This window comes from Lytechinus variegatus, chromosome 15 (assembly GCF_018143015.1).
Source record: "Lytechinus variegatus isolate NC3 chromosome 15, Lvar_3.0, whole genome shotgun sequence".
NCBI lineage: Eukaryota > Metazoa > Echinodermata > Echinoidea > Temnopleuroida > Toxopneustidae > Lytechinus > Lytechinus variegatus.
Window position 1 is genome coordinate 30,540,830 of NC_054754.1, and position 142,875 is coordinate 30,683,704.

General features: G+C 34.8%; 6 protein-coding genes across 10 annotated transcripts in view; 2 read left to right on the plus strand and 4 right to left on the minus strand.

Annotated features, from left to right (window-relative positions):
* Positions 1-14,465, minus strand: part of LOC121428670 — a 27,647-nt gene extending 13,182 nt beyond the window's left edge. Inside the window, exon 1 of one of the 2 annotated variants that reach the window (XM_041625460.1) lies at positions 14,296-14,465. The gene's annotated coding sequence lies outside the window, so the exon portion shown is untranslated. Of the gene's footprint in view, positions 1-1,605; positions 1,706-14,295 lie in introns of those variants that run through there. The other variant, XM_041625461.1, reaches the window with a different exon arrangement.
* A 5,765-nt stretch (positions 14,466-20,230) lies between these two features.
* LOC121428705 lies at positions 20,231-31,506 on the minus strand. 3 transcript variants are annotated; one of them, XR_005971821.1, is made up of 13 exons: positions 31,409-31,506; positions 28,486-29,772; positions 27,756-27,931; positions 27,130-27,364; positions 26,407-26,507; positions 26,096-26,225; positions 25,105-25,319; positions 24,441-24,688; positions 23,298-23,542; positions 22,626-22,828; positions 21,910-22,060; positions 21,525-21,761; positions 20,231-21,415 (listed from the first exon to the last, which is right to left on the minus strand). XR_005971821.1 is itself a non-coding variant. In XM_041625515.1 (12 exons), exons 2-12 carry the CDS (start codon positions 29,632-29,634, stop codon positions 21,579-21,581), a joined length of 3,036 nt encoding a protein of 1,011 aa, XP_041481449.1. In that variant the 5' UTR covers positions 29,635-29,772; positions 31,409-31,506; the 3' UTR covers positions 20,231-21,578. The 3 variants fall into 3 exon arrangements, 2 of the variants coding, with proteins under 2 accessions (XP_041481449.1, XP_041481450.1); XM_041625515.1 differs by having other exon boundaries at positions 20,231-21,761; XM_041625516.1 differs by having other exon boundaries at positions 20,231-21,761; positions 31,405-31,506.
* Positions 31,507-33,440: 1,934 nt separating this feature from the next.
* Positions 33,441-40,019, minus strand: LOC121428367 (ribosome-recycling factor, mitochondrial-like). The gene is made up of 6 exons (XM_041624947.1): positions 39,993-40,019; positions 39,037-39,218; positions 38,098-38,244; positions 36,889-37,007; positions 36,028-36,119; positions 33,441-35,191 (listed from the first exon to the last, which is right to left on the minus strand). Exons 2-6 carry the CDS (start codon positions 39,206-39,208, stop codon positions 34,951-34,953), a joined length of 771 nt encoding a protein of 256 aa, XP_041480881.1. The 5' UTR covers positions 39,209-39,218; positions 39,993-40,019; the 3' UTR covers positions 33,441-34,950.
* Positions 40,020-40,357: 338 nt separating this feature from the next.
* LOC121428368 (N(G),N(G)-dimethylarginine dimethylaminohydrolase 1-like) lies at positions 40,358-71,588 on the plus strand. 2 transcript variants are annotated; one of them, XM_041624949.1, is made up of 5 exons: positions 40,358-40,843; positions 66,232-66,337; positions 67,367-67,563; positions 69,612-69,740; positions 70,629-71,588. In XM_041624949.1, exons 1-5 carry the CDS (start codon positions 40,529-40,531, stop codon positions 70,749-70,751), a joined length of 870 nt encoding a protein of 289 aa, XP_041480883.1. In that variant the 5' UTR covers positions 40,358-40,528; the 3' UTR covers positions 70,752-71,588. The 2 variants fall into 2 exon arrangements, with proteins under 2 accessions (XP_041480883.1, XP_041480882.1); XM_041624948.1 differs by lacking the exon at positions 40,358-40,843 and adding an exon at positions 49,189-50,014.
* Positions 71,589-79,107: 7,519 nt separating this feature from the next.
* Positions 79,108-89,594, minus strand: LOC121428929 (F-box/WD repeat-containing protein 5-like). The gene is made up of 7 exons (XM_041625819.1): positions 89,452-89,594; positions 86,787-87,014; positions 85,722-85,860; positions 84,549-84,726; positions 82,213-83,878; positions 81,157-81,366; positions 79,108-79,703 (listed from the first exon to the last, which is right to left on the minus strand). Exons 1-7 carry the CDS (start codon positions 89,466-89,468, stop codon positions 79,508-79,510), a joined length of 2,634 nt encoding a protein of 877 aa, XP_041481753.1. The 5' UTR covers positions 89,469-89,594; the 3' UTR covers positions 79,108-79,507.
* Positions 89,595-111,255: 21,661 nt separating this feature from the next.
* Positions 111,256-142,296, plus strand: LOC121429313 (adhesion G-protein coupled receptor D1-like). The gene is made up of 26 exons (XM_041626324.1): positions 111,256-111,291; positions 112,087-112,098; positions 114,505-114,670; positions 115,703-115,774; positions 116,789-116,919; positions 117,693-117,751; positions 118,977-119,124; positions 120,600-120,740; positions 121,700-121,849; positions 122,658-122,772; positions 124,125-124,213; positions 125,666-125,706; positions 129,408-129,605; positions 130,210-130,284; positions 131,441-131,564; positions 131,956-132,175; positions 132,420-132,600; positions 132,936-132,994; positions 133,883-134,012; positions 135,526-135,629; positions 136,554-136,653; positions 137,543-137,696; positions 138,478-138,544; positions 139,261-139,428; positions 139,937-140,108; positions 141,565-142,296. The coding sequence occupies exons 3-26, from the start codon at positions 114,543-114,545 to the stop codon at positions 141,742-141,744; spliced, it is 3,006 nt and encodes a 1,001-aa protein (XP_041482258.1). The 5' UTR covers positions 111,256-111,291; positions 112,087-112,098; positions 114,505-114,542; the 3' UTR covers positions 141,745-142,296.
* The last annotated feature ends 579 nt before the right edge of the window (positions 142,297-142,875 follow it).

Genomic DNA, 142,875 nt, shown 5'->3' on the forward strand with positions numbered 1-142,875 from the left:
AATGTAATCAGTATCAATGAACATGATAGGCCTTATAATATCGAGAATATCAATAATCACTCAGTATGAAAACAATTACAAGAATATGATAATGCACCCCCCCCAAAAAAAAAATAGTAATAAATACAGGTAAGATGTTGTTTGAAGGTTTGCATGGTGGCATGTACAATTGCTGATGTGGTTTACGGTACACCATGTGGAGTGTTATAGAAACAGTGGATAGAAGAAGAGAAGAAGTGGATAGGTGAGAAAGTGGAGATTTGAGAGTAGAGTATTCTTTCTTGAAAATAGTCCTGAAAAGGACTGTAAACCAGAAGGAATGTTGAGTGAGAACAGTTTGAGTAGTAGAGCTGAAGACGGACAGTCAACCTGTCCGAAACGTCGAGTCTCTCTACTACTCATCATCTGTACTCGCCGACTCAAGCCAGCATCTCCTCCTCATCAGCTCTACTACTCAAGCTGTTCTCACTCAACATTCCTTCTGGTTTACAGTCCTTTTCAGGACTATTTTCAAGAAAGAATACTCTACTCTCAAATCTCCACTTTCTCACCTATCCACTTCTTCTCTTCTTCTATCCACTGTTTCTATAACACTCCACATGGTGTACCGTAAACCACATCAGCAAATACAGGTAAGATGCATCTATAAATGATAAAGTTAAAATTACAAATTTGAATATATCAGAACAATGTACTTAAAAGAATCCACGGAGAAAGACATATGTAATTATAAGGAAATAGAATAGACATTGGCTTCACATTTAATTTAGCACATTTACACAGATGCAACATAGCAAAAACTGAATTGTTATTCACTGATGAAGTGAAATCAATGCAACATTAATTCGTTTTAAGGACAATAGAAGACCTTGCAAGCTGACTATCTAATCTGACGCATCAATAGTTCTGGAGATCAAGCTATAAAGGTTTATAAAAATAAATTCAACACGATTATACACTGAAAGGTTAAACGTTTCCCAATCAATAATTCAGTCAACCTAGTCAATATATTTTCCTCAAGGTGAATGATTTTTTTTTCATAACTCTTGACTATAGATATAAACACATACGTGTGTGTGTTTCAAGGGGTTTCAGGATATAGGGCCCAAAACATCAGCGATATGATTTTTTTCTGACACATAGATTCTCTCATGATTTTAACATTCGATTAATATAATTTATATCGTATAATGTATATATTATGATAATATGCGAGTGCTTAGTCATGTTAGTTGGTCAGACGTTTCGACTCAGTTGACAGATACAACAAATGTGATAGAATACAATTTTTTAAACGAAAATACATCAAATCAGATAATGAAATGCACCGTATTCACGTTTTGATGTTAAATTTTGCATATATCACCATGTCACCGACGAAGATAACAAATTGAATTAAGATAGGTCAATACCAGAAATCCAGTGACGTGTTTCGAATCAATACGCAACTTCATGCTAATGCTTAAGAATTAATAAGAAAGAAAATTCATTCAAATTTTATCCAGTAAATCGAAAGATAAGATGAAATAAATGAATATATACATCTAAGTTAGTAAATAAAGGTATATCGTTGAAATAACGACCTAGTTTTAAAAGAATATTCACCTGAACGGTCTTGAGTAGTCCTTCTCTGGATTTATGAATGATATGTAGAGCGAGACTTATCTTTCTTTTATTTCCTCTGGTAATCCCACGCCCGTCCGTCATCAGTCGCTAAGCAAGTTTACTTAGGGTGCGTTTATTCGACACTTTTTTACCCTAGAATCATGATTAGAATCATGATTCAAATCACGATTCTGCAGAATCACGATTGCGTTTAGTCGAAATTGAATATAATCATGATTAGAATCACAAACATGAAACACGAAAAAAAGGGCGTTTGGAAAGACGTTTCTGTAGAATCACGAACGAAAATGGTCGTATAAACGATATCGTGATTTGAATCATGATTCTATGACGTCATTGTGTCGTGCTTCTTCCGGGTTCGACTCAAAGGCGCGCGCTGTGTTTCGTGCAGGTTAATTTTCGTGTAGCAGTATTGCCAGCATTTAGGAATTATCATCTGTATTGTACCCCCGGGGTTGTACTGTAGCGTCATTTCTATATTTCATTGTTTTCATCAATCATTTCTTCAAGTTCCAAAGGCACAAATTGGACTGACGATGAACTCAGGGCTCTGCTTGTGCTTTGGGCTCAGCCTGAAGCACAAGCATCCCTTACCGGGTTTCACAGAAATAAGACGATCCCTTTCAGCGGCGCTTGCGAGGGAGGGATTTCAACGGAGATGTGGCACCGCCTGTCGAGACAAAATTAACAGAATTCGTGCCCAGTACAGGACCATCATAGACAAGAAAAATCGATCGGAAGGTGGGAGGGAGGATGATGACCCCTTCTGGTTCCCGATCAAAAACAATACGAGGTACAATACACGGAATTCTGGAAGTAAAAGATTTATTTTTCGGAAGCCGAGTAAGCGTTGCACTTGCACAAACGATCGCGCGTTAGCTCCGGCGGCAGCAAAAATCTAGCAGCCGACGTGAAGTTAGAAACACGTGCGAAAATGTTGACCTATACTTCCTGGGTCAAACTGCGCACTGTGATGCGCACTGGATCGGCCCGAATTCAGGGAGAAACAGCTTTAGAAAGATGGTCGTATAAACGCTGATTCTGTCGGATCGTGATTCATGCTGCTGTTTTGAATCATGATTCAAATCATGATTCAAATCATGATTCTGGGTCGAGGTCGCATAAACGCAGCCTTAGTGTCAATAAATTCTACATCTCGTATCCAAACAAGTAATCACCCAACTAAGTCAATAAGAGATAAATATCAGTCCGACATGATCATTTTGATCAATAACCACAAAAAGACGATTGGACAGACACAGAGAGAAAATAAAAACTTGTATACTTTGACAATCTGCTGCAAAGAATTTGGCGGTAAGGTGTGTATGCCACGTGCAACTGGAAATAATAATATCAATTAATGTTTCTATATCGACTTTTCCGCGAGATACACATATTATCTGCTGTTTGAACAATATGGGTGGTTTGAAAACCCAATCTAAATATTGATGAAAAAACACTTAGAAACTAAAAAGAGTATTGAAAATGGCAATTCATTATTATTATTATATTCATTATCGAGCCATTCAACTAACTTCTTTATTCTTTATCTTATTCTATAACGATTAGTGCCATTCTTAAGAAAATCTACTCATATCTAAGGAGATACCTTTCCAGAAGAGCACTTAATGCATTTATTTAAACAAAATATCTCCATCCTGCATTGAATAAGTATTTGTAATTGGTACATTCTAACAATGATTTGGTTAACTTTGACCATTTTGTTTTCTCAGTCTAATACAATTCATTCAACAACACACTGATTATTTGATCCAAACATTTTGAAGAGTATAGGGAATCTTTTGGTATGTACCAAAACAATTTGGATTGAATGACCAATATACTACCCCATGGTACTGTTAATCATTAACGCTATTCCCACATCCATCAAATACACATTCACATCGGCTGAACCAACTCCAGATTGACCGATGATATGTCATTGGTTATAACATACACTGTAAAAACTCGGGTGTTGATTTAACACCAGCCCGGAATCTATATATGTCCACACCAGAGAAGTGTTAAACAACACCAGTTTCGTTTTGGTCTAACACCAGATAGGTGTTTATACAACACCAATCAGTATCAAAACAGCATCGGTTTGATTCCAAACTGGTGTTGTTTCAATACTTCTCTGGTGTGGAAATATAGATTCCAGGCTGGTGTTAAATCAACACCGAAGTTTTTGCCGTGTAATAGCTTTGCTCGGTCTAGAGTCGAGTTGGTTGATGTGACTGGGGCAATGATGGATGGTATATTTCAAGGGATGGGCAGAGTTTATGGAGATACGGATCTTGGTAACCCTCTGAAGTATTGACAAAATATTTGAATTATATGACAATCTCGGCCAATTTCAAGGAGGTGCAGCTATGCTTAGAACGATATTAAAATTGTTTATTTAGTTAATAAGGTCAGTCGTAGAGGCGAATAGTCGAATATGATCATGTATGATGAAAGGGGATAAGGTATTGGAAGTACGGCAGGTTTTATTATAGGCCCAAGCATAGAATATCAGTTCTGGGGAGAAGGGAGGGGGCTGGGTGGGGGCTATTTTGTGGGGATTTTTTTAGGACGAAAGAGTTCGTACATGATCATACAAAAGACATTAAAATAAGCAGGATTTCACTGAAGCATTTTCAACATTTTGACATTTAATGAAAAAAATAACATACGAGACAAGCTGAATAGATGACTACATTCGTGACTAGAATTGGTAAACGTGTCTCGCATTGATAGAGTTGAAAGGTGGCAATGTATTGTTTGGAATTAGTACATATTACATTGAAAAAAACACAAGCTTTGGTGGATGTATTGTCGGATTGGGAATGTAAAATGTTTGAATATCTTGCCTAAAGATGTTTTTATGGAGACTAGAATCTGCGAGTGGGAGGGGATGGAGCCGAGGGGGGGGGGGACTGGAACACCAGGGGCACGTTGCATAAAACTTTTTACCTGAGAAAACTCAGGTTGTTTTTACCGGAGTTTTTGCCCTGTGTTAAAGTCAATGGCAGAAATAAGACTAACCTAGTTTTCAGTTTTTACCAGAGTTTTCTTAAGTAAAAAGTTTTATGCAACAGGCCTCTGTGGCGTAATGAGCCAACATTTTGAAGGGCAACATTATTTTGGCGTATATGGTGCAAAATTTATAAAAACTTGCGAGCGAGCAAAAAATCGACATTAATTTTCGTATTACAAAATCCAATTTTGTGATAGATTTTAACATTATAATGGTATCATATTTCCCCTTCTCTCTTTCCTGCTCTCATTTTTCTTGGTCATGTAATGTTTTGGGGGGACAAGCGCCACCAAGCTCCTCCATCTGCTGTACGCCACTGTGGAACACGGTTTAGCATCATTGACACGGGTAGTGTCGAACCAATGACCTACTCACTCGGGACGGGACCAACAGTCTTTCCACGAGGCTTTTAACATACACCTGTAATATTATGTAGCTCGCCTGTACGAATACACCTTCCCATTGCCTTTCCTCGATTGTAAGAAGAACCGTTGAATTATCATCAGCCTCGATCGATAGATTCACCATCTGTTCATATATTCATAATTATTATGAATATATTCACCATACCATGCCCATAGCGACTGCATCATCTAACATCAGAGTGCAAGTCATTTTACATAGAAATGTATACCTATATTCTACGCTCATCATACTCATGAGCCGTCAAGGATGGGAAAACATTGATTGTAATAATGATAAAAAAACCGTCATAAAAAGCCATGAGCACCGTAATGGGTAGCCTACTAGCTCAGCCAGGGTAATATAGGAAAGCCTTGAGCACCTCACAAGGTGGATATGTAGGCTATACAAAATAACCCTGCATTATGATTATTATCATCCTGCCTGCACTGTTATCTTTACACCTGCTAGTAAACAACAAACCTGTGCCAAATTCATATTTTCAAATTATAATTATAATTTTAAAAAATAGGATAAACCTTTTTCGCCTGCATGTCATGGAAATAAAACCTAAAGAAGAAAAACAAATTATGAACCCCATCCCATGATTTTGAGAAATCACAGATTCGCGCCTGGTGGAATATTGCTATTTGAATCTGTCAAATGCTTTAAGTAGTAATGACGAGTTTCTTGGCTCGTGCCGTAAGGGTCCTTTAGCTTGTGTTCTTCAAATCATAATAAAGCCCTTTTTAATAAAGAGAATTTGACATTAAATATGAAAGTTCTAAGAAGTAAAATTAGTTGTTATTTTTAAGTTCGGCATAATGTTAGGAATAATAAATTATAACTATGTTTTGCGGCAAGGTCGGAATGAAGTCCAAATCGGCTTCAGGTCGCAGTCGATAACGTTCATGACTTCATCATGGTCATTACGATTTGGAATCGAAATGCTTGTAATCCTACAGGAAGGCTCGAACTAGACTGAATTTCGATTTCAGTAGTCCTAGGCTCCTAGCTCTATTCGGAACTCTGATCGCTAAGATTTTATTTGTTGAAATGTTCATATCAAATATTATTACAATTTCTTTGAAATTCGGATACCAATAAATCGCATACTAGTAGTGTGCGCTTGGCTTAACATAAATTTACCTTGCGTTCATTCCATGTACTAGAACTAATTTTTAATGCAGCTTGCCTTAAGACGATCGAAAAAGAGAATTTAGACTGGTATATTGAATATCGGCTCGTCTTGGCTAGTTTGTAAGCTAATAACATTATCATCCAAGAGTCTTGGCAGCTCTAACGATACAACACGACATCCCCCTTTCCTGTCATTGTGAAAACATAATTCAATTTACATCATGGAGCGTCAACACTTTTCTTCAATCAATCTTACAAGCCCTTATTCAGTACCGATGTTTGTGCTTAAAATTCAAGATACAGAAGTAAGGTGAAGTGAAACATGAAATTCATAGAAAGATGGACGTAACAAGCAAGCATCACCCGAAAAAAATTGCATAAATCAAACGGCTTAGAACTTAATTTACTTAGACTGTTACATGACCCTCTGATTACCATCTATTAAAGGGATGGTCCAGGCTGGAGATATTTATGTCTTTATAAATGGAGCAAAATTTACAGAGCAAACTGCTAAAAATTTGATCAAAATCTGATAACAAATGACGAAGTTATTGAATTTTAAAAACTTGCATTAATCCGGAGAAACAATTCTACAAATGTCTTCATGAATATTCATTAGGTGGGCTGATGATGTCATATCCCCACTTGTTCTTTTGTATTTTGTTATATGAAATTAGGTTTATTGAAATTTTTCTACCAAGAACTAAAATAATTGGTTTGACAACTGATATAAGTGCATCAGTTATTTATTGCCGCAACTTATTTCATCATAATGGAGACACACTATTTACACATGTATGACAAAAATTAAACAATCAATGATTTCATGACATAACATAAGAAAAGCGAAAGTATGGATATGACATCATCGGCCCATCTAATGAATATTCATGACGATGTGCACATAACTGTTTTCACAAAATATTTATAAATGTAAAATTCAATAACTTGGTCTTTTGTTATCCGATTTTCAAATTTTCAGCATTTTGCTCTGTGAATTTACTTTAATTATTTAGATATAAATATTTTTCAGCCATGGCCACCCCTTTAAATAAAGTTGCTCCTCCAATGCAGATGATATAGCGTAAAAGGTCAACTAGACGCCTATCAAAATGTCACAGGATTGAATGATTATGCCAAAATAACAATAAAATCACAGTGTTGACGGATGCAAAATAACATAATAATTGTTGTAATGAAGTACAAAATGTGCTCATTCAAACAAGACATGGTCAATTCTTCTTAGTAATGTCAATAAAACATTGTGATAAAGCATTTTGTTGAAACATTTCCAATGTAAATGTCTTTTCTTCCAGTAAACTAAATGGGTTTTACATATTTTTGTTGTCGTGCAAATAAGAATTATTTTGTCACTGCTATTCACAGACAAATCGCCTTCCAAGTTTCTTATATCACAGGTTTAAAGGCTTGCTTTGCATTATTATTATTTTCATGCAGTCGAATATAAGCCTAAATTTGAATCGGGGGGGGGGGGGGATAGAGCTTCTCTGATATATATTTCAATTCTGTTTTTATCATTATCATTACCAGCCCAACCCACTACAATAATCATTGTGAATCTCAATTGTGAATCTCAATTGTTTTCCGCACCCATTTACCTTAAATATTTGCAAAAAAATTATTACCATATTTGACTTGACTATAGTTGCAATTCAGGGTTAATAAAAAACCCTCCACAATAATCCTGTCATGTTAATATTACAAATTGGGCAAAGTTTTGATTGATTACATTTTTAAACTAAAGGACGTGTATTATAATTTTCGAATTGAATTTGGTCTTAATTTTTATACGTTGATTGCTATTCTATAAAGCTGGCAATATCCTCCTCAGCTGAATTTAATGTTGTGTTTTAACGAACAAAGCAATGGAATGAAATTTAATTCAATAATAGTTGTCATTGGAAATATTCATTAGTTAAATAGCTTCAAATGAGACGCTTATCAGATATACAGTAAACAAACAAAACAGTAAAAGAGAAGTTTAGATAACCCATTAATCAACCACTATTTCAACTCAGTGATGAAGAAAATGGAAATGCTATGAAATAGAAGTATATATAAAAAAAGAAGTTTGGGTCATGCATGTAGAGCGAGATTCCCCCGTGCACTTGATGGAGTAAAAACAAAATGACGTCACCTGCTTTATGTCGTCTTGCCCCGATGAGTATATTCTTGCACAAAAAATGAATGAAAACTCAAACCAAACATTTAGACATGAACTTCTATCCGCTGATTCAATCAAGTCTTAAGGTTAAAACATGGACCCTACTTAATCAAGAGAGACGGCTTATTATTTGTTTTTATTTATTTACGAACCTTATCAATATTCTAGCAGTCGTTTACAAAAGACCATTTTGATAACTGCAATGCAGGAGGGAGCGGCGAGGCCCACAGCGAGGTTGATGTGAATAGATGATGGCTTTTTAATTACTTTTCATAATCTATATCCATTAACAAAAGGACTGAAATTAAATCAGATAATTGAAAGGAAATTAACCGAAGGTTAACAACGAATGCATGTAGCCTTACGCATTGTAGCTGAGGCGGGGCTTATCTATAATTTTTCTTCAAAATAATTTTATTTGTATTGCAAGTTTTCGCGAAATTTCGATCTAAATGTGACCTAGGTCCTTCAGTTTCATTTGTTCGCTGTTTCCATTTCTTATTTTATTAAATCCACGCACCCAATAATCAGCTCAGTTATCAACGGACGGGATTCTTTGATTAATTTCTTAGACTGAGTGAAAAAAATAATATTTTAAACTGTAATTTTGAGCAACTGTCCCTATAACAAAATCGAAATCTAAACCTAGATGACTCATATAGTGATAGTGGAAATACTTTATGTTCATCCATATTATATTTTTAATGAGTTATCATTTTGCGCTAAATCTGCAAAGACTGAATCTACCCGAAGTAATGGGAAATAGAAAACAAGAAGCTTAGGAAACACGTCCCATCATAAGTGAAACCTTTCAAGGCTTGGGGGATAGCGTATATATGATAAAACATTTCTAAAAAAAAAAAACTTTTAAAAACCTGATCACACCACAAACATGCTGGGGTCATTAATTTATATTGAGTGCACAATCTTTAAGCCACTATAATCACTATCTTTCGACCCCACCCACCCTAAAAAAATATGTTAATGTTCATCTAGAAGTATTACTATTGGTGTGCCGATTTTGCACATCATTCGAGCATACTATCACAAAAATACTATGATTGTTGTTACAAGAGTTAAAGTTCAACAATATTTTAAACACCTTTTTAAACTCGTCACCAAAAAAATAAAAATAAAGAAGATAAAATTTGCTAGGTTTTATAAGTTTTGTTAAATTTTGCAAATTCCTTTTCAGTTATAAAGTGTACATTTTTTTAAAAATAAATCATTATGTACTCTGAAAGCTACACTTAATATCAAATTTAAAACTTTGCTCTTTACATGCGTCATAATATTTATGCGATTTATGCAGAAGTAATATACCATTCACAACTGCATTCTTTAAATCAAACCTAAAGAATACCGAATATGTCAATAATTTCCTTTTCCATTAGTTAAAAAGATTCATTTTAGCCTTGTATTTAGAAAATCATGACATATGAAAACATATAAAAACGATGAATATTTTTTATAAGATTAAAAGTGTAATTGGCTCCCGCTTGCCTACAGTTTATGACATGTCAGTTTTTATTCATCGCTTCTTCTACAGATACTCGTTTTGCATCCTAAAGATGTTGGCATGTATACTGATAGGAATAGAGAATTTATATAGGTTCGGTTCGTTGGTATTTATCTTACACTCAATCTGCCCAGACAAACTAGGAATCGACAATATTTTAATGACTTTTACTAATTAGCCTGAACCAATGGATGCTCCGAAGTAAAAAGACACGAAATGAAATCAATAATTCAATACATCTCTCAGTTGCCATGGAACAGGGACTTTATATTGATACATGCAGCGACAGCTGCGAAATAATAAGCACATTTGAATCTTTTAGGTGTACCCGCAAACTATGATCTTATCGCAATTTTTAATTCTATGTCTTTGGGTCTATGAAAGAAACGAATGGATGTGCTTTCATATTTTGAATAAAAATGATTTATTTCTCTTGACATTCGAATCAAAGGTTTAAGCATGAATTTCCTTCAATATTATGGAATAGTTTATTTATTTTTTGTAAAGATTCAGATGAAATTTTGAGAGGATCAACTTGTCGGCTTATCCCTAAGCATAATACTTCTAGGAACTGAACATGGACATGATAAAAAAGAATGCTCTCATTATCTCATATTTATTTCTAAAATGTAAAGTAAAATAATTGTGGGTATTTTCTATTCGGGAGATAACGCGTAATTTGCTTTCACATTGCCAATATTACCTAGAATTTTCTGATCAGGGTAAATTTCCCCAACAGAAAATACCTGGAACTGACAAACTTCAAAGCGGTCTGAAACCACCTTATGCTGCCCCTAAAGGGATACTAATTGAATCCATAATAATTTCTGTACGTCTATACAATTCCTCCATTCATTGAATTCCGGGAACAACAATTTTCAACACAAATTATACATTAACGATATAAAGGCTCCCCTCACAGACAATAATACTGCACAATAGAATGCTTCAAGGCGGGTAACAAAAGCGATTCAAATTCATTCACATTGATCAATAACAGATTATAGATTATTCGTGATTTTCATCATGACTTGTTAAAAAGGTGATAAATTTAAAGGTCTAATGATGTTTTCTTATCACATTTATTTATACCAAAGCTAGTATTCTACAACAGAAATAGGGCGAGAATATAGCTCACTCCCTCATATTTAGACGGATCGATTCGGGAGTGGTAGTAATATATTTTGGTAAATGGCAAGATGACCTAATAATGTGACATAGTTTTTCTCTCAGATAAATAAGACATGTAAGATAGAAAGGTAGGGCTATACGATTCAGATCTCTGAATCAATTTATTAACTTCCATAAAATACCGCAGTCATGAAATCGTGTATAGACAGGTTGTTGGCATTAACCGAAGGTTTGTTTTATTTCCGAAATCATATAGACACAATGTAACATACAAAAAAACTTACAAACAGCAATGATAATAACATGATATGGTTGGATAGACCATTTCAAAATGTCAAGATAAGGATTATGGTTTATTTAGTTATGGAGGTTAGGTTTCATGTTCGGCTTAAAGTGTAGATTTTACATCGGAGCAACTGTCGCCGGGGCAAATGTCGAGATCCGATGATTATTCTGTGTTTCTTGGAAGTTACTGAATTGATTCAAATCGTATAGCCCTATTTTTTCATTTCATTCATCTGAGGGGGGAAACTATGCCAAATTATTGTATGTCTTTCCATTTGTCAAAATGGTTCCATGACATTTGCGTTTATTGTTTCGATTGAAAATCTGCACGTTAAGTTAACCCATGAAAACTACTACTTTTAAAACTAAATAAATTTTTAGCATTATCTTTATATTATTCTGAACCAAAAACTTTATTACAACTGTAACTCTAAACATATATGCCCTCTGAGATATGAAGACCGAAATAAATGTCGCAGGAGCAATTGTCGTGTCATACACAGTTTGTTATATTGGAAAGAACACATCATCATCAAACAGTGTCACACATACTGTGTTCACACGGTAAAATACAATGTGAAAATCACATACTGTGAAATTTGAGTATGTAACCGTGTGAACCATATTTCCTCAAAAAGTCAACTACGTGAACACGCTGTGTACACTCACAATATCAAGGTGTCAACAAAATGAAATTATATTTGCACTCTTAAATTTCAGAATTTTTACTGTGTAAATGACATTTTCACATAGTCCATTATGATACACGATTTTTTTTAATCTGAAATTTGGCAAATCAGAGTGAATCACGGACTTTCAGAGAGCCGGTTCGTAAAATCACTTACCATAGTGAAAACACTGGACAAACCACTTCATTACACTATGTTCTATCTAGAAGGAATATTGTCAACAATCTATCCAATCAGGGATTAGAAAGCAATAGACCTAATCGCCGAATGGATAACATCTTTTTCATGATGGTAAAACCAAGAAGTGATTTTCTCCTCGATATAGGTATTAATTAGGAATATTCCAAATTGTATTTGAATACGCTTCAATTTTGCACATGAGAAAGCACATCTCGAAGCGTCTTGATATCAGTTTTATTTTTCTGAAAAAAGAGTAAAGTAAAAACCACATCTTGTTTTTACACTCTTCTGATTATTTGCGGCTAACGAAGTAGCATATTAGCAATATATGCATTATGATCGGATTGTGATGAATTATGCATATTTTATGGCCTGCTAAATGCACCTTCTTATAGCTGTTGAATATTTTAGTTTTCGTATCATCCCTACATTAAATCAGACCTATCCTGACGGATCTGCAGACTGGGACAAGTCCTTCATTAATATGGTTTTTTTAATTCTTAAAATATTTTTTTGTTAAAAAGGAGAGAGGTGACTGACGATAGAATCTCAATACTTAAAAAAAAATAGATAGATAGGGCTCTGGTCTTTATCAGATTTGACTAAGTATTCGTCCTCTAGTTAAATTTGACAAGTTGAAGAAACTGTTGCCAAAATATAAGAGATGAAAAAAAACATGAAAGTCTGAAATTGACTCGATTCTGGTAAAAAAATTGTCTTATTCTAATCAAATCATCTAAAACCAACCACAGTTAGGCTAGTTTCATCCTAAAATGAAATAATCTCATCAAGTTGTAACTAAAACGCGAATACTGTGAACTTTTACAAAGACCTACACCATACTTTGAACATTTTGAATCTAATTTTGCATTGTATTTGATGCTATGTTCCCTGAAAGATTCTTGTACGCCTTTTGGAATTAAATCTTATTTTGAGACAGATTTTAACATGATATTTAAAAACAAATAAAACGTCACTTCCTTTCTTTTTTCGTCTTCTCCCGGTCTTTTTTCTTATTTATGGATACGGGGCGGAGGGGGGGGGGGGGGGTGGGACGATGCCCCAGCGCCCCAAACTATATGCCAGCATTACAGAAGTATGGAGATTGATTAATAATGAATAATAATACGATGTTTATACAGCCCCTTTAATTTTCAAATCTCTATCCCAAGGCGTTTTCAGTGTTTTTGTTGTTCAGCACGCCATATCATGAACTTCAATACTGGATGCGAGCCACTATTCAATCAACACAGATGTCACGAAACCCTGGCAGGGCCTCTATTGTGATTAGTGAACTAAAGCCTTGATGGAAAGTACAAACAACTCATTAATGTTGTATACTGCACACTATGATCCTATCTCCGGTACACGCAATATTCATTAAAAAATGGCGATGGAAGCGTAGAGTCCTTTATTCTGCTAAAAAAAAAATAAGTAAGAAGATGCGAACATTTTGTTGTCAGGCTCAGACACCTGCTACGCTCTCTCCCATTTGTATATACATGACGATTAATTACATCCACAATCTTATCTTCATAGACACCTTTCTACTTCAAATTCGATCGACGCTATACCATATAATATTTTACTAATGTTTTACCCATTCAATATAATTTTGTGAGAACAAAGAAATTGCTTTATTACTTTGTTATCCCAGCTTGAAAAACGTGTTTCAATAAAGAAACTGTGGAACTACAATAGAACAGGCAAGCAAGCAAACATAAATTATTTCTAAGATTTACCATAATTTTAGTCCAAATCAGAAGGATGCAACAATCAAATTTTAAAACATCTTGAGCAATAAACAATCATACAAAAATATTCAAATAATACGAAATATATCATTTAAATTTGATCTTTGTATCATTAATTACTACTGTTCTTAACTTCCATTTAAATAAATTCTTCCCCTTTCTTACATCAATATGCACATCACTTAGGCCTACATCACCATGATCAGATACAACCTCAGATCCTCCAAGGTAAATATAAGATGTATAAACACTGCTCGGAATGTGAAATCCGATATGCGTAACAAGAATGCTTTCATCTACAATCAAGCAATATCTAGATTTAATTCTGAAATGAACATTAAAATGACAGAAAAAAAGAATATTACCGCCTTTGACCGAATCCTCTCTTAGCCTTCTGAAAGCGACCATGTACAGCCACACGAGTGGTATCAGCTTTATAACCAGCCGTATATATAGTCAAGTAATTGAAGTGCATGCAGCGAGAATACGAATTTCACATCCACCGACGATAGCAGCTACATAGCGTGGTAACAACCTGTTATGGTGCGTCCACACACGACAAACTAAACATACATGCACGCACGCACGCACGCGCTTCATCAGACACACCCACCCTCTCACCCATACATACACACACACACACACACACTCTCCATTCACACATCAGTGAGGATGGTTGATACAGATTTTGGATAGATAACTGAGTGTAAACGCATCACTCTATGGCTGGCGTTGTTTGTCCTGGACTAAACTAAATTAAATGCATATATACGGAATTGGATGTCATCTAGATGCTGGCATTTTGGAAGGTCGTGTGCCTCGTTTGTTTGAATAGGTCTCTATTTTCCTTTGATTAAGCTAGAGTTTGATGTAATCTGTGGTTATTCTATTTCCCCTGCAGGCCTCTGTGATATTTCGTGCATCTTAATAAAATATGCCTTTTTCTCCCATAGTAATTTATAATTTATTCCCGATTTACATAGTTGCTATCGCCAAAGTCTCAGTATCACCATTCGTTTTCTTTGGGGGAATTGAGCATTCCGATTTGCTGTATCAATTGCTTTTAAAAATCTTATTATCGTTATTGAAGTTGTTACATTTACTTTCATCATCACCATCATCATCATCATTATTATTTGTATGATTATTATTATTGTTGTTGTTGTTATTGGTGTTGTCATCATCATCATCATCATCATCATCTTCATCATCATCATCTTCATCATCATCATCATCATCTTCATCATATCATCATCATCATCTTCATCATATCATCATCTTCATCATCATCATCATTATCTTCATCATCTTCATCTTCATCATCATCATCATCTTCATCATCATCATTAATTGCTGTCACTATCCGTGCTACGTCACACAGTGTGTTCACATGGCGGTCTATTTGGACAGATATGATCCACACTGTGAACATGCTCAAATTCAATCATATGAAGATAGCTACACACTGTGTACACCTCGATAGTATGAGCAGCCAGAACAGGGAAACTATTACCTGGTATGTGTTCATTTACACTGTGGACTTAGTAAAATCTTGATTCACACTTTTGAAATGCCCAGATTTAAGCATTGTGACGATGATTTCACAATCTTTACATTTCCATAGAGTGAACGCTCACAGTGTGCTCACTTAGTGGGATATGTGCACATGTGAAAATTGGTTTCACATTGTTAAGAATGCTCAAATTTACTTGATTTCACATTATATTTTCAGAGTGTGAATACAGCATGCAACACACTGTGGGCTACTGTGTTCTTATCTATAAAGGATTGTGTACAAGCGGGTTGTTGGTAGGCCCTATTACCCGTATAGGTCCGATGATTTGTATTTCTTGGAAGTTAATAAATTGATTCAGAGATCTAAATCGTATAACCCTACCTTTCCCTTTTATTCATCTGAGAAAAAAAATTCACATTATTCGGTCATCTTGCCATTTTTCAAAATACACTACCACCACTCCTAAATCGATCGTCTGAATATGAGGGAGTGGGCTATATTCGACTTTATATTATTCTCCCCCTCTTTCTGTTATAAAATACTAGCTTTGCTGTAAATAAATCTGATGGAAAACATTACTAGACCTTTAAATTTCTCACTGTAATAAGTCATGATGAATATTATGAATACTCTATCTATAATCTATGAATGATCGATCTGAATGACTTTCTTGATATTATCTTACGTTTTGTTACCCGCCATAAAGCCTTCTTTTATGGATTACTATTGTCTGTGATGGCTGCCTGTAGACTCGAAACCCATAATGGTTTTGGGTATCAAAATACATGTATTATTATTATTATCATTATTGTTATTATTATCATTTTCATTATCAGTAGTAGTGGTAGTACTACTACTACAACAACAACAACTACTACTACTACTACTACTACTACTACTACTACTACTACTACTACTACTACTGCTGCTACTACTACTACTACTACTACTACTACTACTACTACTACTACTACTACTGCTACTACTACTACTACTACTACTACTACTACTGCTACTACTACTACTACTACTACTACTACTACTACTACTACTACTACTAGTAGGAGAACTATAATAAGTATAATAGATACAGATATCTTTAAGATATCTGTATAAATATTTCACCCACAAAAGCTTTTCCGTATCTAATCATAGATCCTATTGGTAGGATCCATGATCTAATATATTACGAAAGGCATACAGCATATTTCAAAGCGGGAAGGTTATGATAAAACAGTATACCAATATGATAAAACATATTCCACATAAAAGATGAGGTCAAGGACTGTCATATTACCCGAAACCCTGTAATTATATCGATCGCTAAACACCATTCCAGCATGTCGTGTAGATGCTGTGTTTATTATGCATGACAGCTAGTAGCTATTCATAATCAAGGATTATAATGATTTACAGGCAAAGAAAATAACCATACATGTGAATGATTGACAAAAAGTTTGAAAGAAACAATCTTCGTAATATTTCAATAGTATGAATCTATATGTGAATAAGCTCTTTATTTACAGGTGTATATTATCTGCTCATGTTTGATTTACTATAGTATCTGCAAGGCAACGATTACACTGGCGACATGACATTTGCTCCTGTGAAAGTTGCTCCGGTCTTGATATATTAGAGGGCATAGGGTGAGAGTTTTAGGTTAGAGTTTTTGGTTCAGAATAATGTAAAGATAAGGATTAGGGTTTATTTAGTTTTGGAAGTAAGGTTTTATGTTTGACTCATAATGTACAGATTTTCCATCGGAGCAAATGTCTTGGAACCAATTACACTATATTTATTAATGTGAAGGTTATATAACATTGCGTCATTTCAGATGTTTAACTTCAGATGTTTTATTTCATTTCAGATGTTTTATCAATTATTCTCTTCATGACCGAATGGGGGTTCCGTGCTCAAGAATATGAAGAGCATACATTGTATCATGAATCAAGCACATCATGATATTGTACATTGTATGAATGACGTTGATTAGTTTGTTGGTAAATATTGTATATATCGATTTTATCTCAGGGCCTCATGGGAAGCAATTTTTATAATTACTGATGATGGCCACCCTGGATAATTAAAACTGAAAATAAGAAATATTGTTCTTCATCTGCTTATTAAACGTGACTATCATTTCCTATTTTTTTAATCGTTGGCGATAGTCAAATATTTTTTTATAGAAAATACTCTATAGTGGAACATAATTTATGTGTTTTCATCATTTTTCCATGCGAAAAGTTCCGGCCCAGCTTTTTTTTTTTAGTTACACAGGCACCACTGAGGGTACTATTGGTAGCGGCGCACCCTCTAATACGTTGGCGATTTCGCAGGCAAGTGGATTTCTAAGACCGGAATTAAACAGAAACGTGTCAACGACATTGCAAGTGACCTAATATGTTTGCTGTGCATTGTTTAAAACCGCTTTCGTGGATAAACTTTGACTTGTCCTTGGTCAAACAACTTGTTTTAAACGCGCCCAAATATTTCAAGGACAATGCAAATAGCAAAGGCCGTGTTTTATCAATACTTTAACTAATCATTGGTCAGGAAGCGACTCTTATACATGTAGAGAAAAGTAAAGTAGGAATTAAATCAAGATCTATATCAAAATGTCATGAGAAACAGTTTTAGAAGTTCCTTGCCAATGTATTTAGTGACTTCCGAAGCTATTTTTTTAAATGTTATTATTCTTTATACCTTTTTGTTAATAGTAATTTGCACATCAATCCAATGCGATTTACAGTGTGTCTACTTTTCTTTCCACACTTTCTTAGCTTCTTTCATTTTTTTTTCTCATTCTTCAGCAGAGTGATATACTCAATGATTCTAAGGATCATATTAAAACTTGCCCCTCACTTTTTGATAGCTTTAAGAGCAATTTCTTTGCATTCATCATATTCTGTTATGCATTCATATTGGATTTCATGTGTATAATGGTAATTAGATTTATTGCTTTGATAATGCATCTAAAAATATTATTCAGCTTTGATAAAAGAAGGTGAATGTATAAAATTGTGTACCTTCATTTCTTTCTCTCAATTTTTCTCATTCATTCTCTCTTTGTCTCCCCCTCCCCATCGTATGTTTCATATGCCATTGTACCATTTGAAAATTCACCCTTTCAATCTGTGATGTTGGAAGGAAGATCTACAGACAAAATAGAATAATAAATGAATTCAATAGTTTCCTTCAAAATATATGTCAGATGTTAATTTCAATTGGTGTAACTCCTTACACATTCGAATATGACACACATGATGTCAATAACCAAGCTAAAATAATGTCTGTTACATGTACATATCCTTCATATTGATCAATTTTAACAAGACATCGCTTCAATTTGATCCTAACCTTTTGACCTTGTATTCATTTGTATTCCCTATGTATTTTTATATTGGTTGAATAATGAACTTGAACCTTCTTGAAAAATATATCATAAAAATGAGACTTACAATATAAACACTGAAAGCATTAATATAAAAGCAAAGTAAAACAGATATAGGTTTTTGTGCTGTGACACTAGCCTTCACCATCACACATTTATTTTGTATAGTACTCTCAAATAAATTAACATGTATATGTTTATATACAGATACATAAATACAATGAAGATAGGATAAGAACATAGCATACATTATATACAAATATAATTATATCTCTCAATATTTCATCCAAAATATTCGGTGGGAAAATAGAGTAACATTTCAAAAGATCATCAAAAAATAAATGGTAATACAAACATTTTTCAGACAACCCTGTTTTACAGGCGTTACAGTGGAAGAACAAGATATATAAAAAGCTTTGGTAAAAGATTCTACAGTCATCATGGACTTCATTTTAACATTGCAATCTTACAAATGTGTAGTGACTATATGACTTATTGATTCTTTGAGAAAATTTGAATTTGGCAATTAATCAGATTTACAACTCTCTCTCTCAGAAACACCAGTTTCTCTTATCTCTATGTGAAGATTTTATTCTGAATTTTTCGTGTCATTCCATTCAAAAAATGATGTTTGTACAAAAAAAGGAAAAAGAATCCATAGGAAATTGGAGACCCAACTTTTTAAATTTTGAAATATATTTAAAAATAAATCAAATATCTTTCACATATCTTTATTACATCATTAGTATTTTTTTATATTCTTGTGTATCTAATACAATATACTCAAGACACTGAAGATAAATCTTTTACACATAAATAACCAATAAAATAAGAGTGAAAGCAATATAATAACAAAAATAATTGATGGTGATGATGATAATAATACTACTAATAATAATAACACTGTAAAAATTAAGTGCCAATTTAGCACTTACAGTGTACAGTGCTTGTATAGTGACTGCACGAGTGATGATTTTAAAGTTTAAATTTGAACTAGAAAATCAGCACTCGTAGTGCAGTCACTATGCAAGCACTGTAAGTGCCAAATTAGCACTTAATTTTTTACAGTGAATAATAATAATAATGATGGTGATAATAATAATGATAATAATAATAGAATGATAAAAATGATAACAAAATTAAAATAATAATAGCTCAAAGTAGCTCACAAAACAATACTTGTTGAATACAGAATTCTGCTAGCCTCCTACCCCCCCGATAGAAAACACTATGAGGGCTAATTCATGATCAAAGTAATCACATTAATTTAAAATCCATATCATTAATCACAGCACAATCCACCAAATTACTTGAAATACATGTTTTTTTCACCATATTCACTCAATCATTTCACTTCTGAACCCAAAGGTGAACACTCTCAACTCCTATGGAAAAGCAATGTGTGCGACCTTTGATAAGGAACATGTACCTCACAGAAATCAAACACTCATACTTGAATATAGACCAAGGGTGTTTCATAAACTATTCATAAAATCATGAATGACATTATTGACCATACCATATGAAGAGCCAAAGTGCAAGTATTTTTTTTCTCTCTTTCTCATGAATGAACAAAGATTATATTTCAAAAGATTAAATCCAGATTTGTTAACTCCCATACCTTGGGTAATGCTATTAAAATGGCTGAATACTCCATTTTGGCTTTCTGTATTCCAGTCAATCATGAAGTTATTTGTAGCTGGTAAAACTCCCTGGATTAGATCTGGATTATTTTGCAAGGCAAAAATGTACAAGAAATATTAAAGAAAATCTTATATTCTCACAAGCATTGCCGAAGAGATTGTATTAAGATCCATTTTTACATCAAAATCACAAGTCCAAGAAATCGCATAGCAGTAGGTTGAATTCACAAGTCAAGTAATTACAAAGGTCCAACATAATTTAAAGGCCCCTTTATTTTTCCTTTATTTTTCATACATTTTTGTGACTTTGACCCATACTTCCTAATCACAAGTATAATATTAATTTAAATATATCTTTAGAAATCTCTATAAATTAAACTGAAGCATGAGACTGTGCTGGCTTATTGCATATTCAAAGCAAATAAAGGAACTTGTATCATAATAATTCAAATTATAATGAGGGATATTACTAGGGTTAAATCAATACTGTTCTGAACCAATCATTTAAGAAAAGCTAGCATTTCTGCACATAATTAAACTATCCTATACATCTTATTTCGAGGATGAATGTATGAGAGAATGATGAAAGAATTCATCCCAAGATTCTATTTCCTACTCAATCTAGCTGAATACAATAGATAGGGATATAGGGGTCTACATGTATTCCATGTGTCTAATACCAAGACTGAATGCATGGGAGGTTGATATAAGAATCTAATCCATGAGTCTGGTACCAAGGCTGAATGCATAGGGGGTTGATAGCTGAATCTAATCTATGAGTCCGATAACACGGCTGAATGCATGGGAGGTTGATATATGAATCTAATCCATGAGTCCGCTACCAAGGCTGAATGCATGGGAGGTTGTTATATGAATCTAATTCCCAAGTCCAATACCAAGGCTGAATGATGGGAGGTTGATACATGCAGTTGAATCTAATCCATGAGTCCGATACCAAGGCTGAATGCACTGGAAGCTTGATAGCTGAAACTAATCCATGAGTCCGATACCAAGGCTAAATGCATAGGAGGTTGATATATGAATCTAATCCATGAGTCCGGTACCAAGGCTGAATGCATGGGAGGTTAATAGCTGAATCTAATCCATGAGTCCCACACCAAGACTGAATGTTCTCCATCCTGGTTTGATGGCAGGTTCTGGATTCTTCCAATGACCTCCCCTCACCTCATAAGGTCTGGGAGGAGGTATGGGATTCAGTTTAAGTTTATCAGCACGCATTGTTCCTCGGTCATTGAGAAGTGACTTCACATGGTTGGAAATCTGAGAACAGAACAAATAACAATTATGATTTATTGAAATGCCTTTCTACAAGTGACTGCAAGTTTGTTATTTGATATCCCTTGTTGCATTATAAATCATTGTCATTATAAATCAAATAAAATAAATTATGACAGAATCTTAATCTCACCTTTCTCTTTTGTTTGGTCAAAGCTCTGTTGAAGTCCTGTTCATTCATACAGTACTTCAGCGGTGGGACAACTGTGTCTGATACTAATTCAGGATCAAAGTTAACTCGTTTACTGGTGGCGCCTAGATCCTCTTGACTATTCTGTGCAGAACTATAAAATAAAAAATCACAAATAGTATTTACATGAAACTTTTTACATGACTAATTATTGTATTGACAATATGGCCGAATTCACAAAGGTGGTTCAAATTAAAAACCTCCAGTTGAACCCATGGTTTATGCAGATTTCCTTTATAATTTATGCTTAATTTACCGCGTATACTGAAAAGTGTCCAAAACTGATGCGCGCCTTTGTCACATTGCGCCTAATTGACGCCTGTTGTCAAAATTAAGTACGCTATTCATGACTTCACTGTTTGAAGTGTGGACTTATTAATTCATATGTCATATGCGAGCAGCTACCCCTTAGGTCACTTAATAAATTCCATGAAATGACAGATCTTCTCCTAAAATTGAAACAGGTTTTACATTCAATATACCGGTACCATCAGACACATCATTTCATAAAAGATACCATTTAAAACTGGAAATTCATTACTATGGGGCTTAGACGGCGAATGCCATTCTAGAACCTTCATTAATATTTGTCTTATTTTTCTGTTTATCCAAACTAGAACAATATCAGGCTTTAATGTAAGGATGAATCAATTATTTACCTGTTCATTGTTGGTAGAACGATTGGTGAAGCAGTGATGACAGCATTATCAGCTGCTATCTTGGCCTCCTTGGCATGTTTTGTTCTCATCACATCACCAACTGACTTGCCAGGATAGATACGAGGCATCAGAGTTAGGATCTCAGTGTTTGATGAGTCAAGATGAAGGGCCATCAGAAAGTCTTGTCTTGCTCCTGACTGATTCTGTTTAAGAAAAAAATATAAATATACATTGTCGGTGAATACTGAAAAAGCTGCCACAAAAACACACTGGTAAGAATTCCTTCCTTTTGCTTTGATAGAAGCAACACAGAATTATCTCTACAGTGTATAAAGTGAAATGCAGTTACCCTTTTTCTTTAATAGAAGATTTTTTTTAATTAATGGACAATACAGTATCTTGGGTAACCTTCAATTCTTCATACTGTAATATAACATAAGTTCATTTCATATGTGCAAACTAGGAACATTGTAAAACTATAAACTAAAAAACCATGAAACAAAATTACCATAAAAAATAATCTTTTTCTGTTTCATTCTTTTTTTTTATACATTCACTAAAATACTTCTAATATTTTTTTTGCTCCTGAAATCAACATGCATACGATTTGGAGGTAAAATCTTCTTTATCATATCAAAGCGAGTCTGAAAAATATGAAAATAGAGCCCTTACCTCCATCATTAGTCTGACTTTACAGCGTGAGATGTAGTACGCTCCATGCTTTGGGTTGTGTTGTATAGCAATAGTAAATCTGGATTCCGCATCCTGGTAACTATGCTCTTCATAATCCTGTAAACCAAACTGATTGTGAATAGCCGCTACTCTGGACCGTATGCCAGCGTCTGAGGGATCAAGCTCTGAAGCTTGATGGTAGTCAGCTAAAGCAAAGTGAAGCTCTTGAAGACGGAAGAAGCAGTCTGCAGGAATAAAGTATAATTAAAGTATAAGTAAAGGATAATTAAAGTCATGTATGTATAAGTTATATATCAGTAAAGTTGAAGTAAAGTAAAAGTAAAGTAAAAGAAAAGTAGAAGTAAAGCACAATTAGTACAGATGCAAGGAAGAGAAAAAGTATCAGAAAAGTAGATATTAAGTAGAAAACAAGTAGAGGTAAACCAGAAGTTAAGTAAAGTAATAATCAGTAAATAGTTGTAAACTATAAGTAAAGTCAAAGTACAGTAGAAGAAACACAGAAGACAAATTAAAGTAGATGCAATGTATGCATGAAGCATAAGCAAAATAAAAGTAAAGAAGAATTAAAGAAACATTAAAGCAAAAGTAGAAACAAGTAGAGAACAATAAATTAAAAGAAAATATAGGAAGTATCAAGAAAGTACAAAAGACCGAATTATAAAAAGATGTAACATTTAATAATCCAGGAAACAAAATTGTTCTGAGGGATCAAGTTTAGAAGCCTAGCGGTAGTAGGCAAAAGCAAACTGATATACCTGTCTGATTGTTACTTGTCTGATCGTTTAGAAATTTATGTCCAAGGTAGAAGAACTAGATCATCTGAAGACCCACTTAAATTAACATAACCAACTATAAGAAAACAGACCGGAGATAGAACATTCACCATTGCATCCTCAATGGAATGGAACAAACTCCCTCTCACAATAAGACAATCTCCTACAATGGAGTCCTTTAAGAATCCATTCTGAGTTTTTGTTTGTATAAATAAGTTATCTGAAATTGTAAGCGCTTTGGGCCATGTGGGAAAAGCGCATTATAAACATCGAGTATTATTATTATATTAGACCAAGTGGGTGTAGACCAAGTGAGTATAGACCAAGTGGCAATTAAACATACACCTACCTCCTCTGTTGATGTAGAGACCCTTCTCTCTCTTCTCCCCTTTCAATGCTTTATTCAAAAGTAAAATGGCTTCTTCAAAATGGTTTCCACTAAAGCACTCCACAGCAAAGTCATTATATGTTAGCAGAAGCTGTCGCTGAGCATCTGTGTAGATGTTGCTGTACTCGTTGTGTTCTGTTTTATCCATAGCCAATAGGAAGTCATCGATTGCAGCATTGTAGTCATGCAGACGCCGATGAAGAGCTCCTCTGTAAGAAATGAAAAGTAAAAAAGGCGTACGTGAGGATATCTGTTAAGGTCAATGTAGAGATATTGGGGGATTGTGTTACATAAAGTTATATTAATACAAAGCGACGTCAACTACTTGGAAAATGTATTTTACTAATGCTTTAAAACATCATTTTCTAGCATGTCAAGTGATCGAACGACAAAAAAAATTGCCAGCTCTCAAGTTAAACTCATTCAGAAACAAACAAGAATGATTTGTAGAATATTCCAGCTACAATGGAAGATAATGAATGTAAAACCAGAGAAACTGTCTACAACAGAGGACTAATGTAACTTGCAGCCCCGTGGGAGAAAGCTTACACAAAAAGGTCAACTTTTGTGATTGTCTTATTGTCTTATTGTCTTGTATTGTAAATATTGTCTTAAGAGCATCTACCTCTGAAGATGGTAGTCAGACACTGAAGGATTCATCTCTATGGCTATGGTGATCTTTGTGAGACTGTCTTTAAACTTTCCTTGTAGTTGAAGTCTAATGGCATGGTTTCTGTTCTCCTCTGCTTTCCTCTCAAGCTCTTTCATCAAAGTCTTTGCTTCTTCTTGATCAGGATTCAGAGCGAGGGCGTCCTTCAAGTCATAGTAACATAATGTCGTCTGCAACAAAGTAATGGTAAAGCAACTTATGATTTGTACATGTAAATATGAGCAATCTTTTCAAACAGAAACAAGAAAATCATTCAATATTATGATTCATCCAGTAAACTTGAAAATATTCATCACTTATAAATCATATACTGGAAACATGAACAATTATTGCCAAGCATTAAAGGTCAAGTCCACCCCAGGAAATTGCTGACCTGAATAAATAGAGAAAAATCAAACTGGCATATAGCTGAAAATGTCATAAAAATCTGATGTAAAATAAGAAAGTTATGACATTTTAAAGTTTCGCTTACATGTATGTTTCACAAAACAGTGATATGCACAACTAGGTGAGTCAGTCGATGATGTCCATCACTCACTATTTCTTTTGCTTTTTATTGTTTGAATTATACAATATTTCATTTTGTATAGATTTGACATTAAGGACCCTCCTCTTTGAACCGCAAAAAGTTAAAACAATGATAATTACACACATTCAGGGAGGGATTAAAGGGATAGAGCCTCGTCCATCTCAATTGGGCGCTGCACAGCGGCTGCAAGGCCCATATCAATTGGTCAAAGCAAATTTTCAGAGTATTTCTTTTCATGTGTATTTCGAACAATATAATATGGATTTTCATCATCTTCATTTAATTTTCCCCAGTCATGATAATTTATATTTTGCCAGAGGTTTCTTTCTGAGTGTATCCTGTGAGTATGTGGTCGAGTATGAATAAAGAAAACAAATTATGTAATAATTTGTTAAATTAAATAAGAGCAGTACTTACATTTCTAAAGAGTTGATGAAGCCTTGCTCTCATAATGTACAGATCAGGATTGTTTCTTTCAGTTTCTAATCTTTTATTCACCAAGGCCAGACACTCTCCATGTCGCTGTAAGGCTGCTAAACAGGCGATGCTAAAAATGAAATTAAAACAAATGGTAAAAATGTGCTTTAAAGGGACCATACTATTTAATACTTTTCATACATGTAGGTGTAAAAAGATTCAATTTTCTTTAAAAAGTGTAAGTGAACCATTAATACTTTTCTCTTTATAGTGATTCTTTAGACTAGCAATGCTATGTCATGACTGCTTACCTTCTGGTGTGGTAGGCTATAATCTCTGGCCTCATTTCAGCTGCTCTTGAGAAGGATTCTAGAGCTTCAGGAAACAAACACTGATCAAACAAACTCTGGCCCTGAAAGAATAAAGAGTATACATCATATTACTAGCAAATCTGTTTTCTTTCCTTTCAATGAGGACTCAATGAATAATTAACTGAACATTTATGCAACACTTTTGGCAGAAAGAAAACAACTTTCAGAGGAAGAAAAAGACAAATAAGAAGGAATATCCACATAAAGTATGCTGCATACTGTAGAGCGCTTAGAGACTTCTGACAAAGTAAGTATTAAGCGCTATATAAGCAAGTATAATTATAAAGTCTTTCTATATACATCAGTCCATTGATACATTTAAACGTTACCTTATGGCTCGTCTATTCAATGCCTCTTACTCATAATTGTTCCTGAATCTATTACTATTATATTTGTACCTGTTCTTTTTCGTTCTTTCTTTCTTCTTGGATTTGGCGCATTACAAATCACATATACTATTATTATCAGGTCAATTACTATAGACTGAGGACTAAATATTGTGTATGGTGATGATTGACACTAGTTTGGTATGGACTTGTTTAACCATTTCATGAAACAAATAATTCAGGTTTGAAGGTAACAACAAGTAGACTTTAGTTGGCTCACAATGAACCAATTTCTTTTGTGATTCAATTTTTAAAAACAAAAATCTCTTTAACTCACCTGAAAGTAATAAACAAACGCCAGTCTTGCGTAATACTCATGGTTATCTGGCTGAAGAACACACGCTTTCTTTAGATTAAGAATGGCCGACTGAAAATCACAAAGTTGAAGATAGGCTTCTCCTCTCATCAAATAAAACTTGACCTCTTTAGGAAGAAGATTAAGAGCTTTATCTAAACTGATCACTGCCTGGCCAAAGTCACCGTCTTCCAACAATCGACATCCAACTTCAAAACTGGAGGATAAATAAGACAATAATGTATCAATGGTACCTTTAATAATGTAAATATTACAACAAATATTAGTCAAATAAATCAATATTTCAAACTTATAATGGAATCTATTACAACCATGATTAAAGTTTACAATGCAAATAATACATTTATGTACTATTTGTGAAAGACTTAAGTCTGAAAATATACACTATAAAATGTTAAATTGGTCATTAAAAATTGAAAATACAGATTGGCAGATTTATTTTGTTCATTGGGCAAATTTAATAAATCAGACTTTAATTAATTTGTTGACCATTGAGCACTGAATTCTGTAATTCCCACAGGCTACAGGGATCAACTGGTTCCAGTAGGTAATGCTCTAAGTAAATGTAGGAAAAAATGTATACTTACTGTTGGAATGCCTTCTTTGTAATGACATCTTCCATTGATTCAGGCTCAAATTTTGACGCACCGAACAGCTCGATTGCCAAAGCTTCTTTCTTTGTGAAACCTTCTTGTTTTTTCTTTGCTTCCTCAATCTTCTCTTCACTGACAGCAGTGGGAAATATATCTCTGCTTTCCTCATCCTTTAGTAAACATTGGATAAAAGAAAAAAGATGGTATAGTTAAACATACATGTAGTTTGTAGACAAGAAAAGTTTTATAATCATCATTTGTCCTTAATTCAAAAGAAGCATTTCATCTCGGGTCCCTGGCCCTTTTTGCTATTCATATGTGTTACTGCATCTTCTCATCTATATTTCGCAATGATGCTTATCTAGCACAATATTTTTCTGGTAAATTGATGAATAATTGTATGAATTGCTTTTATCACTTGGAATTATCATTTTACAAAGTCAGTTGGCTCAGTAACTTTTGATAGAAAGCAAGTAAAACAATACTTGATAGGAGTATTAGCTTATAATGCTAATTAGGCCTAAAAATGAATTGCTGACAGGAATATGAGAACAATATTGTTGCAGATTCAAAGATCAATATTTGGTACAGTGTGGTTAGGCAACAGAGAGATTGCACAAACTGAAAACACATCTTTAAAATATATGCATGTACTAGGCAAGGGAAAAAGAATACAAAAAAGGTACAAATAAAATACACAAATATGGATAATATAATATCTTACCTCCTGCTCTGTAGCTTTTCCTTTTTCTTCCTCCTGTTTCTCATCCCCTGTCATCTCTTGGTCTTGGTTATCTCGATCAGGTTCCTCTTTATCCAAAACATGAGTTGAATCCTTGTCATCAGCTTCACCACCTTTGCTAACATCCTCTGCAAATGTAACACTCTTTGCACCTTCTCCTCTGCTAGCGGTGCGACCTTCCCGTTTACTGGGGCTAAATTGTCTCTTATCACTTCCTGCAGTGGTTGGTGTAGGTCCATAAATGTCATAGTCTGGAGTTGGAAAGTCATGCTCATTATACACAAACTCGGATTCAGCCGTAACAGGCCTATTGCTCAATCTGGATTGGCTAGGGGCAAGATTGTTGACGGGTAGGTCTACAGACACAGCAATACTCTCTGGGGTTTTAACAGTCCTCTCTTTATCACTGACTGATCCTGACATAGATGATTCATGACCCTTTTGCCCTGCTTCCATATCTTCAGTGAGAATGTCAGTAGTGACTTGGAAGTCACCATCCTTCTTTGAATCACAAGAAGATCCTTCAGTTTGATTATCATTATCTTCTTTCATTGTTTCATGACTTTTTTCCTCTATTCCATGTTCAGTAACACTGTGAGGCGCTGATTCCTCTACGTTTGAACTCTCTGATTTTGTCTGATCTCCCTCATCACCTCCAGGTGCAGAATCTTTGTCAATTGTATTATCATCTCCTTTTTCCTCTACCTTACCAACTTGTATTTCCTTCTCATCTTGAACCTTGTTTTCTGATAAGTTTTGAATAATTGTGTTTGAGCCATTTACATCTGTCACTACCTCTTCAGGTCTTTTGTTGTTTTCTTCAGGTTGATTCACTTCCGAATGATTATCCTGTGTATTGTCATCAGAATTATCATTTTTCTCACTAGAATTCTCATCTGCTGCTGGTGATTCTATACCATTGCTTACTTCATTTTCTGAGGCTTTTTCAGAAGACTCTTTTCCATCTGTTTCAGTCTGTTCTGTATCTTCCGTTTTTAAGATTTCCTTTTCACTTTCACTTTCTCTCTTCCCATCCCTTGGAGTGGCAGGCTCTATCACAACTTGAACGGTGTTGTTATCCTCTGGAGTTTCTACAGCATTGGAATGGTCTTCTTCTTTTACCTCTGACATTTTAATCCACTTTGTACAGCTCACTAGAATAAGAGATGCAATCAAGTTGTGTTGCAATTAAAGTACTGTAAGCATCAATCTGGCACACACCAGAGGAAGACATCTGTTTTCAAGCCTGGATTTGCCTCTCTAGGATTCCTACAGAGATAAAATATGACGATGGGAAGGGTCTGTGAGCTATCTAAGCTACTAATATATCACCATCTTCAAAATAGTTTATGTTTAAAACCAAGAAAAGAAAATGAGAGTAACAGAACAATTTGATTACATTTTAAGAACATTTTATGATGTGGTCTATAAACTGTAGGCCTATATAAAAGCAATGGAACTGTTGTCTTTTCAATTTATTTCATATTTTTATCTAATAATTAGCGTATATGTTTAATAATAATTATTCGGAAATGATTAATCAGTCTAAACAGTCCACACATACTTCATTTGTTTTGTACTAGAAAAGGAAACACACACAATCACAACGAGACATACACCCGTAGAATAAAGTGACCTCCTTAGTAAGTTAGTTAATTGTCTTTCACAATTTTGCAATTACCTTTTAGTATATAGACAAAGATTACAAGGTATACAATTTAGGTTTGTGGTCACAGAGTCATTTTTAAATACAAAAATCTTGATATTCTTTGCCTATTTATGTTTTTCTTTATGGCAAGAGATCATCAGTAAAACTATGCAGGTTTGAAAGCTATGTGCATTATGAAGTGCAATTTTGTTAGCTTTAAAACCTGCATACATGCATATATTTCAAAGGCAAAATCTGTGTGTCACTCAATGGCTCAAGGGTTCATTAAATGACGCCGCACACAGAAAAAATCCAGCCATAATCAGAAGTCGTGTGTTGTTGACGCAAGAAGTGGCATTGCATTTGCAGCATGTGTGACTGCCACCCACTGGTTAGAAATCCACTGCCAAACGCATGCTGCGACACCACTTCTGGCGCCCACAACCCACAACTTCTATGGCTTGATTTTTCTGTGCGCGGCGGCATGTAATGAACCCTTATAAAGTGCTGTTGACGTTACTTAACGTTATCGTTTAGTCACGCCCCCTTAGCACTTGTTCACTGCTACCATCCTGTCTGTGGTGAATGTACAGGTAGGACTATGCTATGCCAATGCTGTATTGAGCACACACTTTGAAAAATCATTAAAATATCACTTTTTGACTTGTGACCAAAATTACTAATTTCTATACAGTTGCAAATTTATTTTTCATTAGGCCTAGTAACTTGGGAATAATTTTTTTATTCACCAGAGCGCTCAAAAACTTGAATTTTTGGCATATTTTTGTGTACGCCCTCTATTGGTGGAAAGTAATATGGCAAGAAAATTTTCATTTTTCAATCTCTATTTTTAATTAAGAAAAAAATAATTTAAAAAGTAACTTTACAGAAGAGCAAAGTTATGAATAGCTGTAAACTGACAGCTTAAGAAAATTAAGCATTTGTCCCATAAAAAAGAGAAAATAAGCCAAACATTGCCAACCTTATTTTGCCACACATGGAGATGTAACTGAGAACAAGGTTATATCATAACTTTGTTCATTGAATGAGTGCAACTTTGTTCATTGAATGAGTGCCCCTTAGTGAGACCCATTTATATTCTACCGACACGATATTCTATGCTTGGGACTGAAATTAACATTGCAATTTTATCTTATTTTGTATCCTGGCTACGATACCTTAAAATGGGATACGGTACATAATCCTACAATTTCAATTGAATAAAATGATTTATGAAATCATAGAATACATACTCACGTCCACTGAAAAAGTGAAATTTGATGAATCATGAGACCCAAGAATTGTCTTCGTTGTTGATAATCGCAGTCAAGGCAACACATTTCAAGCGAAAGTAAGACGCCACCTACGTCGATATGCAAACATCGATCGCCTCTCGAGTGAGCGAGTCGGAGGCACGAGGCCACTGACATGGCCAGCGCCAGGAACGTTTTTGAAAGGGGGGCCTGTTGGGAGGAGAGGAGTTGAACTTGCAAACATTTAATCCTATCCATCATGACCATAATAGGCAGATCCAGGGGGCCAAAAAAGGGGTAGGAAGAAACAAAAGAATAAAATCCCGGGAATAAAATAAAGTTAGGGGAAGACTTGAAAAAAAAATCTTTCATGACATCACTAATATTCGCTCGCTATTTGTGCTCGCACTATATATTCAAATAGGGGTATTATGATATTATCAAATAATTATGTTGTTTAATTATAGCTAAGAAGTGGCTGTTAGGCTACCCCTTCAAAGAATGAAACAAACTAAAACAACTTTGAGCGGCGGCGATAATTGGGGAAAATATGGGTGAATTTTTTTTAGCCTTCCCCCCCCCCCCACGGTTGGCGAACGTTGGATCCAACCCTGATGATTGATCATTTTCAATTTCCAGAATGAGTTAACAGGGAAAAAATGCGGAGAGGAGTCGACAAGAAGTAACCTCCGGGTCTGCGGCCGAAGTAGCATATACTATTTTTCTAACAGTATCTCGTTTTCACTTTCAGTCTCCCTTGACCATGCAGGAGGACAAATGCAATGTGTTTTCAGTGGCCTATTAACTATCTCTCTCGGCCGATTTTTCTTTTTATATAAAAATGAAATAATTAAACTCTTCCTCATATACATTTTTAATACAGCATCCCCCCCCCCTTGATCTCTTTATGTGTCGTCTGCTCATTAGTTTCATTCTGTCCACGGTGAATTAGTGACTCTCTCGATGACCTTCTATAAAAAAGTATTATGGCCATTCCCCCCACCCCTTCTCTATACCCTTTTTGATTTGTACCACCTCTCCAACTTGCCTTCTCTTTTTTTTACAAAAGTAATTAATGTTTTAGCATCTTTCACTCTCTGCGCTTTGATATTCCTCCAGTTAGGTGATTGTTGTTTAATCTCTCCACTTTTTAACCAATAATACACTCTTTCCACAGGAAAAATTGTTGTTCTTCTCCCATCTCCCAGCATGTATAATTTTAACAGCTATATTATGTGACATAATTATAGGCCCACTCAGGCCACCCTCTCACAATTCATCTACACATCTATGACTAGTTCTCTCTAATCTTTCAACTTTTACCAGCTTTGTAGTGTCATGACTTCCTTTTTTCTTCCTTTAAACTTTATTCATTTATTTAAATTTATTTATTTATTCATTTATTATTATTGTTTTGAAATTGTTATCTATTTATTTATTTTTTTTGAGGGGGGGTACTATTGGATAATTACATCTTTCTGCACCTTGCTACAGTAATATTTTTGTGACATCTAATTTGACATACCTCTCTCTATTAAGCTTCACTTACTTACAATTATGCTGACAGTTATCACATGTAGAGTCCAATTTCCCAGTGGGGTGGAAGGGGAGGGGGGCACTGTCATAAAAAGAAAGATACCATGCTTGTATATGTACTTTTATAATTGACCCTAAACAAGTTTTCATCTTTTGATCTCAGAGTACCATATACAAATACATGTATATTGCCATGTTTTCCCCTACTCTAAAGAATTGCTCAACTATTACATTTTCGAGATGCTGGGTTGAAAAATATGATGTTTTTCTTGATTTGGGTAATTTTGATACCCTTTACACTGTATGCAAGTAATATACCCGACAATGAAAACAACCTTTATACAAGCTTTTATGTTCATGTGCACTGTGTGTACTGTCAAAATCAGGTGACTCTATAAATCTTACATGCTGTTTTTAAAATCATTTTCCCCCTAACATCTAAATGCATGACAAATTATTTCAGTACTCAATTAAACAAACATACTTCAGACACTTTTTAATATGATGAAAAAAATACATTTATATTCAAATCAATCACCTTAACTTTAAGTCATTTGATTATATGACATACATGATATATCTTTCACATATTTTATTATTTCTGTTATGGTTCTATCACGATAGTTTAAACTGTTCATTAATTGTTCTTGCACATGCAGTCAACCTTTCATAGGTCCTGTTGACAGGCAATCTAAAATATCATCAACTGAAAATAAGAAATCAATTCATATTGATATTAAAGAGAAGAGTTTTATCAGGTTTAGACCTATGGAATGTTACAACTCATGAACATTTGACATTCATTGCTTAGTTCTTTTTATATCAATCACTTATTTGTCAAAGTTATTTCAACTACTAGTAATTAAACCAATCTTGTTATCAATTTAATTGGTTAGACTTGGATGACAGTAATAGGGAAATTATCAGCAAATAATAAATTAGTTCTTTTACAGTGTCCCTATGCATATTTTTGCACAATCTGGTTATGAAAAACTGCTTCCGCTTTACAGGCAATTATTCAAGTCGGAAAGACTTGATATCTATGTAAACTTAAAGGCCCATATTCTGGACTTGGGTTTAACTTAGATAAGACTGTGGTCTAACTCTGTGCCAATATTATGGGAAGCAATTCAAACCAAACATTTGTTGCATGTCTTTCCTAATTCTTAAATGGTGAAGACAATTAACTTATTTGTTCTTCCCAGACAGTTAAGACTGATTTGAGAGTCAAATGAGCTGATACTATGACCCTCTACTCTTTGAGATTTATGTCACCATTGGCTATCCATAGTTAAACCACAACTTTAGACCAGAGTTTAGATTAAACCTGAATTCAGAATACAAGCTAAAGAGGCATTAGTCTTAAGCATTGGTAATGGCCATACTATAGGAAAATGGTTTAGATAGCACACTTGTTTTTCTTTATAGATGAATAAATACAAAATCTGGTGGTTTTATGAACTGTGGAATTGTGAATGTCAAATAATTTAATTTCACAATATATATTCATACAGGCCTTGAATTTTATTGTTTTAAGGGCAAGGTCACTTTTCTATAGGGAACATTTCTATATAATAATAATACCAATACACTTATATAGTGCATATCACTGCCACATGCGTCCCTATGCGCTTTAGAAAAAGCAAAGAAAAGAGATGAATTTTCTGGCAATCGCATTAGCTCATTTAAAAGTATTTATTACAGCAATGGAAAAAAAACTGACACATAAATATCCAAGGACATGGCCTTGCATTGAATTAATAGGCCTAACTTTCTATATATTTAGGGAAAGGCAACTTTGTATACTGTAACTTTGATTTATAGAAACAAACAATATTCCACATATGGAAATGATTCCCGACATCCCTAATTGACATGATTTGAATACACAAATAGAGAATACATATCCCTCATCTTTAAACAGCACTTGAAAGAGACCTATCCTCTGTTCCTGATAACCTTGCTTCAAGAAAGTCTTTGAGGTGATGCCAATAAATAAACCCATCTCTTTCACTTTCCTAGAAGTTCCTTTGTCTTAGATGATAATAACTTCTCTGCAGAGTCATTGTAAGAGTCAGCGACTTGATGTATTTGTTGTTCCAATCGGAATATGGTATCCTTTGACGTTCCTTCTTTGTGTTTGCGTACAGAGGTAATATACTTTGATCTCACACTCCGAATGTTCACCTTTGCTTTGTCACACAAACCTTTCGCCGATTTAACAAGGTTCTCTCTATGTTCCTTGGTTACTCTGAAAATCAAAATAAATATGAGACATGATTAACCCATTACCTATGGAACTGAGCTTGGTCCTTGTACAAGGCCTATAGGTATAGTATTACAGAATTTAGTAGTCAACAGGTATTAGATAGAACTTTGCATGAATCCTATCAGAGGGGCAAACGGCTAATACAATTATATACTTCAGGATCAGGATTGTTAGGGGGTGCTTTGCCCATAAAGGTTAATTTTTAAGAAATTAATTTTGATATATTCAGATCCCACACTACACATACTTAAAAAGTTAGACTTTTTATTTCAAAGAATAATAAATTAGGATAGATCAATAGACACACAAGAAAACTGAAGTAGAGGGATCTATTAGAAAACATGGCTTCTGCGATGTAGACCCCTAACTGTTCTAAATACTTACACTGGGTAATTACACATTAATATCAAATAATAGATATAGATTGAATCACTTTTGAAAATTGAGATTTGCGAAGGAAAAAAAACAGAATAGAAAAATGTAAGCGCCCCAGTACTCCAATAGAATTATTGCATAATGGGCCATTGAGTCTGATTGGTATTTTTATTTGTTGTTTCATAGGCCTACATATCATTTCATATTCATTACAGTTGTGTAAACACACAAGACTTTTTTGCTTCTGAAACCTGCATGTACCTATCATCGGCCTTCTAGATGTCAAAAAAAAAAAATCCCAAAGAATTCATCCTGAATTTATATTATATCTTTCACAAGAGAGGCTGATCTCTGAAAACTTATAGCACTGAAAGAATTAATCTGTAACACATTGCTGAACTAATGGTAATTGAGTCATTTACAAATGTGGATTGAAAACTTACTTTGGGATAGGAACATGAATAATGCTGCCCTCTATCTTTGGGTTGAGATTCATTCCAGCGTCTCTTATTGCTTTGGCTGCAGCTTCAGTGGCCTAAATTCAAAATGAAATTCGAACTGGAGTTTATTTTATTCAGAATTTGTAGCTGATTGCATAGTCATGGTGAATCTCACATGAAATATCAATGTAATTCAACTTTAAAATAATTAATATAATTACTTATGATTTACAAGGATACATGTGAGAGTTAACAGGTTAACAGCCATTTTCAATTCAAGAATGTTACATTCATAATGACTAGCATGCACATAAGTCTGATTAGTTTCACAGTCAATAAGTCAAATTATCAGCCAAGTGGAATCAATTTCTCAGAATGGAAGATGCAAAGAATGCATAATCAACATCTTTAAACTAAAATTTGCCTAAATATAACAGATTTATGGGTTCCATAGATATAGATATTTAACTTTGGCAAGTTAACTTGTTGGCCTATGTCTAATGTTTGACAAAGAAGAAAGAAATGTATTAAAACTCAAGAAATATTAATTTTCAAAGAAAAGGAAAACTGATTAAAATCAATTTTAAAAATGTTGTCAGCCAACGATCATTGTTTTGTGCTCGAGATTAATTTTAGAGCATGATAGGCCATTGTCTTCTAAATTGGGAAGGGTATCCAATTTCATTGTTGAATTCAATGATATGAATGAAGTGTCTCTGGTAGAAATAAAAATACAATAATAAAAGCACTGTCACAAATCAATGTGTTACAAATTAGCAGATGTTATTTCTTATTTTTGTTACATGAACAAACACAAAAACACAACACCATACTGACATCACAGAAATTGAAAAAAAAAATTACCTGAGGAAAGTTTGCAAGGTTGACAGTGATGCTATTAGATGATTTAAATGACATTTGTCCTAGTTGATTGAGAGGGAATTTACCATCAGGGGTTGACACAAGAATATGATCTAAGGCACCTGGAGATGAACAATTAGGATTGAAACAACTAGCAAAGATCTAGAGAAGACTTCAAATAAAATATTTAATAGTACAGTGTAATCAATGCTTTCTCTGAAAGAAATAATCAATTTTCTTATTAAACAAGGCCCTCAATAGTCAATACATCAATAGTTGTTATACAATACAAAGATCATTTATTACATAACAATTATCAACTTTGCAACACATTAAAAATAAAATCAAATGAAAAAGTTCTGCTCGCAATGCTTTTCGGTGTTTGAAAAGGAACTGGATTGCATAATCAAGAAGGAAAGAAAAGAAGATGTGTGACATTTGGGCGGGATAATGAAGTTCTTGTTATGCCCAGTGGCAACAAACATATTCGGACTTTTCAGAAAAATCCATTCCTACTCTAAGTTTGTCTCAAACCAAACAAATTTAGATCTCAAACCAAACAAATTTAGATCTATCCATGGTCACATGCAGGGGGAGGGGGTGGGAATAGTTTTAAAACCTTCTTAAAGGGAAGTTCACCCTGAAGAGAAGTTTGTCGTAAAAATAGCAGAAAAAATAATAGAAAATATTGGTGAATGTTAGAGAAAAATCCATTGAAGATTAAGACAGTTATTAAAATTTATCAAAAGTTTTGGATTTGTGACGTCATAAACAAACAGCTGACCCATATGTTATGAATTATCAAATGCATAAATTTCAATTTTTTAATTTTCAATTTTCTGAGAAAATGACATTTCATTGATTTTTTACCATATAAATATGTAGGAAAGCTGCTCGCATTTGAAGTAAAAATTGAATAAATAAAAATCTAATAAAAATAATTCTTTGATGAATTTTTCTCAAACCTTTGGCAATATTTGTCATTATTTTCCTGCTATTTTTACAATAAACGTTTTGTAAGGGTAAACTTCCCCTTTAATTGCAAATTTTCACACAAATCCAACCAAAGCTTGCACCAGTTCCTTCAATTTAAGTAAAAACTTGATCAGCTTATTGTTTTGATAAATACTTGATTCCCCTGCCAGTAACAAATATCATGCATACAATTATCAATTTACAATGTGTGATCACCACCCGTGAAAATATGCCTACCTTGTGAAGTTCTGATGGTCAAAGTATTAGTGTAGTCTTTCTTCAAGGCATCTATAGCCTTCTGCATATTTTCCTTCACATCATTTAAATCCAATATATCTTCATCTGCAGACATGTCGACTACAACTTTGGCTTTGTGTTTTTTACCTTTAGATACACAGGGTAGAAATCAAGAGAGAAAGAGAAAGGGGAGGGGGATAGACAAAGAAGAGATGGGTTAATGGGTTATGGGAGGCCACTATTAAAGATTTTTCACCAAATTACTGTGGCAAAATTTATGTCCATAATAATAATGGAAATCTTAAAGAAGTAGTTCATCGTTTTCACAAAAAAATAAAGTTGCAAGATTAATCTGCAAGAAAAAAATGGTACCAGTATATTTAATATATTATATTACCATCTACCTTTGAAATACTAGTAAAAATTAGAGCAACAAAGTCCTTGCTCTGTATTTCAAATCAATTTTTAAAATCCAAAATGGGAAAATAAGAATATGGGCAAGAATTAGAAGTGATACAGATGGGCATATTCAACTTAGTCTCAATTTCTGAAAGATTATTCAATCTATACAACGGCTATGTTTATTTAAATCAATCATATTATTGAAGTTTGCTTGAACAAATCATTTAGGTGTAGGCTATATTCTGTTTTGTTCATTTTGTTCAATTAGCTATGTTTCTCTTCTGTATTCTGATATCAAATGCAAATATTTCCACATTTATTTTTCATCAGTCACACTTGGTAATGTATGTTATCATTGTTATTATGATTATTCCTTTCTGTCAAATAGGTTAATCAATGATCTGTGTATCACCTTAAATATGATTTCTTTTGATATTTGTTTGTAATTTGAATATTTTCAGCCTACGAGCTGCCTGTTCGATGTTGTTTTTAATATAATAAACCTATTCAATTCTTTTATTTTATTTTTTTACTAACCTTTCTTTGCATGATGGCTGAAGGAGGTGTGAAAGGATGAGGTATGTTGTAATAAAAACAATCTCTGAATGGGAAGATCTTGTACTCTATAGAGATATGATGGTATGAAGCTTCTTCTTGTATTCCTGGCAGTCATCTGTAGTGCACATCTTAATACAATCTGGGAGGCCATTTTGTTGAAACTATGAAAGAAAAAAGTGGACGAAGAAAACTGATGATATACTTTAAAAATCGATCACAAATCAATTGAAAAAGGAATTATAATCTTCTCTTACAATGTGTATTATAAAGATGTATGTCAAATATATATTTTTTTACATGCCAGTCATGGGCCACTTTTCATCATTTCGTGATGGCAACACCAAGCCCCAAAACAATCTTTACAAAATAAATAAATAATTAGATCTAGACCTATCAAAATAATCTAATAATTCAATGCATGATATAAGTTCCGATTAAGAATTATTAGTAATATCTGTTCTTTTCTCAATCGGCATTAAAACTGCATTTCCAATTGATATTATAATTAGAAAATAATATAATACAATTTTTTTATTTTTGTTGGAAATGGATGAATGAATACAAATAAATCATGTACACTGAAGGGAAAGGAATAGAATCACACATTCTCAACTTTCTTTGGTTTGGGCTTTGTTGGCAGAAATGGAAGGCTTAATGATCACATCACATAGGCCTATATACCGGTACCCAAGCCAGGCCAAGGCTGGGCTGAGCAGGAATATCTCATTTTTTGGTGATAGAACCGCCCCCCCCCCCGAGTCTTCCAAGTACTTCATCATTCATTAACTCAGATCTTGGAAAAATAGGGAGTCACTCACTCAGGATCTGCTTCAGGACTGATCATACTCAGATAGGATAGAACTAGGAGGAGCGGACTCTGTGGAGTGTGGTGAAATTAACAAACAGAAAAATATATGAATGGGGCTGTCACTTACATCCACCTCCGGTAACTGGTCACTCGACTAGAATTTAAAGTTAGTAAAAGAGCAGAGTCAGGTGGTACTGGTAGATCAGCCCGAGAATTGTGCTTGCGGTATCCAATTCCAAAAACACTCAATTACACATGCTGACCGTTAATAATCAATTTATTTTTTTCTCTAAGAAATGTGCAGATGCAGAGCTGCAGCAGCTGAAACCGATGCAACACTCCCACAGCTCAAAGAACGATGAGTCAAACACTAAACCATTGAGTTTGGTCGGTTTCACGAGACATTACAAGCTATGGTATAAGTGCTAAATTCATCGCTACTTTACGATCGCCGCCATAAAGGTACACGCGTACTTAGCTAGAAGTAGAAACTTGATTAAGACTAATTTGTGAACACCGCCCCTTTCAAACCTGTCAACCCACAATATTTTGAGGAAGAGAGCCTCACCCGAATTGATCGTGTTTTTTACGCAAATCAAACTCAGAGTGAATATTGTAACTGGATTTTCATCATTTCTAATTCCTAAAGCCCGAACCGCCAATATGAGTGAAGTTACTGCACCTGACAAGGACCTTGAAAGGAAATTTCAGGCCAAGTTTGCAATTGTCCGTCGAGTGTCGAGCACCCTGGTTGAACAAGCTTTGCGGTCCGACGAGTCCGGGGGGAAGCCAGACTTGGCTCTCGCTAGAGAGCAGCATGATAAATACATCAGCTGCCTTCGTAATTTGAACATTGATGTGCACGAATTTGACAGTGATGATCGTCTTCCAGACTGCTGTTTTGTAGAAGATGTTGCTGTATGTCATGATGGCATTGCTCTTATTAGCCGTCCTGGCCATCCTACACGACGAGAGGAGGTAGGTCGACCTAACCAACGTTAATGTTCAGACTCAGAAGTCTAACGTTAGATCAAAGTTAGTAAGAGTGACTGCAGTAGTACTATGTTTTGGTTCAATCAAATGAAGAAAGATGACCATATATGAATTCAATTAAGGGTTTAAAAAGCACATCATCTGATGATAAGAAGGTTCCCCCAACTTGCGATTTGAAAAACTTCAATCTCTAATAAAAATTCCACAAATTTTTCCATTGATATTTTTCCTTATATTTTTCAGTGAAACTGTGCCAAAAATTGTGGCCATTATTTTCATATTGGAAAAAAACACTCAATGGTTCCCTGTGTCTACAAATAGTCATTCACTTAACACAGAATTCAGGGATATGATATTATGAAGCGAAACGACGGGCTGCTCTTTACTTAAATGTGTGAAATTAAGTATTTTTATGGATCCATTTTTTCTCATGTTTTATTATTGCATGTGTATATTTTATAGACGTGGCATATCTTTATAGTTTATTAGAATTGCACAGTCAAGGGACAGTGAGCATAGTTTTGGCACCACGTCATATATTTAAATGGCATATTGTTCGAGATCTGGCAGTGTTTGAATTGGAATTTAGGATTTACAAAGCAATCTTCAGCTTTGCTCACCATTTTCTCAGCAGGTCTGTTCATCTGCATATTTAATATTTCCACAGAATTTGAAATCCTGGAAAAGTTGAACTTTCAAAGTTTGAAATTGGATTGAACCTTCTCCCATCTAGCATGGTACTTGGCATATTATTAGATTTGAGAATGGTAATAATAACATGTTAAAGTAAGGGTGTGTTTATGCTTCCATTGCGAGGACAGAATCAGCGTTTTCAAACGTCGATTCAAAATGCCGATTGTAAACGTGGTTCTGGGAGTGCTGTTTATGCTTAACTTTTCAGAGACGAAATCACAATCTCCAGCTGGCTTCGCAGGAAAGCGAGGTCAAACTGGGCGCGCCCTTTTTTGATAGTTTTTTTTCCAAGTGTTGTTATTACGTGGAGATAACATGGAGCAATGTGACTGTATTTGCCCGCGGGTTTTCATCTCACCGGAAGCATGTACCAAATGACGTCATTTAAACACGTTTACGATCGTGGTTCTATTTATACTTCCCCAGAAAGCCTGATTCTGGTCAAACGACGTTTACAAACACACCTTTTTGTGAGTTTACGATCGGCGTTTTGAAACAGCGTTTAAATGAAAGTAAGCATGGATGCAACCGTGTTTTGGACTAATCACGTTTGGAAACGCTGATTCTGGCCTGAAAAGTGGAAGCATAAACACGGCCTAAGTGGAGCTTGTGGAGCTTGTAGAGCCATCTATATACTGAAGTGGCTACCCATACTTGGTAAATAAAGTTCTGGTCAAACGACGTTTACAAACACACCTTACCCCCGGTGGGGGGGGGGTGGCAATACAAGATCAACTAAATGTGATTGATGTCAGTAATGCATAAATGATGGTATGTTTAATGTATAGTACTATTGTCATTATATCTGTCTCTATTTTTTTGTTATTATTCTCATAATGATGATAGTGATCCATATTTTGTTCCCTTTCTTCTGACCAGAAATTCATGTTTTATTATTTCATTGTTTGAGTATTACTTTAGTCATACAGCACTTGTGAAAAGGAATTATGTAGCCACACTCATAGAGAGTTCACTCAAAGGCTTGTAATTCATGTACATGTAGGTGGTTTTGGATAAGTAGTTTTAGAAACCATCAGTTGAATCCATGGTTTATGCACATTTCCTGTTTTTGTCTCGCCTGAACAGAGATCGGCAAAGACCTAGTACCGTAATCACTTTTCCTGTTGGTCCGTTTGACCATGGACCCTACTTAGAGGGTCCAGGATTCCATGGTTTGACCATTGATCTGTAAAAAAATTAAAAGTTTTTGTTCAACTTGGTCTCATCTCTTTGTTTGCATCAATTATGTTCATAATTGGTACATATCCTTGGATAATTCCATGTGAGTGACCCATGAGAATGATGTGGTCAAAGGTCATCTAAGGGTCAAAAGGTCATTTGGTCATGTTCACCCTTTATGAAGTTGTTTTTTTTCTATATTTCTGCTTCAAGTTTGATCACACTTGATACATATTCTTGAGAAAGGTGAGGTGTCTGAGGTCACAGGTCATCTAGGGGGTCAAAACATCAAGGTTTTTGCTCATATTGATCACATTTCTCTATTTCTGTTTACACTTGGTACAAATGATCATTAGGTACCATGTACAAGTGTGAATTGTGTGTTCATGAGGATGATGGAGTCAAAAGTCATCTATGGTCAAAAGGTCAAATGATACAAGGTCATGTCCATGCTTTTTCAAGTTTTTTGTTCAACTTGATCACATTGTTCTTGTTACAAATGATCTTTGGATCTTAACACACGTGTGTTCTTGCGATGATAATGTCATCTTCATGTAGGGGTCAAAAGATCATATTGCATAGTTTATTGACTCATAATTGAACCTCTTTCTATTCATAGGCCACTGTTTTGAAAAGTGGACTCTTTCATTAAAAACAGTGGACTAATGAACATAGCATACTCAACCATGGCAATATGCATCAATTTGGCATACTGTGTCAAAAGTGTGCATCAGTATTGGACATTTTTTAAATATGCACGATAAATCAAGCATAATATAGAAACAGGAAATTTGCATAAACCATAGGTTAAACTGATGGTTTTTAAAAGAACAATATAAAGAACAATAGATTCGATCCTCTGAATCTATCGTTCTCTGATGAAACAGGTAAACAGGTAGTCATTAAGTAATATTAACATTGTAAGAAAACATGGAATACATGAGATGCGGGGGAGACTCTCCATGTGACATAAATTGTAAAAATGTATTACACTAACAAATTCTTTACTGATCTGATCCACATTTCTCTAAGTGTTCTGCTTGTATTTTCATAACCCAACTTGGTGTCAGGGACTCAGGGTGGACTCTTCATTTATTGCACCAAAGTATTGCTCATCATGTATCAAAGTCTCAGAGTTCATGGCACTATAATTGAATATTAAATGGCGTCCTCTATTGGTCAAGGTGCGTCAACAGGCGGTTGATTTGGGGTCATGGATTTGAAGAAAATCTGATGTTGTCCATAATGTACTTCAGGGTTCTTCGTATCCTTTATTTATTTCTCTCATTAAATTAAACAGGATAGGCAGTCTTTTATTTATAAACAAACATTCCGTATCATTTCATTTTGGGAGTAGGATTTTAATAAGTGCTATTCATTTTAGAAAAAAAAACCCAGAAAGATGAAAATTTTAGGTTTTGATTTGTTTGTTTATTTCCGTCATAAAAATACATAACAATATACATACAAGAGATACAAGGAGTAACATATACATACATAATGATTCTAAACATTGATTAAAACGAAAAGAAAAAAAAAGGATTGATTGAAACATGTTTAGAAAGTTAAAAGATTAAACTTAAGACAAGAGACGGTTGGATAACCCATATTTAGCTGCACCAATTATATGTGCGGCTGGTCTTCCATGGGGACCAAGTAAAAAGAGAGTCATAGGGAGCGGAAAATGAGAACAGAAAAGAAAAGAAAAAAGAGGGAAATGAAGGAAGAGAGAAAAGAAAAGGTAAAAAAAAACGAAAGAAAAGAGAGAAAAGGAAAAAAAATCAGTTTGCATACTCCTACACTACTACCCCATCCCCGGGCCCCATCCCCCCCCAAAAAAAAAGAAATCAATGTCTCAAATGTGACAACGCTGATCTAAAAGAGTTTAAGGTCGTACAATTACGAATATTATCTGGGATATACTGTTAAACAACTTTGTCCCCCTATAGAAAAATGTGCGTTTGCAATAATTAGTTCTGGGTTTGGGGAGGCACAAATTATTTCTTCGAAAATGGTAAGGTCTGTTGGTAAACCCCCAACAAATCATGCCCAAAATGTATTATTATGTTTTGTATAAAAGAGTATTGTAAAAAGAAAGAAAGAAAGAAAGATAGATAGATAGATAAGGGGGGGGGGGGACGAAGCCTTTTAAGACTTTAAAAGCCTATCTTCATCTTAAGTTTTTTATAGCCCAAAACTAGACATTCTAACGTTCCCAATTAATCGACTTTTGAAAAGACATTCAATGGCCGTCTCTTGTCGCGCCGCCCATGCAGATACTGCAAAAATTTAATCCACGTAAGTTTGGTATCCAGTTTTGCTCAAAAGTTAGTAGACCGCACCAAAAAATGCACTCCTCCATGCTGAGGGTATAGAATGTACATGTAAGACAACACAGCCAAGATGTTCTGTGAGCCGAGAGAATTTTATCACCTGACTTCACATACTCTCAACGTTTTAGTGTTCAAGTTTAAAATGTTTTGCATGGAAAAACTTGAAAATTTGATTGAGTCAATTTTTTATCCGGTGGGGTTCACTAACTCTTTAGCATCACTGTACGCTCGCCGCAATCCGGAGGCTCGCTATTCTGATGGTAACGACACTTGAACGTAAATCCAAACTGTTCGTTTGTTCGAAAAAATAAATGTTCGCTAATCCTTTAATCTTTATGGTATTATTCCGAAGAATAATATTAATCTGAAAATAAGGGTTCGTTATTCTGAAGGTTTGTTAATTTGAAGATGACGCGAGGTTCGCTTTTCTGTAGGTCGTTTTATAGTCGGAAAGGTTGTTATTCCAAAAATTTTGATAGTCTAAAGATGAAATAAGATTCGTGACTACGATAATAACACATGAAGTATAGGCCTACTACCATACTTTATTTTCAGATTAGTGAACCTTCGGGAATCGAGTATATATTATTCTCAAGGAAGGACATCAATGTCGTAATCGAGCTAGAGTGAATGAAGAAAACACATGTTAGAAGTAAATTTTAGTCAAAATAACATGCCAAAATATCAAACAAGAATGCTTATTTCACGTCATAAATTTTATCAAAGGGATACCCCGGGTTGAGAATATTTCTATCTAAATAAATAGAGTAAAATTCACAGAGCAAAATGTTAAAAATTTCAATAAAATCGGATTACAAATAACGATGTTATTGAATTTTGAAATTTAGCAATTTTTTTAAAACAGCTATATGCACGTCGTCATGAATATTCATTAGGTGGGCTGATGATGTCACATCCACACTTTCCCTTTTCTTATGTTATTACATGAAATCATGATATTGTTTCATATTTTCATACATGTGTAAATAATGTGTCTCCATTATGATGACATAAGTTGATGCAAAATGCACTTAATAATCAGTTGTCAATCCAACTGTTTTAGTTCTTGGAAGAAAAAAATTGAGTAAACCGACACGTAATTTCATAAAATGAAATACAACTTGGGGATTTGATATCATCAGCCCACCCAATGAATATTCATGAAGACATGCCTAGAATTGTTTCATCAGAATAATGCAAATCTTTGAAATTAATAGATATTTTTTATCCGATTTCGATCCAAATTAATGATCAGCATTTTCCTATGTGAATTATATATTGAAATATAAATATCTTCATCTAACGTTCCAACCTAACAAAAGTGAAGTGATTGTTTAACCCCTTTTTATGTTATTGTATTTTTACGGCGTGTTTACATGCTGGGTTGTGTATATTGTTTGAAAAAATTGATGTCACATTTGATGATATTGAGCTACAAAGACGGTCAATATTTCAGCACATCCAATGTTCGAGAATTGGTTTTGTACCAATAAACGCGTTATTATTCTTGAAAGTAAATCGCATAGTGCATCGACTATTGAAGCCTTTTTAAAATACATATTCATATCTTTCTCTGTAATAGCCATCTGGATATGGGGAATTTACACAAACTGGAGGTTTTAATCCTGGAATAACAAAGTTGATTGTTTTACGAAGAAAATTCCACGCAATCGTGTTAATGGATCTATGGGAAAAACAATTATTCAACAACCTGTTTTGATAAAGATCAGCCGCGAATGTAGAGCACCTTTTCAAATATTTTTAAACTACTTCTGGGATCTGATCATAAAAAACGACGACGAAACAAACAATGAAAATGGTAAAAGACGAATTAGAGATTCATGCGCGAAAACACGTTTTAGTTGAAACTTCGTAACATTTCAATTTAATATCACTATTTTTAAAGTGGAAACTTTCACTCGTTCATGTGAATCTTGTAATCAAATGAGTTTCATTGCAGGCTCTTAAAAAAGCGCCCCTATACATATAGGCTTACGCAAAGAATATGATGTTAGAGCTCATCTTGACAAAAAAAACGTTGTGCTGATCGTTAACAAAATCATGAAAATTAGGACTCAATGATTTCAACTTAAACACTCAACGATTATCAGATAAGTTAGAGGTTTACTTGCGAATTTTGATGGAATGTCACCGGGAATTTGACTACGTTTCTCTTTGCATTATCGGAATTGCATTGTCTCTGTTTTGATTCTGCCACTACAAAATACCTTCAAATCGTAGTGGTCTTTGAAAAGTTAGGTTTAGAACTTGTTCAATTGAATATACATGTATTTATTTTCCGTTAAAAAATTCGTTTAGAATAGTTCTTACACAAGTCATAGACAAAAGTTGTAAGTCTGATTTTAAATCCTCAACGCGGAATGTTATATTTGGTACACAATATGTCGAGGGTGTTGTATTCTTTTCCTTATTGCTACTCTATATTAACTCCAAAACGATTCAAAGTAAACAAGTTATAATCTATAGAGTACATCATAAATACAGCGAATCGTTGTTAAAGGTCAAGTCCACCTCAGAAAAAATGTTGATTTGAATAAATAGAGAAAAATCAGACAAGCACAATGCTGAAGATTTCATCAAAATCGGATGTAAAATAAGAAAGTTATGACATTTCAAAGTTTCGCTTATTTTTAATAAAATAGTTACATGAACGAGCCAGTTACATCCAAATGAGAGAGTTGATGATGTCACTCACAATTTCTTTTGTTTTTTATTGTTTGAATTATACAATATTTCAATTTTACGAATTTGACGATTGGGACCTCCTTGCCTGAAGCACAAAATGTTGAAATAATGGAATTCCACGTGTTCAGGGAGGAATGAAACTTCATTTCACATGACAATGACGAGAAAATCAAAATATTTCATATTTCAAACAATAAAAAACAAAAGAAATAGTGAGTGAATGACATCATCGACTCTCTCATTTGGTTGTAGCTGGCTCGTTCATATAACTGTTTTTGTGAAATGAAGCGAAACTTTGAAATGTCTTAACTTTCTTATTTTACACCCGATTTTGATGAAATTTTCCGTGTTATGCTTGTTGAATTTTTCTCTTTTTATTCAAATCAAGTTTTTGTTGGAGGTGGACTTGTCCTTTAAGTATCAAAACCGATGCCACGACATTTGCTCTGGTATTTATTTTCTTCTAAAATATATAGGGTTAGAGTTAGGTTTGTAATAAGGTTTTATATTGGGTTTATAGCGTTTAGGTTTAGGATAGGATAGACTCCAGGGTTGAAGTTATCATTCCATTAATGTTTGGAATTTACAGAGGAGCAATTTATTGTCGCTGGAGCAAGTGTCATTGAACCTGAAACCCCATGCATCCTGTCATCATTCGATTTTCTTTCTTACTATATATGCACTCTAAAAATATTTGGTAAAAATGCTCGAGGGTAATTTATGTGTCCAACCAACATTGGACATTTTCATTTATCCAGTGTGATGAAAATTTTGCCCATTCCAAAGTAAAAAAAGGGGGCTGCTTGTTTACTGGACAATAAAATACTACCCCAATTTAGTTGGACACATTAATACCTTCGTGCTGGATAAAATTTTACCCAATATTTTTTACTGTGTGGGCTACCTCTGCTCTTCTTTATTCCTTCAGTATGTTAAATTATGTCTCTATTTCGAGTGCAGATAAAAGTAAAATTGTAATATGTTCGTATGCTTTATTTAGATATACCTCCGATTTTCTTTGAAGAGTGGGGTTCAATCCCTCCACCCTTTTTTATCTTCATCACCATGGATACCGTGCCACGGGTTCTTTGAGGATCTGTACGATTTCTTTCGAGTTCGCTTTCGAATATAACAAGTATTCTTGATACATTTTTTTAAAGAATGAAAAATATGAAGAATATAATTTTATTGAAACCGTACGTGTATATGTTCCATACTTTCCTCCATGTTGGACCATAATTACTATCACATGAACAATGTGCTGTGGCATATGCGTTATTAATTCCCCCGCGCCTGGATCATAATTGCAACAAAGTATATACCAAAATACACACACCGACACACGTGCAACATGATGTCAATGGTATATGTCTCGCCGAGGAGGATTCATTTCGCTAATGCAACCTGCTCGTTTACCCGATCCTTGTATTGTGTCGCTGCTCTTCAATAAACATCGCTCTTCACTTCTCTTCTGGCGGTCGATGTTGGATCGCTCGGTGTACGTGCATGCCATATCGCGCGTGCTTGAGAACGAGCCATCTCCCCCCTCACAGACATTTTGATGCAGGACACCTGCGATTTAGGTTGTGTGGTGGCGGTTTTTCTCCTCCAAATCGAACGGCAACGTTAATTTATGCTGCGGTCTACAAACGGGGGTTTTCTGTGCTTTTTTCCGCATCAGAATTATTGCTTAAATGTGCGTCAAAACGGGCTTGTCACTGGAGCGGACAGTACGTGTACGTCAACGACAGCTGGAATCAAGGGTAGATAGCAAACTACCGCCGCGCTCGTTTAAATGTGACGCTTTATTTCAACGCTACCTGTATTAACAATCATCTCCATTATTACCGTGTGCTCATTGTTATTTACCATCTATCTCTTGAAATCAGTTGGTAACTAATCTGGGGGAAGCATGGCAAAATCGAAATGTACCGTCTCCAATACACCTTGCGACCGCGTCCAACACTTCGGTATCGTGAGTAGGATACCGGATAGCATGAAGAAGAAGGTAGAGAACGATGAGTGTATTTTATGCGGTGGGGAGTTCGATCTCGATCTTGCTCGTCGACAGCATGAAAAGTACATCGTTACGATGCGGAAGCTAAAAGTGAATATGTTTGAATTAGAAGCGGATGAAGATACTCCACTATGTTGTTTCTTAGATCGTTGCGCAGTTGTACAAGATGGCATTGCCGTTATCTGTAATAAACCCGCAAATCGAACACAAGCAGATATTAACAAAGAGGTAAGGAAAAACCGTTAGTCTGTTACAAATAAAAAGGTCATACATTGTTTTCATGGTTTGAGCATGATTTTGTTTATTCCACTATTTTTAAATTGTCGCTTGAACAAACGCATGGAAAAATGTTGGCCTGTATTCTGAAAAAGGATTGAACTCATCCGAGATAACTTCCAAATTGCCAACTACATGTTTCAATTTCAATTCAATTATTTTATTTTCCACTTTCAATTTCATATTTACAATTATGATACAATTGGCATAGTAACATCACATTTGAAGTACATACAAAAAATAAATAACATTCTAAAATTACAATAGACAATAATCAAATCGAGATATATAAATAATAGAAACATGTAGTTGATTCACGACACAAATTTCATTCAAATTATTTGGGTTTTAAAATAAAGGCCATGGTGGCCAAACAAAGGCCTTATGAGCTAAAGAATTTTAGAGAGAGAGAGAAAAAAAAGGTAATACTACAGATTGCTGAAGTAAAAAATAATGATAAAGTGCATTCAATAGATCTTTCCCCAAAATCAAAGATTGTTTTCAATATTGTTTCATTTTACTCTTTGATATTTTAACAATATTATTACCGAGTCTTATTACTGACCATGTTAAAGATTAAATTATTTACAAGGTTAGCTTTTAGATATTTATATGTCAGTTTATTTTGAAATTTTGATTAAGCATGATTATTAGAATTATTATGTATTATTGTTTTATTCATATCATTACCATCATTTTCTGTATCATCTACATCTTGTAGATGAAAGTTCAATTTCATTTGAATAAAAATGATATATCATTCCAAAATTATCATATCATGATAAAGACAAATGTACTACAAAATATTAATGACAATCCTATTTTATTATATGGAAGGAATATGATTTTCATATGGCTTACTACTAGTACTGAACCATGCATATTGAAAATGCAAAATGTTTACATTATTTTTGTTTCGCCTAAACAAAGTTCTGCAGAGACCTAGTGATCACTCTTCCAATTTATCTGTCTTTATGTTACAAAAATGTTAGTTTTTGTCCAACTTGCTCTCATTTCTTTATTTCTGCATCAATTATGTTCACACTTGATACATAATTATGATCCTTGGGTAATACCACATGTGTGTTCTTGAGGATGATAAGTTTAAAGGACATATATGAGGGTCAAAAGATCATATTACATATTTTATTGATCACAAAATCAGACGAGACTTGTGGTTCGTGAACCATACAGTTTCAATGTATTGGATTTATGATAACAATTGTACTGACCAGTAAAAACATTTATTATCCTCAAATTCTTGATGTCCTAACTCCTATACATCTTTGTTAGGTTATTATTTATAAATACATTTATCTATAGATTTGTTTTGACCAGCATATAATACTAGTAGGCCTGTACTTGATTAATATTGAGTGTAGAAGGGGGTAGAGAGTTGAATTCTTCTCCCTGTGAGAGCCAGGGGTATTTTAAACATGGCATTGTATGCATGTTGAAGAAGATGAAAACCTACTGTGCTCCATGGATCCATTTATCATTCCCCGTAGAGATGACAACCTTTCCCTTCATTCTCATTTAAGTGTTCTCTTCCCCGATGGTTTCCCTATACTGCCTATCTTTCTCTTCTGTCCATCATTATTGTCTGTCTTTACACAAGTCATGTTCTTCTTAACTGATCTTGCATTTGCTAATGCTTCTTTTTTTCTTTTTGGGCGCTCTCCATGTTTAATTCTCTCTCTCTCTGAAAAGGCACAAAAACGGGACAAGAGAGAGATTCTCTTGTCATCTTTGTGTCTCGTAAAGTTCACATGCATTCCCCTCTGTAAACTATTTCATTTTTGGTATGTTTCTTTTCTCCCATGCCTCTTTCTCTTCCCTTTTCTTTATTTTATTATTTATTTGTTTCTTTCTTTTTTTCTTTTCTTTTTACTCTCTTTCTTATTTTCTTTCTTTCTATTATTCTTTCTTTATTTCTATTATTCTTTCTTTCTCCTGTTCCTTGTAACATAGGGACAGTGATTTTCCGTTTTACTGGTAAATAAAATGGAAATTACGTTTGTTTTTCATGTAAAAATTCATGTAATTTACCTTTGCAAATGGAATTCAGGTTTTGCTGTGAACATTTTTAGTGACAAAATGGAATTTCAATTTTTAGATAAAAGTTAGACCAGAATTATAGATTTTCAAAAACAGAAAAGACCATTTTTGAAATGGAAAAATCACTGTGTCTTCTTGTATATTTTTATCTTTCTAGTTCTCTCTAATGAAGTCCCCTTTACTCCCTTTCTCATCTCATTCCTATCTCCATCATAAACATGTAGTTCTCTGAGTTTGATTAATAATATTGTTATGTTTTACCCTCAACCCTCGCTCTCGTGATTTTACCCAAATATCTTTGTTAACTTCCAATGTTTTAATGCTTTTGTTGCTTCCCTCACATTTTGTCTGTTTATTGTCTGATATATGTTTTCAGTTTTCTTTCTCCCCTCTCTCTCCCTCTCTGTTTCAACCCTGTTTCTTTCCTCTATTTTTCAGTCCTCACTTCAATTGACTGTGATGTTAGAATGTCTGTAACCGTGAGGAAAGATGGTCCTGATTAGCTTCAACCTAGCCTAGATATTTATACCCCTTTAACAAATCAGAAGCTATGCATCAGTATGAACCCTGCTGATCGATCACACATATTTTAATCCACATCTAAGAATGGAAGAATATAGAATGTTATATGTTAGATATATTATAATTCAAATTTGATTAAACCTTTACCTTTACCTAAAAGTTAAGTCATAAATTCTATTCAGAACTACATAGGACATAGGTGTACATAGGAGTACTCATATGTAACTTACACAAATCAAATTTCTGGGCTTGGTTTTAATGAAACAGGAATTGAAGATCAAAACTCTTGTTGAAAAAATTATTTTGTATCTGCCACTGTATCATCTTTCAAGCATCTTAGACTCCACCCCTCCCTCCGTGTTTTGCCCACTGTTCCAGCATTGGCCGATAGTAATAAGATACCAGGTGTAATTTGCTTCACCTCTCAAATTAACCTTGAGATTGAAATCATCCAGTGCCCAACCAAATCTTATTTCCTTTTCCAATACGTGGGGAAGTCAGTTGATTTCCTTTTGATTGTGCATCTCCTTATTAAACATCTGTTATCATGACAGTTTTGTGCAGATTCAGTACAACTGAATTACCTTTATACACTCCTGTATTAAAGGTGTAGAGCACACCCCATACCCATCTCCCTCTCACACCCCATCTCTGTAACCCTATGTATCTCTGTATATATTTATCTTTCTTCTCCCTCTCTATCACACACACACACTTTGATTTGACTAGTTTAGATGATGACCCTTTTTTCAGATGCTCAAACCCTTCAATCTGACATTCACTTCCTAATTTTCAACCTTTTCCTTTTCTTTCCCTATGTCTCTTACCCATTCCCAACCACACTCACAAGTTGTCAGAAACAAATAACATTTTCTTTAAAGTAATTGGATGTCCCCTATATCTTTTTTTTTACACTGACTTATCCTCATGCCTTTATTACTGTTCTTTCATAGATTCATGTGATTCCCCACCCCACTCACACAACAAATGTTTGATTTCAGAATATCAAATGCACCTAATCACTACAATTTACTCACACACACATTCAAATTTTAACCCCCCTTCTCTCTCTCCTCACACACACACACACAACACACTCACCCTCATACACATAAATTTTTATTTGCAGGCCACCTCTTACACGTGCATGTCCACATCCACGCACTATGCTCATACCATGTCCAACCTGACAAGCACACAAAGTGACCAATGTACAATGCTTACACCCCACTACACACACACACACACACACACCCACATGCACACATGTAGCTTAGGGATTTGTGGACATGGGCTGTGGACCCTGAACACAAATCCCCCCACACACACCATTTAGACATACTCCTGTAACACACACCACACTCACCCTACAGACACACACCCTGCGATGCATCACACACACACATGAACCCACACCCACTCATTAAGTTCATCACATGTTACACTTACATCCACAGTTACATCTCAGAAGATTTATATTCTCATTCTCTCCCATTTCTTCAATATACTGACTTTAAAGATACTCAGATTTTCCTGTAGTATGCACACCCTCACTCCCACACCCACCTTCACACACACACACACACACCAGTAATTTTTGGGCATCTGTTTTGATGTATAAAATAGTGATCCCTGATAATACATCTTAAAAAATTTTTTATCAACAAAATTTTGTTATTTTGTTTATTGACATCTTTCATTTTAAAATTTGAATTTGATGGAAAGAGAAATGTGGGAAGAATGCATCTGGGGAAATTTGAATCCCAAGTATAGAGAAGACATCCATTTGTAAATTGCATCTTGGCAGATATCGGTTCAATAAGAGTTCAATGTGATTTGACAATGTGTGGTCGACGGTCGCTAAACCTTTTGTTCAAGTTTATGAATAAACCTCGCCTTCAAAGATATTGCCTTTGAAGCAATTGACAATAATACTAAACCCTGTCACAAACAATATTTACTGATGTTAAAACTCAAATTTGATAGCAGTAGTGATGGGAATGAGTGGACACTAGACAGTGATATATGAAATGCATATTTTGGATCTAGATGACGTTGTCTTGTATCTTGCATCTTGGAGATTTTCTCCAACCATTGAAAGTGTAAGGTTTTCAAAATCATGGGTAAATCATAACCTAATCTGAATGAATAGTGAAAACCCTTTTCGTCATTGAACCATATCATACGAAGATTTGAAATAAGTCAAAATTGCAAATTGACATTGATTTAAATTCATATTTCGTAAACCAAATTACCCAATTCATTGATCAATATAAATGGAGCTTCATATGAATCCATCACAATTATTTTATAGGCCTTCCCTAAGAAATGGTGTATGATCAGAAGGAACATTGGAATAAGATAGTGTATTAGCCCTTAGACTGCCTAAGGCTATATGACTCATAGATCTCTACATGCCCCCCACCCATAACCCTAGCAGATTTATTACAACATAATCCTTACTACGTAAGATGAATGTGAGTAAATTGTATCATGTGTTCCCTTCCCCCTGTAGCTGCATTCAATAAACATTTTTTCACTTTACTAACATGGTTCCAATGATGTCGGGTTCAAACCATGGCTGTGTTCACCCGATTGATTGGTACATCAATCATAAAAATGAACATCTTGTGAAATGCTAACATGGGGCACTTAAAATGGGTGTCTTTTAAAAGAAAATGCTGCAAAACCGTAGATGTTAAAGTTGTAGGAGTGCTACGGAAATCTGAATTATGATTTTACAGCTGAGACTCGATGGTTTAGACATGTATTGCATATATGCTCTGCATTAAACTTCTTGGGTAAAACAACCTCATGTGCTTTGAAGGGAAATAATGCAATTGAATACTCTTTCCAAAAGTGACCATAACCACATATTGAAGGTAGTAACATTGCTGTTGGCTGAGCAACCTGACTGCATATTTCTGGAATAATCCCCAGGGAGTGGAGAAAGTGCACACACTGTATGTGGGCAAGCCAGAATCAGATGACCAGGGGCGGTATTCTGAACATTGTCTTTTCTCCATATTTTATCTTATCTCAGAGATATGACAAAATCGGTATTCTGGTGGATGTCATAACTTTTGTCACAAAAATTGTCATAAATTTTGTCTCTTCTCTTTAGCGCGCAGCAAAAATACGCGGGTTTAAATGCGCGTAATCCTTTTATACAAGCAAAAGATATGACAAAAGTTATGACAGGGGGGTAGCAGTCATAAATTTTGTCATATCTTTTAGTACCAAATATCCCGATACCCTGCCGACTGAATGTCAAGCAAATAATTATATTATTTAGATTAGATTGTGGTATTAGTTTCACTCATCTTCCATGACAATTTTCAAAATTATTTTTTCATGCTACAATTAGTTAGGCCTTACATATTTATTCCTCCTTTTTTTTCTCTGTTTTCCTTACTTTTCTACTTCTCCTCTAAAATTCTTCACAGCTCCCTGTCTCTCTTTGTAATTAAGCGCATCAATATACGCGTAGTTGCGCGATGCCAGCAACTGTTTTGGGGATACGCCCTACCTGCCACGGGGCTTGGCTAGAAGGGCTCCAACTGGGAACTAACGATGATTTTGATTGGTTTGCTTCCAAAAAGATGGGTGGGAACTTTGAGAGATATGACAGGGAAAAGACAATGTTCAGAATACCGATTTGTGACAGTCATAGCGGTGTCACATCTCGGAGAAAAATGACAAAATTTATGACAAAAGTTATGAGAGTTTCAGAATACCACCCCAGGTTATTTATAACACATTATTAAATTCTGTTCTAAGAGGATAGCAGCACACACAGATAGAATGCTATTACATAAAGATATGATTATAAGCTAAAATGAATTAATTCAGTATTCTATTTTTGCAAATACTCTTACAAAGAATTGCAGTATCATTCCAATTACTGATATTAGCAGAAGCTTTGAGAGAGAGCCAGTGAACCATGAACACAATTACAGATAAAGGCAAAGTAATTATGGGGACTGCGATCATAGCATAATAATCAATAGGGTGAATGAAATTAATATATGAACAGATGAAAGGTAGTAGTCAAGAAAGTGGTATCCCTTTAATATCATCACTTTCAGGGGAGAATTTACATGTAAATCAAGATAAAAATGTACACTTGTTATTGTCAAAATTATAATTTACAATTATTACTCAATATGTAGAATTCTAGTATGATATTTAAAAAAACAAGGCCCTAACAGTGTGAGTTTTCCCAATATCTGTCTAGCTGATGGTGAACCCTTTCTCAACAATATCCAAGTTGACATTTCTTTTACTTTACAATCAGGTACATTATCTTGATTTTATTGAGCTAAATTATCAATGGTGAATGTGACTTGATGGCATGCTCTTCAATCACTCAGACTCCTAACATACTATAGTTTTGTGTACTCTTATATGTTGTAATTGTGAACCAAACCTGTTTGTAGGAGGAAGCTATGTGATCAAAGCGGGGAGTTGAGACTTGAGAACTCCTAGATCAGTGTAAATACCATACATATATCATGGAAGTCTTACCTTCCTGCTGTCTGCCCATTACTAATGGATACCCTTTAATCTGTAATGAATTGTAATCCATCCTTTTTAATTTTTATTGTTAAAATGGTCATTTGAACACCTGTCTTATATATATCATGAAAATACAAACAAGATTACATCTATGAATTTTCAGTTTTTTCATGCTTCAGAAATTGTTTTAATTGTTTTAAGCCAAAAACAACAAACTTGTACTGTTTTAATTCTCGCCTGGATCTCTGCCGAGGTAAATCTCCATGCATAACCACAAAAGACATCACCAACTACCAGCTTTTATTTCATAAAACCCAGCATTTACTGGCAAACATGTATGCGAGATTAACCAATAAGTACTAAAAATTTAACTTGGTACAATGTTTTGAGTTCTCATGCCCCAGAAGGTGGTTTCAAACCGCCTCGATCACAAGAATCCCTGTTAAATTACAAGAACTTTTTTAGGCTGAAAAATACCCATTAATTATTCCTGCATTCACACCGCCCTGAAACATACTCTTCGGGATAAGTTCCTGAAGTTACGAGCATGCGCAGTATGGTCTGATAAGCAGGCAAGGCGCGAGATTCAAAATCACTAGCCCAGCAGCCACCCACGCTGCCGCACCCAACGACACGCTGGGCTGAAAGTTTCCGTAATTTGCTTTCACATCGCCAAAATACCTGCGACCTTGGAAAAATCCCAGCGAAAGTTCTCGTAATTTTGCCAAGTACCTACTATTAACGGGTATTTTCTTTCGGGGAAATTACGCGTAGTTTGCTTTCACATTACCAAAATACCTGGTATTTTCTGATCGGGGTAAATTTACCCCGATCAGAGAATACCTGGAACTGACGAACTTCGAGTTGGTCTGAAACCACCTATTGCTGGAGAGGGGGGGGGGATATGGATGGAGCCTAATCCCCCAGGGATTCAGCATGAAAAGGACTAAATTCCCTTGAAGGCCTTAGAAGATAGTTGAGGTTATGGTATTATGACATGCAACAGAAAAGATGATTACCTAAATGACAGATCATGGATCATTTTCTTTTGATGGGGTTAATTTTGGCACTCCTGAAACACATTGGCTGCTCAACCGAATAATGGGAAACCATCGAGGCATTGCTTCCTAATTATAATACTTCACGGTAAGCAGCTGTGAAACTTATTAAGAATGCTACCTGCATAATATAGGCTTCCTGTATCATCATAATTTATACTCCCATGGCTTAAATTATGCCATGCTTTAATAATCGCTTTTAGTTAGATTACACTTATTAAAGGTTGAAGTAATTAATGATATCTAATACACCTGTTAAGTCTCTTTTTCATTTATGATATCAGTAATCATTTCATTTTTATGAGTATTAGTAGTAGTAGAACTAAGTAGCAGTATCATCATCTTCATATTAGTAGTATCTGTGTTATGTGTGAATATTGTGTTATCATTATAATGTAGCATGTGTAAATATCATCCCGCTGAAAGTCTTTGAAAAGGCATTTATTCGTGTACATGTGCATTTCAAGTTAATACTTGTTCCATCAATTGGATGATTTCGACATTGTTATGGAGTTTAAAGCTAGAACTTGGAGCTGCCTATAGCTGCCTACCATTACAAAGAATTGCATCAGAATTCATTAATGACATTAAAAAATAGTAATGATTGGCTATTTGCAAAGGTACTTTGATTTTTTTGTAAACTTTCAATCCAGCCTCATATTTTTGTCCAATGCTGCCATATTCTTTGTTCAAGCCCTTAGTCTAGGTAGAACCATTAATAAATGAGTCATCTGGGATGGAGACTAGTGGATACGATGCATCCTTGATGAGATAAGTGTGAGATGGTAATAAGTCCCTTGGTAATACTTTACATTAATCATGGGCTATCACCTCTATAAAGCGCTCTCATACACCCATGCTCTCAATCTCTTCTTACCTCGGTATCACAAAGATTATTCCTTGAAAAAAGGTGTGTAATCTAAGAAAGGGAAATTATTGGTTACTGTTTATTCTTGTACGAAGTAAGAGAGGATGGAAAGGGGTAAATCCCCCCCCTAAATGGGCAGAGGAGTGATATCATTTTAAGAAGGGTGGAAAATGCTGTCATTATTCAGCATTTTTACACCCTTTCCACCCTTAATGTTTTTGTGGAAGTTTTATGGTTTAGTCATAGAGGTAGAAACACAGATTACCTTCAAGCTTTAGTATTGAGAAATGTATGTACATGCATGAAGCCAGAAATAAGTGTCTTCTTTGGTATCATTTTGTCCAACATGACGTAAATTGAGCCAAACATCATTGAAGAGATATTAATTTATCTATTGAAAGTCTTTAAAGAATGATTTAAAACACAAGGACCTGGGTTCAAATCCCTGCCACAGATTGGGTTAAACATAAATCTGCTGCACAAGAGCTTGGTGAGGTATTGGGTACCTGGCAGGAATGAATTCCTTGACATTTTTGTTTACGGCATGAAGACTTGTCAAGCTAAACAGCCATGGCAATCATGTCCAACACATAGAGAAGTCAGACAATAATATGCGCTGTTCAAGAAGAAGCTGTGATCATTATTATTGGTGATTTCCCATGCAGACAGACATTATGCATTCTCAGCTGAAGAACCTCGAAACAAAGAATAGAAGCTTTTGTCTCATGTAGATGAGCTAGTTTTTTCCAAAGCAAAATCATACTTGTCTTCGATTTCTACCCTAGAGGAATGGCTAATGTGGACAGGAAACCTTCTGGGACCTGTGCTACAACACACATTGCTTTCTTGCTGGTGAGGTCTGTTCTTGAAGATATCGTCAGTGAAATGGAGTAATGAGATGAATTCTAAGATCGCACCTGAGACCATTCCATCTTGTAGAGTGCATTAATGAGAGATGATCTATGTGCATTACTGTCTGGAGTGCACCCACTCAATCAAATGATATATGGGGAATACATGTACAGCACATGACATAGCCTAATTCTGGATCAGGGGCGGGAATGCCCCCCCCCTTAAAAAAAGAGAACATAGTGAAGAAGAAAAACAGGAGAAAGAGGTGTGGGGGAGACAGAGAAGAGTAGGAAAGTGATAAACTCCTATTATTTGATTTTTGAAAGGGATAAACTGATTGAGAAAAAAAAATTAAGATGACTCTTTTTACATGTAGGTTTTATTTTAGGTCTGCCCCTACTATCCAAATACCCTGGCCAAAAGTATTTTGGAACATGTTACAACTTTATTCAGTAGCTTTATTATTATCATTATAATTATTATTATAATTGTCATTATTATTATTTTGAATGAGGTCTGAGCAAAGTTTGCTCTATAATACATTATGTCCTCACGGTCCTGCACTCATCCCAAGTATAGTTAATCGCATAGGCAGCGGAAGCGGGAGGGACGGGGGACAGGTCCCCCAAAAAATTTTAGATGGGGGGACGATCCCCACCTAAATTTTTAGTTGATAACCTCTTTTTTTTGCTTGTCAATTTTGTCTCCTGCATCCCCCCTAAATTCTGTTGGACCCCTCTTAAAATGTCTCTTGTCCCCCCCCCTAAAATTTAGGTTGATGACTTTTTTTTTTGCTTGTCAAATTATTGTACATTTGTCCATCACAAAATTTCAGGTAGACCCCCTCTAATTTTTTGGGCTTCCGCCGCCAATGGTTAATCGGTAGTACCTATCAGGAATATTCATTCGTTAAAATGCTTGTGTACCCGTATGATGGCCAGTTACAGCCAGGGTAATAATGACAATTAGCACCTTGAGCACCTTGTCAAGTGGATGTGATAAAGTTTTCATTATTAAAAAAGTGTCTCGCAAATGAGATAGAGTGATGATGAGTCTCGACTAACCATGATGATTGCAAACATCTGGCAGATTAGAGTCTTCTACATTTGCATGATTAAAGAATTTTTGATGTCTGATGCTTAACACAAATTACAATAAATTTCTACTTCTAGGAACATGTAGATTGTGCTCTGGAGGTATATAACTGGGGCTATTCGCATTATTATTATCATTATTGTTATTATTATTATTATAATAATTATCTTTATTATTATTAATTGTAATTATCATTATCATTATTTTCATTATTATTATTATTTATAATACTATTACTATCACTAATAAATTATTATTATAATTGTTGTTGTTACTGCCATGATCATAATTACTTAATCACAGCTGCCAAGTAGTACTGATTTTCAGTATTTAGTACTGAAAAATGCTGATAGTTTAATGTAAAATACTGATTTCTTAAGTTTCAGCTTTATGTGTTGTCCTATGGTATTTTTTTTAAATACTGATTTCCTCACCAAATTACTGATTTTCAACTTTGAAAATACTGAAATGTTCTTTTTCAGGTTGGCAGCTCTACTTACTAGTACTGCGTGGTCTCTATAACCATGATAGTGTATATTATGATACATCTCAAACAGGAGAAATTGTCATATTATGACATTGTAGAGATTGAAATTGGGATGAAATTTAAGAGCTCCGTTCCTAAATAGGTTCCTTTGGATACTGGTTCATTCAAATAAATTTCAAAGTCATACATGGTTTCCTCTTTGTCGTTGATTACTATTTGCAGTAGTAATTGTTCTGCCCAAATCCCAACTGAATCTGATGTAATTCACTTTGTGAACTGTTGCTATGTCCGCCAACTCTAGGAAAACTATACATTAATTTTTTTCACATTTTATTTAATTTGAAATTGCATTCCAACTCAACTTGCTTTGTCAAAATTGATTCAAGTCTGAGCAATTAATTACACTGTCACTGCATTGATATCTAGAGTAGATGTTAAACTATTATCTCTAAAAATGTAATCTTACAACTAATTCTCCTGAGCTATGATTACTCTTTGTGAATGTAACTGAAAATTCCCAAATCATTCTAGTGACTTGACAAAGCATTGCCAGAATACTCCCCAGGGAGTGGATATTGTTCATACATTAGGCTATATGCTGGCAAGCAAGAAACTACTACTACTACTACTACTACTACTACTACTACTACTACTACTACTGCTACTACTTCTACTACTACTACTACTACTACTACTACTACTACTACTACTACTACTATTACTTCTACCTCTACTACTACTACATGTACTTCTCCTACTACCACTATTATTTTTACTACTGCTACTATTACTTCATCATTTACTACCTTTTGTATTATTTTGCTACTACTAATACAACTGTTGCTGCTACTACTATACTGCTACTACTCCTACTCTTTCTTCTTCTTTTTCTTTTCTTCTTCTTCTTCCCCTTCTTCTCCTTCTTCTTTTATTTACTACTACTTTTACCACTACTAGGAGAAAATGTCACAAAATAACCAATATTACATGTATCTTTGGCACCAAGAATTCAATTATATCCTTTCCAAGACATTCCAGTCCTAGTTATTTGATGTTGACACTTGATAGATTAAGATATTAGATCTTGCATTTGATATGTAGCTTTGATTTTGTGATTTGAATGAATATATACCAAGGCAAGCATTTTTACTTTAGTGCATCCAAACAGTTGATTGCTATGAACATGATAGGGAAGAAAGCTTGAGCCAAGTGTTGACATATACATGTACAATTACTTGTATCTGTTCAAAAGGGTAATACAGCAGTGCACTTTCCCAACTACTCGATGCCCTCGAAGCATAAAGCAGCGTAGATGGATCAAGAGTTGGTTGTTATAATGAGATTCTGACGAAAGAGTATTATCCCTGTCTAATATTGCTGGTGCACAGATTATGTTAGCCCAAGGAACATGTTTTCATAATGGGCAGTCTGATAGGCCAGCCCTGTGCTACATAATTCAATTACACCAGTATTTATAAGCATTCGGATGAATGAAAAACAGGATATGAAAAAAAAAACAGATGGAATATTTGTTTGTTTGAGGCAAAGCCAGTGTAAAGATAGGATGTGTTCTGGTTATAAGATTGAATGCTGGAAGAATTCAATGCTGCAAGAGTGCTCAATCACCAAAATGAGAAATTAGCTCTACTTTGCTGTGATTCAGACCCTACAAGATTCTTTACTGTAGACTTGATGTAACAAAGGGGAAAAAGTGGGTCTGTCAATTTTTATATTTAGTTTTGGGTTTTAATGGTATGATATGGTAATTTGTAGAACCAAGAGGGTACTTTGTCTTGTTTTTTTTTAGTGTAGCATATCCATGCAGTCACTAAAACATATTCAGAATGGCCATGTGCATTCTTTCTTTCAAATGTGCAAAAAAAATTGAATATGCAATACATGAAACTTTGATCAGTTTCCACAATCTGAGCTTGACAATGAACTGTGTATGGACCACATGCTGTGGGCAATGTTGACTTTTGAGAATCACCCCTGAGATACGTTCCGTCAGATGGACAAATATTGTGAAGGGGAGAAAAGGGGAATAAATATTATAATAATCCAGGCGTCCATTGCACAAGATATTGCTCTATGATTTGAATTTTGATAGACAAATTTGTCTGCTAATCATTAAACCAATGTTATTATTGTACTCAAGTGAATAAGGTAAGCAGAACAGGAAAATGCATGCTTTTAGCATTGGTAGTTCAGTGAAGACTGTGCTGTCATGCAGATAATAATTTGAGTTCACCGTGTACAGGTTAGAATCTCCATAGAGTACCACCGCTGTGCGCATAGTATTATTATCCCATGGCTTATTATGACAAGCTCTGTTTTGAGGGGGAATTCACTAATCAATTGGATATTGATTGGTCAATATTTTGCACTATTTCCCTTCTGGATGTGTCTCAGTAATCTGAATTAATACAAGGCAATCCATGGCTTGGCTTACAGTTAACACAATTTCCTATGCAAAGCCTGTAGTGTACTACAGTATGTAGTGAATTTTTTGGAACATTTGTTACAATATATTGTCCTGTTCAAGTCCTTAATTTGTTCTCTATGTCATTGTCTTGTCCTTTCCTTTTTTACCATCTTTTATTCTGTCCTATCTTTCTTTTATGCCTTTGATTATAATCCACATAGAAGTATTGTGGTCTAGTGGTTCTGACCCTTTCATTTCAACCAGAGGCTTGTGGGTTCCATAACTATTCAGATTCAGATTCATTAATTTATTGTCCTTAATTGGAAATTCTCTCTGTTGGCAATATACATACATTATACTGCACATCAATATACAGTGCGTATCAAAAAAAAGTTTACACTTAGAAAAAATCCTGTAAAATTATATATTTGTAATATCCTGACGATTTTTCCACATTTTAGCATTGGTACAGATCCATTTAAGCAAATGACGATATAACTGTCGAAAAATATTTCCGCTTGAGTGAGCACCACTTACTTTTGAAAAGTTGGTGAAAAATGATTTGCGCAGAACTTTGAAATAGTTATGCGAATAAAAGTAGACCTTAATCATGAAGAACACGTGGAAATTAGCAAGTAAAAGTGATATGAAGATATCTTTTACCTTTTTAAACTTGTTTCCTTGCCCAAAACACTTCGACGAGTGCATTGCGCCCCATCCCACTCCCCCACACACCAAGTCCATGGTGACGACATTTGCTTTACACTGAGCTGTGATTTACATGAAATGGCTTAGGCTTGATTTTTATTTTGTTAATCATTGCCAAGCTTGGGAAAAGTGTAGAGAAACAAGTATTAAATGAAAATGAAATGTAAACCAACTTTAAATGATAAAAACTTAGTGAAAAATGCTGGAGATGTGTGATATAAACTTTTGTTCAGATTCAGTTATGTCCTCGGATCCAGCTGGCACAAAAGAGTAAAGGTTGTGCTTACTAAGTGTTGAAATCTCAAATTTGGGCGGCAAAATTGTTACAAAATGCTTGAATGTATCCGTTTTATTTCAATTGGCTAAAAGTGCTTGGGAAATTTATGAGAAATGCTTCGCAGGGTAAGTTTGATTTTGCCCTTTCCCCTTGACACAGCGTGAAAACAAGCATTTCTGCGCAAACAGATTTCTGCGAGCTTTACAAAAATGGACAGTGCTCACTCAAGTGTAACATTCTATCAAAACTTTTACTTTCATTGGATAGATGAGTTCCAAACCCATAATTACAAGTGACAAAATTACCCACATGTTGTATATTTTTTTATTCCCAGGGCTTTTTCAAAGTGTAAACTTTTTTTGATACGCACTGTATATTATGCGCACCATAGTATTTCAGTCATTATATTGTTACATTATATATTACATGAATTATCACAACTGGTTTAAGAGGTGAAATTTGATGCAGTACAGATGACTGGCGAAGTGACAAGATATGGGCTTATTCAGTGTAGTTCATTGTATTTGCGGATAGAGAGCGGAACAAAGGACAGTACATATATTTAGTTCCAATAATTCCAATGTATTATGTGGGAGCATCGTGGTCTAGTGGTTCTGACTCTCACATTTCAATCAGCAGGTCATGTGTTCAAATCACATTAAATATGGTATTTCCTTCAGTGAGAAATATTTCACATTTTGCTGTCATCAACCCAGGTGAGGGGAATGGATGTTTGGCAGGAATTATTTCCATTAATTGTGTGTTGTAAGAAGGATTGTCAGGCTGAAGCCAGGGTATTGGGAAGTTCATTTGGAAGCAAATAGATACATTCAATGATAATGTGATGTGTCCTAACTATAACTATATAATAGCATAACATTGTTTATTTTGATACATGAACATTTCTTATTGACTGGATATCATAATTGCACATGGAAACAGACACTCTTTATTATTAGGTTCTTTGTTTTAATAAGTAATGCATCTAAACATATATTGTCATTTTATACCGATTTTATTTTTGTATATTTGTAAACCCTGACTAGTGAGGAGAGCTTCATAACAGAAACTAGTTTTTCTTTTAGACATCCTCAGGCACTAGTCGGTGGTAATTTCTTGTGTTTATATTCTTGTTTTTCTTTTGCCTGGAAATAAAATAAATAAAAAAAATAAAATAAAATAAATGTATAATAGTATTATAATTATGAATTTGTTGTGTTTCTGTTTTTCATAAAGATAAACTTTCATGTTGGATGTGTCCTATGTAGACTTCTCATCATATTTTATCTTCTTTTATTCAGGTTGACGTGGTCAGAAGAGTTCTTTCATTTGACCTGGGACAGAAGGTTGTAGACATGGCTGAGGTAGAGGGCGCCACACTAGACGGAGGAGATGTGTTATTCACAGGTATGATCTTTGAAATTATTTGTTGCTATCTCACATTTTCTTTTGTGATAAATGCTCTTGACACATTTTATTCTATCACAAAGGATGTTTTTACTTACAATTGCCTTATAAACAATAATTATAATCATATAACTTGGGGATAAAAACAGCTATTCATCTGTTTTTCTTTTTCTGATTTAAAAAAAAACAAATAATCCGTTCAAGTGTGGTGATAATGAGGAAGGAGGGCAAAGAGAAGATTTATGATGAAATAATGATAACGATATATAAATTGGTAAACGGTGATGATGATGATGAAGATGGTGGTGGTTGTGATGAATATGGCAGTGTTGTTGATGGTAATATTGTTGTGATATTGATGGTGATCATGGTTACTATTACGATGATGACAACAATAATGAAAATGATGATGATGTTGATAATGATTGTGATTTGGATCATTCGGATGATGTTGATGATTATTACCATGGCGATAATGATGATAGTGAGGATGATAAGGATATAAAAGGTTAATCAAATAGATCATAAACATCCTGGGGCCTGTAACACAAAGCTTAGGAATTCATTGTAGAACATATTTAACGAATGATTACATTGTCTACAATAATGATAATGATAATAATAATATTCAGTCCCTGTATAACGCATATCACATTATGAATAAGCTCTCTATGCGCTTCTGAAGGATTTTGATATCATTACCCTGGCTGTAGCTCAAGCTGCCTTTACGCGCTCGGCATTCCAAGGAATGAATTCCTGCCAGGTACCCATTCACCTCACCTGGGTTGAGTGCAGCACAATGTGGATCAATTTCTTGCTGAAGGAAATTACGCCATGGCTGGGATTCGAACCCACGACCCTCTGTTTCAAAGTCAGAAGACTAATCCACTGGGCCACAACGCTCCACAATTAATTGTAAAAATCAAGCGTACGATTAATCACTAACCTTTGTTTTACCACTGTCACGAGACGGAGATCCTCCAACTTATTCCTTGATTGCTATTATCTTGGTGTCTTTCATCTCAACAGGGAAGGAGTTCTTTGTTGGACTTTCCAAGAGGACCAACATGAAGGGAGCTCTGTTTCTTGCTGATACATTTTCAAACTACCCAGTCTCACCCATCAAGCTATCGGATGGCTCCTTGCACCTGAAATCATTCATGAGCATGGCTGCACCTGAGGTCATCGCTGTAGGCTCCAGTAAAGAAGCTCAGAAAGCTCTCAAAGTAAGGGCCTATATACCGCTTATTTTTGGCTTTAAAAGAGCGCTCATACACCAGTTCAGAGTTGGCACAAGTCATGAAGGACCTCAAATAACCACAAATATTCTAAAATGTGGAGAAGTCTTTTTGTCCACCTATTTCACAGATTAATGGAGGTGTCTCATGATAAGTGAATATCTCTATTAGACATCTGATTGAATATAGCAGTATCATATTGAACAATAGACTGCGTCTGCATTCTGCAAGGCATTCCGATTTTTTTCATGCACCTTTCAGTTATTATACCAAAAGATATTCTGTTCACCCATTTTTACTTTCCATGAGCTTGGTGTTAGTGTTGCCATGTAAGGCATTCTGCCAAAAGATTCCTGATGGTGGACTCAAGATTTTGATACAAATTATCAGCACTTGCTCAGATGGCATCAGAATTGACCTATTAAATGTTATACAACTCCCAAGAATGTTCTGTACTCTGATTGGTCCAAATCGGATCACATGATATTCTGTGAATTGCACTATTGCATCCAAAACGCACTATCCTGTACTCTGACGTCATACCAATAGTACTATCAAAAGTACTATCCTGCACTCTGACGTCAGAGTGCAGGATAGTATGAGGTCTGGAATTATCTAGAATTTAGATCAAATATAGCATTCGGGGCAACTCAGTAACATGGGGAGTTGTATAAAACGAACAATCCATGCATTCTTGTGCATGGAGGAGCTAAATAATGAACTCTTTGCTCGGCTAGCCAAATGGATATACCGCACTCGGTCCTACGGACCTCGGTGCGGGATATCCATTGGCTCTTCTCGCATATCGTTCATTATTGGGCGCTGCATGCACTATTTATTGCATTATTTGTATACTATACCCCCTCAAAACCTTGCATGAACTTCACATTAATAAGCCTGTTATTATTAAGCATTAGCTCTGGGATTTTTTTTTTCATGAAGAGATATTGTGAAAGCTACTGAAAATCCTCATATCTTATTGGCTGAGAGCATTGTATTTTCACTTAGTCTTGTGAAAATGCATTAATTTCATGAAATGCTTTCATAGGCTGCACAAGATGTACAAAGGCACTTTCCCAGAGTATAACATTATACAAATAGTGAATGAGCATGAGTGCGATGGTGCGAGATTTCGCATGAGGTGAAACAAAGATGCTCTATTCAATGGGGCATTAGCCGAGTTGAATAGAGCGTCTCTTTTTTCACCCAATGCGAAATCTCGCACCATTGCACAAATAAGAATATTCGCTATTTGTGTTCTACAACGCGTCAGAATTTAGTGAAAATATGAAAAAACAAGAGTTTTCCTCTGCGGTAATCTATGAAAAGGGAGCAAAAAAATTGACAGCGAAAAGCAAAATCCCACAAGCGCATGACCTTGGGCAGCATTGCGCATTTAGCCAGCAGGCTTATACGTGTATTACTCCTTCATTTTTCTGAGCGCAATGAATTAAAACGTATTGTGACGTCACCTCCTAAAGCCGTGCTAGTTGGATGGTACGTCTTGCCATTCAGCCTCCCATTTGCTCGGGTACAATAAGCGAAGTAGGCATTGTACAATACTTCAAAATAGTAATAGTACCAGTCTCTACAGACCATTATTTGAATACAGGGTCCCATCTTACAAAGAGTTGAGATTGATTTACTCAACCTCATCTATATGGAAATCCAAAAATTTCATAATTTTTTTTCTAAAAGAAATTTGCACAAAGACAAAGTCCTTTACAAGTTAACAAAGTGAAGCACACTGAATTTTCAAGGAAACAGTGAAAGCATAAATATACATCGTAATCAGACTAAATCAGAATAACTTTTGAACATACTTGCATTTTTAATGTTGATGTTGCTGGCTTTCCATAGTTGCGGTTGATTGGATCAATTGCAACTCTTTGTGAGACAGGGCCCTGAAGTACTTTGGCAACAGCAAAATATTCATAAATTTGTGATCTGAACCTTTTTGTAATAAATTCCAACATATCTTTCAATTACAGGAGTCATGTATTGTGTTTTTGGCTCTGTTTTTCTCTATTTTCTAGGAGATCGAATGCAAAGCAACATTCACTTACAGAAAGATTACTCTTCCAGACGATGGTGCAGCTAACTGTGTTTATGTCAATAAGACTCTAATACATTGTTCTCATGAGGACTTCCCAGAAAGTGTCAAGGTATTATATTAGAAAACAATGAGTAATGCTTGGAAAATTATAGTAATACCCAATATTTATGACGTGCTTTTCACAAATGGCCCAGAGTGCTCACAATTTCAATTTACCTAATAAATAAAGCAGTTGCCTAAAACAAAGTTTTTAGGGACTTTTTAAATGATTGTTGGGGATTTTCTTAAAGTGAGAGGGAGTTTGTTCCATTCCTTGAGGATGCAACAGTAAAAGTTCTATTCCGGTCTGTTTTTGTCTCACCTGCGAAGCAAAGTGAGACTATAGGCGCCGCTTTTCCGACGGCGGCGGTGGCGGCGTGATGCAGGTGAGACGGCCAGAGGCATTCCACTTGTTGTTTAGTTGGATATGTCAACTTAGGTGGGTCTTCAGAGGATCTAGTTTTTTTCTCCCAGAGACATTAGTTTCTATACAGTCAAATATTTTGGCGCTTGGTTGAAATTAAAGTGATTTGTATTAAAAAGGAATTATCTTCAAAATAATTTGTTGTCTGATAGGAATAAGAAATTATGGATTAATGGGACTTTAATACATTGCTGTCATGAGGTGTAAAGGTATTCTAATTTAAACAATGTTTTAAAATTAACAATTACGAAATGAACCTATAAAGGACGAGTTGACGACAGCTGAATTCATGATCAGTTCTTAATTCAATTTGACAAACTTCCATTTTTCAAAAGCACCCCCCCTCCAAAAAAAAAATAGGTTGGTGGTAATATCCATTACAGAATTTTGCTTTTCATAAACATATGCTACTTATAAACTCATGCAATTTTCATTATATACATCTACAACTTCGGCAAGTCTTCATTACACTCTTAATGCTGTGATGGATAAAAGTAGTCATCATCTCAACATATTATTTTCTTTTATTCACAGAAATTTGAAGAACTCTTTGGCCACACCCTGAATCGCATCGAGATGCCAAACAGTGAGTTCAAAAAAGTAGATGGCGCCCTCACATGTCGATCCATACTCATACAGAAGAAGCCCAAAGCATGAGCTTGTCCTGAAAAGAAATTCCAATCATGAAAAATTAAGCATTAAATCTATGTTTGTTCCTGCTGTAGAGATCATGTTAGTACAGGAAATAAAAACATTCATGATATTGTGTTGCATAAAGCAGTCTCATTTCAGTACGTTACTAATAATGCAAAGATTTTCATTTGGCAGTTTCCATGTACGAAATAAAAAGTAAGTCATTCAGAGCTAGATTCATATGTTACTGATATGTTTGCTGTAATATTTTACTTTTTGATGCAGTGTTTTACTATGTTTTTTTTAGTATTGAAATAGCATGTAGTTCTCATCTTTCCATTTTAGTTTTCGAGGCTGATTAAACTTTGAATACATGTTTGTACATGACATGAACGTGAATAAAACATTTCCTTTGATCTAATGTTGCATTGAAATCTTGGTATGAATGATGCTAGCCTGAACTCACATTGGAAGTATAAACTGGATAGGTTTTTATCCATTTAAGCATATCATAAATACTGAACAGCCCATCTATAGTATACATTGTTGAAGAAGATATTTTATTATATTACATTTGGTGCTCAGAATACTGAGGCTTTTTCTAAACCATGATATTCTGTACTCTAAATTGGCAACACAATGATAGTGACGTAATCACTATTTAAATGCAATTGGCAACTTTTTTTAAAATTGTGCTATTATCAAATGTCTTGACTGGTGTTATAATCCATATCTTTTTTCCAAGTTTTAAGACGAATATATAAAATTAATGACTGTTGCCAATTAAAGGAGACTTTGAGAGCTGCGAACTCCCTTGTGACTTTGGGCTATTCATTCTAATCAAGAATGATTTACTAAGACGGACCAAGGTGAAAATGGACCATAGTCAAACAGAACCAAGAAGCACCTATGAGATGGGGATCATCCGACTTGTACCGCACCACCATGGCCCGAATTCATAAAGGTGGTTTTGCAAACCATCGTTTGAACCCATGGTGTATGTCACATTACGCAAAATTGTCACCTGTTGCCATGAGTCCACTGTTTTGAATTAATGAGTCCACTCTTCAAAACAGTAGACTCATGAATGAAATAGCGCACTTAACCATGGCAACAGCCTTCATTTTGGCGCACTGTGACAAATTCATGCATCAGAATTTGGCAATTTTCAATATATACGCGGTAAATTAAGTGTACTATTAATGTATACATGAAATCTGCATAAACCATAGGTTCAGTCGATAGTTTTCAAAACCACCTTTGTGATTTCAGGCCTGCAAGTCTCCCACCCCATTTGATTGAATAGTAGGCCTAGCCACTCATGCAATTTTACCATTGTTGCATTTTTTTAAATAGATGTTTGGTTATTTGCACTGTCTTGTTATTTCTACACTATACTTTTTATTAGTATGATACTGTAGGATGTAACGACAATGATTGTGTGCAATAAGTATGGAAAGTGTACTTGATGTGATGTTAAATAAATGATTTATGTGATTTATATGTACATGTGTATATATATATACAATGTAATTTAGGGGTTTTCAAAAAGTCCACCCCTGACAATATGTGTACTTCCTCTTAAAGCTGTATAACACGTAGAGAATTTTTATACTAAATTGACAGGAAACTGTCGAAATTCAATTCGCAATGTAAGTTTTAATTTTGAATATGATTTATAGTGTCTTGTGTTGATGATGAGATGTATGATCTTAGATACGTGCAACAAGAACAAGGAAAAGATATTGCAGTGATCTGAACTGCACCATCTTACAGGTGGATTTCTCAAGTTAGTACAGTGCCATGTACCGATAGCCTCTGTTGTAAAATTACTTTGAACAACCATAAGCAATCTAAATTTATGTGTTTACTTTTATAAACAATATCTTTTAATTCTCTGATGTATGTATGATTTAGATATTACACCGTAAGATATTCCATGTCTAAATATTTGCATCAAATTCTGTTTTATTCTGAAATCGTTAGGTGTGTGGTGGCCTTTAAACACAGGCATCACTGAATGGCACTTGGGGGTCCTCGTAGGGAATCCAAAACTGTATTCCTGTGAAATAATGTGGATCCAAACTGATACAAACAACTGAAATATCTATTATTTAATTCATCATTTCTTGCCTACGTGAAGCTGCTTAAGTCAAATCTCTTGGGACTGCAGATATCCTATCATAGAGGTGTGTGGCTCAGTGAACAAGTCTCTGGACTATGAATCACAAGGACCGGGGTTCAAACCCACCCACAGCACTCGTGTCCTTTAGCAAGGCATTTATCTACATTTGCCACTCTCCACCCAGGTGTAGTAAATGGGCACCCAGTAGGAAGAAATTCCTTGAATGCTTGAGCGTCTGACAAGAGTAGCCGTGCCGAAGCTGGGGTAATATTAATAATAATACTCGATATTTATAACACGCTTTTCCCACATGGCCCAAAGCGCTCACAATATCAGGTAACTTATTTATACAAGAAAAAATCAGAATGACATTGAATGAAAAGGGGTAATAGTATGCAGTGCTCACAAACATTGTATGAAGCACTATGTTAATGTTTTATTATTATCTATTCAACTTGGGAGAGGTTTAGATGTTATCATTAATTTGTGAGCTGTTAAGTAATACTTAATGTGGGAGAAGATGCTTGAAATAGTCTTTAGCTTTCAGACATATTTGATTGTAGCCTAGATCTGGATGTCAGTAGTCATTTGTTCAGAAATCCCTACACTCATTGCAAAAAATATACACACCGATAACATGCCTAGCCTGGTGGCTTTTCACTCTCCCCTACGGGTGAAAGAAAAGTCAAGAGGAACAGGTGTATATTATTGGTGTGTATACTATTTTATATGGTGGGCCGTTGTATAGGCAAGTTGATAATCAGTGCCTCATAAATACTGTATGTTATTATTATTTGCAATGAGCGAGTGCATGTTTTTCCAAACAAATAACTACTAAAGACCAGAGCGAGACTAGTGTGATTGTGGCTCCCTTGCTTCGTTAATATCAAAATTGTAATTAAAAGGTGGTGTCAATATTTGGTCTCTGCACCGACAGATTTTCATGTTTAGATCATTGATAAAGTACAATTTCATGATGCGAACCTGCATAATAATATTTTTTTAGAATCGTTTTTGTTGTCATAGTTTGTATTTGTAACATTATATCACAAATTGTTGAACAAATTGCAGAAATTCACCTACCCTAAGAAGCAGAGTAAGTCAATTCTAAGATAGTTTTGAAGTACAAGAATGAACATTGTTGTTAGTATAATATGCATACAACTAGTGAATATTCATGTCACATCTATTATCATCATCTTCCATTATAATTTGTTCATAAAAAAATGTATCATGGCGTAACTATTTGTACTTCGTTTATTGAATAAGGAAAAGAATTCCTTCGATCTATAAACAATTCATTATTAGTGTTCAATTCATATTTTATATCAACATGATTATAAAGATTTCACAATTAGCATCTCCTTTGAATGTAATATGCATTTTATTGTAACCCGTACAAAAATTGTATTCTTGATTTCTTATGATGCAATAACTGATGCAACTAGCCAGTCATACAAGCACTAAAAAGGCAAGATTATATTTCATTTTTTTAAAAGTGGTATTTTTACATGTAGCATACGAGTAGTTTTTGTAAGGACAATCTGAATTCTATTACATAATTGTAGCTGGTTAATTCTTAGTTGTTAACTGGTGATGTTTTGAATAGTATCATTGCAAATGATAAGTAGTTGTGATTGATTAATAAAATAATCCACATTGTCACATCAGATTTGGTTCATCTTGTGTTTTTTAATTCTTACTTTTTTCTAGCGTGTGAGATAGTTGGCCATTATCCCATTGCTAACTGGAAACAGAGTCCCTGTCAAAAACTATGGGAACCAGAGAACTTGGTAGTCATAGGGTTAAAGCTAAATGATAGCAGTTGCAGTAAAACACTAATTTCGTGAGAAAGTCTGTAAACCAATATTAAGTATGACTATATCATCGTGGATCAATATCTGGTACAGTTACATAAACTGAACTTTGTGAAATCATAAAATCTAAGCTGAAATACGATCACACTGAAGATCGCCAACACAGATAGGCACACGTGTGACAGTGTATTATTATTGCTGGAATAAAGACTCGACGGAAGTGACGGAATCCGCGCTATTTTCTCAGCAATTACACAATTTCTTCCAGAATCCTTTGGCACATATTTTTTATTCATACAAACAGACACTTGGGTGGTCATTATATTAGATTCTGTAAAAAGTAATTTTGAGATCGTTACCAAAACTGGAATTTACCTTTAACTTCTTGTTCTGTACAATCCACATTCATTGTACTGGAGATGGGTCCTTTTCATAAAGTGATTTCTGACTGTACAAAAAAATTTAGATTACGAAGAGCCAAAATCAGAATTAAAATGTGTTAAGGAAGTTGATCAACTTGTGCATATTGCAAGTATAGCTAATGAAATATATGATGATGAACAAACCAATTTAGCTGGTGATATTATAGTTCTTCAATAACTTTAACATACTGCTATGATCAGCTTTGTGATGCTTTACTATCAGACGTACGTTTAGGAAAGAAGTCCCAATTTCTCAAAGATTCTTTTTTCAAACAACAAATCAAGGAATAAGAATGTCTCAACAAATGACTCACTTGTAATTTCAAGCTTTAATTATCATCAGTTGATCATCAGATAAATTCATTAAAAATAGAATAGAAAATAAAAAGATGAATACTAGTAAATGACAAAAAATAAAGTACACAGAATAGATATGACCTTTCATCCATTTTCTTTTAAAGAAAATAAATTGCAAGGAATATCAGATCCTATCAGCAGAATCAACCAGAAGTAAAATTCTTCATCAAACAATTTTCTAACTGCTTGTAAATCAGGCACTAAAAGATGCCTCCAAAAATGCAATTATACACTAAAATTTTTATTTTGTGATTCATTAAGTTTATCAGCACAACATACTTTGAATTAATATACCATTAATACTGTTCAAAATGATGACAATTATACTTGCTTAAGTAGCACTTTATCACTTACTTTATTAGAATTCTCTATAATGCAGTAGAATTACTCTTGGTTTTTATAGCAGAGCAGCCTATATTTCTGCATGGTGCGATAATGTAATGCAAGAGTAATGGAGTGTTCAGCATTTCATCACTGCTCAGTTTCATAAAAAGTTTTTGCAAGGAATGTTGCGTTCGCAAATTTATTATGATTTGCTGTGTTTTATAATACAAATTTCTTGAACTTCTTAACTCATTAAGAAGCAAAACCATCCATTTCTGAATAATTTCATTGTGTCATGATCTGATTTGTAAATAAATCTAGAAAAGACTTCCCCCCCCAAAAAAAAATATGTTAATGGGTGCATAACAAATTACGAGCAGCCTTCTCGTATTGCATCTCATGATAGCTTTGCCAATGAACTTTTCATGAAACTAGATGCTAGGTGAAGAGTAGAACAAGTTGAATTGAATCAATAACAACTATTAGGCCAGATACTGGTATGTCATCACTACAGGGATTTCTCAGCTGATCTTGCTATGTCTTAATCACATGTTTAATAGAAGAATATCAAACAAGCATTACACTGAAAATTTTATCATATTGGATGTGAAATAAGAAAGTTATGACATTTTAAAGTTTCGTTTATTTTTCACAAAACGGTTATATGCACAACTCAGTAACATGAAAATGAGAGAGTCGATGTCCCTCACTATTTCTTTTGATTTCAATGTTTGAATTATACAATATTTCATTTTTTACAAATTAGACAAAATGACCAACTTGACTGAACCACACATTGGTAATCCAAATGTTCAGTGAGGAATATTTTTTTCATATGACAATGAAGCAAAAATTAAAACATTTCATATTTCATGTAATGAAATAAAGAAATAGTGAGTGGTGTCATCAATCCCCTCAAATGCATACCGACCAGGATGTGCATATAACTGTTTTGTGAAATTAAGCGAACCTTTAAAATTTCACAACTTTCTTATCTTAAATCCAATTTTGATTATGTTTTGGGTGTTATGCTTGTTGGATTTTCCTCCTTTTATTTAAATAAACTATTTGCTGGGTGGACTTGTCCTATAATAAGTAATATGATGACTTGAAACTTCAGATTTGGACTACAAAGGGCAGGGATGCCACTTAATATCGATTTAAAAAAGTAAGAAAATCGTCTAAAATTGACCATTTATAACACAAAAGGGGCCTGTTGCAAATAACATTTATCCTTTAAAATTCTGGTGAAAATGACAACTCGGGTTACCACAATTCTGCTATTGGCTTAAACACAGGAAAAAACTGATAAGAATAATCTTGAGTTTGTTTTGTTTGTTTTAGTAAAAAAAATGTTTTATATGACACTAGGGCCCTTGTGTTTTCTATGATCTGAAAAAAAGTAAGAATTACTACTTATATCTCACAAGAGATATCCCTAAAATAGAGACAAAAAATAACACATTCACATCATTTAATAATTTCATAATTATATCAAAGCAAATAAGCTTTCTAATTACAAATTCATCTAACTTGCTTGTTATTCTGACATCAATGTGTAACCATTAGGAGATGGTTACTAACGATTTTCTTAAAAATAAAATCAAGGCTGAAGGTAATTACATTTCATGATTCAGAGAAATGGTCTTTCCTCAAAAATACAACTGAAATTTCAAAAGGTAGAGCTAGACAGTTCATTTACAAATATAATTGCACTTTCCCTTTCAGTGTAAGGCACACATTCTATCTCCAACAAGAGTGTTGCTGGGGCGAGCACATAATAAGCCCGCCTGTAACATGGAAAATGTTATTGGTCAAGCAAGATAAGTGGAAGGTAGCGACATGATCTTTCACCTATTGTCTACAAGAATACAGTGCAACTATTATGGTAATATGGTAACTCTGCGATTCAGTTGTAACTTCCACGGATCCCTTGATTTTGATTGGTTGTTGAGCATTATTTGGATGGCAAAGTTACTATTACTCAATGCAACAGGGCCCCAGCCCCCCCCCCCTGGGAGGAAGGGGGGCTGGCACTCTCAATATTCTAATCAAATAGCAGTATTCAGTCAAACATATCTTGATTCTTGACTGCCTCTTTCATTACAATGATTACAGACATCAAACTCAGCAAGTTACAAAATCTGCTTACAATATCACTTCCTCAATAAATCCATCATAAAATATATTCTTCAGTACAGTGGTCTAGTAAAAAGGCAGAAAATGGCATAATGCTTGGGGGCATGTATTTTCCAACTTGAACAGCTCTACGCATTATTCAAATGAAAATAATTAGTCTGTGACATCTGTCTTTAAAACATATTCATAAAATAAAGCAGATAACAAATTTTTATCGCACATTTTCTCTCAGATAATCAAATCCCATGATTTGAAGAGCTTATGGCAGCAACGTGTAATTTGAGATACATTTCATGAAATGTCCCTGCTCTAAAAACAAATTTCAATTTACAATCTGATCATCATTTCTTGTGAAACAATTAAACTGCCAAGCTCTATTTAAAAAGAGCTATTCCCTATCAAATCAGAAATTTAGAAGAGATCTTTAACCCTAAAAAGACTGGGGGGGGCTGATTCAGCCCCCCCCCTCGACATTTTTTGAGATAAATCCGCTGCGCAAAATTTTTTGACCGCGTCGCTCGCTGACTTTTTACTTTCAAGTTTTGCGCAACTTTTGAGACCAAAATTGTGACCCTCCGGTACGCGGTTCCAAAATAACGCAACCTTTCGTAAGTGCATGCAGACCCAAAATTACTCAAAAACGTGAATTTGTGTACAAATCCAATGCAAATGGTGTTCTTAGCCAAATTTCATAAATGTATCATTAATTTTCCTTTTACTGCTCAAAATCAATTAATTTTATCTTGTTTATGGTCAAAATAAAGTCCCCGACAATTTCCATTGAAAAAACACCAAAAAAAGTCGAAAAACAAAGAAATACATAAGAAATTTAGAAAACAATAGAATACATAAGAAAATAAATTTGATTTTGAAATTTTTTTTAAATCAATTTGATCAGATGCCTATCTAGAGTATGTGAAACAAAAATTAGCATTTCAGGGGCATTATTTTATTAATTAGAGCAAACTTATGATTTTACGCATAAATTAGCATAATTAATGAGACATGAGATTTTTTGCCAAATTTGATGTTATAGTTTTGTAGATAATGCCATGGGTAACGCGTGTGCCAATTTTCGTCGCGATCGCGCGATCAACAGCCGAGATCATAAGGGGGGGCTGAATCAGCCCCCCCCCCCAGTCTTTTCAGGCATCGAAATAGCCCAGTCTATTTAGGGTTAAAGATATGCTAGTAGAAAAGAATATAAAAAGTTGACTGTTAAAAATCCTTTGCATTTCAAATCTGTAATAATCAAATAGGCAATTTGTCTCTATTCAAAATAAACATTTTTTTTTTCACAAGCATGCTAACAGGTACCCGATTCACAGGGAGATAGCATCACTGCTTCTGACGGCACTGCCAATTCGACTCAATTATTTCATGAATTTCAAAATAATCTTTTTGGTTGTCCAACATTTCTAAGGGTATTATTGAATACTGAATTTACCATGCAGACTACATAGATAGGGAAAAAAAAAGTTTTTTGCCCAATGATTTTAAGACTTTTAGTGCATGGTTTTAGTTATTTTCTCTACTAACAATATCTTTAACGTACATGGTCAACATATCTACACAGGAGCAATAGAATGCTTAACATCAAAGACCGCCCATCTGTTCAACTCTGTTCCTAGAATACCATAATTTGAGAGTGTGATCATCACTAGCCGAGATAAGCATCTCTGAATCAAATGGATTGAAGCAAACACAGTTAACCATGTCTGTGTGAGGTAGACGAGCCAAAAGAATGCCGTAATGTCGGTCCCAGATATAACCCTGTCTGTCTTCTGCTCCACTGGAAAAAAAATAAAACAAATAATGTTGAAATGATAAGCTGATGTGCATAAATTAGCTTGTTTACTACCAAATTCACATATAATTTGTACAGTTATCTTCTGCTTTCATTAGGTTTAAACCTTACTAAACTGAGGGGGGGTCAATTTGACAAATTTCGTCAATATGCAGTCGCACAAATTTTTTTGACTGCGCCGCTCACAGACTTTTCATTTTCAAGTCTTGCGCATCTTTTGAGACAAAATTTGCGATGCCCGGGTACACGATGCCAAATTACCCAACATTTTGTAAGTGCATATACTGATCTGGAATCCAGTTAAGATGGGGTTAAATCATATATGGGTGGTTCATAATGGTAAAACATACAGAGATGATTGAGATAAATGCCAAAGGAAGCTGTTTCACAGAATGTAAACAAAGCACTCTTGTATGGGTAAACAGAGCACTCTTGTATGGTTTTAATGGGAAATGTTATAGATTTATGCTCTTAAAAAGCAGTCAGGATGCTTAGAATGTACTTCCAATATACCAATATATATTTTACATATGAAAATGAAAACCACATTTTAATGTTCGAAAGGAAATCTGAAAATAGGAATACTCCAAAAATTCTTTTTGCCAAATTGAAAAGCCTGGCAGCCACTGTGCAGAACCAGATTGACGTAGCTCTATCCCTTAATTGCTTAATTGTTGAACCCCAAATAGGATAGCAGCAACTCCCATCTTTTAACGTCTTTTTGTCCGACATGGCCAAGGCTTAAACTACGAACCTCCCGGTTGTGAAAAGGATGCTCTACCAAGTGTGTCGCCCACCAAAGGTGAAGGCGAGAATTAGGGATCCAAATGTCGTCCGTCTGTCACAAACCTAATGACACAAAACTCCGCAACCGCAAGTCGATTTTCAACCAAACTTGGATGGTACATGTAGATGGACTTGGGGGACCTGCATGTTATGCTGCAGTCGGAGGTCACATGGTAAGGTCAAAGGTCATTTTCAGGTCAATGTTAAAGTTTACATGCAAGACTCTCTTATGACACCTAACTCCGCAACCGTAAGTCACTTTTCAACCAAACTTGGAGGGTAGATGTACTTATGCGACCTGCATGTTATGCTGCAGTCGGAGGTCGCATGGTAAGGTCAAAGGTCATTTTCAGGTCAACATTAAAGTTTACGTGCAAGGCTCTTATGACAAGTGCTATTCCATCCCAGTCATTTCACAATGAAGTTTCGATACAATTCTCTTGCGTGCCCTCGCAAATCACGATATTTCTGGTTATTTTCATAAGTGGGAGAGACACAAAAATTGCTTTTGCCTTGTTTTGTATTCTTCCCATTTCCAGGCATTATTTCAGTACTTGAAGAATCATGACAAATGGCCCATATTTCCCTAGTTTTATTGCAACTGATATGTACTGCAGTACACATTTCACAAATGTTCAATAACATGACTTACCTAGCGACATAGAGATCACTGACACTAAGAAATATAATGTTACATTCATCATTGGGAGAAAATGCCCGATGACCTCGGAACCGTTTGACCTCCATCAAGGTGTAAAGGTCGTACATGCGTACTTCTATTTCCTGTGCTATAGGAGGCGGGGCTAAGGCATCTGCTACATGATAGTCTTTGGGCCAGGAGCGGCAATTCACACACAGAAACCTGTCATAAAAGTAAGAAAATTAATCACCATCAACTACAATGATTACATGAAAGAGAAAAGATTACAGTGAAAGCTTGCCCTATTAAAAATGTTGGAATTTAAGGATTATTGGTAATCAGTAAAAAAAGAGAAATATATCTTAAAATATAAATAAAAATAAAGAGCTGGACACAGTGATATCATTGTATATGTAAAATTGTTCTAGCTATAATACCAAGTTTGTATTGTATGAGAGTTATGTTTAAAATAATGCAAAATCTTAACAATTGTAGATACAAAAAACCCACCAAATATATAAAGTATTCATGATCTATCAACCTAAGATATGTCCTAAACCCCCCCACCCCCAATTCCAAAACAGCTCACTCAAATGCTAAGCTAATTGATCTCATCACTAGGCCTATAACTGAATAATTAGTTTGTACAAAATACTGCACTAAACCTTTATGCACCCACCAAAAACTTTCCATCTTTCTTACATGCCAGCATGAGCATCCTAATTGAATCACTACAAAACATAGTGGCTATTTGACATAATTAGTTCAAAAGTTAAAGAACTAACAATTATAAAATGACAAACCGGACAAAAAAAATTATTTAATTTCAGCGATTGTGATGCACAGAAACGTTTAAATCGCAAATCCCAAATGGCTCCACGAAAGGATTCCTATATTAGGTCAAGGACATTTAGCACATGAGACAAACAGCAATTTCTTGACTAATAAATACAATATTACAGAACCTAGTGGAAACAAAGTATAAAAGATAATTAAACAATGTATAAAAAGCAAACCACATAAAGAAAATGAGGGAATACACACAAAAAAATGTAAAAGCAAACCAACCTATGATCTGGAGACAAAGTAAGTCCTAGGATCTGTCCATGCAAGTCTATGACATGATCCACCTTGTCAAACTCTAACTGAGGTCTAGGATTCTGATGATTCTCATCCCCTGCGACTGGTCCTAAAGCCACCTCACCCAATCTTATTTGATCATCAAGTTGTTTGGAAACACCCAATGGTCCTTTGACTGTATCCATCATATGGGAGTCAATGTGTTTAATACATATCTGGTGAGGTGTGTACGCAACAGCCCCTCTCATGAAGATCAGGTGCTTGTTCTGGCTGTCCTCCTTCTGCAACGTCCTACGTCGCCTGATCTTGGATCTCTGAGCAATCTCCTGCGAGTCAGACTGGCTACTGCTGGATAGGTTGTTCGTGAATTCCGCCTCCTGCTCTCCGGTTGATGTTGCAGCTCTTTCGAGTGTCTTTTGACTCGGTTTTGCTTTTGAGGTTAATTTGACTAGTGATTCGTCATCTAAACTCTCTGTGCTTCCAAAAGTAAACTTCTTACCCCAGGCTCGTACAATGTCACTTCCACTGCCACTTTCTCCTGCAAAGGTTAATGAGGTATAGTCAGTATCTGTGCTAGATAGGACAGTGTCTGTAGAACTGCAGCGTGAACTAACCCCAGTGGCTTCTTCAGTTCTAAGACTATGCGGGTCACCATGACTTGTAGATGGACCACCAATGTTTCTTCCTGGAGAATGTCTAGGGAGTCTCTGAATGTCTTCAGGACACTCTGGCTCCACCCCATAGATCAAAATCTTCATGAGGTCTTCGTCGACATTCTGCCGACCACGCCTCATTTCAGCGTTGCGTACCCTATACCACAGTCTGCTATGACTTGTCTCTGTTTCACTTGGTTGCTCAGCTGAAGCTGCCTGTTTTGTTTTTGCAGCATTGTGTCTCTCACCATCTTTACGCAAACTTTTACGGAATGACCCAGGTGGGGTCACAGATGAGTCACTTGCTTCTCGTTTTAATGGATGAGTTCTAGAGTGTGCTTCACTAACAGATTTGTGTTTGGTTGCATGAGCACTTTGTCTCGATAACTTTTTCAAATCGCTTGAGGTTGATTCCTTCACTTCCATCTCAGGTTGTAAGGAATCGTCCACCATGTCTACTTCAGCTTTACTTGGCCCGGCAACATCCTCTGCTTCAGCTCTTTCCTTGACATCACCCTTGTCTTGATGATGGTGTTTTCTCTGATCCAAATCCGGTTCACTCGCTGTCAGCTCCGTATCACTTTCATAGGCACTACTAACTTTAACATCAGGTTCACTTTCACTTGAGCTCACAATCCTACTAGCAGTACTCTGCTCCTCGCTCGCTTTCTCTGTATCTCCCTCCTCCTTCGCCTCTTTGCTGCTTTCCAGTTTCAACTGCTTCAACAGAAGTTCTTTCCCCTTGCCCAGGTTCCTACAGTTTGCTACAGTGATTCCTCTAACAGTACTGGCATTCATGTTCAGGAATTTGAACAACCTCATCACCACAGATTCCTGCTCAGAGTCCACTTCCTGTGTTGCTTTGTTCAACCAGAGTGCAGAGCAGGATGATAGCTGACCCAGGTAGTGGAGGTTGCCTGATAACAGGTAGGAGTTGTTCAGCCAACATCCAAAGATATCATACGGTTTGTTCTGCACTCTTGCTTGAAGCGCAAAGTCCTCTGAAAAAGGTAAACAGATACAGAGGATTATACTAATTGATATCATTATATTCAATAATAAAAGTGATCCCTTATGATTGTTTCTCCCCCAACCCTATCTTCCATCAAGCAAATTAAATGTATTCCATATCATCCTTAAATCTATAACCTATAACCTATTCTTTTATCATTCAGATGCTTCAAGTTTTTGAGAGTTTTATTTTTCTATTAAATACTCTATAAACATGCATGATGTAGATGCAAACAATAACATTATTAGAAACATTCATTTAATGCCCAGTGGTGGACATGCTTTACATGGTTAGATTCAATTCAATTTCAATCATTATATCCAAATTCATGAAAAAAATGACTCAAATCCTCAGCAACAGAAGCATGAATACAGAATATCCAAAGCATAAATCTTGGATAAAAACATTGAAAATGTTTGTTTTTGTTGCTGTTGGTGGTGCTATTCACAAACATTACCGACCCTACTGCATTTTGATTTTCTTTACAGATTTTCATGCTCCTGAATTTGTTACTTCTAAGCTACCTTAATCTCTCACCAGTGGCGGACCGTGACCAAGAGGAGACAAAGCATTGGAGGGGCACAGCACTGTTCACAAACAATACAGTGCCCCTCCATTCAATTGTCTCCTCCGGGTCACGGTCCGCCACCGTTTCTCACCTTTTACATTGAATACAGCAATCTCTCCTGAGGTACTGTTTGGACCAAAGTGAACCCCTGATACAAGCAGCAAGGTATCACTGCTGTTAAACTGAGAAAACTGAGTGAACTGCCATCTGAACTGTTCCTTCATGTTGTGTGAATACTTCAAACTGGCTGGTGGACCACTTTTCCAAACCTGAATATATGAACACATGCAATTATGATACAGTTACAAACAATGCAGTCTAAGCTCACTACAGTCTTTGAAACATTCAAAATTACCTCATAGTAGAACAAAAAGAACCTGTCAATACAGGCTTTCAAGAGCATTAATTATCAAATTTTCACAACTTCCATATGCATTCATGTACAAGGCCCATGCACTTATTTTAAGGGCAAGAATTATAAATTATGCAAACAAATAAAGGAAAAGCAATTTTAACAATGAATAATTATTATGTCTCCCAGTATTAAATGAACAAATTTCTTGATTTTAAAGGTCATTAGTTTCATTGATATTTTCATATAATTGGAATATTTGAATAGATCTTCATTATAATTCACATGATTTAAGCTTCACCTAAGCTTCACAAGCTTTACAGAACATATCTGGGACTTGTTGCATAATAATAATAATATGAACATTTGTAATGCACTGGTATCCATCATAAAAAGATGCTCATGGCGCAATAAAGAAAAGGAAAAGGAAAAAGAAAGGAAGGAAGAAAGAAAACCTACTAAAAAGAGGGGTAGAATAACAATTACCTAAAAGCTTGCGTGAATAACCAGGTTTTAAGAGAACTTTTGAAAGTGGTGAGACAAGAAATATTGCGGATTTCTATTGGCAGTTTATTTGCATAAAAGTTACCGTTGTGGTAACTTTGCTGTCCAATGGTAAAATACATGGAATCCTTGGTTTTGATTGGCTGTTGGGTCAAGTTACCATGGTAGTTACCATTTGAAGGCAAAGTTTACAATAGTAACTTTTATGCAACAGGGCCCAGGTGGGTGTTTCATAAAGCTGTTCGTAAGTTAAGAGCGACTTTAAGAACGACAGGTGATCCTTTCTTGTGGTAAATGGTATATACATTGGCGACGGTTTAGCGCGTTAGAAGGGATCACCAGTCGTTCCTGAAGTCGCTCTTAACTTACGACAAGCTTTATGAAACACCCACCAGGTCTTTGTCTTGCCTTGATGGTCCCATCTTTGGAGCAGGAAGCAAATAGTTTGCCATTGTGTGAGAAGCTGACATGTAGAACCTGGTCATTATGATCAGTCAATACCTGCATGCATTTTGTAGGAACTCGATAGTGTAGTCTCCGGAACTCCCTGCAGGGGCATAGAACGGTCATTAAACACTCCTTTACATTCTGATGTAGTTAATCATTCCATAAGATATCCATTCTCTCTAAATTCTAAGAATATCAAACACTTATCACATTTCAGTGTGATACATTTAGAGAGCCCAGTTTCCATCAATAACAACTGTTTTAATAACTACTTGTGGAATACATATTTCAACTTTAATAATGTTTAAATGTACATGAGGTGTGACTGTGCTTATGTGAGGAATTTATTCTGTTTACTTTTTATATGCTCCAAAACAATTTTTTTGGTGTATTTTTACATGATAATAAAGCCTTGAAATTTGCATAGTCTCTGAAATATATGTCGAATTTGCCCTCAGCCAATCAAATTTGTTGAAATATGCATATGCTAATTAGTATTTTAATAATATTTGGACACAATGACATTTCTATCAGTATCAATAGCTTTACAAAACACTCAGATAACCAAATCTCAGGGAATAATTTGCTTACCATAATTTAATAGCATTTTTTGTTATACAGTGTAAAAAAAAAGTTATGCAATACCATGAAAATTATTCCCTGTCAGTGTTCATGATTACAAGATTTTGAAAATATTGCAAGTCCATCTGAAAATGAAAAGAAATTTCCAACCTGATAATTGCATAGTTTGATCAATCAAGGTAGAAAATAAAAAATATAATCTGGCCAGGCATGGCAACTCAGTGGAAGAAAGTCAAATTCATGAACAAGACGTTGTGGGTACCAACCCTGGCTGAGTCATATTATAGACTTATAAATTGTAAACATTTGCCATATAGCATATTTACATGGACAGGGGCAAAAACAACTTCTTACATTATACAGGGTCTGATGAAAGACCAGCTTATAAAGCTGAAGTGGCTCTTTTGGGAAATAAGAATTAACTATATTATTATAATTTCATACCGGTAATAAGAAGAATGTCCAGAAGGAAGAGGGATTTCTCTATTTATTTTCCACTCTCTGTACAACAAATTCTTCCAAAGAAGCTCATCATGGCTGATCCTTAGCCATGTCCGACAGGAGCAGCCCGCCCTTTGCAGTTCAGATGAGGTTAGGTATGAGAAGATGTTAACCACAAGACTCTCTGGTAAACAGAGCCAAAGGCTAACATTCTCTTTCTCATCCATCTCTCTATAAATGAAAAAAATGAATGAAATAAAAATGCAGATATTAGAATGGCTGCATTATAGCTGATACATGTATACACCGATCAATATAAAATCATATCATACATTTAGATAAGACTTTGTAACAAGAGGGGGGAATTGAAGAAGATATTATCCAGAGGATTGACTTGCCAAACATGTTATTCATCATTGTCACATACATGTAGCGTTCTACAGTTCGATTTTTAGCTATTTACTTATCATGGACTTTATTGGTTGATTATAGACCCAGAACAAAAACAACTTTCCTCTTTGCTTCTTTGGTGCTGGCTCTCTTCTTCCTCCCAGAATAAGGGGGTGGAGGGTATATCAACCCATAATAATCATACAGGACACCAGTGATGTGTGACGTTAGTCTGGTCTTGGACTGGAGTCTGTTTATGCTGGACTCAGTCTCCGTGAAGAAGCGATACGTTTTGACTGATAGCGCACATTGAAATCGCAGTCAGTCAAAGCATCATATTGCTTTTTCCTTATGGCATTTTTGTACAGGGAAAATCTAAGCCGCTCGTAGCAAAATAACAAGCATGTACTATGTAGCTCTTTTGTGATATTTTCTCTGATCCTTGGTTTTGTGTAAAAATGATACCAATGTGTAGCGATTGTCTTGGTCTTTCCAAACATGTATTTTTCTAGCAATTACTATGTTCTAAGGCTGGGGAACTTAGTGTGAAAAGTATAGTAAACTTTGAAGTCAATTTTCTCTGAAATGGGTTGCACCGTTGTATGTGTGAAACCACAGTTTGGATGGTCTCCAATGATATGGGGCAGCTGCTCATTAATGACGTCACAAATCAAAAACTTCAAATTCTAATAACTTTCTTAAAGGACAAGTCCACCCTAACAAAAACTTAATTTGAATAAAAAGAGAAAAAATCAACAAGCATAACACTAAAAATTTCATCAAAATCGGATGTAAAATAAGAAAGTTATGGCATTTTAAAATTTCGATTAATTTCACAAAACAGTTATATTCACATCTCGGTCGGTATGCAAATGAGGAACTGATGACATCACTCACTCACTATTTCTTTTGTATTTTATTATATGAAATATGAAATATTTTTATTTTCTCGTCATTGTCATGTGAAATGAAGTTTCATTTCTTCCTGAACACGTGGAATTCCATTATTTTAACATTTTGTGCTTCAGGCAAGGAGGTCCTAATCGTCAAATTCGTAAAAATTGATATTTTGTATAATTCAAACAATAAAAAAACAAAAGAAATATTGAGTGAGTGACATCTTCAACTCTCTCATTTGGATGTAACTGGCTCGTTCATATAACTATTTTGTTAAAAATAAGCGAAACTTTGAAATGTCATAACTTTCTTATTTTACATCCGATTTTGATGAAATTGTCAGCATTATGCTTGTCTGATTTTTCTCTATTGATTCAAATCAACAATTTTCTGAGGTGGACTTGACCTTCAATAATCTTTAATGGATTTATCTCAAACCTCTATTTTTCCTGCTATTTTTCACAACAATTTTTTAGTCAGGGTGAATTTTCCCTTTAAAACTTATTGGCATTAAGTGGCAATTTTCAGCAATTATACAATTTCTTACGGACTCCTTCTGCAAATATCTTTATCATTTACTCAAACTCATTTTGAAGTCATCACAACTGCTATTTCTTCCAGACTCCTTCAGCAAATATTCTTTATCATTTACTCAAACTCATTTCGAAATCATCACAACTGCTATTTTCCTTTATTTAATTTTAACTCTTTTTAATATCAAATATTTTACTAGAAAAATTTTCAGCAGTCTATGGTAGTCCATTTATACTTCCTAATAACTTTGGATTAACTTCTTTGCCTTGGTTTCCATCAATAGAATGATGACGGCCATTGGGCTTGTAATAATGGAGGTTCAACCGACGCTTAAATAGCATCTATAACAATGGAGAAGAGGGTATGCTAGCTCACTCTCCTCGATTACTGCGTAAAATCTCCTTTTGATGGGTAAAAAGGGGTGCAATACTAAAGGGAAAATGATAGAAAATGCAATCAGCTTACAACCTTTCCAAAATATATGTTGGAAAATACTGAATTTTTATGACAAACATTCAGGATCAGCTTCTCCTTCGATTGTTCGCCGTCATGTTTGAAATGAACAGTAGTGAATGGAGTGGTGACTTAAACCAGGATAATGCCAAAATATTAAAGTGTCCGGACACCCAACCCCCCCCCCCTCCCCCATTGTATAACATTTTTAATGCTATGCCGACATGTATGGCTATGACATGCAAAGTTACAGACAAACCGATATTACTGCTTATAAAACCAACGCGAATCTTAATACATGGGGCACCTAATAAATTAAAGTAAGCCAACAGTTCGTCTATCGATTTCAGACATGAAAATTACACGTAACTTCAACCATTGACAAACAAATTACCTTACGACTAGATGCATCAATTCAGCGATTGAATAAGCTGTCGTAATTCATGCAGTTCTATTAACTTCAAAGGTGTCTAATCTGTAATCGAAGAGGCATCCTCCTGCTTCCTTCCAGGCGACGTGACACAAAACGATGTTGACAAAAATAGTCTATGGAAAAAAAACCTAGGCTAGTACAAATATGCAATGGGGCGCGGGGAAAAGGGAGAGGGGAATGGGTGTCACTCGTATTTCCTCGTATTGAAGAATGGATAGCATCCGCGAAAAAGTGGAAAGAATATCTGAAAATGTAACAATATTTTTGGATATTTATTATGTTAAAATTTGTCATACAGAATTATATTTTTATCATATACACCTGCATGAGGGGAAGTGGGAGGCAGTTGCGGAGGCAATTGCCTCCCAGAAATTTTTAAAAACTTGTATTTTTTAAAATAGAAAATCATCAGATATGTTTGTTTTACCATTAAAAATACGACATATCAAGAAACAGCTCATTGTGTTCTTACTTTTGAAATGGCACAATATGAATATGAAATATGATATGCATAAAAAAGGGAAAACCTGGAGCAACATGTTGTGCCAAAAAAGTGGTAAAAGTGTGGTAAAAGAATAATTTATCATCTGCCAAGTCAGTTTTGCATATTAGGGTGTTGCAATGAGATATATAGGCTAAATCCCAAGAGCTCTGATGGTGAGGGAATGGCCTGTGTGAATTATTTGGTTAAGATTTAATAAAACAACTGACGTTAATTACATGTAAAACTGATCGTATACGAAGTCCTTATAGGATTCAAAATATAGACTCAAATCTAAATGCCTGATTCTTGACACTTGCTCTTTCGTGATAAAGACATTCGTACCCCGACAAGTCCCCCACCCCCGTGAATATCTTTACTCCAACATTGAATAAAAAACGTTTAAATCCAAAACAATTTGGACATAAATTCAGGGGCGACGCCCTATTCTGATGTGTGAAAGGGGGACTGAAGGAAAAAAAAGTATAAAAGGGAAGAAAAAATTGGCATGCAAAGAGATTTTGTGCATGAACTTTACAAAACAAGTGGAATGCCTCTGGCCGCCACCTGCGCGATTCAACATAGCAGCAGTGCTGAGTTTGAAAACTACTATAACTCGCACAAGATGTTCAGTGATACTTGGTTACTCTTATTTCCACGTTTTATGAACTAGACCAATACACTTTCAGAGATAGGATGGTAATTCAACAAATACCCCCAATGTGGCCAAAGTTCATTGACCTCACATGACCTATGACCTTGATCATGTGACCTGAAACTTGCACAGGATATTCAGTGATACTTGATTACTCTTATGTCTAAGTTTCAAGAGTCAGATCAATAAACATGCAAAGTTATGATGTTAATTCAACAGATACCCCCATTATGGCCAAAGTTCATTGACCTTTGACCTTGGTCATGTGACCTAAAATGCGCACAGGATGTTCAGTGATACTTGATTACTCTTATGTCCAAGTCTTATGAACTAGACCAACATACTTTCAAAGTTATGATGGTAATTCAACAAATACCCCCAATTCGGCCAAAGTTCATTGACCCTAAATGACCTTTGACCTTGATCATGTGATCTGAAACTTGCACAGGATATTCAGTGATACTTGATTACTATTATGTCCAAGTTTAAAGAACTAGGTCCATATATTTTCTAAGTTATGATGACATTTCAAAAACTTAACCTCAGGTTAAGATTTTGATGTTGATTCCCCCAACATGGTCTAAGTTCATTGACCCTAAATGACCTTTGACCTTGGTCATGTGACATGAAACTCTAATAGGATGTTCAGTAATACTTGATTAACCTTATGGCTAAGTTTCATGAACTAGGTCCATATACTTTCTAAATTATGATGTCATTTAAAAAACTTAACCTTAGGTTAAGATTTGATGATGTTGACGCTGCCGCCGCCGCCGTCGGAAAAGCGGCGCCTATAGTCTCACTCTGCTATGCAGGTGAGACAAAAAAAAATGGCATTACCTTTAGGTCGTTTTACCCCCCCCCCATCAAAATACACTGGCGCGGCACCCCTGTATATGCATTTAATAATTTCAAAAGAGCTTTTCAAATCAAACTCGAATGTATGAACGGGCCTGTTAAAAGAACGGACAATTATTGCGAAGTGCATGAATTTGTGTTTGTCTATAATATTTTATCTATTAACCAATAATAATCTTGTAGGCGGGCATAATACTAGTATTTAATTCGTCCATTATTTTCAATATTGGAAGGTTTTCACAGGCATGCATGTTAAAAATAAGTTTTAATATTTTCTCTCTTTGTAACAACCTCGCAAGACGTCAATAAATTTCTGCGCCTCTAAAACCCTACATCTAAATAATAATAGAATAATATATCGGTATTGGATTATAATTTGGATACTAAATTGGTTTAAATATCATGTATTATTTGTTCCATCGTTGGCCTCAGTACCATCTCCTATCCTCTAAGGTTACACCAAAGCCGAATTCTCCCGAATAAATTCGGACTGATTCTGCCCGAACACGACCTGATTCGGATGGTTTCGGTGGATTTGAATGTTTCCGAATCCCTCCCGAACTTCCTCGCATTTGCGGAGGGAACACAGAAAACTCCTATCCCGACCCCCCCCCCCCCCCGAATACGGCGTATATTCGGATGAATTCGCAGCTGATTGGGTTCCGATGTAGGCCTAGCTTATGACTAATAAAAAATTGAGGGGACCACAGACATGGCGTATATGGGGCCACATTTCTAGAGAGCCGTGAGCAAGAGAAACAAGCGAGCAAAAATAGTACATTTCAATACTAGTACAAAAATATTTTGCGATAGACTTTTACATAATAATAGGAGAAAAACAGGCATATTGTATTACACTCTTTTTCATTTCGTTCCTTTTTTCTTAGTCGTAAATTATTTTGGGTGTCCATGGACCTTTACCCCCCCCCCCCCCGAATTTGTAAGCCAATGACTGGTCCATTTGGAAAGTGAAAATAAATTTAAAAAAATAAGAGTAAACGTTAAAACAATTTCTAAAAAAATAAACCCCTTAGTAAATATTAATGTGTGATTGATACCAATGAATAGAGTATTTAATTTTCTTTAAAATGATACCCTATATACATGATATGATTATGATTCACATGGAGGTGCAGTGCTTTGAAATGTGGGACAAGGTCAAAATTCAAAAGTTGCAAAACGACACAATATTGAAAGTCACTGTTCCATTTTACCGCGTGATGAGTGAACTTATCAGCGGGTAATGGTGTGTGTGTGTGGGTGTGTTCAAGCACCTTAACATCAACATTAATATGGAGATCTGAGAGAGACATGGTTTGAGTCGTGGTTTGAAATACCCATGCATGTTTGTTTGTTTGTTATGTGTTTACTTGTGTAGATGTGTGTTTGATTCCATGTTAATGTTGATGTTATTGTTAAGGTGCATTTTAAAGAAAATTAAATGATCTTTTGAATGATATCAAATATGCATTGTGTAAAATTGTGAGTTGGTAGAAGTTAATTACCCCAGATTTTCACACCTTTTTTGAGGAGTTTATTTAAAGGCAAGAAATATTTTAACATGAACAACAGATATATATGAATGAATGAAAATGGAAGAGGTTCGTCTAAACAACAAGAAGAAATGTACCCCCAATTAAAAAGGTTTATTTTCAATTCGTCTAATGTCAATTCGTCAAATCGCCAACTCGTCTACTATCGTTTGGTCTACCATCAGTTCTTCCACTTACCTCATGGTCTACTTCCATTTAGTCTAATGCCATTCCGTGAAATAACCAGTTGGTCCAATAGCCTTTTAGTCCATATACCATTTGGTCTAATTAAAGTAAAGTGTTAATTGTGCAAAAGGAATGAAAATCAAAATGGATATTAGACCAAATGGTTATGAGACAAAATGGTCATGGACGAAATGGTGATTAGACGAAGTGATGATTGGACCAAATGGTTGATGTTGATGGACGAAATGGCATTAGACTAAATGAAAGTGGACCATGTGGTGAGTGGACGAATTGGGAGTAGACGAATTGGCAATTTACCAATATAAAAGGCCTAACAGTTCAATCAAACATCAACACTAAGCATGATGCTTCTTCAGTTAAACCGCGATTTTACCAACTTTTAATCTAATTTTGTGATATATTTTCACATGATATTTTAGAATATCTATATACCTTTCCTTTCTTTCTTTTCTCCTTTTATGGGGGGTTTATGACCCCAACCCCCACGTCTCTACGCCAGTGAAGGGGTGGGGGGGGGAGTCTTTGAGACTGTAGTCTTTTATTATATAATATGAGCTTAATTTTTACAAGACTGGGTACAATCACTATTGCAAGCTCGAAGCACGAGCTGAACATTTTTTGGGGAAAAAATAACCTATAAATGAGCCATTTTTTAGAACTTTTATTGATTTTCATGGTTATTTCCCATTTGTTCTCCACATATTTTACACCATGAATATGAATAAAGAAAACTGACAAAAACGAAGTGATATCCAAAAGTGTGTTAAAATAAAATGACGGGGCACTCCATATGCGCTTGGTTGTGGGGAGGGGTAAATTTCAGAAAGATAATGTCATGAATAAGAACATCAACCTGAAAATGTTATTCAATTTCCTCTTGTTTTTTTTTTCGTTCTCCATCCATCTGTTTGTAAGAGTTTCCGAAATGAATAGTTTCATTCAATAGCAATAAAGATAAAATTATGATTATAATTATCATTATTGTTAGTATCATATTAAGATTAATAATAATAGTGATAATAGTGATAATAGTAATAGTAATTATTATCATTAATATCATTATTATTATTATTATTAATGTTGTTGTTGTTTATGATCATACTTGTCATATGATTCATCATATTAAAATATTATGATGTTCGACCTTGAATTATTGGGGTTGACAACGCAGGCTATCCCCCACGGCCCCACCTGATATTAGGGGGATGTATCTCCCCACCCCCGGGATCGACACTCATGCCCTATATTAGCCGATTTTACACCCAATTTCTGAAATGAATTATAAATCGTTTGTCATGTCATTCCTGATATTTCAGGCTTTTTCAGACAGTAAACCAAGCCTATAAATTTTCACGATCTTTTAGCGTAGTCAAGACATCCCGAAGAAAGCAATTAAAAACGGCTGAGTTTCTTGTAGTCAAGCCAAAACGTGCAGTAACTATTCAGTTTCGTGTTAATAACTTCTATGCCTTATTTGAGAGACCGTTTCAAATTCACAATTAAAAAAGGTATGCCGATGGTGATGAGTTTTCTTGACTTGAAGATTTTTTTTAAGGGTACATCCTAAAAAAAAATCCTCCATCGGATATGAAATTCAGTCTTGTACTGGATTTGGCTAAGAGGAGTTGATGAGTAGACAGGTACAAGATCGTTCTACTGAACATATTTTGTTACAGGGTAAGTTGATTCTATATTGAATGCTTAATTTGTTATATTTTAGGCTCGCGCAATCTTTCAAAATTAGATTTCACACATGTTTACCGGAGTCCATGCGCATAATATCTGAATATCCGGTAAAAATCGTCAAATTTGTAGTGAAAATGACTATAGTAATTTATGATTTAATCTGTGTATATATATCTTGTCGAGAAAACTCCATGATAGATTGTATTTTGTGCTGTTGTTTTCTCGGTCATGATATTGCATGTATGTAATTATCTGATTATCTTGTACAATTTTCTATATGTAGATGATTAATAACGAATTCGAATGTGACTAAAAGGATTAACAAATGCAAAATCAATATTTCATGTAATAACTCATACTTAGAAACAGTTGACAACGTAAAATACCTAGGAGTAATTATTGATTCTTCGATGAAATGGTCAAAACATATTGATGCACTTGTAAGCAAACTCTCTCGTTTCACTGCATGTATACGTCGAATTAAGATTTATCTAACACAGAAAACAGTAACTGATTTATACTATTCTATGTTTGTACCACACCTTGATTATTGCAGTATTATTTGGGGAACCTCAACGAAGCATAATATTACCAAACTGCAACGAGCTCAAAATAGATACGCTAGAATGATTTTGAATGTCGATAGATATACACCAACTAAGGTTCTGTTACATACCCTAAATTGGCAATCCGTTCAACAACGTATAAAATTCAATTACTGTATAATGATGTATAAAATAATTAATAACCTTGTACCAATGTATCTAACGAGACTCGTTTGCTTTAGACCAATTTATTACTCTACAAGATATGCTGCAACCAATCCTTTACATGTCCCAACACCTAGAACAGAATATATGAAATCAACTTTTTCTTATCAAGCAATCGTCATTTTTAATACCCTTCCTTTAAATATACAAACTTGTGGATCATTTGTCATTTTTAAGAAGCATTGTAAACAACTAAGTTTAGAATTTTAGTTCATTTTAAAGTAAACTGAATACATTTTAACTGAATTCCGATATAATCATATGTGATAGTCATAGTGGGCTTTTAGTGGGGTTGGGGATCGGGAGGAATTGTTGTTGTTGTTGTTGTTGTTTTTCTTTCTTTAAATGTTTTATTGTAATCTATATTTTTATATGTGTTTACCTGTTTAGCATTTTTTTTTTACTTTGTTAATAATAAACCGATGATAAGATCGCCATTATGACGTTAACTGGCGTTAACTGATTTTATTGCATTACTCTATTTTTAAGTATTTCTATTTTATCATGCTGGTGTGATTTGTTGTTGTTCTCTGGTTTTTATAGTTGCTTTCACTGTATGTTGTATGTAATGTTTTACTCTTTTACATTGTATGATATTGTAATATGTTTGTTAACATTTAACAGGGCTCTCTTGCAAAGCAGTTGTATACTGAAGAGACTACCCTGGGTAAATAAAACAAAATAAATAAATAAATGAATAAATAAAATTTCAGAGGAACATTGAAAATTCTAATTTTCGTTATGGCGAAGCTATTCAGCCACATTGCTGCAGAGTCTTGTAATCACTGGATCTGAGTGTATGGTCTGTTTCAACCCCCATCATGACCTATACCCCACTTGGTCTACTATCGTTTAGGTGAATTTGCCACTTGGTCTAATTATCAGCTGGGCTAAACCCTATAAGTAGGCTTTTAATGCCCTGATATATCACTACTTCGTCTACTTAATTCATCGCACTTTTCAAATGAAAATTTATATTAATAAACAACTCGTCTAATCATAATAGGAGCCCCCTATTATGAAATTACAAGGTGATCAAATCACTCTTAGACCTATCACCCTTTGTTGAATAAAAACTGTGAATGCAGTGAATGTTTTGTTTTTTTTTCAATGGGAAGTCGTCACCCATCAGCCTGTTTGATATATATCTTTATTTCCATGATAAAACTACACTGTTAGAAAATTTATCCTTAAACTAAAAGAAGTTCCTGCAGCAGAGTCTCGAGGACACCTGTAATCTTACCAGATTGCGTAATCTTACAGGAAATTGGTATTTGGTGTGTGTAATCTTACAAATTTCCTTAAATAAAACACTCTTTTCCCCATTTTCTAACAGACCTGTTCTGTTAAATTGCAGAAAAATTCCTGTTTCATGAATTTAAAGAATGATTCTGGTATTGCTTTCTGCAAAATCTTCTTTTATTTTTCTGTAAAATCAGGGTTTTTTTAACAGTGTAAGTACAGACTGGGCTCTGGGAACGATTTTTAAAAAGGTGTGCTGAAGATTTCCTTCAGCCAAAAAACAAAAATGACAAGCCAAAAAAGTAAGAATCACAATAATAAAAATAATTTTCACTCCAAGGGAAGGGGATTATGGTTAAAAAAAAGTTTCAATCCAAGATAGTAGTGGATTTTTGGCGAAAAATGAAAAACAAGAAAAAAAGTTTATTGCTCTTTAATGACAGAAATAGAGTCAAATCTCACTACGTTAGCATACCAACTTGACTTCCAGCCAGGGGTATTGCCTATTGTAAATGACACAGGAAAATCTTGGTGGGTTCAGCATACCCGCTTAATTCCCAGGGCCATGAAAATGGATTATTAGTAGATTTTAATTTGCCAAGCCGCATGGCACCAGTACTGTAATAAAGTACACTAACTCTGAAACTGTAACTGACTTTTGAATATTTTTCTAATTGTTAATTTCTGCAGTAATCATTCAACTTTCTCTTCCGAAAAATCACTGGCTAATAATGTTATAACCCACTTTACATTTATATTTATATTTTTGTTCAGATCATATTACTTCCACGTCCTCTTATTTTCAATTTAAATTCCTTTTGAGATAATTCATTCATTACTCCGATTCCTCCAACTATTATTATTACCATCAACACACAGTGTTTATTTAGAATCATTATCAAGCATATCGAGAACAATCCCAACCCAGATTACTGTTTCATTTATAATGTGTATACATGTTTTCTTACTTCAATTTCACCCAAATTAATAGCTTTATTTATTTTTTTTTCTACAAAGCAAGTATTATTTCTTACAATCCACTCTTCAATCTACATGTATTGTTATTCATTCAAAATTGGTTAAATATATATTTATGTTAAAATGTGCATACATTTAGTCTACTCCTAACCTTTCCCCATTCCTGCATTTGACATTACTTCTCCCTCTGTATACTTTTCTTTTTGTATCCCCTTTGCAGTATTATACATAAGTATACTTTGTTATTTTTTTTACTGTTTCGCTTGTTTGTTTACTAAAATTTTACTATGTACAAATTCATGTAATTCAGCCTTTGGCTGCTAATTGAATTTTTATCACAATAAATACCATTTATCTATCTATCTATCTATCTAACAATTTCCATTTACAAAAATAAGATCAAGTTTGTTGCTTTAAATTGATCTCCCACAAGCAACAACACTGTGTACAGATGGGAGATTTGAGGGTCATTGCCGGAGGATCCCGGAGGACAAGAGGACACGTCCCCCTCGATCTTATTATTATCTCTTTTTTTACATGACCCTGTGGGAGAGGATTGAACCCTTATAGGCCTGGGGCAGTTGCCCTCTCCCCCGATAAAAAGTTTTCAAATAATAACAAATAATATGGCATACTTATGCGCTTTACATGATGAATTAGAACTTCCAATTACTTAGAATTTACAACTGAGAAAAGGAAGAAACAAAAGGAAAATGGAAATGAGAGAAAATGTTTAAATTTGCAATTATTTTCTGGATATTATATATCATAATTGTCACTGTACTAATATGCGTGACCCATATGTTTAACCCTAATGAAATTATCGAAGTTAAGAACTTTGTTTATGTTCATACTAAAAGATATATTGGGCAAAAACTGCACAGATTTTACCCAACATGATAGCGATTTTGACTTGTGTCCAACCAACAGTTAGTATAAAAACACATTACATAAATTATGATATCCTCCGTGTTTGGTAAAAAAAATAGATACATCAAATGCTAATTGCATAATCATGATACAATACTGATTGAGGAAAAGAAAAGAAAAACAATTAAACTATAATTATGTTAGAGATTACGTTGTTCGCAAAAATCAGCAAAGCTAGCTACCTATAGATTTACAGTTTCTCAAACAATCGCTTTGTTCTTAAAACAAAGCGGACGATGGACTTTAAGTTTTTGTTTTCTGCACTTTTCTGTAATTTCATTACTTCCAGTTAGCCATGAAGACGTTATATATTTCAATACTCAAATAATGCGAGCGCGAAGCACGAGCTGAAAATGTTGACATTTCTACCTAATAAGAATGGAAATTCTAAGCGCAATTTTTTGTAATCCTGAATAGGATAAGCATATAAGCATATATCTAAACAATTGATGCGAAGCGCAAGCGGAAAAATTCGAGATTTACACCTTAAAAATGGGACACTCTATTCAAGTTTTTTTTAATCATGAAAAGGATGAGTATTTGGAAATCTTTCTATAATGCGAGCGCAAAGCACGAGCAGAAAATTTTTGATATTTTGATCTAAAACATAGCTGAATAAACATGCACACGCATGTATCAGATTTTGACCTAGAATCTGGGCATTCTAAATACCCGTTTTTGTCATGAAAATCAATAATGCGAGCGCGAAGCACGATCTTAAAATATTTGATATTCCGATCTTGAAAAGAGTCAATTTAAGCTCTGTATTTCAAGCACTTTGTAGGAAATTTGTGAGGTGGATATTGATCACAGTTAAAAAAGAGCTGATATGTTTCATTATTATTACTTTGAGTTTTGACATAGGACCGGGACAGTATGTCATCATATTGAAATGATGACTATCTTCCTTCTTTTCCTAAGCGCGAGATGAAACTTGTCGATATTTCATTCTGAAAAAAGGACAATTTGATTACTCAATCAATATCTCATTTATTATTCTAATAAGCCTTAATAAGAGCGAGAAGAATTTTAGGATTGTAAGTTTTCATTTGTATAGTTGTAACAATCTCTTTTTCTTCTTGTAAGCGCTTTGGGCCATTCTGGGAAAAGCGCAGTATATAAATAATAAAAAAAATAATGATAATATAATCTGTTGGTATTATGGCCTGAACAACTGGACATTTAATGCACTTTTGTAATTACGAATAAGATGCATGAGTTAATATATTTCAACAATCAATGCGAGCGCAAATCGGGGGAAGAAATTTTTGATAAACTGTCATGAAATGGGAATTTTAAGTTTTTAAGTTAGAAGCAATACAGAGATAAACATAACTCACCAATCAAAATGCGAGCATGCAGCGCTAGCTGATACGTTGTCAGCAATCTGACAAGAATAGGGATATTTGACACTTTTATGGAATACAGGAAAATAATAGGTACCTGGCGATTCAAATTTAAAAAAAAAATTGATATTCAGACCATAAAACAGAAATTTTTACAGAGCACTTTTTAAAAATCAATTTATAAATCAAACAAAACAATTAAAGTTCGATTTCCGAGCTTAGAGATTTTTTGTATATTGACTTCAAAATTTGATATTTTAAGCTCCATATTAAGCAAGATATTTAAATCACCTAAAAAGCAATGCGAGCGCGAAGCGCGAGCAAAAATTTTATGTGACACGAAATATTTTTCAATTATTATTTTCAGTCTTCACCTCATCTTATTTTTATCACTCGTCTTCTTCCTCACTCGTCTTCCCAATATGTTTCCCTTCGTTTTTCTCCACTCTTTTCCCTTTTTTTCTTTCTTTCCCCTTTTTCCCCTTTTTTCCCCCCAATAGGGGGGGGGGGGGCGGGCCCCTCTGGATCCGCCTATGCTTCTCTATAAAAATACTCTTTATTTCAGAGAGAGAAGGTTTATTTTATATTTCTTAGTTGTTTTGTAGAGCAGCTTTGTCGTAATGATCTGCCATTTCGTTCTCATGAAAAGGACAATGGCTAGGGATCCATTCAAGGTGGATGTGTTTCCCTTGATGTCCTCACTAGCGTATCTACGGGGAGGGGGCAGTCTGCCCCCCCCCCCCGACGATTCATAACCCATTTTTTTTTGCTTGTCCCTTTTTTTTCTGGTTCAATATCCTTTATTTGTAATTGAAGACCTTTTTTTTTGCTTGTCAATTTTTTTTGCGGACGGCCCCCCCCCCCTGTGGAAAATCTTAGGTACGCCACTGCGTGACAGGATATGTCCTTTTCTTGTTTTATGGCTTGTAATGTGCTCAACGAGTCGAGCACAGAAGAAAGTTTAGAATTGTTCAAAATAAGATTGTTAGATTTATTACTTGCTTACACCCAAGAACACATGATGGGAAGAATGAAACCGAAAAAGCTGGCCTTCTTCGCATAGACTTGAGGTCGCAACAACTTATACTTCACCATGTTCATAAAATTTTCTATTCAAACGAATATCATTACATATCAAAAAACTTTACACGGTCATCTAATATTCACGGGCATGAAACAAGAAATAGTCTGTTTAACTTTGTTGTACCTATGAGAAAAGGTCAAATTGGCAACACATTTTATTATAATGGTATACATTTTTGGAATTCCCTCCCTAATCATGTTAAATCGGTTAAGACTTTTACACAATTTAAAAGAGTATTGAAACAACACTTAAAAAATGTCCCCACTCTGTAATGTTAAATATTGTTTCTAATTTCATGTGTATCATGTAGTCTTATATATAACTATTTAGTTATGATTTATTTAATCAACTTGTTTTACATTGTTTCATCATCTTTTGTTGTTTGCGTGAAAGTTTGATGTCAAACTTATTTGTACTTTTTCATATCTTAGGTTTTACGATTCATGAATCTTGTATTAGTTACGATGCATTTAGCGCTACTTAAAAACTGATTATAGTATAATTTTCATATGTAACCTTGAAGTAATGATCGTTTACTCAACCTGTTTTACAATTATTTTAATCATATTTTGCGTAAATGGTTTTCATGGCAAACTTATTTGTTTTTGTCTTTTTATATATTAAGTTTTACAATTCTTCGTGTAAATTTAGTGGTCTAGACTTAATTGATGTAGTTTGTAGATTTCTATAGGTGTTTTTCATAGATGTACATTGTTGTCAATTACTGATGTAAGGACCCCATTGGAAATAAGCCATCTCGGCTTTCATGGGCAATCCTGTCAAGGTATACACTACTGTTCATATTTTCATGTACTTGTACATAGTTACCTGACAAATAAAATCAATCAATCAAGCCAGTTGAACCAGTTGAGGGCAAGGACGATGGCTGTTAATTCAGCTCTGAATGATAATGTATGGTTCATTATCCTTTTGCTTTTTGCATCTGTGAATATATGCAATTGATTTGGCCATTTACTTCCAATAAGTTCTAAACTGCTCTGTTTTAAATATGTGGGATTTTGTTGTTTATCTAGTGCTTCACTCACTTAATATAAGATACAGTAGAAGTTTCAATTGGTTTTTCATTCATCAATGCTGTCCTACATCCAAAAGGTTTATAATTTGTTGATGTTTTAATATCTCCATTTGCCATTTTGTCTTGACATTAACAGGATGATCACTATGTATACTAATTTTTGTCTTAGAATATATGCAAGCATCTGCCTGCATAAGTCTAGGGGCATTTCACCTAATTCTGTTTGTAAGGCAGCAAGTGGTGTTAGGGGCAGAGCTCATTCCGCACATTATTCTTAGAGACTGATATTGAATATGATCTAAGTATTCTAAGAATTCCTCTCATCAACTAGTCTCTTTCTGAATGCTTTACAAATTTACAATACAGGTCTATATAACATTCATGTTACTGAAGAACTCAAACCTATCTAATACAAGATGAGAGTAACCTCTGTTGTGGTAAGTGAGTCTATCAATATCATAATCGTTTCCATAATGTTTTTTAATGACCTTTATAGCTAATACAGAAAACTTTCAGCAGTTTGGGGATGATAAATTGAATAATTTCTAAGCTTCACCTAACCTTAATGATTTTTTTTGGGGGGGGGAGCTTTCGTCCACTCCTGTGGGCTTTCTCAAGCCAAGTGATCAGTCAAAAAGGTTGCTGTCATAATGTGTACCTCCGTGCTTCTTGATCACTTGACCAAAGACTGGCGACAATGTATATCCAAAGTCTCTATTCAGTACTGGATCATTCCTTATCATGCATTATCATGCAGTTATTGCAGTATCATGCATTATTTGAAAAGAAAATATTCAATTCAATTCAATTTTATTTATTTCACTTGCATCAAACAAAAACAAATTGTATACCATATGTAAACATAAGTATTTGTATCCGTTGCAAAGAAACAAAAATAATAATACATATGTTGTGAAAAAAAACCCACAAATTTGGGCAACATATTGGAGGTTTTAAATGAGTATACTAGTTTTCAATAGAAATTAAATTAAGATGGAAATGGAGGGACCCACTAAAAAGCAATGCTTGTACAATATGGGCCCCTCAAAACAATAGATAACACAACTAATAACAAAGTACAAATACAGATATATGTAATCAAATGAGAAAGAAATAAATAAATGAGAGAGAAATAATACTCACCAAATAAATACGAAGTTACCAAAATATGTAGTTTGTATAGGACAAAACAAACCGTCCTGAAATATCTCCACCCTTCCCCACCCCCCCCCCCCCGAAAAAGAAAAGAAAAAGGGGAGAATGCCCTGAGAAGATGGATGAATATGAAATGTAAGCCAAGCGAAGAAAGTTTAAGGGATAGAGGATCATCATTTGCATTATGTCTGTGCTATAAGAACCATTTTTAGTGTTGAAGAGTAAAAAGGGAAATAAATACAAACTTTATTATCACACTTTCTTTTATGTGCATTTTGCGTAACCATTATAGCTGCGATAAAAATCAATTTGTGGCGGTACTATGGAACTCTGCTCACGCTTCATTTTACTGCTCTATAATTATACATGTACTCATGTAGGTCTTTTCGACTCTTTCCATCTCTCTTCCTCTTTCCCCTCTCGGTCATTTCAATGTGTTTCTTCGTTTTATTATTTCTGCAAACAACCATTACCAACCCCGGCCCAACGCGCAGACTCCACGTCACCTTACATGTTATTAGATATTATTTAAGCATGCCTGACATAGCAGGATGCAGAAATTGCATAAGTCAGGTGACTAAATAGCACATCAATAAACACACTGAGAAGGTATTTTGTTGCATATTTGCTATTTGCTATGTTTGTTGCTTACGATACCATGGCCAACCGTTAGATGCCATGAGTCGCTAATGGACGCTATGTTTCTTTCCGGTGGTTTTAGTGAAAAAAAAGTATTTCTGAATAACCAATACATTCAATTCAATTCAATTCAATTCAATTCATTTATTCAATTCCAATAAAACTTACACATATCATACAATTGCATAAAAAACTTGAGCAGTGAAAAATTCAAAATATAGTATTGAAATATGATATACAATATAAAAAGAACACATCATTATTGGAATAGGGCGGTCATAAAAAACCAAAAGGAATTGTCTGGATAACCACCCTTGATAACATAGTATAGAATTAGATTAATTCAATTTATAAATCATATTTAAGTAAAGAAAATTTATGAATAGGTAATGGGCATATAATTGTATAATGAAAACAAAACAGAACACAACAAGATACGAAGTCCGCACAAACCCAAAACAATAACAGGCAGTGCAGTAAAGACAGAATTTAAGTACTAGTGATTAAATAAAATTTCAATTTCCTTTTGAAAGAATACATTGAGTTGAGAGACTTTATTGCAATGGGGAGATTATTCCACACGACTGGTGCATGATGTCTAAATGAAAATGATACATAATTTTTATTAACAGTCCACAAATGATATTTATTTTTATTTCTTGTGTTATAATCATGCACAGATGAATTTACAATAAGCATCGAAGATAATGATTCATGAAGTAAATTGTGTTTATGTTTGAAAAGTAATATTGCACAGTGATATAAATTCAGTTGAAATACAGTAAGAATATTGAATTTGATAAATAATTCTTTTGAATGGGCTAATCTAGATGAGAATGTACATATGCGAATTATCTTTTTTTGTAACATATATATTGGGTTCAACTTCGTGGGATATGTGTTAGCCCATACTACATTGCAATAAGATATATAGGGTAATATAAGAGTATTATACAGAGTAAAAAGAATTTTTTGGGGTAAAAATATGCTGAGTTTGCGGATGATACCAACATTTTTTGAAATTTTGTTTGTGATATCTAAAATGTGATTTTTCCATGAAAGTTTTTCATCAATTATGACACCTAGAAATTTTAAATGAGCTACACGTTTAATATTATGATTGTTTATTTTGATGTGTAAAAAATCTGAAGTATTATGGGAAGTATTACTGAGAGAGAAATATATATAATTTGATTTATCCATATTTAAAGATAGTTTATTAGAATGAAACCAGTCAGTAACGTTTTTGAGCTCAGTGTTTATAACATTATTTAATGATAGTATTGAATCATCAGAAATTAATATGTTGGTATCATCCGCAAAAAGTAGAAACTTTAATCTATTTGTACAGTTCGGTAGGTCATTTATGAATATTAAAAATAATAGCGGCCCGAGGATTGATCCCTGGGGCACGCCACACAAGACATTCAAAGGTTCAGATAAAACATTGTTAAAAAAAACATATTGTAATCGGTTTGATAAGTAACTTTTAAACCAAAGCAGCGGAAGACCCCTTATTCCATAGTACTGTAACTTACGTAATAAGATAGTAAAATCAATGCAATCAAAAGCTTTACTGAGATCTAAAAATATTCCAATTGTATGGTGCTTCTTATTCAATGAGTTAATTATATAATCATGTAAATTGATAACTGCCATTTCAGTTGATACATTTTTTAAAAAACCAAACTGATTATCATTTAAGAGAGAATTGATACATAGAAAATCATATAATCGATTATATACAGTTCTCTCAAGAATTTTTGAGAAAAATGGGAGCAAAGAAATTGGACGATAGTTAGAAATATCATGTAAATCATTTTTTTTAAATACAGGAATCACTTTGGAAATTTTCAATTTGGAAGGAACTATACCGGATGATAATGACAAGTTAAATATGTGACATAATGGTTTAGAAATGAGTATAATCGTTTTTTTAATGACTATGGGACTTATACTATCGATTCCACAGCTTCTACTATTTTTCATTTTTTTAACAATATCAAGTATTTCAGTCTCAGTGATAGGTTTAAAAAATAAAGATTTCATACATTCCTGTGGCAAGAATTTGGCATAATCATTATTATCTAAGCAGTTTCCAGATTCATTTATCTTCAATCCAATCTTCACAAAAAAATCATTAAAACTGTTTCCTATATTCTTATCCCCGTGAACATTATTACCATTAACATTTATATAGTTAGGTAGCTTTTTCTTTTTGTTTCCAAGTACTTCTTTAATAATGTTCCATGTCTTTTTCAAATTACCACTAGACTCTCTAAACTTTCGTTCATAAAATCTTTTACGAGCATTCTTTAGTGCTATATTTACAAAATTACGTATTTTCACATATTTTTTCTTAGAAATCTCATTGGGATTTTCACGATATTTTTTAAATAGTCTATTCCTTTTCCTCATCTGTTTTAACAGTGTCAAATCAATCCATGGTTTCTTTGCTTTTCTCTTTTCTTTGGATCTTGAAACTTTTTGAAAGATATTGTTATATAAGTTACTGAATTTCATTAAAAATTTATTATATACAATTTCAGTGTTTTGACAGAATAATATATCATCCCAATTAGCAATTGCAAGTTTTTCTTTGAAAAGATTGATTGTGTTTTTATTTATGTTTTGGGGTGAATATGTAAAATCTTGTTTAATCAAATTGTATTTTTTAGAAATTTGGAAAACTGGAAAGTGATCAGAAATATCATTTATTAATAGACCAGATGAAATATTGGAGTTGAAATTATTAGTAAAAATATTGTCAATTAGGGAAAAGGAAGATTGAGTAATTATAGATGGTTTATTAATAAGAGGCAAGAAACTGTAGGCATAAATAACACTTAAAAATTGATTAACAGGACCATAATTAGAATATTTTATAAGATCAATGTTAAAGTCCCCCATTAAGTATGCATGCTTACATTCAGAATTTATTTTTTTTAAACAATCTTCAAAATATTCAGTAAACTCAATTATGTTTGAGGAGGGTTTTCTATAAATACCTACAATAACATTTTTAGTGTGTTGAAATGATATTTCAATAAAAAGTGATTCGTAACATTGTGAACAACTTATTAAATCTGTCCGAACAACATAATTTAAGGAATCAGAAATCAGTAAAGCTACTCCTCCTCCTTTCCCTTGACAACGATCAGAATTAACAAATGAGTAACCATCATTGTTGAATAAGAGAGGCGTATTGCTATTAATCCAGGTTTCTGAAAATCCATATACAGAAAAGTTAAACGATAAAGTGGATAAATATTCTGATATTGCATCAAAGTTTTTACTTAAACTACGAGAGTTGAAGTGTAAAATACTAAAACTACTATTTATATATTTAAAACTATCTACAAATTGATCATCTGAGAAATATTTACAGTTAAAATCAGTATCCAACTCAAATTCATTGTCTTCATTTGCATTAAAAGTATTATACAATTGATTCAAATCTTGATTATTATAAAGAGGATTGTTATCATAATGATGCATATTAATGAATTCATCATCATTTATCTCAAAATAAGGAAAAACAGAATGAATACATCTAGGAAAAGGACATTGGCATGTATTGTGAATGTCACATGAGTGAATGTGAATGCCATTGTTAAAGTCTCTGCAAAATGAACATGTAACGTTTGTCTTTACTACAAGGTTACAATCTACACATAACATTAAATACAAAGTCTCAAAACGTTAAAAGAAAAAGGAAAGTTTAATTACAAAAGAGAGAGAGAGAAAAAAAATCAGGAGTCCAATGATTAAAAAGAAAAAAAAGTGAAACAACAAAAGTCATTAAAAATCGTCCAGGAGTACAAACTTGAGAGAGTTAGATACGATCAATATCTCCTTTTGATCTGATGAGTTTCTTGGTACTTCCACTTGATTTGCTTATAGCAAAGATCCGACCATCCAGGGACCAGGCAGCTTTGATTCGGTCATTGTTCTTCGCTCTCTGTAGTAGGTCAGCATTCGTTGAGGTAAGGTCTTCCAGGATGGCCTTTCTTGTTCCAGCAAGCTTCCGTCGTTGTTTGATGATTTCATCACGTTTACGATATGACTTGAACTTTGCGATGATAGCTCGTGGTCTTCCTTCACGGGATTTCCCAACGCGATGCGACCTCTCCAGATCTTGCTTTGTCATTTCAATTCCCAAGACATCTGACGACAGCTTGACGATATGATCATCGGTGTTCTCATTAGTTACCTCAGGAATACCAAAAAACCTTAAGCAGTTTCGTCGAGAGTACTGTTCCTGCTGATTCAACTTATCTTGCATGCTGGCTACACTGTTGGTGTTAGTTTCAAGTTGATCTTGTAGAGCTTTAATTTCATTGTTCTTCTTTTGGATGGTAAATTCCATGTCAAGGATACGGGCTTCTTGCTAAACATAAAAGTTGTATCTCATTGAATATTGAACCACTGGCGTAAATCCGTGTTGATGGGTGGGGGGATGACTGAAATATTTTGGCATTTTTTTGCAATCATGTATTTAGATATGCAAGGAATTGTCATTGATATGTCCACAGTGGTGTACCGTGGGTCACGGCATTGTGGGGGCACCAGCAAAATTTTTGAATCACTCAGTGAGTGAGCGCGCGAAGGGCGCTCATTTGCCAGTTATACTGACCTAATAAAGAAATTTTAAGGGCAATGTCATTAAACGGATATGTATATCACTGATCAAATAATGCGAGCGCGAAGCGCGAGCTGAATTTTTTTTATATTCACACCTAAAAAGGGACATTATAATCAAATTTGTGTAATCACGATAGGTACCTGTCTTGCTAAACAAAGCGAGCGCGAAGCGCGAGCTGAAATTTTCGCATATTTTGACCCCAAACAGCGAGATTTTAAGGAATATATTTTAGGAATCCATTAAGAGTATGCATATCTCACCATAGTCATCTAATGCGAGTGCCAAGCGCTTGCTGATTTTATTAGAATTACATCTGAACACATGAAACACTTTTTGTAGTCATTGCAATCATGATTATCATACGCATCTCACTAATCAAATATTGCGAGCGCGAAGCGCGAGCTGAAAATTTAGACAATTTAGACCTGAAGTGGGGCATTCTAACATGTCTAAGGTTTCTTTGTAGGAAGTAACTGGGACCATACGTATTTCATTAGTGAAATGATGTGAGCGCGAAGCGCAAGCTGAAAATTTTTGATATTCAGATCAGAAGAAGGGACATTTTAAGGACTGATTTTAGGAATTCATGAAGAGCAGACATATCTCACCAATCCACTAATGCGAACGTAATCACGGACAGGAAATGTTTCATATATACGAAGACCTTAACATGGGGCAATCACTTTTTGAGTCATGTAAAAGAAGCATATGTCACTACATAAAACAATGATAACTCAAGTGCTAGGAAATATATTTGGTTTATATTTGAAAACGGGATGTTTTAATACTACAGGATTATATATCTCGTTAAACAGACAATGCGAGCACCAGGAACAATGAAGACGTAGGCCCTGGGCAAATTATGTTTCATAAAGTTATGATAAAAATGTTTCTTATGTAATGTAACATAACATAATTATAATATAATATAACATTATAATGAATAATATTTTCTTCTTTCCCACTACTTTTCTCTTCCTTTTCCCCCTCTTTTCTCGTTTCCCCCCTTTTGTGGGGGGTCAGCCGATTGAGAGGGGGTATGTGCCCCCCGTAGTTACACCACTGTATGTCCATATGGCAAATACCCCTCCAATATTATTATTTTTCTTACCCCATGATGGTTCAATGGTTTTATTAGAGATTACATTAAAAAAATTGACTTTCCATCTTAATCCCTTCCCAAAGACCCCAACATTGATGAATTGGAAGAAACGAGGGTTTCTCTTCAATGTTATAATAAGGACTTCGTTTGGAAATGGTGAACTGGCTCTTTATTTGCATTTTATGATTCAATAATATTGTTTTATTTGTTAAGCGGTATTTTAGGAAGAATTTTTACCAATAAAGCAACTATCTCTTGTGATTTTTTTTTCTCATTTCTTTCGTAAAAAGTGGGGGGATGTTTGTACAGGCCATCCCCCCCCTCCTCGAAAAGTGGGGGGATATATCCCCCCATTCCCCCTGGATTTACGCCAGTGTATTGAACCACTTGCCATTTGAATTCAAATATCTTATTTTTCTTCTGAACATGCACAAAATGGAACGACTAAAAAGTACTTCTTACCATTTTAGAAATATGGTACCCCTTGCTGAATAAATCAGACTTGAACCATATTCCTTTTTTAGTTGTCTTCATCCTTTTCCCTTTTCTGTCGTGAGAAAATCTTCTATCTATGACTACGTGAGGCTTAATAAAATCAGAAATAGATTCTGAAACTGTTCCACTGTAACAAAACCAAAAAGAAAAAGGCTGATAACCTGAAAACCGCTTTGGTAGCCAAGGATCTTATAGGATAGTAAAGTACAGTCCTCATGGTCATGTACGTGTTCAGTACATCAAATGAGATCACGTTTGATCATTATGGTTTAGTGTGGATTTACCGATTATATTCTTATAGTTGGATGGTTGTGTGTTGAAAAACAAAATATATTATTTTTTCTACTTTTTTTTATTTCACGCAATAAATATATTAAAAGTAGATATTGGTATCATAATCATTTTATTGTTTCCCTGTCAGAAAATAATTCCTTTAAATTGTACAACCATGACAATTGAACCTCATTATTAGATATTGTAGAACTCCTTGCAAATTTTCTCCCACAAATCTACATATTACACAAGCACACGCGACTACATAATTCAATATTCTCTTATCTATTATACTCGACTCCGCTTTGATCTTTCATTATTACAAAACCAGCTCTATATTTCCATTTGTTTTCTTTTCTTTTTATGATTATATGCAATATGATTGTAATACTTATTTTTGGTTGGAAATAAAATCATACGATTTTAAATTTGAATTCTACCATATTTTCTCCTCACTATCTTCTTATAAATGTTTTAATTTTATTTTCTGCCCATCGAATGCGTGTATAATGAGATTTACGTTTAGTTAAACGTAATTGCATTACTATGAACCACGTAAATTACAACTGTAATTATGGACAACCAGTGCAACTATGGACCAAGATATACAACTGTTATTATTGTTCTAACAGGTGACAGCAATCATCTCGATACTAATTCATCAACCCATTACCGCATCTACTTCGAGTAAGTTCATTTGTATATCAAACTAACGGAAACATGCAAACAATATTTACTAGCGAATTCATCTATCACTTAATATTACTTTATAATTATTTACTGTTAACTTGACAGCAATAAGTGTATTCATTTCGTTTTTGTCGGAGCTATCATGATATCATTATTAAAATATAATTATAGCATGCCACCACTCACCACACTCTACAAAAGGCTTATCCAATATTAGGCAAAATATGGATGGGTTTGGAGTTTAATTTTCAGTATTCATTGGATTTTTTCAGGTCATAACATGACAAACCACGTACCGTAATTTGTATCAAAATGTATATACGTCCTATGTGTCGATTAAAATTGGTTCAACTTTTAACTATTACTACATGTCACACATAAAGGACTCTTTATAAAGATGTAACTTGGCGCACAGATGCAGATGTAAAGTTGATATTAATTTATATAAGGTGATCTTCTTTTTGAAAGATGAAATGTAGGTGCAAGATTAAAAGCTCCTAGTGTGCCATTGATCAGTGTATTATGATAGTGGCATTGATAACACTAATAATAATAATAATAACAATGATAATAATAATAATAATAGAATAATAATAAAATGATAATAGTAACGATGATAATCATGATAATAATTACAAACATGACAAACAAACGGGTTAAGTTCAACCTATTTGGCTGAGAACGTTGGTGAAATGAAATCAAATGATATTACACGTGGCGTTAGATTCACCAAGTCTTGCTTTTTTTGGAGAATATTTTTTTTTTCATTTTTCTCACTTTTTCTTTTTACAGGACTTCAGAAGAGTAAGTAGCTGCTTATATTTCGTTTAGCCATTCTCGAGATGTTTTGATGCATGGTGTACAAAATAATTTCATTTGAAGAATTCACGAATAATGCTATCAAATTTTATTACTTTGAAATTAAAGAATATTCAAAGGAGCAGAATGGTCTGAGGCATGGCCGTACGCAGGGGGGGGGGACCCACCCCTGAAATTGTGAAAACTTATATGTTTTTACTGAAAATTTTCAAAATATTCATCAAAAGTGTGCAAGAAATCCTTCGATTTCACTTTGGAAAGTGTGAATTCGCCTTCGCTTTCAAGTTTCTTCGAAAAAAATTGTACGTGTCCTCCCTTCCCCCCTCCCCCAGGAAGAAAAGTATGCGTAGGCCTACGGCCATGGCTTTATGATATTTGAGAAAAAATACAAGTTTCGTTGTTAAAAGTTGTATAAACAAATACCATTAATGTAATATTTCATCTTTTGTTTACATTGTTTGTCGTTTAAAAGGTGCATGAGGGAAAGAAAGAAAAAAGCAATTAGAATGTAGTCCAATCATGGGACATGGTGGGTGTTTCATAAAGCTGTTCGTAAGATACGAATGACTTTACGCACGACTGGTGATCCTTTCTTGTGCTATGTGATATCCCTATGTAATTGAATTATGACCTAAGAACATGTTCCAGTCGTGCGTATGGCAAGCCGTATTGATATATATTGTGATTTTGTGATATCACGAATTTGAATTACTGATATCACTAATTAGAATTACTGATATCACTAATTCGATTTAGTGATATCACCAAATCGAATTAGTGATATCACTAATTCCCATATGTTTTTCACACAAATCCCTTTTTTGATATCAAGAAATAGAATTCGTGATATCACTAAATCGAATTAGTGATATCACTAAATCGAATTAGTGATATCACAAATTCGAATTTGTGATATCACTAAATGAATTTGTGATATCAAAAATTCGAATTAGTGATATCAGGAATTGATTTAGTGATATCACGAATTCTATTTCGTGATATCAAAAAAGGGGTTTGTGTAGTAAATGAATGTAAAGGTTTAGATCACAGGTTATTTTTTGCATCAATGTAATAAATACCAAGTGAGGCTAAAACGCTAAACTAGCGATAGAAACAGAGCTGATTTGAGCACTAAAGTAAAGCTCAAAATACCACGTGAATTCTAGCACTAAAGTAAAGATCAAAATACCACGTGAATTCTAGCACTAAAGTAAAGCTCAAAATACCACGTGAATTCTAGCACTAAAGTAAAGCTCAAAATACCACGTGAATTCTAGCACTAAAGTAAAGCTCAAAATACCACGTGAATTCTAGCACTAAAGTAAAGCTCAAAATACCACGTGAATTCTAGCACTAAAGTAAAGCTCAAAATACCACGTGAATTCTAGCACTGAGGTAAAGCTCGAAATCAAAGCGATATCTTTCACAACATGAGTGCTAAATTTCTTTTGTCATTTTGTGATATCACTAATTCGAATTAGTGATATCACTAAATCAAATTAGTGATATCACTAATTCGAATTAGTGATATCACTAATTCGAATTAGTGATATCACAAATTCGAATTTGTGATATCACTAATTCGATTTAGTGATATCACTAATTCGATTTAGTGATATCACAAATTCTATTTCTTGATATCAAAAAAGGGATTTGTGTGAAAAACATATGGGAATTAGTGATATCACTAATTCGATTTGGTGATATCACTAAATCGAATTAGTGATATCACTAAATCGAATTAGTGATATCAGTAATTCGACTTAGTGATATCAGTAATTCGAATTCGTGATATCACAAAATCACAATATATATCAATACGGCTTGCCATACGTGCGTAACTTTGCGAACAGCCTTATGAAACACCCACCTGTAGAGCTCCAAGAGTTACCTAACAAAAGCGCATTTAGATTACATTCTGGTTGATATAAAAAAAGTTCAAGAATTTAATTGAATTGAACAAAAATGAAACTAAACTGATAACTATTAAATTTGAGTAATTAACAAAACATGCACGGATTACGTTACTAGCAAAAGTAGAAACTAAAAGCTTATTACGGTGGGAAATTTTTTTTTCCATTCGTGAGAATGACAGGGAAAAAGAATGATGCTCTGCAAAAACAGTGATGTTATCAAAGTCATCAGTGCTCTGGAATGACTACACCAATCATTTTACACCGGAGTTAAATTTAAAGTTGTAGTTTAACACCCATTATTCCTATTATGACATATTATATTGTTAAACACTTTTCGGTGTTATTTTAAAACATCGTGGCGTATTTTAACACCCAGAGTGTGTGGTTCTCTTTGAAAACCTACTGATGGTGCTTTTAACACCGTAGTTTTTACAATGTAGGATCTTTCTGTACTTTTTTTTTTATATTTGTTCAGCCAATGGATGCCCTGTGAAATTTAAACACTATAATAATATGTGCTACCGTGCAGTAGAGAACTCTGGTTCAACCGACCCTTGTCTGTTGATGCTCGGGGGAGATCTGGCGACATGGCAAGATGACGACACGTTTATGTTCCTTTCTTCGCTGAAATGGGAAAGCAGGTGAACGGCACTTTGTAATACATCAACAATATCTTGATGAATTACAAACTTGATGCATTACAAGACAGAAGTTTGGAGTAACTGTTAAATTCAAGGGCTGTGGAACAGTTTTGAAAGTGGGGAAGGGGAGGCTGACCATGCAAAAAATCACAATTAAATGTTCATTACATTTGTGTATGGTTCGGGAAAAGGTGTTGGGGAGGGGGGCTGAAGCCAACCCAGCCCCCGGTTCCATTCCCCCTGAAATTGGTTTGAAATCATAGCCAACTGTATGATTCTATGACGTCATAATAACGACTAGGCTTGAAGATTAAATTTGCTGTCATATCTAGAGGGAGGAATAAAATAGTAATCAATTTCCACTAATGTTTTATGAAGATTCAGGATATGGATAGAATGTATATTCCATGTTGGTTGAAATAATTTCATTACTGCTCATTCATTATTCTTTTTCGCCTATTAAAGACTATATTTAAAACACCCCTCAAATAATCAAATTTCGGTCAAGATTGTTGAGAAGCTTCTTGTTACTGCTAAAAAGAAATATAATATCCTTGAATAATTCATATATGGGGCGTTGTGGCCTAGAGGATTAGTTTCCGGACTTGGAAACAGAGATTGTGGGTTCAAATCCCAGCCATAGCGTAATTTCCTTCGGCAAGAAATTGATCCACAATGCGCTACACCAGACCCAGGTGAAGTAAATCGGTACCGGCAGGAAGTAATTCTTTAAAAAGTTGTTTGCACCGGAATTGGTAACCTAGCATTGCCAGGGTGCGCCTTGAGCACCTAACAAAATGAACAAGGGGGGGGGGTTATGTGCACTATACAATCACCCATTATTGCTATTATTAGTAGTATTAATATTATTTTTATTATTGTTATTATTAATATTATTATTAATAATACTGTTATTATGATTATTGTCATTATCTTTATTATCATGATTTTTATTATCACTATTAGTATTGTTACTTCTAACAAGTATTTGTAAAGTGATCGCTGAACATTATTTGTTTTATATTCCCCCAGCAAATGTGGAATCGGTCTAAGGTATAAAAACAATTGGCAATGGAGAAATGGAGACAGTGTTCATTCCCAAAGGTATTATGTACTATCGATCTTATTTTCGTTTATTTTTTTTCATTTTCATTAAGCCTAAAATGCAAGGGTTGCAAATGTCTTTATATTTACATTTTGTGGTTATGAATATTTATGTGATACGTGATTTCAAACATTATTTTGAGCTTACTAGGTTAGGATTTGAAATAACAAACAATTACGTTATTTGAAATGATTGCTTACCTCATGAATATTCATTTAAGAATTGTGAGTGCACTGCAAAAACTCCGCCGGTGTTGAATCTATATATGTCCACACCAAAGAAATTTTGAAACAACACAAGTTTGGAATCAAACCGATGCTGTTTTAATACTAATTGGTGTTGTATAAACACCTATCTCGTGTTAGACCAAAAGGGAACTGGTGTTGTTTAACACTTCTCTGGTTTGGACATAATATAGATTCCGGGCTGGTGTTAAATCAACACCAGAGTTTTTGCAGTGTGTAGGCCTACATTACTCTAAACTGTTTTCCTTTACATCTTTAGCAACTTTGGTCAATCTCATGAATATTTACAATAAGAACTACAATGCGTCCAACCCCCCCCAAAAAAAAAAAAACCCAGTAATTCAGTGTAATTCTTTGCCATCATGAACGAAAAATTTGCTTCGTTATAGATTTACACCAATGAAAAATATGCTTCCACCTCTTTCATTTTTATTCCCGGGTTTGTATCCCATCTTAACGTTCATAATCATGGCCGCACGATAAAAAAATCTTACGGGGGGGGGCATGATGCGTAAACTTGTTTGATAAACTCGACATAGGGGTAGTTTTTGCACTTTTTAAAGTGAAATTGAAGGATTTCGTGCTGACTTTTGTTGAATTTCGTGAAAATTTAAAATAAAGATAATTATTTTGTTTTATTTCGGGGGGGGGGGGGGGGGGGGAACTACCCCCTCCGCTGCATGCGTATGGCCATTTTCATAATGCACGCATGACCGAGTAAGATTAATGTAGTAGTGTTGATGTGCCGCGTTTTTGTTTTAATTTTAGTTACTTTGACTCGATGGCTGCTAGCGTAGATGGTCATTGGGGGCTGGAGAAGACAGATGCTATGACAGCAAACCTGGTCCAAGCCAACGATGAAGACTTTGAACTCTGTTCTATTTGTCAAATGCGAAGAGGTAAGATGGTTTGAATACGGGGGGAGGGGCGGATAAAGACTCGAAACGTGAAGAATATATCTGGGTGCATTCTAATGAAGTCGTTTGATCCTAAATTAATTTTTTCACTTTAAATTTGCTCAAGTGTTATTTTGCTATGCGCCTACACAGTAAAAAAAAATATACAATGCTGTTTACTATATGAACCTTACAGTAACAGTTTGAACAAGTGTTTAAATCTTAAGCAACAAAGTTTAATTTTCAATATCTAATTTCAATAAATTAACATGATTGTTTTAACGTTAAACAAATACTGTAAGTTTCATATAGTAAACAGCGTTGTATAAAATCTTAAACAGCGTTTTTACTGTGTATAGGGATTTGGGACCAACAATCTGGTAATTTTGATGAGAAATGTGTAGCGTATTTTTTTATTCTTTTATTTTTGTCGCAGGATAATATACATCTCATATTTTGACTAGTTCCCTCTTCCTAACTAGAATCATGGTGGTCCCATCAATGGATCTTAAAATTAATTTGACTTTTGTTATTCTATCATTTACTTACCCCTTACTTAATTGAGGTAAATAAATGAGATGAATAAATGAATAAGTAACTACCTGACTAATAAAATAAGAAATATAAGGATGTATAAACAAGATAAATGATTGAATAAATGAATCAATAATTGATAAATATATGTGGAAAAATGTGGAAAATTGATGAATCAAGAAATGTCTTTTATGTTCCTATAATCACCCATATTGGGTGATATTATTTCTTGTCATTTCCAGTGATCACCATATACCACGATGCTACTGTGTACTATCCAATGGACGTGTGGAACAATGCGGTAGGAAAGTATTTTCTTTTTGTGTAAAGGACTCACTTCCTATCTTCTAAATAGTGAACCACCGTTATTTTCCCCGCCTTTTTTCACCCCTTGTTGTTGTAGAGCGTCGGGAGTGCCATCTCAGACGGACATGATCGAACACTATAATGACCCACTAATTATCATCATTATTATGTTGTTATCAATATTTCATAGCGATGTACACTGGGGCCCGTTTCATAAAGGACTTACAACTGTTGCAACTTTGCCATTATGGCAACTACCATGGTAACAGGGCTCAGCAGCCAATCAGAATCGAGGTTACCATGGTAGTTGCCATAATGGCAAAGTTACAACAGTTGCAACTCTTTATGAAACGGGCCCCAGGGGTGGATCCAGGATTTCCCAAAATGAAGTGGGCACATTTTCCCGATAAATTTTTTTTACAAGCAAATAAAGTTTTCCTAAACATTTTTAGGTCATTCCATCCACGTAAAATTTGACAAGCCAAAAAAGGTCATTCACTCGTTTATGAACGGCATATTCCCATTAAAATGTATGTTGTGACTTTCAAAAGGGTAAGAACGGTATATTTACATAAAACAATTTGGATCATGGCTCTCAAAAGGGGGCACGGACCGGATGTGCACCCCCTCCCCCTGGATCCGCCAGTGATGTACGCAGATTTTGATTATTTGTTTTTTCGATATTCTTATGTCTTTTTCATTTAAAATGATAAAAGATGATCTTGATGAATGATGTGTTTCATTTAATCTTTACTTTTCGAAATAGCGGGGATGGAGTTTATATTCTTTGAAAAGTAAAGTGGCTCTCCATTCTAAAATAAAATGTTACATATGTATGTGTTCCCTCAAAGTCATGTTAATTATCTATTATTTCACTCATGTATCTGTATCTCCTATAAATTATCTTGGGGCGTCGTTGTCTAGTGGTTAAGAAATCTATCCACATTTTGCTGCACTCAACCCAGGTGATGTGAATGGGTACCTGGTAGAAAGAAATTCCTTGAATGCTTGAGCGCCTAGGCAGCCCAGGTAATTAGCCGGGGTGATAATAAAAATAGCAGGGGCCGCTGGGAGAATAGTTTTCGGAACTGAAGTGGCTACCCTGGGAAGTATACCGTTATCACACTTTTATATATACCTTCAATATCTCTGTTTTATCCCTGTTATTGCGCGTAATTTGTCTATTGCTGAGATCACATCCGGACTATGTATTTTCACAGAGACCATTCGACGCTATTTCAGGGAAATACGTGGAGCCATCGAATTCTGATTTGATGCATTATGAAACAGTCCTCTCTCATAAAGATATGGGAAATGCTCTTCAGCCGCAAAGCTCTGAAGATATATTTGCTATTCCAACGTATTCAGGTAAGAACATAAATCAGGCATATATACACTTTTCTTCTGTACACTCAGTTGCGAGGGCTGGTGGCGGCACTATTACATAGAAAACCTGTATCTAGGGCCCGGGGGGCACTTCCATTCACGAGTGGATACCATGCGCGACCATGGGGTCTCGAAAAGCACCCTAAACACGTAATTTCTATATTCCGAAAATGCACCCCTTAACAAGTATTGGCTTGTGAAACCCTACCCTTAACAAGTATTGGATACAACGATACTCTTGGCAAATATTCCCTGAAATTAACCCCTAAACATGTACAGGAATGTTTTATTGTTACGGGTCCTTCGGTCCTCGGCTTTACCTTATTTGGTTTAGTACGACCCCACCTTCTACACCCCGCGCAAATGGGACTCTAAACACGAAGTGTTGGGGCAAAAAGGACATCCTTTATAAAACATTTTGTTTGATTTTTGTTTGATCATCCCCGCAATTTCGACGCTAAATACGTAATTTTCCTAGCGAAATAGATACCCCTTTTTCATTATTTTTGTGTTTTTGACACCCTTATCACGTTACGTACGTAACGTGCCCTATCGTGAAAAAGACATCCTTTTTACGTGTTTTTTGGTCGCGCATGGTATCCACTCGTCAATGTAAGTGCCCCCACCCCCGGGATCTAGGGGAAGGAACGGGACAGGGTTGAATATCGAGTGTAGCAGAAATCGTAATCAAGGATCAGGGAGGGGGAAAATTATATGAAAGCAATTTCCCTATGCCTTCTTGGTGCAACCATTGCCGGAGAGCAAGAACATTCGTTGTTTATTAGTATATTTCATACCTAATATTATGACTGATGGCTTCAGGCTGTCTCCAGGACCTGGTAACATAGATCCAGACGAAGTGACAATTAAGTGGCGGATCTACGGGACGGGGGGTTACAGGGTTTAACCCCCTCCCCTTGGGATGCCAAAATAAAGTTATATAGCGCTTTTCAGGAGATCTATATCAAAGCACTTTGCAATGAAGATAATTTGAAACGTACAAGCAAATTGAATCTAAAAAATAAAGAACACAAACTAAAATTTCAAAGTAACTGTAAATGGAGTTATATGTTGAGTAAGCTCTTTTTCATTAGATAAGTTTTTAATGTTGATCTGAACAATGTGATTCTAGGGATGGAACGATTGGAAGCTGGATGAGAATTTTATTTCACAGACGTGGAAGAGCCTAATTGCAATCACAGTGTCCTTCCCCCCCCCCCTCCCTTCCACCTTCGTGCCTCTGAAAATGGTTTCATCGACTTTTTTTCCGACAACTTGTCTAATCTAACAACTTTCATTGATTGGCTGAGAAACACTGTTACCATGGTAACTGTCAGATTAAAGGGAGTTGTCGACAAGCACTTTCATAAAACGCTCCCGGAGCGTCCAAAATAATGAGCCCTCGTACCTTATGAGTTGACTGACAATTCTGCATTATTTGTTTTATTTTTCTTCAGAACCTTGTTCTGGTGACCATTGCTATGAATCTGGTACGACCATTTCATTCTGGGTTAAGATGCCTCCTGGTTCTGACGATGATTCTTCAGCGACAGAAGAAGGTCAACTCAAGAACTTCACGTGCCTTGTAAGGACAGATGGTGAGCTAGTTCGTTCTATGTACGATAACTTTAAATGGTTTTTGCTCCATGACGTAAGACGGATTCAAGAACATTGGAAATGTATTATCAAATGCCCTTCATGACAACAAGCAACCATGAAGTCTTTGTAAAAAAATAGGTGAATCAAAGCGACAGTTTTGTCCTTGACTTTGTTCAAACGACATATTTGCAATTTTTCGTCATCTCCGAAACTTAGGACGATACTATTGTCCCTGTTCACCAATTTTCGACAAAGACCTCCCAGCTGTTCATTGTCATTTGACGGGCATTTTCAATACATTTATTATGTTCTTGAATCCCTCGACGTCGTGGAAAGGAAACTTCCTTTGTTCCGACGACAAATGGTCGTCGGAACGACGTTAATTTAACGACACATTGACAACATTCCTTTGTCTCGTAGTGCTGAACCTTGCAATGACGAGTGCCAGTTGACACCACTCTTTCCATAATACAAACAGTAGTTCAAAAATTGAAACGATTTTCCGAGATTATCTAACATACATTGAAATTTGAGGCAATGATTTGGAGTTATATTATCGTCTGAGCGTTGGGGTATAATCGCCTTCAGCAAAAGTCACCAAAATATTGTTACTGTTCGATATATTAGGCCTACTGATGAGTTACGTGCAGAGTATAATCATGATGAGAGCAAACAAGAAAATAACCTCTATATAACTCATCTTATTTTATGTCTAAAGAACTTAGTTCTTTGTGAAATTTCATAGTATGGAAATATTTAATAGATATTTAAATATTAGATTCTTTCGAGGAGTTTGTACCTTTGGAGGTTTTTTTTTAACAGAGTATTATCATTATGGCTGTCATGTCCATGTAGAATATATTATAAAAAGACAGTCTTTATAATGTTATATGAACTGTAGAGTTCATCTTTAAACAGAATATCTAGCATTTATATATTACTATATTTTCCTATTCAGATAAATCCGATTACTCGAACTATTCATTCTGCAAATATTCGACAAATGACGCAATTCTGACGACCGGTTCGGAGACATGGTCATTGTTCCAAGATGTGGTTGATACAGCATCTTCTATCTGGACATTCGTAGTAGCTTCATGGAAGGGAGGTACGCATTCTCGTATCCGATCTAACTTTTCACTCATCTCTTTACTTTCATGAATATTTGCATATGATTATCTTCCATAAATCGTTTGTTATGAGTCCTCTCTTTAATTATAGTTCAGTAGTAATGCAATAATTCATTCGGTTTGGAAAGCTATTTCGATGCCGTTTAGCCAAATTCGTAACTAAATGTTATTTTAAATCCTGATCGTGGAAGCTGAAACAAAAGAATTCCAAAAGAATTTCTTTGCTCCGAGACAATCATGGAAATAGTGAAAGTGTAAATTCAAAAAAAAAAAATCGGCATTAAGTTGTATACAATCATGGACGTTGCCACTATCCCAAATTAACTTCATTTTTTGACCCATATATAATAGGTGATCTGTAATAGCTAAGCTTTATCATTGAAATTTTGAACCATCATTTCGAGAATATGAAAAAAAAATAAACAGAGGAGCTGGATGAAAAACGACCACCTTTAAAGAATGAGGAAATCCATTAACATCAATGTTGTTAGTATAGGACTGTGAATAGTTTATCCCGACTTTACTGAACCCTTTATTTTGTAGTTTCCTTCTGTGGAAAATTTTATTCCTAGGAAAGAGCAAAGTTTCTTTCCGCGGATGTGAATGAATGGGAATTTGAATTGTATTTATGATTAAAACTATAAGATAAAGAATTGGGAAGTAAAGTTATAAATAAGTGCAGTAATCGCACTGTTTGAAAGTATTGCTCTCGGGAAAGAGCGTTATTTGTCATGAGATTTTGAGATGCTTTTAATGATAAAGATATGTCTCTTGGTTGATTGACAGGTGAATTCCGAGGGTGTGTCTGGCCTGAGGAGCTGAGTTGTTTCGTCTGTCATACATTCGAGATCTGTGAAGGTTGTATGGATATCATTCACGACGGACCAGTCTATATTGGATGGTAAAGAATATAAATCATGAATGTCCTGATATTACGATAGCGTTTCATCAACATTTTTGTCCGACAAGTTGTCAGATCTGACAACTTTCCTTAGCTTTGATTGGATGAGAAGCACTGTTACTATGGTAACTGTCGGCTAAAACAGTGTTTCATGAAAAGACTTGTCGGACGTGTTATTCGACAGGTTATGTTTTATCCGACAGTTACATAGTAACAGTGCTTCTCAGCCAATCATAATCAAGGAGACAAGTCAGATCTGACAACTTGTCGGATTTTCATCCGACATTTTTCATGATGATGAAACGATCACAGAGGTTTTATCGAAAGGCGGGGGTGGTGCCACGTGGGGGGCGTGACGGCGCCCTTGAATGTTTTTAAGCAGGGGGGGGGAGACTGAGAAAAATTAATCAAGAAGGGAGAGGATCACAAGAAATTTTGACCCTGATAATCTACAGTATACCATAATTGAGGGGGGATGACGTCACGAGTATATTACCCTGTCTCCTCCCATCAAATGCAATGGCTCTTCCCCTGCCGGAAAGATGAAAACATGACATGAAAATTAAATCAATAAGCAGGAGCCGCGGACGGGGGAGGGTCCTTTTTTCTCACCATGTACAAAAACTTTGAAAAATACCATCTGGTTTTAATTTTTTGCATGGTTACCCCCCCCCACCAACTTTCAAACCGTTCCGCGACCCCTGTTAAGGATTGCCCAGAAGAATGTAACGATATAACAAGAAAAAGATCTAACGATATTACAAGAAAGAAAGATCAAACAATATTACTAGACAGAAAGATCGAACGATATTACAAGAAATAAAGATCTTAAGATGCCACAATCCACACGATTCGTTCTTGCCTTTTGGACCCCTCATTTCCACATACATTTTTATTTATTTCATACGATTTTATCTATTTTGTTTTGATTAAGATAATTATGTACAGCTGTCTCTTTGGAATTGTTCTGTATTCTTTATTGTTTGATACGGACTTGAAATGAAACACTCGAATCTTAAAATGATACGAGACTGCAAAAATAAAATAAGCCTCTTCCCCTGTGTTTATAAAAAGAACCGATATTTTTGTTTTTCATTGTCATGGCCAACTTTTGAAATATTTTTGTTTGTTCCTAATACATGTATTACGCAACATCGCATTTAACGAGAAGGGAGTGAAGAGCATTTCAAATTTACATGCACATGTATATATGATTTGATAGTAATTTCGTTTCTCTTAGATTCTATTTGTAAAATCTGTTTCAATTATTTCAGTAATGATTTTAAATCGTGATATATTCAATACTTTACGTTTTTAGATTTCATCTTGCTCATTTTTTTCTGTCAACATAGGGATGGGGACGTGGCCTTTGATGAATTGGCGATCTGGAATCGACCACTCGGTGATGCAGAGATCATCCATCTTTTCAACCAAACTGAACGTGAGTATCCGGACACTGTTTCACAGAACTTGTCACAAGCTGCTGATATAAGGTCACTTGATTGGCTAAGAGTGAATTGTCATTGGATTTGGATACTCGTTATTGATGCTGTTACATGTTATGCTAAATTGGCCCTGCTCACACTGAATTTTGTTAGTTAATTCGCTGTTATTTGATGGTACGTTCCATCTCAACTGAAATTCATCAATGTGAATTGTTGCATAAAAGGACTTTTCACCGTATTGTATAACTTCTACATACTTATGTTATTTCATGGTCACTTTTTGAGGGACACCTTTCACAGTGACTCTCCAATTAAATCTTCAGTATTGATTCATTACATATTTGATTGTTCATGGTCGATTAAATCTTGCAACATGCAAGACTCATTCGATCGTGAGTTGTAAACTATTTCCCATCTTTCATCGTTACTTTATGTATAATGTGCATTTATACATGTATAAATATTCCAGGATTTCATGTTTATTTTGAGTTGTAAAATATACATACATTTATATATGGTAAGAAATTCCTTGTGCTGATACAGAATTGACAAAAGAGACAAATAATAGATCTTTGACGAGGTGTTACGTCGAAAATTTGGAATTCACTGGGAAAAAAAAAATTATTGGAACTTAATCCATTAACTCGTAAATATGTAATGTTTGTATAATATATATATATATATATATATATATATACATATACATATGTGTGTAAAGCTTATATATATATATATATATATATATATATATATATATAAGACCCAATATGTCTACATACTTTCAAAAAATGTTCGTAATAAAAATCTGCGTAAACTTAATTAATTTTAATAGCTATTGGATAATCCTAATTAAACATTACCGATGTAAAACATCTTCTTTTAAGATATACCTCTATTTAGTATATTAATCCAAATATATGCATATTACATGTAAAGCCATTATGTCTTTTACATCTTCAGATACCTGAAGAAGGCCGAACTAAATGGCCGAAAGCTTGTATTAATAAAAGTTGAAGAAATCCAGGCTACGTCTCCCGCTTCAATGCTTTTTTAGCTTCTTCGCCAATATATTACTCACTGAAGCACCCACGCAATGTTTAGGCCCTTGCTCATCACAATTATATATATATACATACATATATATATGTTTCATGGTGTGTGTGAGGGTGTGTGTGTAATTTGAGTTGAGTTCCTGCTTCGTACTTTATTTTGACGTGTACACATATACTTTAAATAATACATTATGACATGTAACATGCTTTAATGTTCCCAACACCATGACATCTCCTTGTATCTTCACAAATAAAAAAAATAGTGTTTCATTGTAAATGGCTACTTATATTTTAATATGCCTTTGTTATATTTGATCTGTTGTTACTTACCGTGTATCGATTATTGTAACTCATCATTTCATACCGAAGATGAAAAACCTTTGTTTCCTTTTACAGCTCGCATTATCCTAGACAACACAGATGACATTTCAGATTTGGTAAGAATTAAACACTGAAAAACTTTAACATTATTTACCTTGCCATAGACATCAATTGTTTTATTTTTTTTACATAGTATTGCGCAGTACTACTGTGTGAAACCCGACGACTGACTGATTGATTGATTGAGTTTATTCTTCTTCATTTCAAAGAAATCAGAATATGAATATCAGAAATGAAAAAAAAGGAACTCAGTGGAAAGCATCGCTTGTTTATGTGAGTTCCCTGAAATAAATAACTGATTAAAAGGACGCACATATGTAATTTCGTACCTAATTCAATGTAATAATCATGGAGTCCTGCTTGATAATTTCTTCAGATGAGGATAGCATGATAATATTCCGCTTTCATGAAGCTCTCGATTTCTAAAGCCAATTTACATATAATGATAAATCATTTCCCCTGTCATCAGTTCTGGCTTGCCCATATAGTGAATATACATTCTTAACTCACATTTAGCAAGCAACTTAGGAAATATTGTTACGAGTTATTTATACAATTCGACACATTCATTTAAGATGCATTCCATGTGTAACCGGGTGCTCTTTCTGCTGCTGCATCATTTCTGCTCTGCGATGTCTTTTTTCAACTATTTTGACATTGCATTGGGAGATCATTTCTATGTCAGCTGTTTTAGATAGAATCACTCATTTTGATGAACTCTATTGCATGCTGGTCTGGATTGGTGATAGCTTTTTGTGAATTTTTAATGAGAATTTCTGCTCACCTCCAGTTTAAACACCTTTATGGAGTCTTTTGGAGGAATCCTACCAAGTACCAAATAAATACTTGGTCTTTGTTGTGAGGAACCTAGATGCACAGAGTCAAAAGTGTATCCTTTTAAAACTCAAAGTTCTGCTTTATCAATTCTCAGTCACTGCGAAATAAAACAACAGAAAAAACGAGATGGAGTCCTAACATGCTCTCTTATACAAATCAGCTCTTAATGTGCGTTTTCCTGAATTTATCGCTAATTTAAACTCTTTGGAGTTATTTTCTTCTGAAATCGTTAACATATCTCCTACTTGTTGTAGTTTACGTACCGCCCAACAACTAGATCAAAAGGTTCTTCCTTTCTTCCTTTGATGGATTCACTGCAGAGTTTGAGTCACTCATCGGAGATGTATGTTTGAATAAAATGCCTCATCACATTTGATTTTAATATTCATATCGACTCAGCGTCAGATGCAAACGCTTGTGCCTTCAATAATCTCCACAACTTGACAATGTGTAACCGGTCCTACGCATAGAAATGTCACACATAGAATAGTGATCACCAAAGAATCAGACCCAACCCTTTTTTAGGATCTGCGCCTCATTGGCGGGATAGCTGATCAGTAATAACCAAGCTCCATCGTGAACGCCATCAGAACCAGAAGGTGGAAATGTAAACAAGGAATATATCAACCATGTGGAGCGTTGTGGCCCAGTGGATTAGTCTCCGGACTTTGAAACAGAGGGTCGTGGGTTCAAATCCCAGCCATGGCGTAGTTTCCTTCAGCAAGAAATTTATCCACATTGTGCTGCACTCAACCCAGGTGAGGTGAATGGGTACCTGGCAGGAATTTATTCCTTGAAATGCCACCGCGCTGTAAAAGGCTGCGGGGCTAAAGCCAGGGTAATAATATCCAAGTCCTTTGGAAGCGCATAGAGACGTTATTTATAATGTGTTATGCGCTATACAAGAACTGTCTATTATTATTATTATTATCAGTAAAGAGGCCCTCTGTGATTATATAAAGTCCTCAAAGCTTTCCAGAGCAGAGGTCAAACTACATGTAAGCTCGGTATCATCACAAGCTTAACAATATAACACCATCTTTGGCAACATTTTCAATGATCATACTCCTACTCGGAAGACACGTACAGTGGTACTGAGATCCCATGCTCCACGGTTCAAGAGCCGAAGCAGAACGACGTCACCTAGCCAGCTTGTGGAGAAACTCTAGACTTGAGAGTCATCGGCAAATTATACATCGCAGAAGCAGAAGGCCAATCGACTTATTCGTCAATCAAAGTCAACATACTACAACGACCTCTTCACTGAGCATGCAAAAGACCAGAGACGAATCTTCAGTATCGCTGAAAAAGTGCTTCATCGCAAGAGCAAGTCTCCTCTCCCACAGTACCCATGGTACCAGTCAAAGGAACAGCTATCCAAAGAATTTTGTAAATTATTTGATGAAAACAGAGATCTCGGAGATCCGCCAAAAATATTATGCCAGATTGTTTATGACCTGAACCTTCCTTCTGCTGGAATGCTGCCATCACCTAGAAACTTGTTGTATTTTTCTAAGAGGTAACAGATGATGAATACGATTCATTGTATTGTCTACACCCCCAACATCGTGTGATCTTGATCCAGTCTAAGCTCTTGTCCTCAAGTCCTGTTCTTCTACCTTGATCTCAATATTGTGACATCAATTATTAATAACTCTCTACAATCCGGAGAAGTCCAAGAAGTTTTGAAAGCTGCACAAGTTCACCCAGTGCTGAAGAAATCGAACTTGAACCTGCGAACATGAGCAACTATTGCCCGATACCCAACCTCAGCTACTTGAGTAAGACACTTTAACGCGTTATGATGAACCAGCTGAGTTCCTACATCAAAGATAATTCTCGTCACAATACATTTCAGTCTGCATATCGTGCCAGCCATAGTGTCGAGACTGCAATCATTAGAGTCCAGAATGATCTACTACCGGGCATGGATCAAACGATAATATCGCTTTTAGCCCTACTGGATCTTTCAGCAGCCTTCGACACTGTAGACCATGACATTCTTATCCGTCGACTCAGTGACCAATATTGAACTACAGTGGTTCCGATCATACCTGATAGAAAGGATCCATGTTTCTGTTGACGGTGCCAGATCTGACTCATCAACGCTGAAATATGGTGTTCCTCGAGGCTCTACCGTCGACCCGCAGTTGTTCTGCATGTATTCTTCACCAATATCTCACATCATCAAGAGTCATGGACTCCAATACCATCAGTATGAAGATGATACACAGATCTAATATACCGTCAACTCATCTAATTTTTAGGACTCCTGCGCATCGAATCCTGCGTAGCTGACCTCCAGAAATGGCTGTCTAATAATTATCTGAAAATGAATGAGTACACTTCGGAATTCTTGTTGTTGTCGATTCTCGTCAGGAACGAGCCAATGTGTCAATAAACGATCTAAGAAATAGCAACTTTTTAATCAAGCCTTCTGATCATTGTTTGATTGTTGAAATATGTATCGTCTTCATGGTTAACTGCATAGCTGCCTGGATCTTTATCCGAAATCTTGGAAGGATCCGTAAGGATGTAAAGAAAGTTGCCGAACTCCTTTTTCATGCCTGCCTTTGTAACAACCCGGCTGAACATTTGCAACTCGATTTTACTGGTTTGACTCAACATCAACTGCACAGACTTCAGCGCCTGCAGAACATTGCAGCACGTCTTGTGTCCCTATACAAAGAAAGAGAGTCCATATAACTCAAATTGACAGTGGCTTCCTACCAATCAAATTGACAGTGGCTTCCTACCAATCAGAGAATCGCCTATAAACTTGGAGTTCTCGTATATAAAGCATTCACTGATAAATCTCACCTCTAGCTTCGGTCCCTTAGTTTCCCTTCATTGGTAAGAACAATTAAATAGTAATCTATACTTACATTGTAAACACATCTGTCCTTTACGATTTTTTCAGATTGACAAGATGCAGACTGAAAACCTTGCCCCGGAGGAGGTTTTATGGATTCTAGAGAGTGAGCTTGAGTTCGTTCAATCAGAAGATACGGTTACTAATGCTGATGAGTTAGAAGCCATCAATGAGTTATTCACTGCCACACTAGAACTCCAGGATACAGAGAGCGCCACGCGTGCTGACCTCTTGGATAACCTCCAGGTAACTGATGGATTAAAATTGACAGAAAACTTTATATCACAGCCTATCAACTCCGCCGAGTAAAATGTATAGTTGGTACCTGAAAAGAAAGAAAAATGCATGAAACTTAGATGGTTCTATTTTAGATCTTAACTTTCAACTAATTGAGTTATTTTGGCATTCGATATGGTATTTTAAATTTTCATGGACAAATTTCGGTCTGAGATTGTTTTATCATGCATGCAGCAGATTATTTTTCTCTTAACCAAACAGGGAGGGGGTGGGGTAACACTAAACATGAATGTCATCAAGTGTTTTTAATATCTAGTCGTTTGACGCATACTCGTCCTAAATTTTGATGGAATATTGTTTAAAATATGATGTTTCTTGAACTCGTTTTCCTGTCTCTCATATAAATTTCAAGAATTTTTTGCTTGTATCTCGATTAGTAAACTCTTCTTCTACTACACAAACATTCCGACCCCATCTCATGGTTGAGTAAAACAGTTATCATGTTCGTGTTGACGATTGCTGTTTCCAATAACGAAATTACTTTTGCTGCATTTACTCATTTCTATATTCTTATCAATATGTTTTGTTTTTGATTGTTTCTTTCTGTTTTTAGATTGCATTGGACATTGTAAGTGAGCTTACAGGACCAGAGAAGGCATCTTTGTGGACACAACAATCGAATAAAACAGTTTGTATAGCTGATAAAAATGTCCTTTTCATTTCTAAACGTGAAATCCACTCAAAAAAATCTTTATGATAGGGTGATGTTTGCAGGGTAAATCTAGAATTCAGGGGCGGATCCAAGAGGGGGGGGGGCACATTTTCCTGAGGAAAAATTTGACAAGAAAAAAAACAGGGTTTCAACCAAAAATTGAGGGGATTTCGTCCTCGAAAATAATTGACAAGCAATAATAATAATAATAATAAAAAACACACACACTTCTATTTTAACGGCATTTTTTACATTACAAATTTTAATTGTGCCTCTCAATGATCCGCCAGTGCCAGAATTTACCAGCTGGGTCATTTATACTGAAACCATGGAAACGAAATCAGTAGTAAAAACAAAGTTATCACCACACTCAGCATTTTCCAGCTCAACGATTTATGTTTAAACAAAAAATAAATGCTCGCTCGCCCCCCCCCCCTTCGATGTTGGTTCAGACATTCATAGATTACAATAATAGATATTTAATGACAGTTTATAAACAGACCATGGGATACACCAGTAGTTGCTAATTTTGGGTTGAAAGAATTATTTATTTAGTAAACAATATCTTTATACATCATAACTAGCTCAGATTGACTGTTTTTCAGCATGGTCCTGTTGACAGAAAATAACAATGTATGTATAAAAGATAGAGTAGCTTGGGTTCTACAAATATAATGAATTCAATTAAAATCAGAAAAATCACTAATGCCAAAACCATTCAATGTAACATGATAATTTTTGAGGAATCGGTGAAATTAGAAACGTTATCATAGACAACACAATTACAGTAAAATATAAATTAAAGTGTATGATATCATTGATACAATAAATGATTCAGCAAAATTTATGAAGAAGATCATTTTAATTTGAAAGTTGAAACATAGAATATTGGATAAAGATATTGCATTAAAATAGAAATTATAAACATAATCAGGCATTCGAAACATGTGTGACATCTGGGAGAGCAACGTATATTGTGTGCGTCCAGCGACAACGTTCTTGTCCATCGTAATATTTTGAAAGATTTTTCTTGAATGCCCTGAGTCGTATCTTGTTATGTTATAGTAATATTGTAAGGGTAATTGGTAGCTTTAAGTTAGTTCTTAATGGTTCTTTATTATTCCACTTCTAGGAAACCATCCCATGTCCATGTAAGCTTACATCTAGTATTGGAGAATTTACTAATGCTATTGGACATGCTCTTATAATGCTGAACCAAACCGAAGAAACTATCATCATTAAATCAGAGAGAGCAGGTTGGTTGTTTAGTTGGTTTGCTTTTAAATAAGATATGTGTTGTAATCAATTAATTTAATATTTATTACTAATATCACTACTACGACGACGACGACTACCACTACTACTACTACTACCACTACTACTTCTACTACCACTTCTACTACTACTCCTACTACAGTTCTACTACTACTACTACTACTTCTACTACTACTACTACCACTACTACTACTACTACTACTGCTACTACTACAACTACTACAAAGACTACTCTTACTGCTATCATGCTTATCATTATCTTTGGTACTGATTATGTTGTTTGTATGAACACCAATTATTACTGTCAATAAATATTTGTCTTACCTTGATATATTCATAATAATTCTCAATTTGCTTTTGATTTTCCCCCAGCTGCTCAGTTAATCCCGGTTAAGGCACTCCAAGAAGAGGCTGACGAGGACGACGATAATGACCTCGTGATCACGCTCAAAACCGCTTCTTCTGATTCTGATGATGGGGACGATGGTGCTGAAGTCGAAGTATCTATCCCAGTCAGTGTGCTGAAAGAGGAACAAACTACCTTCGTAGCCGTGGTCATCTACGATCACCTGCACGACATCTTTCCTGCGAGGTGATTGCTCGATTGATATCATTTTCATAATATGTCAAACTCTATCACAAAATTGGATTTTGTAATTAAAAGTGTCAAAATATTGACTCGCTCGCTCGCAACTGTGAATAAATTTTGCCCGATACGCAATATCTGGCCCCCTCAAAAATGTTGGGTCAATGGGTGACTGATAAGAATACTAGTAACCATCAACCATTTACAGGAATGATAAATATTGCTTCCTGATAATTCATAAATGTTACAGGGATAACTCGACGTTCATGTTAGCCAACAATGATAGTAGTGGGGTCGAAGAATCGATGGACGAGAATAAGTTTATCGCTAGTGCTGTCATTGATGTGACGTTCATCCCTGCAACCAATTCGTCAGCAATATTCGACACACCCATTGTACTTCAATTCGAGCTACGATCAAGTCAACTCGAAGTAAGTTAGCTCGATCAGTTTGTGTTCATTGTGATATCACCTTTATTTTTTCAAAAATAATTGATATAGATCATCTATAAAGTGAAACCAATGGTTGGTCAATCTTCAGTTTCGTTTTTTATTCTTTTACAAGACAAATAATGACATATGATTATCATTTTGCATGCTGTCACTTGATTGTCAAGTTAATACTAGCATAACAGAGATACCTAAAAAAACGCCGTCTTTGTAAATAGATTAATGACATTTCCTCCAATGTTGTCGGTGTTCTGAATTTGGGTTATTCGTAAAAATTTTTCCCGTTTGTTTCCATGTTTCTGTTTCTCTAACTTAAGAGTGCATCCAAATATGATAAGATTTCCAGCTTGTGTGTTTACTGGAATACCAGCTACTCGTAAGTACAAAGGCTTTTGTTTTTAACTTATTACCTTTCTATTTAAGGACACCCCAGTTCAAATGCAATCTTGTGTAATGCTAATTCATCAAAACACTGCCTTAACACAAACGAATGTGTAATGGCGGTATTATAGAAAACTCTATTTACATATCCCCAGCATTATCAGCACTAATCTTAATACTATGAATAAAAATAAAGAATAAAACGTTTCAAATTGCAATTAATCTATTTTCTAGATCAATATACATAAAAATCATGCGTTGCTTATTATGTTGATTCAAAGAGAAATATTACACATCAACTTTATAGTATTTCAAAAATTTGCATTATTCCGGTGAAACAGTTCTTCATGAATATTCAATGAGCAAACTGATGATGTCATACCCCCTTGTTCTTTTGTATTTTATTTTATGAAATTAGGATTATTCATATTTTTCCATACAAGAATTGAAAATATTGGGTTGACAACTGATTCAGTGCATGATGTATTTATTGCTGTAACTTATTTCATTATAATGGAGACACATTATTCACTCATTTAAAAAAAATCAAACTATTATGATTTCATGTAATAACATAAGAAAAATTACAGTGGGGATGTGACATCATCAGCCAACGTAATGAATATTTATGACGACATGACGTGCATATAACTGTTCGATTTATATGGCTAAACTTTAAAATCAAATAACTTCGCAATTTGTTATCAGATTTTGATGGAATTTTCTGTGCTTTGGTCTGTGAATTTTGCTCTATTTACATATAAATATTTTCATCCCGGAGTATCAAGTTAATCGATCGATACTATTTCGTTATTTCAAATAAGATACTATAGTTCGGTTTGGAATTGTTTTGTTGATGTGACTTAAACGTTATTTGGTACAGGGACAACACGAGTGTAGGTATCTGGGCTACTAATGGATGTGAGTTGACTGATCAGAACGATACTCATGTCACGTGTTCCTGTTATCATCTAACTCACTTTGCTGTTCTTATGATCAGAGAACCGGGAGCGGTAAGTATGCTACATATGCTACGTGTCTTTTTGTATTCTTTGTTGTTGTTTTTTCTCTCCTTTTTCCTACATTGTATTTACTATAATGATATGACATTCTGTTTTTTTTATTCAATATTGTTGTCTTTTTACTATGTTTTGGAGATCCAGCCTTACAGGTTTCTTATAACCTTCATGGAAAGCCACGCAATTTATTTTATTATCTAATCACATTATTTGATGTTTCTTTGTATTTTTATCCTATTTTGCGAAATAAAGATTGAATTGAATTGAACATAGATTTACGTCATTTAAAGAATATACATTACAATCGCATAACAGGCTCAGGCGCGGATACAGAGTCTGACTTTTACTGGGTACGAATTCGGCAGAACAATTTGATAAGCAATAAATAGATTTTTAAAAAGGGTCAACATTTCAAAACGAACACCATTTCGCTTCCTGAAAAACTTGTCAAAGAACTAATGATAAAAAAATGTAATCGTTCAATTTAAGGGGTGCACAAATAATGAAGGCATTTTATGAGGTTCATTCATAGGGGGCACCATTGTAATACGGTGATGCCTATCTTGATGTGGATGTGCCGTGGCCGAGTATTCTAAGGCGCCAGGCTATACATGGAAAGTCCGGGGTTCGATCCCTGGCCGCGGCACCTATGCCCGTGAGCAAGGCATTTAATCTACAATGCTCTTTTATCCTGCTTTCAAATAAATGGGAATGCTCTATGCATTATTGGTAACTAGGTGTGCACTTGTTAAAAAATAAAAAAATCTGGAAAAAGACATTTTTTACGTGTTTTTGGTCGCGCATGGTATCCACTCGTCAATGTAAGTGCCCCCCCCCGGGGGGGGGGTTACACAAACACCTTCCGTCATGCACCCCCTGGATCCGCGCCTGTATAATAGAGAGTTCATAACAATTTTGGGTATGTTTTTTCTCATCCGTAGAAGTAGTAGTCATAAACGAACTACTAGCAGTAGAAATGATATAGTAGTACTACTATATTATGGTAGTAGAAGTGGTAGTAGTAGCAGCAGTAGAAATGTTGTATTATATCAGTACTTTTTATCATTGCCATTATTAACCGGTGTATTGGCTCAGTTGGTAGAGCGTCTGTCTCACAACCGGGAGGTCGGTGGTTCAAACCCCGGCAGCGTCAGACCAAAAGACGTTAAAAGATGGGAGTTGCTGCTACCCTGTTTGGCGTTCAACGATTAAAGGGATAGAGCCTCGTCGATCTAGCGCTGTACAGCGGCTGCCGGGCCCACGATCAATTGGGCAAAGCAAATTTTCGGAGTATTTCATGTCTGTTTTGAACAATAAATTATGGATTTTCATCTTCATTATTATTGATGCTTTTTTACATTACTGATTAATTTATTTTCTTATATAATCTTGAATCTGTCGTTATGATCAATGTTATTTATACATTTTATAAACATTAGTGTTATTGGGGTACGTTGATTTGTTTTTCTGAATTGCGTGTGTAATTTCGCTTTTTTTTCCTCTCTAGATCGGGGCCGCACACGTGCAAGTCCTCACGATATTATCAAACATTGGATGTAGTTTGTCTGTGTTCGGATCGGTAGCAACGGTTTTGGCTTTCATCTTTCTAAAGTAAGTATACAGCTGTATATATCATTGCGTTTTTCATATTTTTTGAAGGAATATTAATTATCATATGCCGTTCAGCAACTTTAACATGGTATTGTGATTCTTCAATGACAGATATAATAATACATAAGATTTATATAGCGCACTTTCCATCTTGATTAAATGCTCAAGGCGCTTCAGAGCAGAACAACAAAAACTATTTACATATACATGTAATACATGTCTGAACAATAAGTCAATGTCTATCAAAAAACGCTTTTATACAGGTAAGTTTTCAGGTTGCCCTTGAAGGTGGTCGCTGAAGTCTGGGTTTTCAAACTGTGTGGGAGAGAATTCCACAGGCTAGGTCCGGCATGAGCAAAGGCCCGCTCCCCGCATGATTTCTTAGCAACTGGAATTTGTAAGAGATTAGATGATGAGGATCGTAAATTTCTTGAGGGTTGGTAATGATGCATCAAAGACCTATTGTAACTGGGGGAAGTTCCATTGACTGTATGAATAAAATGAATAAAATTGGACCTTTTTTAATTAACAAAACTGTATGTATATATATATATATATATGTATAGCCTATGTGAGTCGAATCATGTTATGTCTAATTGTTACAAAATGAACATCATTCGAAATAGAAATTGATTTCGATTAAATTTTGGAAGAGAATGCATGTTTTATATTCAGATTTTCCTTTGTACCGGTGCTAGCGTAAATCCTGAATAATCAATATTATTGTTAAAAGATTGCTGCGATTTCTCCTCGGAATGCCATTAAAATTGCTTGATTTTGCATTCTAGCAACACAAAAAGGTCTCACTTTTGGCCATGAAAAATCCAACATTATACAGAGGACTTAAGAAAACTTATGCCACGCCTTATGGAAAACACGAATTAAAAATACTAAAGAGGAATATATCGACCTATCTTATTCTAGGATGAATACTGATCGTGTGTTGATTCACAGCAACCTGGCTTCATCTATCGCGATGTCACAGATTCTATTCCTAGCACAGGGTTCTCTACAACCTATGACGGTATATTTACTTCCGGTTTACTTCCAATTTACGAAAAATATGACAAAAATTTTAAAATTTTATTTGTATATGAGATACTGAATGAAGCCGAATGCATTGATGATGATGATGATGATGATGTTTTTCTTTTTAAGTCTGGAGCGCTACGTTCCCATTCGCACTATAGGTTGAAGTATAAATTATATGAAATTTGAAATATCCTAGAATGATCTGGGTTTATTTTATATTACATCTAAACAATCGTGTGTCTATTCTGAAAACTTTGCAAGCTCTTCCGAATCTACTCCATAGTAGTTCAGCTACCAAAGTGGCTACATAGGAAAGAAAAATCCACTCTAATTTTAAAATCTTATCTTGTGACTGTTAAATTGTGAAAACTCAATCATAAGATTGGCAATCCAGTGGCGTACCTGCAAGATGACTTCAAATCTACAGAAGATATTATTGACAAAACAGTCTCTATTTTTTGTAATAAGTTCTAATATATCATAAGACACCTGTGTAAAGATAGATACATCCAACCAACAGAAAACAAAGATTATTTCACCATTTAGTAGTGGGATACAATCCAGATTGTATAACGAATAACTTCAATGTACACAATTGAATAGAAACAATGACATGAATTATTTGACATGAAACATCCCACCGCTGCCACCGAAATACTTTTCAAGGGTTGTTGTATCCCTCATAGGTCAGAGGAATATGCAATGGGGGTCACAGACACAATAAATCAATAAATATGGGCATGTCATTGAATCCTACTCGATGAATTGCGTCATATCGTACATCATATTTTCTTTATAAGTTATAAACTTTAATATTCATCAGAAAATATACAATGTAGTTTTGAATTTCTACCGTTTTTGTTTCCATGCTTATGTCTTAGATCGGATGTAAGGTAATGGCTGGTATCATGTATTATTTCTTCACGGCCTCCTTTGTGTGGATGATGATTGAAGGTCTTCAGTTATATACCCAGGTCGTTCTTGTATTCAACCAAGAGAACAGTAAAATGAGATACTACATGATCGGTGGATGGGGTATGTTATAACTCAAGCTACATCATCATCGTGTACTATTGTGACGATGATGTTGCCAACAAAAATTTTTATGAATGGATGGCGACGATGACAACATTGATAATTAGGATGATGATGATGATTACGGTGATAAATCTGACTGTGTTGATAATGATGATGATGATATAGATGATTAATGATGACGACGACGACGGCAATGATGATATGGTAATGATGATGATGATAAAGATGAATAATAATAATGATGATGATGACGATTAATGGTGATGGCGATGATGATTAATTGTGATGATGGAGATGATGATGATGATGGTAATGGTGATTAATAGTGATGGTCATGATGATAATGATGATGATGGTAATGATGATTAATGATGATGGTCATGATATGGTGGTGATGATGATGACGATGGTGGTGGTGATGATGATGATTCCTTTTCAATTTCAATTTATTTCCTTTTCAACAGAACAAAGTAAAGTAATGATGATGATGTCTTGACGGTTATAGTTATGGCTGTGCTGGCATTGGCAATGGTAGCGATATATTTAGCGATTGTAATAATGATAGTGATGACGATGATTTATGATAATGGCAGCGATTTTACCCATGATGGTGTCATTTCGTCATGATAATCATACAAATTATATAAGTCATCGGCTGTTTCATTTAGCCCTTTTACCATAAACATTGGACTCAAATGACCACTTTTTCATTCTGTTGAACGTCAATTTGACGTAGATTTCAAGTTTCTTTTTATATTCGTTCAACTTCATGGTTCAGGAATTCCACTTATAATGACGGCAGTCGTTATTGGATCAACTTTGGAGAGCATAGGGCGTCGACCTGAGTGAGTTTTCATATTAAATCATCAAAGTTAGAGGACCGATTTTCAATATGGCTGATTCATAACCATTGACCATGTTTGATCAAACACTACAAAATGTTTAATTTAAAAATAATGTGATTAATCTAACTTAGAGATGTAACAGGTGGTAAAGCCAATCACTATGGCCATTGAAAGAGTAAATTTACTCTATATTAGTTTATTTATCCGAAAAGTTTATCTGTCTTTGAATATAGTAGAAGAAAAACTTGAACGAGAAGAGGAAGCAAATGAGAAAGGGGGGGTAACCATTTTCTATTTACAAAAGGCAAAGTCATAAATTACATTCCTTATTACGATGTGGTGAAAAATAATAGTATTTGTACATTGTTGGTCGGAGAAATATGATATTGGGTTTTTCAAAGAAACTGATGTTCTATATTTGAATGAAATTTAATTTGCTATTTAATGTGTTACAAAACCTTTATGCACTTTATCTTCACCTTGGAAAAAAGAATTATACTATTGGTGGAAAACAAGGAATGATAGTTGATAAGTTAGACGCTTCTCTTTTTTTTAATTGATCGAGAGTTATAATGATCAACGTTTGATTTTATTGTAAGACAATCATGGAAAATCACATTATGTTCAAGTAATTATCGCACGATTAGAGTGCAAGCAGCAGAAAGTAATAAATTGAAAATAAAAGTAATGAATAAATTGATATTGTATATTTTTAGTGTCTGCTGGTTGGATTACTCAGATAACTCCATCTATCTCTTCGTCATCCCAACCCTATGCGTGGTGATAGCTAACATGGCTATCTTAACTCGTGTTACAGTGGTTATTGTCAACCTGAAGAATCATGATCAGCTAAAGAGAGATGACGCTAAATATCAGAAACTCAAGTAATTGTATTTTTATCATGTTATATATTCAGTAATTAAACTTTTATCTTATATTCACATGCAATAAAATAAAGAATACGTAGTCAGTTCACATTACACATAATGCGAAATAGATATACTGACATGGTACTCAGCATTAGGTTCTGATATCCGGATACTTAAACAGATAAAAACATGAACATTTGGTGTGGGTTTTCTCGACATATACATGCATCAAATAGCAGAAATAATCGTAAAATTATGTGCGTTGTAATATCGTCTCACATTATTTTAAAGCAATGAATGAAATATTGATTGCAATGTTCCTGAAATTGCCGTCTTGTCCGAACAAATAGCCCGTCCGGACCTACAAGAACTGGTATGATGTAAAGGTTCGAGCCGTGGGTCACTTCTATCGAATAGTGACATTAAAGGTCGGTCTTAGATGTGAATAATCATATCTAATTTATTGATACTCGGCTGTAAAACTCGATAGCAAACAAAAATAATTATGTTCCCTCTTTTCTAGATACGCTCTGAAGGCTTCGCTGACCATATCTCCTCTGATGGGATCAACCTGGATGTTTGGTGTGCTAACCCTTGCTGACTCCTCTAACCTGGCTTTCCTTTATATCTTCGTCTTGTGTAACTCAATCCAAGGACTACTCATCTTCATTCTACATTGCCTTAACAGCCAAGAGGTATGTGAGCAATTCATCCAAACATACCTAATGGAAAGAAAAGTGTTCCACAGTGTGTTCACAGTGTGGAACACAAAGTGAAACTTCCTTTACAACAATGCCAAGAACCAATTCAATACTGTGAACCTCCAATGCACAGAGTTCTCTATGTTAACACACTGTGAACACGAACACACTGTAAAGGTTTCCACAGTGTGAAATTATCTTCACATTGTTGAATTTGAGCATTTTGATATTGTGACTGTATTTCACATAGTCCACATTGTGAACACAGTGTAAACACATTTTGACACTTTATTAACACAACACTTTGGGAGCTCACTGTGAAAACGTTAACACACTGTGGATACAATGTGAACAAACCGTTAACACACTGTGGATACAATGTGAACACACCGTTAACACGCTGTGGATACAATGTGAACACACCGTTAACACGCTGTGGATACAATGTGAACACACCGTTAACACACTGTGGATACAATGTGAACACACCGTTAACATGCTGTGGATACAATGTGAACACACTGTTAACACGCTGTGGATACAATGTGAACACACCGTTAACACACTGTGGATACAATGTGAACACACTGTGGATACAATGTGAACACACCGTTAACACACTGTGGATACAATGTGAACACACCGTTAACACGCTGTGGATACAATGTGAACACACCGTTAACACAATGTGGATACAATGTGAACACACCGTTAACACACTGTGGATACAATGTGAACACACCGTTAACACGCTGTGGATACAATGTGAACACACTGTGGATACAATGTGAACACACCGTTAACACAATGTGGATACAATGTGCACACACCGTTAACACAATGTGGATACAATGTGAACACACCGTTAACACGCTGTGGATACAATGTGAACACACCGTTAACACGCTGTGGATACAATGTGAACACACCGTTAACACAATGTGGATACAATGTGCACACACCGTTAACACAATGTGAACGCATATTATGACAACTTTGCTCCTTGCAACAAGATTTGCTCCAGGGACAAAACCTTCTTAGTATTAGCCAAAAATAAAACTTAACATCATCCAAAGCTCTGAAATTGCCGTTGTGGCAGCCGGTGTTTCGTGAAGAGTTGAGTGTCGGTTACACGTTCGAATAACCAAATAAATGTGATTGACTGAATATATGAATGATCAGAACAGATTTAAATTTAAAAAAATGAAGGGATAATTTGATTGATTGACTGATGAATAGATAATAGGTCAATAAATGATAAATTAATTTATCAATATTCACACGTAACAAATCATTTAAGTTCTGGATGAATGAATGCCACAATCAGTGAATTAATAAATTATAAAACATGCTTATTTCTAGGTGTATGTTACATGAACCATTGATTTTATGAATAGATTAATTGTAATATCAGAGAAATATTCAAGAGTGTATATATGTTTACTACTAGGTTCGCGATGTATTCAAACGTCGCATGGAGTTGTATCGTATCGGACGATCAGTTCGTAAGTTTAGAATCCAACCTACAAACAGCTCCATGAATGATTCTACTACGAATGAAGGGAAGTTTATGCGAAGTACCGTGAATACGCTGTCTTCAATGGTAAGCAAAGATCAGAAGACTACATAAACTGGTATCCTTTATGGCTGCGAATTCTTCATGAAGACTGGTAACGTAAAAGTAAGATGGACTTATGTCGTATCTCACTGAGCAAATTTGGAATATCGCCAGGGTTCGTAAAATATATAAAAATGTTCCAACACATAGAAATAAAGTTCTTATAAAATACTTTTATTGTCGCACATATTTATTTCTTGTCGCGAAGACATTCCAACAATGAACTTGTCAATGAAAATACATTTGCAAATATCTTTTTCCACGAACGGTTGCTTTCTTAAAAACCCCCACAGTTTCAAGCCTTTGTGAACGGCTGTAACGGTGTCGCGGGATTTTTTTTCCGTCAATGCTAGCGATCACATGACCAAATGGTCACAATATGATATTGATCCACTCAGAATAAAAATGTAAAATGAAAGTTTCCGAACACATTTTCGTTTATTCGTTCATTTTGGAAACCGTTCGCAAATGTTTGATGTCAGTCGGCGAATCTCACCATCGCTCTATTCGCAAGTATTTGTTCCTCAATGATATAGACCCTTCGTTCCTGCAATTTTCATTATTATTATTGGGTTTTTTTGGGGGGAGGGGTTGTGTGGGGTATTATAACGTATAATTAATTAAAGGGAACATATTAAAATAAAGAAACTGCTCGAAAGTACACATTTGTGTTACTTGTTGCACCTTATTAGATATTGCTCTGGAAATTCGCAATTATACATGTGAATATTTACGCTATTTATCTCCTTAGTGCCCTTAAAGTATTTTGCTTTCCTCTATTAATGCTTGTGACATTTTGATTAATTAAAACACAATTATGGGGGTATTTATTTGTATATCTGAATTATGAAAAAATATCTGAATCGTACACACAACTATGAATTAATCAAAACCTCTCTGCTGGAGTGATTAACATCGCATTCTTTTTTCAAGATATGGTCATAAGTGAAAAAAAAATGGGAGTTTGTTCAATGAACTAATCTCTATTATTGTCTGGGTATGATAGTGGATTTCTGTAATGTTCGCCTTATTTTCTTGTTTATGCAATAAGCCTTAATCTATTATAGAAGTGTTTACCAATGTCAATTAGGGAATGAGTCGGTTCTGTTTCCTGTGTGTGAAAATATTGTGATAAAACTTGTG

What these genes read in the sequence shown, in the direction of transcription:
- LOC121428705 (XM_041625515.1), bottom strand. Translation starts at nt 29,634, where the DNA reads ATGTCAGAGGTAAAAGAAGAAGACCATTCCAATGCTGTAGAAACTCCA. An exon ending in GAAAAGCTACAGAGCAGGAG is followed by an intron (nt 27,932 to 28,485) that starts GTAAGATATTAT and finishes TGTTTACTAAAG; the next exon opens with GATGAGGAAAGCAGAGATAT. An exon ending in ATAGCCTACCACACCAGAAG is followed by an intron (nt 26,226 to 26,406) that starts GTAAGCAGTCAT and finishes TTTCATTTTTAG; the next exon opens with CATCGCCTGTTTAGCAGCCT.
- LOC121428367 (XM_041624947.1), bottom strand. Translation starts at nt 39,208, where the DNA reads ATGGCCTCCCAGATTGTATTAAGATGTGCACTACAGATGACTGCCAGG. An exon ending in CAGCCATCATGCAAAGAAAG is followed by an intron (nt 38,245 to 39,036) that starts GTTAGTAAAAAA and finishes GTGTATCTAAAG; the next exon opens with GTAAAAAACACAAAGCCAAA. An exon ending in ACCTTGCAAACTTTCCTCAG is followed by an intron (nt 36,120 to 36,888) that starts GTAATTTTTTTT and finishes TTTTGAATTTAG; the next exon opens with GCCACTGAAGCTGCAGCCAA.
- LOC121428368 (XM_041624948.1), top strand. Translation starts at nt 49,682, where the DNA reads ATGGCAAAATCGAAATGTACCGTCTCCAATACACCTTGCGACCGCGTC. An exon ending in AAGCAGATATTAACAAAGAG is followed by an intron (nt 50,015 to 66,231) that starts GTAAGGAAAAAC and finishes TCTTTTATTCAG; the next exon opens with GTTGACGTGGTCAGAAGAGT. An exon ending in ACTTCCCAGAAAGTGTCAAG is followed by an intron (nt 69,741 to 70,628) that starts GTATTATATTAG and finishes TTTTATTCACAG; the next exon opens with AAATTTGAAGAACTCTTTGG.
- LOC121428929 (XM_041625819.1), bottom strand. An exon ending in CCAAAGATGGGACCATCAAG is followed by an intron (nt 84,727 to 85,721) that starts GCAAGACAAAGA and finishes TCATATATTCAG; the next exon opens with GTTTGGAAAAGTGGTCCACC. An exon ending in ACTTTGTCTCCAGATCATAG is followed by an intron (nt 81,367 to 82,212) that starts GTTGGTTTGCTT and finishes CTTTTATGACAG; the next exon opens with GTTTCTGTGTGTGAATTGCC.
- LOC121429313 (XM_041626324.1), top strand. Translation starts at nt 114,543, where the DNA reads ATGTGCTACCGTGCAGTAGAGAACTCTGGTTCAACCGACCCTTGTCTG. An exon ending in TCTTTTCAACCAAACTGAAC is followed by an intron (nt 124,214 to 125,665) that starts GTGAGTATCCGG and finishes TTCCTTTTACAG; the next exon opens with CTCGCATTATCCTAGACAAC. An exon ending in CTACATGATCGGTGGATGGG is followed by an intron (nt 137,697 to 138,477) that starts GTATGTTATAAC and finishes TTCATGGTTCAG; the next exon opens with GAATTCCACTTATAATGACG.